This window comes from Astatotilapia calliptera, chromosome 1 (genome assembly GCF_900246225.1).
Source record: "Astatotilapia calliptera chromosome 1, fAstCal1.2, whole genome shotgun sequence".
Lineage (NCBI taxonomy): Eukaryota > Metazoa > Chordata > Actinopteri > Cichliformes > Cichlidae > Astatotilapia > Astatotilapia calliptera.
In genome coordinates this window covers 27,742,155-27,870,046 of record NC_039302.1, presented here as the reverse complement: position 1 = coordinate 27,870,046, position 127,892 = coordinate 27,742,155, and the positions used below count along the sequence as shown (strand labels likewise).

The 127,892-nt window shown below is 39.0% G+C and overlaps 4 protein-coding genes and 2 long non-coding RNA genes across 9 annotated transcripts; 2 read left to right on the top strand and 4 right to left on the bottom strand.

The window, feature by feature from the left end:
- Positions 1 to 1,467: 1,467 nt before the first annotated feature.
- On the bottom strand, positions 1,468 to 3,723 carry LOC113023551 (uncharacterized). Of its 2 annotated transcripts, XM_026169774.1 has the most exons (3): positions 2,467 to 3,723; positions 1,994 to 2,301; positions 1,468 to 1,888 (listed from the first exon to the last, which is right to left on the bottom strand). In XM_026169774.1, exons 1-3 carry the CDS (start codon positions 2,794 to 2,796, stop codon positions 1,633 to 1,635), a joined length of 894 nt encoding a protein of 297 aa, XP_026025559.1. In that variant the 5' UTR covers positions 2,797 to 3,723; the 3' UTR covers positions 1,468 to 1,632. The 2 variants fall into 2 exon arrangements, with proteins under 2 accessions (XP_026025559.1, XP_026025465.1); XM_026169680.1 differs by having other exon boundaries at positions 1,468 to 2,301.
- An 11,063-nt stretch (positions 3,724 to 14,786) lies between these two features.
- On the top strand, positions 14,787 to 31,833 carry loxl1 (lysyl oxidase-like 1). The gene is made up of 7 exons (XM_026172788.1): positions 14,787 to 16,530; positions 20,802 to 20,910; positions 22,164 to 22,301; positions 26,598 to 26,754; positions 27,119 to 27,214; positions 27,622 to 27,737; positions 29,703 to 31,833. The coding sequence occupies exons 1-7, from the start codon at positions 15,441 to 15,443 to the stop codon at positions 29,707 to 29,709; spliced, it is 1,713 nt and encodes a 570-aa protein (XP_026028573.1). The 5' UTR covers positions 14,787 to 15,440; the 3' UTR covers positions 29,710 to 31,833.
- Positions 31,834 to 46,262: 14,429 nt separating this feature from the next.
- Positions 46,263 to 53,794, bottom strand: LOC113025233 (secretory carrier-associated membrane protein 5-like). 2 transcript variants are annotated; one of them, XM_026172768.1, is made up of 7 exons: positions 53,604 to 53,794; positions 53,123 to 53,185; positions 52,906 to 53,025; positions 50,747 to 50,903; positions 49,695 to 49,796; positions 47,785 to 47,902; positions 46,263 to 47,422 (listed from the first exon to the last, which is right to left on the bottom strand). In XM_026172768.1, exons 2-7 carry the CDS (start codon positions 53,127 to 53,129, stop codon positions 47,243 to 47,245), a joined length of 684 nt encoding a protein of 227 aa, XP_026028553.1. In that variant the 5' UTR covers positions 53,130 to 53,185; positions 53,604 to 53,794; the 3' UTR covers positions 46,263 to 47,242. The 2 variants fall into 2 exon arrangements, with proteins under 2 accessions (XP_026028553.1, XP_026028560.1); XM_026172775.1 differs by lacking the exon at positions 53,123 to 53,185.
- Positions 53,795 to 63,384: 9,590 nt separating this feature from the next.
- Positions 63,385 to 120,294, top strand: igdcc4 (immunoglobulin superfamily, DCC subclass, member 4). Its single transcript, XM_026172734.1, has 20 exons — positions 63,385 to 63,945; positions 88,668 to 88,982; positions 94,225 to 94,366; positions 95,661 to 95,794; positions 102,188 to 102,322; positions 103,140 to 103,292; positions 104,649 to 105,059; positions 105,144 to 105,308; positions 106,005 to 106,142; positions 106,708 to 106,884; positions 108,003 to 108,215; positions 108,482 to 108,580; positions 108,738 to 108,924; positions 110,036 to 110,163; positions 112,608 to 112,778; positions 112,912 to 113,040; positions 114,174 to 114,276; positions 114,392 to 114,572; positions 114,800 to 114,928; positions 115,663 to 120,294. The coding sequence occupies exons 1-20, from the start codon at positions 63,879 to 63,881 to the stop codon at positions 116,179 to 116,181; spliced, it is 3,696 nt and encodes a 1,231-aa protein (XP_026028519.1). The 5' UTR covers positions 63,385 to 63,878; the 3' UTR covers positions 116,182 to 120,294.
- Positions 102,475 to 108,135, bottom strand: LOC113025222 (uncharacterized). Of its 2 annotated transcripts, XR_003272772.1 has the most exons (4): positions 108,075 to 108,133; positions 107,052 to 107,100; positions 106,788 to 106,857; positions 102,475 to 103,183 (listed from the first exon to the last, which is right to left on the bottom strand). It is a non-coding gene; the product is annotated as an uncharacterized LOC113025222 (long non-coding RNA). The 2 variants fall into 2 exon arrangements; XR_003272770.1 differs by lacking the exon at positions 107,052 to 107,100 and having other exon boundaries at positions 108,075 to 108,135.
- LOC113025230 (uncharacterized) lies at positions 108,210 to 112,563 on the bottom strand. The gene is made up of 3 exons (XR_003272773.1): positions 111,465 to 112,563; positions 110,163 to 110,212; positions 108,210 to 108,272 (listed from the first exon to the last, which is right to left on the bottom strand). It is a non-coding gene; the product is annotated as an uncharacterized LOC113025230 (long non-coding RNA).
- Positions 120,295 to 127,892: the final 7,598 nt, after the last annotated feature.

Sequence of the window (127,892 nt, the reverse complement as noted above, 5' to 3'; positions counted from 1 at the left end):
ATGAAAATGAGAATGACCTTCTCCATGGATATAAGTTTATTTGCAAAAAAAACCTGGTTTCTTTGCAAACATCTTACTATATGAAAACTTTGAACCGGCAAGAGGGAATATGTATGTGTATCTATCTATCTATCTATCTATCTATCTATCTATCTATCTATCTATCTATCTATCTATCTATCTATCTATCTATCTATCTATCTATCTATCTATCTATCTATCTATCTGTCTGTCTGTCTGTCTGTCTGTCTGTCTGTCTGTCTGTCTGTCTGTCTGTCTGTCTCTGTGTGTGTGTGTGTGTGTGTATACACATATACACACACACACATATATATATATATATATATATATATATATATATATATATATATATATATATGTGTGTGTGTGTGTGCGTGTATGCATGTATGTATGTGTGTGTGTGTGTGTGTGTGTGTCACATTCACCCATTATTGCAATATCTTTTAGCAACAATAGCCATAACTAATCTAAGATGAAATGAGATGGAGCCATGTGCAAGAAGCTTATTAAAATGGAGAGGGACAATGGTGTATATTCAACCACATTTTAGAAAAAGTACAAAAACTAAAAATACTGATAGAACTAATGGTTTCTTACCAAATCTAAAGGAGGTCCCTGGTGTTTTGAGGTACTGCAGAAAAATTCAGACTTAAAAGTGAGTAATAGCAAATCACAGATCAGGCAGCTTTGCCCGTCACCATGGATTTAGCGATGGCTCTGTCCTAACAGTAGGTTACAGCCTCCAATTCTCTGTTGAGCTGCTGAACTGTAATTGCTTACAGTTGCTCTTATCAAACTCCTGCCAGTTTCATGACGTGCTTCTTTTCGTTGCCCTACTGCAACCCCTGGAAACCTCCTTGGAGTAAACAGAAGTTGCGCAAACAGTGCAATCTTTTGTATTTTCTCACCATGGAAAAAAATTTGCAACGAAGTGAATTGTCACATCTTGCATTCATCAAAGGAATATTGACCACTGAGCACCTGCAGTGATTCAACAGAAGGCTAGATGCCTTGTTTACAGTTTTTCTCAGTCGCTTTGGTGCATTTCTCACAACAGAATTGAACTCTCCACCACTACTAAGGCACTTCTCAAAACAATTAGTGCAAACTGCAAAACATGGTGGATAACTTGCAAAAGTGAGTCACTCCATCAAAAAGAAAAGTCAGGTGTCCAAAATAAGTTGTCAATGCATCAACAACAAATCCCTTGAGCAAAACAGACAATACATTCATCAAAAGCAAGTACTGATACCAAACAAAGTGTCAGGGCTGTCACAATTACAAGTCATTAGACCAGCACCTTTGGTCACAAAATCACATGGTCTGAACATGTTCCCATTGTGACGGATGTCTTTGTAGGTGCTTCCCAATGACATGTCAAGTCCGGACCGCATGCATGGCATGTTGAAAACCATAAATTGTAAAGGACAATCAAGACACTCCATATGCACTCTTGATAATATTTAATTGAAACTGTTCACAGCATTGTGCAAACTGGGGAAATACAGTAAATCAAACATTTTACAGCAAACAAACTCACCTAGACAGTAAACCTCACTGCAGTAGTTACGACTCAAAAAAAACAAACTGAAAAACAGACACTGCTGCATATCAATCATTGATATCTAGACGCTCCCGTCTGTCTGCCCACATATTTGCATCAACATCACAGCGTATGTCAGCTCTATCGATGCATCGGGGAAAGTATCTTCTGGAGTGTCGAATCCACCCTCTGCAGGACTCTGCTGTGATGTCATCACAAGCTGCATCCATAGCTGCTAGCAGGGTCATTTGGGTATGTGGATGCCTGTCATATACCTTCCACCTCCAGGAAGAGAAAAACTCCTCAATTGGATTCAGGAATGGACTGTAAGGAGGAAGAAACTCCATAAGCATCCTGTCGTGTGCTGCAAACCACTGCCTGACTACAGCAGAGTGATGGAAGCTTACATTATCCCAAACCACTACATACATTGTCCGATTGTCACCAGGATCATCCCTTCCATTTTGTGGGATCAGGTCCCTATGAAGAGCATCCAGAAAAGCCAACAGGTGTTGTGAATTGTATGCACCAATACGAGGAATATGGGTGTGAACACCATTCTCTGAGATTGCGGCACACATTGTAATATTCCCTCCTCGTTGGCCTGGGACATCAATGGTGGCTCTTTCTCCAATGTGATTCCGTCCACGCCGTCTGCCTTTTGCGAGATTGAATCCCGCTTCGTCAAGATATACAAACATGTGCAGGGGTTCCCTGGCCTCCAACTCCAGGATATGCTTTACAAAGGATGAGAATCAGACAGGTCTGTAATGGTGCATTTGGCAGAACAGATTGTACAGTTGGAATTGTACATAGGATTACAGTAACATGCATAAAAGTAGGTTGAGTACATGGCCTAAACTGTTACAGTGAACAGAGGTACATATGCGAACATGTGTTACCTGTACATACTGGTGACGGAGCTCCTTCACTCGATCACTGTTCCGTTCAAATGGCACTCTGTACAATTGCTTCATGGACATTTCATTCCGTCTGAGGACTCTGTCTATGGTGGAAATTGATATTGACTGAATATTTCCGAAGATGGTGTCATCGTTTACGACAGTTCTTTGTATTTCTCTCAGTCTCAAAGCGTTGTTTGCAGCCACCATTGCACAAATTCTTTCCTCTTGCTGCGGAGTCATAAGTGGACCTCTTCCACCTCCTCTAGGTTGTCTGGCAGTCCTTTTTGAGATGCAGATGGGAAAACACACACATGTAAGCGCAAACATGCTTACAGTGATTGTCACAGGACTATCATTCAAAACTCCTTTCTTTACAGCATTACTGTATTGTACCACAGCACACTATGCCACACCTGGGCCAAGTCTGCGCTTCAGTTACAGTACGTCTATGTGTAAGGATCTGTAAGGTCATGTCCTAATGCAAGTCTCCTGTATGACTATGAAAGTGCAGAGCAAATTAGTTTGTGCTGCATACTGTAACTAGATTACGGTGTGCTCACCTGTTTTCCCGACGAAATGTCTGGATGATAGAACTTACAGTAGTTCTCCCAACATTTGGCTGCACCCTTCGACCAGCCTCGGCCATTGTGAGGCCATGGTTTATCACATGATCCACAAGTGTTGCCCTGATTTCGTCAGGAACGTGTCTATGTGGTTGGCCTCTTCTCACCCGGTTTTGTCCTCGTCCTCCACCGATCCTCACTCCTCTTCCACGAGGCTGACGTTCCATGTTCTGCTGTTTTGTAGATTCAGTATGCACCTCATGCCAATCCTGTCTGTTGGTTTACATTACAGTATATATGTACTTGTGGAGTGGGGGATGCTGTGCCGCGGTTCACCTGTGACTGGGTAGGAGAGGCTTTTCATTGGTTGCAAGTAGGAGTGACACACACCAATTTTCATTAGTGTGAGATAAGGTTCACCTGAGACATGTAGTTTATGGAGATTTTCATGGGAACTCCTCCAAAATAGGGTTTTCAAAATGGGTGTATGAATCGTTTGACAAGCTGTTCAGCAATTTTGAGTGCACTGACACAAGCAATGCAATGAAGACTATTAGTTGTAAGGACAATGACTATTCAGCCGGTACAAGTATGAATAATTGTGACATTCATGATGAAAGAAAGGAGATAGTGATGAATAGGAAGTCAAACGTGACCATTCTTTAGATATTTGTACTCACTCAACTGCTTCATGTCCAAAGGCAAATGCCTTTGGACGCAGTGAACGTGAAACCGCCACAGGGTTGTGCCAAAACGACTACATGTTGTGGTGGTTGAACTAACTGTTGTGCAATGTTTAATTCTGTTGTGAGAAATGCACCAAAGCGACTGAGAAAAACTGTAAAGACAGCTCAGCAGGAGAAAGCATTAGCTGTTATGTTACGTGATGCTTTGTGGGACAACCGTTGCACTAAGGCTAATGAGAGACTGAGAAAACTCTGTTTGCCATTTATGGTGTTATGTAACTTCGAAGATTATTCTGTGAAACAAAGAGGAGTTTTAAAAGATTTTGCTTTCATGGAAATGTAACTTCTTGCTTATTACTACCCATTTTGTTTTGTGTTCCAGTGACAGGAGCTTTTATCGTTGGATGAAGCGAGTCTGCTTAATTCTCTCTCTCTACTGTGAATTGGTTATGACGTCTGGTGCAAGTATGTTAAAACACTTAAACAGAGACAGCACTATAATTCTTAATGACAGTGAATTCTCATTGGAACGTTGTAGGCAAAGAATTAGTGATTTTGGCGTCTTGTATTTGAAAGCATTTTAATCTTATAATACAGTTTTTAGACAGAATTGCAGGATGTGTGTGTAATGTAAATAAATATTGTGGATCATATGTATGAAGGGATTAATACACAAGGAATACAGGAAGACAGAAAAGGTGACGCATAAGAGCGAGAGAGCAATAAGCAGAAATGGAAGTGTGTTTTGGGGGGCGTGCAAGACTGTGGATGACAACGATGCACCTCACTCTAATAAGTAAACACATCACAACCCCATGTGATTTATTGCAGGGCCAGGGTGACATTTTCAGCTGCAGGACAAGAAGCCAGAGTCCTGTTTATTTTTTTATTTATTTTTTCACATTTTTTTGTGTAATACAGAGGACAAATCCTGCATTTTTATGCCCCCATTCCCCTAGTGAAGAAAGGGCCATCTGCTTATCTCTCAAGAAGAGGAGAATCCAGCCGCTTGGGCAGGAAAAAGGTAAATGGTAAAGCATTGGAAAACAAGGGTGGGAGGTTGCACCTTGATAAAGACGGAAGAAGTGCACCATGACAAGAATAATAAGCCATTCCTGTCATTTGTTTCTTGGTAAATATAAGTATTCTTGCTGCCTACAAAGTATCTTGATTTTGCCCAACTATAGCATATAAGTGGACTCATCAAAGCTATGGGCACATTTTGAATTGAAGTCCTGTCCCTGCTCATAGCCTATAAAAACATTTATCATTGTGACTATCTTTGGCTTTAAAATTCACATTTCAAAACATCAAAGATCTAAAATCACAGGAGCGGTTCATGTTAACAAAGAATACATTTAAAACTGAAACTGCTTTGTATTTGAGATCTGGACTCAAAATGGTTAACACGAGAGGAAAGGTCTGGCAAAGCAAATCCCAAGTCAGCATTCCAGGGCTATTATGCCTGCCAAGGGAAGCTCATACACAATAAAACTTTAGCCATAAAGGTGTTGAGAGGTGCTAAAGTAGCACACCATCTCCATGCTGAGGTGTTTACATACAGTAGTAAACTGTAAACTACATTTAGTAGCTAACACATAAAATCAGAAGGTTCAACGCCACTAAAAATCCTCACTGTGTACTGTCACTCTCACCTCCAGCGGAACCACATTAAAGCAGCATACTATAACCCTATTTCAGCTATGTGCTTATCTTTCATCGACAAAAGAAACGTGAGCTTATTGTCCATAAATATGCACTGCAATTTATAATATATATATCGACTGGCAAGGTTTTAAAGTGAGAAGAATGTTGTTGTTCTATCAGTTACTTCTGATTATTTTCATGATAACAAAGCGGATTTTCCTATCGTTGACTACAGATGACATAAATAGGATAAACAAATTCTCAACAGGATTATAAGACGATTAAGGTAACTGTAATTCTTTTTTTTAAATTTAATCATTTAAGCATTTAAAAATGCTTGAATTCGATGTTATAAAGAATATTACTCTGTCTGAGGAAATTGTAAAAGGGTTAATGGGGTCCTGGCATGAATTTGCCCATAAGGAGACCCACAAGGGGGCAGTCATTTGTTGATGTCCTTTTTAGTTTAGATGAGGTTGCAAGGAAAAGTTGATGCTGAGGTATGTTTGACCCTACCACTAATCGGTAGAAACAGGAAACGATCATTGGACATTGATCATGAGAGCAGCCAGGTTATTGACATCCCGTTTATCCATCAATACGCTCTTATCTAAAGCGCCGTGTTTCATACTGGAGGTTTTGACAAGACCTATTTTACTGTCATGCAAAACCAGAGAGCATTAAGAAAGTCAATTATATACTTCTTTATAATTCACATTGTACTGTGTCTGACACTGCTTAGACTGTACCATCTAAGTCTGCAAGTATTTCGAACAGCCATGGCCAGTGTCAGTTACAGAAAATGAATTCATGGGCGTTTTTCTTGGGATCCAATACAATGTGAGACAGAGGAGAGAGCATGACCTCACGTCTTTGCCTCTATCAGGTCGTGTGATTGGGTCTGTCTGGCAGCCAACATTTATCTGCCTACAATGTAATCATCGGGAAATGCCTGGGAAGTGTTTTAACCTGCCCATCTTAATCCAAAATGCCAGAACACTAAATCAGGCATCCCAGAGCAAATATTCCAGTCATTTTATTGGCTTGGCCTCTGCAGTGGGTTTGCACAGCACTCTCGCTCTCTTCCTTCGTCTGAAGCACTTTGGCGCTGACCCCACACAGCAGCATGCATTACAGAAATACGCTGCCATTCCACTGGACCAAGGCAGTGTGAAATGCTTTGTGAAATACTTATTACATGAGAAACACACCCCTGCTGCAACTTCTGTGTTCTCAAGCAAGAAACCTAACCCCCGAAGCCGAAGAGGACTGTGGAGAACTGAGTGGTGTTTAGATATGACTACATGTGACTGTGAGGCAGGATGCTATTGCATAACCCTCCCAGGATAAATAGAAGTTTAAAAAATACTTAAACATTGAACTCATATGTAACAGAGATATTGTGTTATTCTTCTGGGACTATTCTGCATCTATTAGTTTAAGATTGATTCCACATGTTATTATTTTCTGTTTTAAATCAATCTGAAATTCGTTTTATATTGTGTGGTAATTTTACTGTATACAGTAGTTTACTCTCAGTTTTCCTTGTGGAAAAACTGAACTCCCTGCTGTTATGAATTCAGAATAATAGGCACAAGATGTCTTGAGCCATTCTGGGGAGTGGCAGGAGAAGAATTCATCTGCTTCCCAAAGGATGAGAGGTGCATTGAAGCTCAAATTCCCACACCCAGTGTCCTAGGCAGTTATTTAAGCAAGACAAGGTCTTAAAGGTGGAATGTGAGGAAGAAGCTCCACATTCAGCACCTGACCGCAATGATTAGGATGCTTCACATTTTTTGAGCAATCGCATAAACTGAGTTGTAGTGATGTTTTGGATTATATTCTTCAGGGTGAGCAAAGAGAGCAATGGCCTTAGTGCTGACCACTCATGTGAAATTTGTGTGCCTATAAAATGTAATCAATGTACTGAAAGCCTTGGATCAAAATGAATAATGATATCTGGCCAGGGAGGCTAGTTCTCCTTTTAGAAACACAGCCTCTTGGAGGAGATAAGGGGAAAGAAAATAGTTGTTTCGCTATTCTCTTATCAGTGAGAACTGCATAATGTAATCTGACTCAATGGCGTATCAGATCAATCACTCTGTCTGGGTGAGGTAGGAGTGGAAGAGAGAAAGGGGGAAAGAGAGAAGGTAGCGGAGACACTGTACTGATGCAAAAATAAAACTTTATTCAGATAAAAATACACTTCGGGCAGGAAGAAGTAATAAGCTGAATTTTTATCTTGAATTACTTTTTTCTGTTCAACAAAGTCGTTTGATAGAACACAATACGGCAATTTTCCATACCCATTTATATTTCATGTTAAACATTCACACAACACATTGTTGTGTACGGGATAGTATCAGTTGACCAGAAAAGCTAACATTTTTACCATTTTTACTCTTAATCTATAATATTACAGGTAAAAGTCTATCTCTTCTGTTTTATGTGTTCTATCATAAAAAATGTAAAATAAAGTAGGTCGATGTAGGAAACATGGCAAGATTTAAATATTATTTAACTCTAATCTATTAAACAGTGATGTGAAAATGCATTTATCCATGCATTTACTAAATCAATATATATATATATATATATATATATATATATATATATATATATATATATATATATATATATATTACCAAGGGGTGATCTCATAGTGGCAAGATCCATCTCCTATATATAGTCTCTGAGTTGACCCTAGATATTTCCAGACCTGATTACTAATGAAATAAGTGTTTCAATATAGCATGTTCAAAGGAGTTCAGTAAAAGGTCCACTAGCACACTGTCCAAAAATCAAATGAATGGCATCAGTCTTAGTGGGATCCGGCCTAGGCTTTGAAATAATATGGGCCTGACATTACATCTGTGAGGGGGGAATACATGGAATAACAGTGAACCTTCTTAGAAGTGGACACACTTCCAAAATTCTTCCAAGCGCATGTCAACAGCTCATCCAGGAAGTCACAAAAGGTCCATAGAAAATAGGGCACAGGGGGAAATGGCATCTATGTGAGAGTGCTGAAGTCAAAATCACTCTCGGCCACTTACATTTTGGTAGAATATTCTGTGGACTGTGTGCAAAGTAGAGCTTCTTGGAAAGTAGGAGCTACTGTAACATCTGCTGAAAACCAGTAAAATAGCATACTTTCAGTCAAGTATGGATGCAGCAGTGTAAAGTGGGAATGCTTTGCTGCTTCTGGGCTAGGGTGATAGTTGAGGGAAGGATAAATTCTGCTTTCTGACAGAAAATCCTGAAGGAGAAGGTTAGGTCATCACTCTGTCAGTTTTAGCTCAAGTGCAACTGGGTTGTGCAGGAAGAAAACAATCCAAGGCATCAAAACAAATACATCATTGAATGGCTCAAAAGTAATAAAATAAAAGTTCTCAAATGGTCTTGTCAAAGTCTGAACCTGAACTTCACTGAGATGCTGTGTTTGATGCAAAATGAGCAGTCCGTGCTCACAGATTCTCCAGAGTGCTAGCACTGAAGCCCTGAATTTGTTCTGCAAAGAAGAGATGCCCAAAATTTCCCCACCACAATGTCCGAGACTCTGCCCCACTTAACAGAAGCTTTTTGTTAAAGTCAACTGAAGACAGCACGACGTGCTGATGATTGCTTTTACTATTGGATCACTTTACAGTTGTAACTTAAAACTTGAATTCTCTGATTGCCTAAATGTCCTTTGATCCTATGCTAAATTTTGTTGAAAGGTCTGACACAGGTCACAGAAGGAACAAATCATCAATGGGATTGAATATTTTTTGATTTGACTATAACACTATTAACTATAATAGTTCTGTCAGATACAGTAATAATACTGTATCTGACAGAAACTGGTATAAGCCAAAGTAAAATGGTTGCAGACTACAAATGAGAAGTTTGCCTTCTTTTTTTTACTTATGGTCGAAGCTTATTGTGTCAAAGGTTAGTCTGCTCGTATCAGACTAATGAAATAGTAACATTATGCTGCCCTACAAGCACTCCACGTCTTCATGAATCCAGTAAACGCTGGGTTTTCCATTATTTTTGTACATTACTCTGAATATGGGTGTGTTTGAGTATGCCTGCTTTTGTGTCTAGAGAGAGGAGGGCCTGGGATGACTCTTTGTCCTTGAACAATATCAACCGGCGGTGTGAGATGATTTCAGATTCAGCCTGTTGTCTGTGCTCTGTGCTCTGTATATACCAACTCAGCCAGCATCTGATTACCAGTACCTTGTTGTTGTCAGGAGTATGTAACAAAGAGGGGAGGAAAGAGTTGAGAGAAGGAGAGGGAGAAAGGGAGAGAGCTGAAGAAGGGTGCTTCTCTGGGGTGTGGAGACAACACCACACAACACATCTGTGGAGATGATTCCCTGGGGACCAGCTGTGGATGTCTGGAGCTAATTGAATAGGCTGCTCGAACAAATTTACAAGCTCCTCTTTCTTTGGAAAACGCATGACAATGGAATTCGCCCTCTTGCATCACTTTCCCCCAACCACACCACCTTACAATTCTCGACTTTGTTTTCCCTCTTTCCCTTTTTGCTCAATATCTCCTGGCAGTCGTTGTGGTGCAGAGCGTGTGCTAGTGGTGCCCACAGACAAGCGCTAGGCGCTTACTATGCCAGTCACTTCCTTCCATCTCCACGTCCCTGAGAGACCTAATTGATATTCTAAACCAGAGTTGGAGCTGCATCTCAGGCTCACCTTAGTCATTAGTGAGCCCCACAGGGCTGTTTGCATTATAATCTCTGATTTAGATTGTGTGTTGCCTCTGTGTCCTTCCCTCGAGGTTGAGCGGTGTGTGCAAAAGGCCACTGTCACAGGGGATCCGAGCTCAAATTAGACTCTGCATCTGAAACGAGGGTTACAGGTCATGAACTCACACCTAAACAGACAGAGCAGATGAGCAGATTAATACCCCAGTGAGCTCACATACAATGTGTGAAGAGTGAAAACATCTATCTCCTTCCAGACATTTGTACGGTAGCAAAGGAAGTCAAAGTGCTCATGACTCAGGCTTATTTATGAGAGGATCACTAAAGAGTTTGAATCTTCATGTGGAGACTCTCCATCTATTTATTGTATTATCTGGGTAAGGCTGTATGCGCCAGCGACTGTATATATGTGCTTTGCTTAATTGCTTATTTTTGAGGATTTCTTTCTTTAGTAATTTGTTGACACTAAACAAGTACAAATGACCTCATACAGCTCTTTGTTCCCTTAACCTCAGCCACAGTTTGATTCTTACCCTACACAAAAGTATGGAACAACTGGCATATTTTGTTCTTACCACCATGCGTGTTTTAAGAATACAAAATCATTCTGAATCAACAGGCTCTTATCTAAATAGTGTCTACATACTATCAGCATTCTACCATGGCCCCATTTCTTTATATAAGAAAACACATTTACCTCCAGGTGAAGTGTAAAAGTAGTCACAATGTTGCAAGAGAGATGCTTGCAAGTACAAACAAATTCATATTGATAAATCACTCATTTGTACATGTTCGTACACACAATTTACACACTGATTTGTGCGTATGCACTGTTGCTATATGAATTCCAATGTGTATTCCCTAACCAGTTAGTGAGTGGACTACTGGACGATGACATTTGATTTGATTGTTTTGATCACTAGCAGATTGCTGCTTTCGACTGTAGCTTCCATGGAAAAAGTGGATCTGTCTGAGAAAACTCACCATCTACTTTCCGAGCTGTGATGGAGCTTGAAAAAGTGTCAAACAAACCAAAAACTAAAGACACTATTTTTCAAAGTAAACGTGTGTGTTAGCACTGAAAATAATATGTTTGCCTTCAAAGTAATAGGTGCTCCTTTTATATACTAAAATTATATATGATATATGTAGTATATGATACACTGACCGGTGTCTAGGTCTACATGAACTGATCTTTAGCATTGCAGCAACTGCCAGAAACCTCTAGTTACCATTAGTTACCACTGATAACCAGTCAGGGAATGTAAATTTTTTTTAAATTGTGACTGGGGATTGGGAGATGGTCACTAACAGATCTTTAGGTCTATGTGAAGTAATTAGAAAAGAGGTTTTTCAACATGTGCTCATAAATCCAACTAGGATTTATCTCAGCATTTTAAATCTTCATAGGGGCGGTGAGTCACAATTTTATATAAAATTAAGATTACTATATGAAGTCTTCACTAGTTCCAGATTGACAGAGAAAATAAAAAAAGATCTGTTTTGCTTTAATATTTTTTAAAGATACAGGGATTGTTTAAAAAGACTCTGAGCTTCTAGCTGCTTGCTTATTAGCTTTAACTGTACCTTATGGTGTTGCACTTTGGAGTACAAAAACTCACAACATGCATTTAGGACCTCATAACTGAGCGCTGCTGTTGTGTGAACACATTTAGAAAACTACCCCAGTTCTAATGGCACTATAAAACAGAAGTGTTTTCCACAAAAAATAGCACCTTGTTACAGCACATTTAAGATTGAAACAGTCAATCAATATTTTTTTTTTTTAACAGCAGGATCACAAGTTCATTTTAATGTTGAGCAAGGAAAGAAAAACAAATTTAAGTGATCCTGTGATTGAAGGTATTTTCATTGTTTCTGTCTCCTAGTATCTGATATTGAGCCAAGAACAGAGTGCAGGTGCCTGATAACTCTCCTTGAATGAAAATGAAATTAATGGAAAGCAGGTGGGTACTTCAAAGGCTGACTGCTCCAAAGGTATTACCAAATGTGCGTGCAATCGCCTACCTCAGCTGTTGAATCCCTGCCGTAGTGAAGAGGAAGTTGTGAATGGAAATAATTACTTAATATTGGAGATGCTGTGAATAAAGATAAAAGCGAAGGGGATCTGATGTGTTCCTCAAGAGTCAACAGTTATTACAGTGTCAAACAGTTGCAATTTGTGGTTGTGGATTGCTGCGAGTCTCAAGTACAAACTAGATTTTTTTAAAATGTAAAGCTATAAATGAACTTATTGTTTGGTGTACTGTACTTGCAGGCCTGTTTTAACTGAAATAATAAACCCTTTTGTTATTGCAGGAATGTTGAAACAATTTCACTGACCTATTTTAACACCTACGTTACAGATCAAATCAATGCTCCTCAACAACAAAGGCTCTGTATTCTTTAATGTTCGGATTAAATTTAAAAAAACAAAACAAAAAAACTCCCCAACATGACCCAAAAATCATTTGCCAAAGAGCTGGAAATGTTCCACAAAAAATGCCGCCACAGCAATCTTTTATGTTTCTCAAGCAGATTACAGATGGGGAAGGAAAGCTGTAGGACAACAAAATGCTGAATGTGTCAAATTCTTAGCCGACTTCAGGAAGTGGGGTTTTCATGTTTGACATTGAATACACAAATTTAGCCGTAACACAAGTCTCACTTCATAAAACCATGTTTGCTGAACTATTGCTGCGTTGTTCCATTTTACATCACACAAATACAGGGCATTGTGGGTATGTGCAAGAAGGTAGATGTTCTACACTGACAGCCAATATAACTTTTGTCTTTTTTCTGCATGGTTTTCATCTATCTTTTAGTTGTGTAACAGACAGTGTCTTTCATTTTGGAAATAAGGGAAGGATCAATATATATATATATATATATGCATATTGCGAAACCCAGGTCTTATGCCAACTGTCAGCAGCAAACTTTTTTCTTCTAAGAAAGAGAGGGTTTTTTCATTATATTGTGATTTGCTTATGTGATCTTGTGTCAGTTGTCAAAATTAACTTGAAATCTACATTGCAGAAAAAGCATCCCTATGGAAAAGAGACAGCTCTTTTGAAAAAAGAAAAGAAAAGAAAAGAAATCTCGCCTGATTTAAAAGTGTTTGTAAAGAGTTAAACTAAACATTCCATTCAATATAATTCTAGACTATATATATAATTCACACAAACTCACTCAGTAACGTCGGTATGTACTGTCTACATACTGTACACTGTTTCATAGGATAAAGTTCTAAGTATATAAAAGGATGCCTAGCTCTGATTCAGTGCAACTAAAGGTTGCTCTCACCTGGGTTTTCCTCCTGTGCTGTATAGCCACTGAGATCAATGTGTTCTTTCACCGTACTTCACAGGGTACATGGTGTTTCCAGCAGACAGCAGATCCACACAGTAGTCACAAAAACAGCCAACCTTGCCTCACAACTTAGCTTAATCCCTAAGGAATGTCTCAGTGACAAGATTTCAAGGCACCGGGGCTCTCTATTGGTCTTCCTCTTTTAAGCAGCAATTTCTGACTCCCAGGAAAATCCTCTGGGATCAATCTGTAATTAGGAAAAGAAAAACCCTCAAGCTTAACTAGCCAAAAAAGAAGTCTAGGAGCATGCAAGTCATAAAAACAAGGTTGCTCTAAAAAAAGAAAAAAAGAATCTCAGCTTTAATAAGTACTCAACAAAGTGGGGCAATGTGGGTATGAAGTATTGGACATTGTCCTTCCTAAAGGAATTTTTTTATGCCACTTTAAATCACCTCATAAAGTGTCACAGCAAAAATTCACACAAACTCACACATTTAATGATGCTTTTCCTTGTACTACATTTACATGACACACTGAAATCAGCTTCAGGTTGTTTTCTCTATCCTTTTTAAGAGAGCCATGGTAAATGTTTACCACTACAGCTCTTGAAGAATGTTGTCCTTTCTTTGGTCTGTGGCACGTTGTGGCCATTTGCCCCGGTGAGACATGCCAAGGAAAATACAAACTGCTGACTTTGATAACGGAGAAATCTGATTCTTTCTGCGTGCACTCTATCAAGGCAAGCAGCAACCAAACAGTTTCAAATCCCAAGTGAATGTGTTTACTAATGACTTTTCTCACTGAACATTGTATAAATGAGGGCCTCAGAGTGCACGACTGATTTAGAAGTATTCACAGACAAAGCACACGCAGTTCTGTCTTGCTCGGGAACATGGAATATACTCTCAGCATGTCTTTTGTGCATTCAACTACAAGTAGAAAAGGGAATGAGGGGTGGAGAAGGGAGGACTGTTTGTTTTTGATGGGAGGAGGGTTTTGAACACTGTTGTAATTGACCGTAGTTTGATATTTCTTTGGGTGGGGTATACAAAACACATTTTCTAAAATTCACCATATAAAGAGAGAACTGTGTTGAAGGATGATATTATTTCATTCATATTTGAGAATAGCTTATATTACATTGAGCATATCCCATTTATATTCACTCTGTGTTCACTCTGCAAAGTCCACTCAAAATGCCTTTCAAAGTTAAGAAGTGCTTTATGCTACCAGAGGATATTTATTGTGTGGCTTGCATCAGTGGTTTTGTGACAACTCCTGTAACCAATTAGGTAATTAACCATCTGCACAAGGGTGCTGTAATTTCAAAAGTTTTAAAAAAAAGAGTGTCAATTTAACAAGCCTCTGGAGTAGTCAAGGTCACACTGTCTATATCGGCTTATAAGAATTCACGCAAGGATAAAAGAAAGATGTTTTACTATGTCTGAATTCCTTTGAAGATAATAATATTGACTCTGGGGGAGCTCATGTAAGGAATATCACTAGCACTAGGGCCATGCAGGACCTCCCCTTAAAAAAAAGAAAAAAAAAGTTTGAGGTTTTTTTTCACAACCCGTTGTAAGCAATCAGGCAAATAGAAGCTTGCAGTCGTGCAGTGCACAGGCTTTTCTTTTTTGAAGGCAGAGAGCAATGCTCAGTCTACTGACAGGCGAACTAGAAGACACACGAGAAGTCAGGGCATATTCTCATAGCACTAGCAGAGGGTAACACCAATAGTGGGTCTGCTGAACCCCATTTTCACTCTCCTGGGTGTCATTGCTCCTGAATGCACATTCAACCTCCTCTGCTGCTGGCAGTGAAGAACCGCAGATGCACTCAACCACAGGCTTTTCAACTCTGCATCTTTCTCAACACTTGCACCAAAGCGCTACCTACGGGAAGAGGAAACACATGTTTTATTGACAGAACTGCAGGTGGTTTAAGTTTGATTTTCTGGTGGACTTGGAAGGTATTTTTTTGTTAGTTTGTTTTTGTTGCTTTTAGGTTGTTGTTTTTTTGTCTGGTTTTCTGGGAGGTGTGCTGTCGTTGGAGCCAGTATGTTTTCTATTTTTGTGGCATGTTTGGCATTCATCCCGTTGAGTTCAGGGCAGGCTCAGGTTGCCACACAGACTCAGGGACAGAGCCAGGGTGAAGGGCAGGACAGCTCTTCCACCCCGTGGAGGCAGGTGATTCAGTGGGAGAACAATGGCCAGGTTTTTAGCCTACTGAACAGTGGAGCTGAATACATTCCTGCTGGAGAAGGGACCCAGGACAGAGGTCCGAGGGTGGTTGTGGCAGATTCTCGTCCACGCTCTTCACGCAGACCTCAAGGAGGCAATGTCCGCAGACAGGCTCCTTCAAGAGGATCCTCTGAAACTGTCCGTGGACAGGCAAGGCATCCTTTTGGCTTTGGACAAGTGCCTGATAATTGGAGACAAACCACAGGTAGCACTGGAAGTAGCCAATTCCAGGGATCCTCTAGCAGTCGCTTCCGGCCATCTACAGGCTCTTCCTCAGTATCATCATCCTCTTCCTTTTCTTCATCTTCATATAACATACCAGCCTACCCACAGTACCCGTTGCCTCAACAGCCTCCTTTCCAACCAGTGCCTTATGACCCCAGTTTCGGGGATGTACCAGTCAGGAGCTACGAGCCCCCCTTTCAGCCTGTTATTGGTGGAGCGTATGGTGGAACAGGATATGGCACTGGACGAGGGTATACTGGAGGTATATATGGAGGTGGTTTGGCCCCTGTGCTCCCAGGCTCTCCGTCTGACTTTACTGATGATGGCTATCATTACTACCAGTCATATGGCTACGCATCCAATCCTGTGGTGCCTGCACGTGCTCCCCAGCTGCCATTTGCTGATGGTCTGGACCACAGATACACTCACAGTCTCTTCAATGAGGAATCTGCTCCTGCCATTCCTGCCCCTGATGCCAACCAGGCCCCTCCTGTGATAGTAGACAGATCAGGACCTGCTAATCAACCGCCAGTCAGGAGCCCCCAATATGAGCAGTTTCCTCCATTTGGAAGACCCCAGCCTCCCTTCGTACAATCCGTTCCCTCAGGCAGAAATTCTCTAAATTCTGCCGTTGAAAACCCTAATTCGAATGGTGTTAGTGTGTACCGACCAAATCAGAGAGGTAAAGTATGGTTTATTTTGGCATTGATAAACTAACACAGTGTATCTTTCATTGACCACTTTGGTTAGCGCATTTAGCTACATCTTAATAATATTAAACTAGGCTGTGACACAAGTGAAATGGCTTTAGATCCAAGATTGTGTTTGGTTTTCACGGAAATCTTGAAGCACTTATTATATTTGACATTTTCAGTTCAAACAGGGCACATGTTCAGTTCTAGGCATTCACCCAAGGTATTTCAGTCTGTGAGGCAAAAAATGAAAAGCTGGCCATCTGATCTCTCTTGTTGCTCTAGATATGAATGCAAAATATGCAAGACCGAGAATAATAGAAAGGCCACCACCCTTTCAAGTACACCGTAAAGTTTTTCCAGTCATCTTCTTCCATGTTTATCAGAAATCTGAAGTAATCGGAATGAAACAGCTGTTTAAAATTCAACATCTTTCAGTTTACAAACAAAGAAAAGTCGACACAAGGTTCATCTTTTCCCACTTGTATGGTTATTGAAACCAGGTGCCGAGCAAAGCCTGCCAATGTACAGAGAGCAGACACAAGAAACCCTGTGTTTTGTGTGGGGGTGTGCTGTGCTTCTACAAAGTGCACTGGTTCATGTTCGTGTGGAGTTTAGTAATGATGGTGGTGACCTCATAGGAGGGGGCTGGTGACGGGGTGTTGGTGGCTACCTCCTGGGTTTGATGGCAGTTGAGGGGAAACAAGGGAGGGTGATACAGTACTTCACCACTCCCTTAGGGGAAGGGAGAGTGTGGAAAGTCCCTGTAACACATGGGGTCCATTGCTTCAGCTACAGGAAATCAAATAAATATTTAGTAAGAGTCCTCGGGGGAAGTATGAGGAGGGTCAAAGCATGCAGTGAACTGTCTTTGAAATGTTTATTTGCCATAGGTTATGATTTCTTTTAAACTATTAGCAATTAATAACACTCATTTTCATAAATTATTACAGTATTGTTCTCAGTAGGTAAAAGTTTATTTTCAGCACTATGTAGATTTTGAAATGACTTAGTTCAATGCAAACAACATGTGTGTCTATATTCTGCATGCCAGAAGCTGTGTCTGGTTTGAATAGGGAGGAGATGAGGGCCTCCAATGAGATTCTCAGGCTGTTAATGCAGGTTTATCGTTTTGTTTTACTCAATAATCTGCCATACTGCACAGCAGTCTCTCTAGTGTGCTGTACGCCTTACAAGACTCATTCATTAAATACTCTAGAGCTGGGAGCCATTTCCAAGGCACAAAAAGCCAACATGTGTGCAGATGCCTTAGTGCCCTCAGTAATCATTGTGATAAAGATTCAGTCACTGGGAGCTGTTGAAAAGCTGACATTTTTATTGCACTGCGTCACGGCAAGGCATTAAACTGGTACAGTATCATAATAACTACTCTGATCTATAGTAAAGTTGTGTTAAAGGTGATGTAAGAAGAGAAGTGTATTTACACTGTCATTTTTAAATTCAATTGTGTATTGTATCAGACACTGTGAAGCACAGAATACACACCAAGTATAATCTGTATCAGTTGCAATAACAAAAATTCTCATTACAAATAATTTCTACTAAAATCAGTTCAAAGGTAAAATACCAAGCACATAGAGGTCTTAGGTTAAGCGGAGGTGGGCAACATGGTAAATGTCATCACTGGCAACAAAAACATGAACGTACAAATAGCTGCAGTTGTTTCTCAGGTGTTAACAGTGATTGTAGTGCACAACCACCAGCTTGAATGCCAGATAATATGCAGCCAATAGGATGTGACATACTACAATTTGTTGCCCTAGAACCATATGTGCAAAATTAGAACAGTTTAACAAGTTTGTTATATTTCTTGACCCACACTGGCTATGAGGCACTTTACATGAGCCACAACCCAGGCCTAGAAAGAGGAAAGGCTTAACTCATGTCTCTGCCATCCTCAGCATATAATAAGTTTATCAAATTATGATTAAAACGGAGACGTATTAGCAAAATAAAGGTGATCAACCAAGGCCATTTACTTTATATTGCCACAAATGTGATTTTGTCTGTGTAGGCTTTGTGTGCCTCTAGTTTTGGAAGCTACTCCTTTACAGTGTTTTTGTGAATACTATGTAATCTTCAGTGAAGTTTTCTGGCAAAGAAATCTAACCCAGCTTTACCCTTATAGCTCAATATTCATATTCTCATATTCACCAGCAAAGCCTCCTACAGTCAGGAGTGAGAATAATTATACAGTAACTTGTACAGTGCTGCAGTTATTGCATTCATTACATTCACCACTATTTTCTCGCATACAAAGAAAAGATTTCAACATCTCACTAAAGTTAATCTGTAACATGCTCACTGACCACCAAAACTAAAATGTTTAATAAACATCAAAGATGCATCATAGATGCCATATTGCAAGAAGAAGTGGAAAATATAAATAAACTAATAAAGGAATATTTGAGTTTAGAGTTAACCATGTGGGTCAGATGTTGTGATTATGATTCTACATATTCAAATGAGAACACTGAATTTTAAGTATTCCAATCTTTTTGCAGTAACAGCTCTAGCTCAACATGGGAGTATCTAGAAAGGGAGACCTCATGTCTTTTATTATCCTATATTCGATGGTATAAAAAGCTTGGCAAGATTCAGTTTCTTTTCTCTGTGCCCCACTTAGAGTGTAATGTGCGGCTTTGTCACATGCTGTTGAGAGCCGATCAGCTTTGGCGTCTCAATACACTTTATCCTTCTGAAAGAGACCCACTTTCACATCTCAAAAGATTAGGGGGCAGAGAACAAAGCCTTCCTAGGGTGAGGAGAAAATATTTGGAGTTGAGAGTTCTGTTGGAAAACCTCTGTGTTTCACACTGGTTTACAGTGTTTACATGGTCTGGCGCAGGAAGTCTTCCCCTGTCTTGTATGTGTTCTTCAGAGAGAGATGTCAGATGGGATATTTACACAGCCTCCTCAAAGGGAAAGTCCTTATTTAAACTTGCAAGTTGGGGGGGAAGACTCACCTGGATGTTAGATGCCAGGACATTTCTGTGTATTTTCCACAACATGCTACAACTAAACACATCATTGTGGGTCCTAAATCAAAAGATATGTTTGTTTGTTTGTTTGTTTTTTACCCCCATTGCACTCGCACTACAACATGAATTAAAGATTGCACTTGATTTGGTGATTTCCAGGTTTAGAGGTCAGAAGGTTTGACTTTCAGTTGTTTGAACAAGCTCACATTTAAATGTGCCTGGCCTTTGCGAACCAAACAGAGAGAGGTGATAAGCCATGTCACAGACCATTGCTGGCAAGTCAGGCCTGCTTTTTTTTCTTTCAGTTTTTCTAACAGATGTGGTCAGTGACCCACTTTAAAAACAGAAGTTGGTGTGAGATCATTGTTGTTTTGCCCTGGCACATACATTACATTCTCTCGCTCTGTCTGGCTTTCTCTATGTATCACTGTTTACTTTGCTACATCTCTTAATCTTTGTCACTTGTTTTGAGAAACAAAAATAGTGAAAAACCTGGGCTGAATTGCAATCAGCCCTTCTGTAATACTCTCAGACATTTCCAAATTTATCCTTGTCCCCAGCAGGTATGACTTGTCTGTTTGTTACATTTAAGGTTAAGCTGAAGTGACATGTTCATCTCAAAATTTGTATTTTGGAAGATCACATTATATTAGCCAAGCAAGTAGGCGAGCAAGGTATATATTTTTTTCCACCTTTTAAATAAATGATACTTTATATTTAATAAGACTGACACTATAAGTACATATAATCGGGGTGAGGCTGTATACTTCTTTTTTGTTTGGGGGATTTTGTAGATAATGGATTCAGATGTAACTCTTGTGCTCTTTGACCCCTAATTCACCTCTGTCAAAGAGGCCCCTCACAGCAAAAGTATCTCATTAGAAAGCCATGATAATAATCTGGAATGCACAGTAATTAGTGGTCACTGGGTCTATAGTGTAACCCACTCTTGATCTGTGGGCCATGTTGCTGAAATTTTGCCCATTATCTCTTCCATCAACACCACTCCATTTACCTTTCTCTTAAAAAAACAAAAAAAACAAAAAACTTTGAAAACTAGGTGAACTTGGAATTTGGATTTTTTTTAAATGCATTTGTCTGCTTGAACTACAGCGAATTCATTACTACAGCATTCAAATTATATGTGTAAAAATATTTTTTGTTTCCAAATGTTAGAACTTCTTTTGTAGCACCATTGTGTGATACTGGATAACTTGGTGAATGACAACAGAGGCTGAAAACTCTATATGTTATTTCAGGTTTGCCTGACCTGGTCCCTGATCCCAACTATGTCCAGGCTTCGACGTATATTCAGAGAGCCCACATGTACTCTCTTCGCTGTGCTGCTGAGGAGAAATGTCTGTCCAGGTAAAGACATCCTATGTTTGTTTATTCGTATATTTCTTTAGTTTTTGTGCTTGTGACAAATTCTTATTTTAAAAAGCTTAACCTTTTAATGTTCAAACCATGAAATAATTACCAAATATTGTAATTTCTTTGAAAATCGAGTTTATTGATTTTTTTTTTTTAAATGAATCACATTTTAATTTCCATATATGGTTTGTAATTTGTATTGCATTTTCTACTAAATAAATTCCACAATACCCTTTTATTGTGGAATTTATTTAGTTTCTTCAGGGGGGTTGCGGGGGGGGGGTCACTCTTATGTAGAAGTGTATAAAAAACAAAAACAAATCTGTATGTATCGAATATGATACACTGGGCATTAAGGGGTTAAGGGCAGCATTGAGCCTGTTTGCAAAAACAGTAAATGGGAACACTAAATTGTGTAGCACTTTTCATAGGCTAGAGTCCTGTCCAGGTTACACACTTTGGTTTATGCATTAACAACAAAATGTAAAGTTTTATGAAAGACTAGCATGTTTTTATGAGCTGCTTCACCTTTGGGCAGCATTAACCGGCGAGTGAACCATCCATTATTTGAACTCAGCCTTCAGGATTATATCCATTCCGTGCAATAATTTCTGAAATAAATAATGAAAAAAGTTGACTAACAGCACAACTTACATGAGCTAAATCCTGGTCCCTTTAAAAGACTGGATAGAGGCTGTCCTTACTTTCATTTCTCAGTGTTGGTGAAAAGCATCCCCTGAGCCTCAGGCCTGGGCCCTTTGACTGCCTCTGCACTAAGGACACCATTGAAATGATGGAAGTGTGTTGTCCCTGTGGCTCCTCTATTTGCTCTCTTCCCATCACAAGCACAGCCATCCCTCAAAGCCCTTTCATATCCTGCTTGAGTCTGCAGCAATCACCCACAGATGGGCTGTTGTAATTTGCCATACACTCCAATGTCAACAACAGTCACAAGATGAATGGCTTAGATTTTCAGTGGTATTGTGAACTCGAGGTTGTGTCTCCTTTTTCGCACAAAAAGTTAATTGTGTATAGGTTGCGTTTTTTCCCCCCACTGCCCATGTTGAAACAGTGTGTTTGGAGAGATGGTTTTAATCTGTAGAATGAATTATTTAGTAACTATGCTCCTGCCTCGAAGATTTTCAGTTGGGCTCTTTTTTCCTTGTCTTAGTTATGAGAAACAGACGTGCCTGCATCCAACACTTCCCCTCATCATTTTTGTCTTCATGTATATGTGCACAATTTAGCTCTGCCTATACCTCTGAGACCACTGACTATGATGTGAGGGTCCTGCTACGATTTCCACAGCGAGTGAAGAACAAGGGAACTGCTGACTTCATGCCGAACAGGCCACGTCATACCTGGGAGTGGCACAGCTGTCATCAGTAAGTGCTTAATAATGTACAATAGTGCACAGCAGATTTCCAGATTCAGTTGAATGAATGCATTTATTTTAAACAATATATTTAAAATATGTCCTCATTGTTTTCTTAAAATTGTCAGTTTTAATTATTTCAACTTCAATTAAGAGAACATTTTTTGTTCTTTGTGCATGAGAGACAGGTACATACCATTAAGAATAATAAGAAATCCTTACAAGGATTAGTTGCTAAAAATGTAGAGTCGGAGAAGTATCAAATACGAATGGTTAATTACACTGAATCCACCAAAGCAAGAATATTCATCACACCCAAGCAAGCTGTGTTTTTGCACTAAGGAATAAAACATAAGCAACGGTATTTAACTACTGTGTGAATGGCAGTATAAAAAGCTTTATTGCCATATGGCCACATGAATGGATATAGGACTGCATATCCAACTGGGACACCTAAAAGATTCTTTTTCAGTTTTTCAGTGCGATGTGAGGTCAGCTGTCTTGGGTGTCACACTATCATGAAAACTCTGTGTTGTAGCCTATATGATCACTTCACAAATAAGGACAGACCTTGAGCTGGTTGACTAAAAAAGTCCTGTTTCACTTTCAGTAATCTGAGGTTGGTAACCTGTGGAGTCCAGAGCCAAGCCACATTACACAAAAAATAATGGAATACAGCTGTGTTGGTTTGACCAATTTGACAAACAGAACTTTCACTGTCTTTCTCAGTACATAGAACTTATATAGAAATATGCCTTTAAAAGATATATTAGGGAACTCGCTAATCTGATCGCCTCATGAAGACTGCGCTAGAGACTAGGTCCCCTAACAACATAAGGCTGATAGCCTCCTTAGGTTCTCAGATGAGATTCTGGACATACTAACAGGGCCTTGGCTGAGGACCCCAGGCTGCCACCTGGCAAAAAAGGTGTTAGATGATCTTTACTATACTTTAGTGCAAGTCTAGTCTAGAATGTCTAGAATGTGCCTCAAAGTCTGCCAATTAAATCTTCAAATCAAGTCTAAAGTTAACCAGTAACTAAGAAGCTAAAATAGAAGTCATGTCCAGCTGGCTGCTGCATTCTGGACAAGCTGGAGTTTATTTAGTGTATATATATAAATTAAGCTGACTAAGATCAAATATTTATGAGAAGTAATGAAGGGGTGATTTGAGACATATTATTCTTTTCTTATATTATATTAAATGAAGGCTTTTTTTTTTAAAAATCTCCATTTCAACAAGTCTGCTTGCTGACACAGGATCAAGGCTCTCCTTACTTTTCTCATCTTAGAGGAATGTTGACTGGCCGTTAGGAGATTGGCAGTGTTGTTGCTGCTTGACATCAGTCTACATTTACACAGTGGTTCCCAAGAGGCAGAAAGCCAAGGCAATCATTCCGCTGACTGTGTGATCAGAATGACAAATCAATCAAATTTTCCTGTCAATCTATGACACCAGATCAAATTTCTGCTAAAGTATGATAGCACAGATATGGGTTACTGGGACAGAGTGTTTGGTTACAAAGAAGCCTCTTTAGGGGAAGAAAATCTCTAGCCCAGATTCTTACAATAAACTTTCCTGCCCTACATTTTTGTCAAATCAAGTGACAGTTGACAGTTTTGCCTTTCATTTCATCCACTCCTATTTTTTGCACACAGGTATGAAAAAAGGAGCTCTCTCTGAGCATCAATTGTTGTAAAATGTTGAAATTCTGTATCTTTTTTTTACACGAATGAGAACAAAGAAATCCAGATAGATCATGTTTTTATTCCAGTGGTGAAAGAATCAGAAGTTCCTTAAAAACTGTTTGACTCATTTTTCACTAGTTGCTAATAGAATTCTTCAGCCTGTGCTCTATTTATCTCACTCTCATATGTTACAACTGTATTAAGCTATGTGACCTTTTTGGTCAAAGATTACAGCCACTATTTATGCAGGTGCTTTGATGTATGTCTTCATATCCTGGTCCTCCACATTTTGGAAGGCAAATGGCAGGCCACTGCTAAATAGTTCTCAAAGAACCTACTGTAATTCCTGTGTTTTATAACCCTCGCTCTGATCTGAGGAACCCTCAAAGTCTTGTTTGTTGCTAGACGAGTGGAAAATGACTCACAACTAAGAAGGATTGGAATGTTTTGTACATTACCAATACAAGCTATTCTTGTTAAATCCCCTATATGTCCTTCCAACACTACATTCCCTATAGTTGACATAGTCAATAAGGGGATCCAAAAATCAAAAGAGGAGAGGGACCCTTCCAGGCATCTCGTCATCCAGCTTTGCTTCCTGCACCCTTTCTTTCTATTTCACAAACACATACACACACTTGCTGAAGATAATCATCTCAAGACTGCCACTGAAATGAATGCCAGTTCCAGGAACACAAACAAATGCTGTGTTTCAGCATTCCAGGCCTTCAAGTTCCCTCCTTGTTTTATACACAAATGTGAATGTATGCACTCACACAAATTGCGTGCATACCCATTTACCCCCCAATAAAAAAACAGGATATAAACAGCCACAGTCATCGATATTTGTACGCCAAAAGAGACAAAATAGTAATTTATGGCCTGAGTTAGAATGAAGACAGTGTTTAGCCTTAGATAACAACAGACAGGTTTCTACCTGAAATCATTCCCTAATTGGTTGGCTCTTCTATGGAACAAATGAGTCGTTGAATGGTCACTTGCTCCATCAGTGGAAAGTACCCACTTTTCCTTCCAAGCCATCCTTCAATCTTTAATGACTGTTCCAGTAAAAGCTGTTGCTGTGTTGAAACACAGGCTATGAAGTAAGGCAAAAGGGCAATATTTATATAGTCTGAGTGTCTGAGAGTAACGGATCCAGTGCTTACCTCACCCGCTATAGCTACAGTCTCCACCACGACGAAGCAATGGAGGAACTTAGCAATGATATAAAAAAAAATATTACAACTACTAATTTAAGTGTTTCCTGTAATGCATAATGTATTGATTGTTTGTTTTTTTTAAAAATTGGCATAGGCTTTTTTATTATTTGAATTTAGTTTTCCCCTACATTCTCCATATTAGACTACATCTATACATTAATTAATAGTTTTATAACTGTAGCTGCTTAGAATATAAATCTTGCTGCTATAACACTGTATCTGTATAACGAATAACATCATGTAAAGAAACCCATCAACTACTCCTTAAACTTATCACTGTGTTCCAGTGCTGGTGCAGGTATTTTCTTTGTAATTTATTGTCCTTGAAAACAGAACCATGTAAACTCAAGTTAAAGAAAATGCTTTAAACTTGTATATGTAGGAACATAAAGAAAGGCAACCCCCCCCCCCCCCCCCCCCAAAAAAAAGTGAAACGAATTTGGCAAAGAATGCGTATTTCTATTTTTTATGTTTTAATAACTCAGTTCTTGCAAGTGTTTTGCAAAAATCCATCAAAATAGTGACCCAGAAGTAGGGTTTCCTCATCAACATCAAATTATGTTGTCACAATTTCAATGCAAATATGCACATGCCTGCTTGCACCACAATTATGTGCACAGCATGCTTGTAAAAAGCGAATAGCATCCTGGGTCACTTTGACATTTGGAAGATGATCAAGCCACATAGCAGTTAAAATTGCAGATGATTTCAAATGGACCGGCTCATTGACAGAGTCATACACTAAGAGCCACTCGGTTGATGTTCCGGTTCAGTTGAGATGATCAGTGGTCATGTGCATCCAGGCTTTCCTAAGCTGCTAAAGCTGTGCAAACACACGAACACAGAGGCATAGCAATGTGTTCATACTGTGACACACAAATGACACACATTGATATGTGCATGCACGCTTAAAAATAACCATGCTCAAACAAAAAAAAAAGCGTAAACACCAACTCACACCCACACACACATGCAAACACCTCTGATCTTGCCGATTTGTACAAGCTAATTAGTAACATTCATACATCATTAGGGTGCTAATACCTTGCTTCAGCAATGCTTTATTGTTGTCATTAATTAGTATCATTACCCTTTGATGATTTATGATGTGTTCAGTCAAGGTGCAACGTCAGTTACAAAATGTTAACAGCTGAGGTCACCGGGCTGAATAGACAGTACATCAATTCAGTTTTTGTCTTAGAAGTTTAAATTTGAATTACCTAAAATTAAGCAAAGAAGGCAAAGCAAGTACAATAGCAGCATAACGGCATTAATAGACTAATTGTAATTTCTCCTATGACACTTTACCATGGAGATACACTGTATAACTGCTAATATTAGCATTGGTTTGAACTTTCTGATGCCCACTTTGATTGTGTGTTTGCTCATTCTGACAGACATTACCATAGTATGGATGAGTTCAGCCATTATGACTTACTTGAGGTCAGTACTGGTCGTAAAGTGGCGGAGGGACACAAGGCTAGCTTCTGCCTGGAGGACACCACGTGTGACTTTGGTCACCTGAAGCGATATGCCTGCACTGCTCACACTCAGGTAATCCAAGAAACAAAATCAGAAGTGGATATAATGGCAATTATTCTTTGGTGGTTCACATCATAGTTATCAGGAACCATGCCAATATCCATCCCCTGTAGGTATGCATTTTGTGACTAGTCCACTTGTAAAAATGAAATAAACATATCAGTGTTTCACCAATACATAAATCTGACAATTGATGTATTAGTAAAAAATGGTCCCTGATGAAATTTAGCTTGTTGATGTTACATTAGCAATAAACTTCTATGCTCTGTTCATGTTTATTAGATAATCCGATCGTATTCACTTTTTGACCATTACAGCTGGTTTTGGCATAGATCAGTATTCCTTACAACCTCTCTTTTTGCCTCTGTTTCTTCAGGGTCTGAGCCCAGGCTGCTACGATACTTACAATGCTGATATTGACTGCCAGTGGATAGATATCACTGACATCCAACCAGGAAACTATATACTAAAGGTAAGAGTCAAGTGAGACTCAGACGTCCATGGGCATGGCAAGTTAGCAAGCAGCACAGGAGTACATTTCATAGAGTGAGAAAGGGTCAAGGCCACCAAAACAAATTGATCCAGGTCATGAAGTTTTTAGGTTTCTTGTTATCTGGAGTTTTTCAGGTTGCAGCACCTTATGGTTCAGTGCCACTGGTTTCCCATCTATCATATTGTCTGTTGTTCATGCATATTTTATTTAATCAATATTGCTCCAATGTCCACACAAAAAGATCTATACATTCAGTTGAGAGTTATTCATAATGCATTTAAGAATATTTTATTCTCATCTATACCAGCGCCATTGTTTGCAGCCAGTGTTTGCAATGATTTGTGTTTATGGTAAATTGTAATCTTCCCTCTTTGTTTAATCTCCAGCTCCAGGTTAATCCCAAGTTCTTGGTGCTGGAGTCAGACTTTACCAACAATGTGGTTAGGTGTAACATTCACTACACAGGACGGTTTGTTACAACGAAAAACTGCAAGATAGCACAGTAAGTAAGACAAAATGTACGACATTAATTCACTGCGAGGTTAGTTATTGCATTTGTAATGCTCTCCCAATTTAAAGACATTTCCCTGGAAAGAAAATGCTTTTGTTAAATGGAAACTGAAGTGAAAACTTTAAATCAGGGTTTGTGTCACTTTCCCACCACTGAGTTGCATTAAATCATATGATAAGGTGGCGGCTCAATGCAACTATCTGAAGAGCTGCACAGTGTTTTGAAGTACTTAGTGGACTTAATGGGTTCGTGGTTGAAATATTTGATGATTTAATGAATTATGCTCTCATTCTCCCATTAAGATTAAGAGCCTCTGAAACTTTGATATTCTCTCTCAAAGGGAGATGTAGGGGTGTTGAACTTGTTAATAGTGCTATTAGGAAGTGTATCATTGCACTCTGAATTACTATCATATCCTCTTGAAAAGACTTTATATAAAGAGGTTTGAGTGCTCCAACGAATCTCCCTTTGTTACATTGGTGCAGTGAAACAAAACCTTAAAATATGTTTGCCAAAGCATATTCACACTAATAAAAACTGGATATAATAGCAAACTATAGTATAATAGTTTTTTTAACTGCTGATACCAATAAAAGATTTGTATGCTGCAGTCAGGTGCTAAAACTCCTGCTGTCATAGATATTAACATATCAAGTGTCCTTATCTGCACTTTTTCTATCTTTTTCTTTATCATCACTTTATCTGTGATCACATAAAAGAGATGTCTATAGTTACATTTTAATCCAAATGACATGATTTATGTAAGTATATTTTGTAGCACTACACTAAGAAAGGGTTATTGTAATAAAACTAAAGTGCTCATTTTAATCATGTTTTATTAGCAGAATGGTACTAAGCTTCAATAAGTGCTAGTGTAGTTTGTGCAGCATTGAAGCAGCATAATGAAACTTAGTAAAGCTAAAGTTGCCTGTCAAACTTTAAATTTAACCACTGAATTACAGTTTTTGTGATGATGACAAAAAATGTAAATCTTGCTGAAAATGACAGTTTTTGAGGGCTCTCCTCATGCTAGGGCTCTGGCACTTATTTCTCTTCTTCAGCTTACTTAAAAGCAGTACACCTTGTTCTACAGCCAAGGACTACATACAACTATATTGGGCACATGAAGTTACAAGCTACATTTAAAAGACCAAGTCAGTGTAGTATTTGGCTGAGTACATGGAAGCTTATCCTCGAAGCTAATCAGCTTTTAGAATAACATTAGAAGTAGGTGAAATAAAGCCTCATTGTACCTCAGCTACTCTATCACAAACCAAAGTAGATGATGGACCACCAGTCTCTGTCTCAAAAGACAGTCATAAGTCATGCAGTTTTTTTTATTCAGTTTATATAAACGGAGCAGTAAAAGGTTTAAATTAGATTGTTTAAAGTAAACTGAAAATCAGCATTTTGTGAGTTTTGCATCTGACCACGACTCACACTGTCTGCCAATTTTACTTCAGGCTGCAGATGCAAACAACCCCCAGACGGCAGAAAGAAAACAGAAAACAGTCATTTAGATAATATTATTGTGATAGCAGGTTTGAACCTCACAATCTTAATTTGTTGCACAGAGTTTATACCTTAAAAATCTTTTCAAATAGCATTTACTTTATTAAGCTAGCTGGATAGCTGACACATATCCCCTTTCATAAAGCTATTATTCTAATTCAGAACAATTCACTTCAGTTCACAACAACAGTCATTTCAAACCTCCCATCACCTCAAAGAACTACAGACAAAACTTAAAGGTAGAGTACATTTACAACTGTCTCAACACTGTGAAATCCTCATGTCAACACAACTAATCATTCATGAAGGTCCTAAATATGTATGCATTAATGAGTGTGAGAAAGATACAGCAAAAAGGAAAGTAATGGTGGTGACAGAGCATCTCCAAATTTCCCGTCCCAAGAATGTAACACAGATGTTGTTTCTTATATGTTTGTCTTACAGGTCTTGATCAGACACTGGAAGGCTGCCACATTAGAGTGACCCTGATCGCTATTCCATTGAAATGTGAATGGAATCCATTTCTTGTTTGTTCATTGTTGCCGTTTGTTTCTGCTTTTTGCACTGCTTTGGGATCCCAGGCAGACAACAAAAGCATAGGTTCCACCAGCAATCAGATTGCGCTGAGGTAGTAGTACAAGTATGCACTGCTGCATAATGCATATCGCATGTCAGTATCCCAATAATGAACCAACAGTTCACATCCCTGTAATCTGTTCTATAATATTGCCCACCCACTTACATATCTCATATTGCCACGGTACCAGTCTGGCTTGGTTACATGCTAGGACACATCACTGACTTTCAAAGAGGTGTTTATGTTTGTGTATATCCACACAAACATCTATGCTGTGCCACCCCCGCAGAGTGGCTTTGTTTGAATTATAAAAAGCATGAAATGGTGCCCATGCTGAAATGAGTGTTCCAGACAAGTCAGGGTTCAGCTGGAATCCAACAAATAAAATTAGGGGACAAAGTCTTCCCAGGTGCATTCATCCATGCAGTGTGGGGGCAGACAGAGATGCCCAGTGACTCAGAAGAACTATAATGTGTTAGTTTTTTCTCTTTCTCTCTCTTCACTGCCTCTGTGGATCAGGCTGGAATCCTGTGACTCTCTGGGCACATCCTGTTTAATGTTGTGTTAACAGCAAGAGGAAGACAGCAGGTCATATTTTCATTTGGCAACATCAAATTTGAAGTCAGCAAAAAAGACAGACTGTCAGTAGCAGACATAGTTTTCCTCCAAAACCTCAGATATTTCAGTTATGTCCTCTTTTCTCCTTTCTTATTTCAGTTTAACAGTAACAGGAAGCTCAGCTGGCAGAAATAACAAATAAGATTCACAAGCACTATGCTTACACTATCTTGTGATCTCTTCTTCAATCAACAGCACTGGTCAGATGATACATAGGTCATCATTACCATGTGAAGAATGTGTATACAAATATTCCAGAGATGCATGTTTTTAATAATAGATATTATTTTGTTATATCCATTTTGATCTGTTACTGTAATTGTGAATTCAGTGAATACCTATATTTTTTCCTTTCTTGATAATCTGAATTATTCAACTAGTATATGTTGTTGGAAAAAAGACAAACTACTGCTATGCCTTAATATGATAATGCAGAGTGCCAGAAAGCTGTCACTACCTACCTCTCCAACTCATGAGCTGTTGTTTTGAAATGATATCCCTGCAGTGGTTTACAATGGCTGCCTACCAATCTGTTACAACACACAGGTAAAAACCATAAATCAACTGGCAATGTCATTGAGCACGCACTCCAAATTATGACTTTAGAAAAATAGCTTTAGTCCTTCTGGATCTCGGTCCTGGTTGATTTGACAATAAATGCTGTGTGTATACTATCTATACTATCTAAGGATTAGATTTGTTTACAATAAAGACAAACAAACTCATATTTTTTTCACTGAAGTCAGTAATAGCTAGCATTTTTCCATAATACCATTAGCAAACCATGGTTAGATTTTCTACATTCAGCCATGTGCTACGATGAGGCAAACCAATATTTACAACTGATCTACTATCAAAAAAGCCAAAAAGAACATAATTTATTTTTTCTCTTGCTGATGCAATTTCGATGATTGATTGTACTTGATTGTACCTAAGAGAAAACTTGCTTATTTTTGCATATTTGTGCGCGTGCACACTACAATAGAAGTTGCCCCATGTTTCGCCAGAGGTGCATTTTTTATTGTGAAGCAGCAACAGTAGCAAATGTTCTGTAAGCAGTAAGTTAATAAAGCATAGATATAGTGTAGAGAGAGTGAAATGTGAGGATATGCAGTGAGATAAAATTACAAACAATAATGCTGGATTCCATGCATGCATGGTTGCCCGTGCATGCATGTAATGATATAATTGGATTTAAGCACAGACTTACAGACCCTGCCACTAACAATAGCAGTACTTATATAGAGAGATAAATACATAATGTAAAAAGATTAAATGGGTTTTGCACACAGTATTTCAGTCATAAGTAGTGGCTGAACTTGGGTTTTATAACTAGAACATCTTACATGTTACTTTAATATTTAAGTTAATATTTTTTTTTGGGGGGGGGGGGGGGGGGGGGTAAGAATCTGGTTTCTATTATGTAAGTGTTGGCCAAATGACAAAGCACCAAAATGTGATTTTTACTGTTATTTTTGTGTGTGTGTGTTTTCAAGCTTTTCATATCCAAATTTTTCCCCTTTCTGTGCAGGTCTTTCATATTGTTCTATAAAAGCTTAGTTCTTTAATCCAGTCTGTAGATCATTATCGTACTGTACACTTACCAAGAAAAATCCAACAACTTGTGACTCTGACTTTCGGTGGAGCAGTAGCTTATCTGTAGGTTAACATGCAGCATTTTTAACCTGTTTTGAGGCTGTGCCGTATTTTTCTAACAGTGAACACCTGTCAAAAATGTCTTGTATAATAAAAACATTTACATGTTTGCTGTGTGCACATAAGGTTGATTATATGCACTGCTCTTACAGCAATAGTTGACTGTGCTTCATGCAGCACGTTTGCATGTGAGCTCACATGTAGCATGTGTCACCTGATCTAAGGGAAATGCTCTATGACAAGTGTAACAAGCTACTGAATTCACCTCCTTCGTAAGAGATTAGCTGTGATATGTTTAATGCACAAAGGCATTTTCCCAAGTACTGCATGTTATTTTGTCAGGCATAATTCTGGCTTGGATGCAAATCTGACCTTTACAAGTAAAGAAAAATACACCCTCCATATAAGATACTGACAAAAAACAAATAATGAATGCAGCTGCATGGTGACACCAAATGAATCAGTCACGTAATCAAAAAACAAACTGTCGGCTCGTAGTGTTTTGAGCGGAAGAAATGTTTCATCACTTATCCAAATGACTTCTTCAGTCTCAGCTGAATCCAGTTTCCCCAAACTTATAAACAGTATATTTGCATAATGACTAAAACTAGTACACTGACGAACAACGGACTGTGAAGTCAGTTTCTTGATCAATAATATGCAAATTGATCAACAAACACTGATCAATGACAATTGATCAATGGTCATGAGTAACATTCACAGAGAGTTGGGGAATGGCTGCAATCACAGCGAGATGTAAGATGGTGTGATTGTCCAAGATGTGTGCATCCTCATCATTAAAAGTGTGGCCATTGGCCTGTAAGTGTAAATAGACTGCGGAGTCCTGGTCTGACGAGTAAGCTCTTCTGTGTTGTGCCATCGACTTAGCCAGAGTCTATAAATCATGGGAATTCTCTTTGCACTTAACACTATATTCCTCTGTTTGTGTCGGGGGACCGGATTCTTGGGGTGGACCAATTTTTGGGACAGCGTGTTTTGGGGTTTGCGAGCCAGGGAGTTGCAGAGTTCAGAGAAAAAGTGTCTCAGCTCTTCCAATACTCCTGACACATACGGGATCACAAAGAGTTTTCACAAGTGTGTTTGCTTTTGGAACTGTGTCTTCATTCCACCTACTTCACATACAAGGCTCAGTTCTACAGGCAGAAACATGGGTGTGCCATGGGCTCCCCAATTTCACCCATCTTGGCCAATTTGTACATGGAAGAACTGGAAAAGAGAGCTTTGCTATCCTACCCTGGAACACCACCAAGCCATTGATTCAGATATGTGGATGACACCTGGGTGAAAATCAAATCTCAGGATGTACCACATTTCACGGATCACATTAACTCGGTGGACCAACACATCAAATTCACCAGGGAGGATATGAAAAGTGGCAGGTAGCCTTCTTAGACTGTGAGATTTCCATCAGTAATGGGGGACATCTAAAAGCTGACGTGTACCGTAAACCTACGCATACGGATCAGTATTTAAGGTCTGACTCTCATCATCCACTGGAGCATAAACTGGGAGTCATCAGGATGCTACAACTCAGAGCGAACATTATCCCCACTGACACAGCGGCCAGGGAAGCAGAAGAACAGCACATCAAGAAGGCCCTGAGTAAATGTGGTTATCCCATCTGGACATTTGTCAAAGCTGGAAAGGCACCTAAAGAAAGCTCCAGCCGATCCAGGAGAGAAGGACAACTGCTGCCCAAGCGAAAACCTGTAGTGATCCCGTATGTGTCAGGAGTATCGGAGCAGTTGAGACGCATTTTTTCTAAACACCAGGTCTCTGTGGCTTTTAAACCCCAAAACACGCTGTGCCAAAAATTGGTCCACCCCAAGGATCGGGTCCCCCGACACAAACAGAGTAACATAGTGTACACTGTCAAGTGCCAGGAGGACTGCCAGGATTTATACATCGGGGAAACCAAACAACCTTGGGCGAAGCGGATGGCACAACGCAGAAGAGCTACCTTGTCAGGCCAGGACTCTGCAGTCTATTTACACCTACAGGCCAGTGGACACTCTTTCAATGATGAGGATGTACACATCCTGTACAGGGAGGAACGCTGGTTTGAGCGCGGAGTCAAGGAGGCCATTTACGTGAAAAGGGAAAGACCATCTCTGAATCGAGGAGGGGGCCTAAGGGTTCATCTTTTGCCATCTTACAATGCTGTGATTGCAGCCATTCCCCAACTCTCTGTGAATGGTACTCATGGCCATTGATCAGTGGGCTTTGATCAGTGGGTTTTGGACAGTGGTTGTTGATCAATGGTCATGAGAATTTGCATAATTAAGATTAAGGAACTGACCTCCCAGCCAATTGTTCCTTCAGTGGGCTGGTTTCAGTCATTATCCAAATGTACTGTTTATAAGGTTGGGGAAAGCTGCAGTCAGCTGAGACTGAAGAAGTCCCGAAGGTGTCCTTTCATGTCTAAATATGGTTAAACGTGATACATCATTTCTTCCTCCTCAGACAACCAACATCTTTTAACACACCCAATTTATAGTGTGAGATGGCATTATTTAACACTGAACCACCATCCTTTTACTGTTCTCACTTATCTTGGTCATGGTATTCTTAAGTGCCTGAAATGAAGGCAACTGGACTTCAGTTTCGTTTTTCTTTTTTTCACCTCTCATCAGAGAGTAGCAGGTATTTAACCCCTTTGAGAGTTGTTGGCCTACCTTGTTGCAGTCTAGTCATTAAGGGTCACATGAGCCAAGGTGGGAAGTAAGGAAAGAGTCACTACAGTCAGGAGCCAATGTGTGAATCCTTTGTGAGACATTGCTCCACCCTCCCATCCTGTGAGTTATTAAGACCACATGGGAAGGGATCTGAAGATTGTCTTATAGGTGGCTGAGTTATTGTTGTAGGCCAGCACCTTTGTTCGATGAGGGTTATTTACATTGGACATAGATGGCTTCCTTTACTCTTCTCTCAAATCATCTGACAAATACATAATTTAGATCTCTACTAAACTTTCAATTTTAACAGTTTTTAACCTATTTTTTTTGTCTCTAATTCTTCAACTCAGATTAACATGTGATGTAGCAAATATAGTAACAATGACTTGGACAGAACGGACGGTAATATAGACTAATGATGATTACTAGGTGTATCACACTGCTGTGACAGAAAAAAAAAATCAAGACAGTTTTAAAAAATAGTTTTTAAAAAATAGGCTAGATCAAAAAATAAATAAATGAGAATACGCATTGTAAGGACAGGAGAGGACTCTAAAGCATCTGCAAAATCACAAAAGAGAACAAAGTCTTTTTCCTGAAAAGAATAAATACTGTAGGTGGAACATAACAATAATGCTGTGATATAACCTAATTTCTAAGCCAGCATGAATTTAAAATCGCTTTTGTGCTTAAAAAAAAGTATATTTGAAAATCTACCTTGATGAGAAATGGATAGACTTTATTCACTGAGAAAGGGCATGTGTTGCTATTCAAAGCTACAAACATTAATGGACAGTGGGATAAAATCTTTTTCCCCTTACCAAAGGTTTAAAATAAAACTGAATTAGTTCTTTTGTGACAAGAAACAGAATAACAGTTATGACAATCTTTGCAAAGGTAATATTATAGTGTTACAGTCTCAGATTACATGTCAGTGTGCAGTTAAAGTAATAAGCTGATAACTCCGTGTGGTGAGTTTCACTTGTGAAATACGGTATTTGGAAAACACAGATGTCCCTTGTAGACGGATTTCCTGTCTCACAGAGGAATTAGAATCCATTATCCTGTTGTTTTGACACGCACTTCTCACACTCTTATTGGGTTTGTCCTAACAAAACCCTGACCTCTGTGATGGGACTTCCTCCTTGTACGGCTGTTTATTCAGGCTGTTCACACAAAGGCACCTCATGTTAGCTCTACGCTTTTTTGTGAAAATATTGCAGTATGTGGTGGCATGACCTCAACTTTAACTGTGTTTATGTTAGTGTTTTGTGTATTTTTGTTGGAGAAAAACTTATGAATAACTTCTAATGAGCAAGAGAAGCCAAATGATGCATTATATTGTTAGAGGTCTTTCCAGAAAGACTGGAATTTGTTTTTTCTGTTGAGAACTCTTTCTGTTGCATATCTGTTTTTCCATAAGTATTCCTCTGTGTTTGCATTTACATATTTTAATGCAGCTGCAATTCTAGAAGCTTAGATGAAGTCATATATTCCTCAGTGGGGTATAGGCAGTAATACAAAATATCCACCATGAGGCTCTTTTACAGTGCTGGTTTCATGTTTTTCGTGTGTTATTGTTAATGAGAGGAATATATTGCAGCACATTTCCTATAGCAGAATTTGTAGTGGCTGTCAAAGTTGTTAAGTTGCATTCACATGAATGATTTAGGACCTTTTCTTGCAAGAAACAAATATGCAATTACGATTATCAGAACTATGCTACAGGATGTTACCCAAGTGAACAGTGTGAGATTTTGAGTGGAGCACATAAAAATACCCCAAGGAGTGTATCAGAGAAAACCCAGCTGACACACATGGTATCGCTGAGATATAGAAGGTACACAGTGCACAAAGTGCCAAGGCACACAGGGCTATAAGAAACTAGAACAGGAGACGAGTGGAGGGACAAATTGGCCCAATTAGCACCATGTAGCAGGAGGAGGTGTTGGTAAAATGGTCAGATAGGCCTGTTAGATTATACAGTGATTGTGAAATCAGATCATACTTATCACCAGACGGGATGAGAAGTATTTTGCTCTTCTTGATCCAAGGTGCCTATGGTAAGATAGCGTGTGTGGCATTAAATATTCTGCTCTAGAGTCTCCTTCCAATGGAAATTCAAACAGCATAAAAGATTTTAAAAGCGCTTCATTAATAACACATTATCTAATGTAACAGGCATCTTTTACCTTCTGCTGGATGCTGTTTATATATTCTTGTTCACTGCATGAATTCTGCAAGCATGCTAGCACCTGATTAAAAGATCAGGTGGCAAGATGGTATCCTGAAAAATGGGAGCAATTCTGTAGAACTCACACAGATCAAGCTGCAACACGATGAGAGCAAATCCATTATATATGTAAATACTCTGCTTTGAGCAGCAAAATGTTATGTCTGATAGTCACTAAGCAGAAGATCTAGAGAGAGCGCGCTAACACCCTCCCCCCCAAACAAATATTTCCCCTTACAACAAGCCACATTTACTTTACCAGAAAACCTATGTAAAGCAGCTGCAAGCTTGCAACCTAATTGAGGAAACAGATCGAGTGAAGTGAAGCAGAACTGATTAGATCTTCCAGCATAGTAGCAGACGTCATTGAATACACAAAACCCCTGCAGAACTAGAATTCATGGACGTAAGATTAAAAGCACTCGGAAACACCTTTTCCAGGATTTTGAAGCTGTCGATCGTTACAAAATGAGGGCTTACCTGCTGCTCTCTGGCAGGTAGCTCCATGCCCTCCTGGGTTTTAAATGCACCTTAGAACACACATGCATCAACACTACAATGAGCGGGTGGAGGGAGGTTTGGAGTCTTCTCTCACCCCCATTCTCTGCGACCTGCTGGAGCGGGGGGGGGCTAGGAGGAGGAGTTGGCCGTCCGACTGCGGTCTGGAGTGTGGGGCCTCCCTGCTGCTGCGGAGTTGGGGCGGTCTGCCTCCCCCCACCGCAGGGAAAAGGGTAACACCACCTGGGTCTGGGTGCAGTTCCCCCCTCCAGGGGCAAGGGTACCTAGACCCGGTTCGTAGAGTACGCTTGGGGAGTGTGATCGTGTGTACAGCGTCTCTTTATGTCTGTCTCCACGTTGGTTGAGTGTGGAGTAAGTGCATATGAGAGCATGAGGGTGGGAATGGATGTTTGTGTCTGTGTGTGCCTGTATGTCTGTGTCTATATGTCAGGTTGGGTGTCAGGCGCCACCTCTCTGGGGACATCTCAGGCCCTCCAAGGTTTGGAGGCCTATCTCCCCCTACCACCACTTCCCCTGCCAGTGGCGGACTCCCTCAGACATCGGTGCGTTGGTGGTTCTTTGTGTCTGGGGATGGGCGTCCAGGTACACACCGGCTCACTCCTTGGCGGCCGCTTATCGGGGCCTGGAGCCTGGGGCTCGCTCGGGCCACTTCGGAGGTGGGGTGCCCCCGGCCTCTCGGCCTGGGGCTCGGTCACTCAGGCACGGCTGGCTGCCGGCGGAGCTCACGGGCGCGTCACTGCAACTCCCCCTGGCTTCTGCTCCGCGGCTGCTGAGTGAGCCCTCATCTGGGACTCTCCTCAGCTCTTTCTGGGACAGTGGCGCGGCTGCCCCTCTGTTGGTCTTCCATGGTCTCTTGTGTTCTGGGGGCCTCTGGATGTCTGGAGTTTTGATCTCCTCCATACCTGCTTCATGCCCTGGAGGACGGGGCTGTGCCCCCCCCCCCCCCCCCCCCCCACACACACCCTCTAGCAGATCATTACATGAAGGAACCTTTTAAAAAAAAACCAAAAAAAAAAACAAGCGCGTCCATGCTCACAGGTGTACACACGGGTGATCACACCCACAAACTACACCCTTTTTGGCTCCTACCTTAAAGCACACTGTGTTCTGTTGATCTTATGTGCTGCACAATAATGTTTAATATTTAGTATTTACTGTCATATTCCCATATATCATTGTGATGTTGTTTATTCTATTACTCTTGTTCTCTTCTGCTTGTTTTCTTTTTTCTTTCTCAGCAGGTGATTGATATATGCATTTTTTTTTTCTCTTTTTTTTCCTACCCATTCTGTTGGTTTTTGGTTTTTGCCCTTCTCCCCCGTCCCTCTTCTCAGCTGTTTCTCTTTCCCTCTTTCTTTCTGCTGTTACATTTTTCCTCATTTACCCCACATTGCTTGTTTAGTCTTCCATCCTCTTTTTCCACTTTTCCTTCCCTCTTAACCAGATAGTGTAGTTGAGCTGACATTTATCTTGCTCATGCAGTGCATAATTATAGGTTTACAGTGACACTGTACAGTGACACTGAGTGTTGACAAGATGACAACATAGCTTCACTAATTTGCCTAACCTACCTATCCCATTTTGGCCACAGCCATTGTGCACATCAGTTCATATCAAAGTCATATCACCACAGACTGCTTTGTGCTTAGATTACATTTGCTATTTGTGCTCAATCAGACTTTTAGTTTTAGTGTGGTTGGCCATCACAATCTGGATGCTGAATGTTCGGGGGTTTAAGTTTCGATGGAATGCAACGCATAACATAAATATACAGTTTGTAGACGATTATTAAATCACTTTCTTGGCCCTACACACTACATTCCAATCTTGAACAAGTCAGATTACTCCACCCTAATTTGACCAGCTGCCTTAAAATGATACATAGGTAAAATGCATGACTTTAGACCTCCATTCTTCAATACAGCTGGCTTATGCAGGGTTAATTGAATTTAGTGAAAACAGAGAATAGAGGCTAGTCTGTGAGTCGACATTGCCAAAAAGCCCACCTCCAGACTTGAGGTCTAATTTTTGCAGAGCCTACTGTGTAGAGATTCTGTGGCAAAATATCAAGGCCACAGGTAATTCATCTTCTGGCTCTAGTCCTGCTTTGCAACCTAATTAAATGAATAAAGATGTGAAGAAATCTTCATTTCCGTAGGGATAAACACATTGCTGGATGGGAAAGGTACGAGGAAAGGCTGGCTTTGTAAAGCAGGAAAAGAGGCAGGTGAGAAACCACTGGCTGGGAGATAGTGAATGGCTCAACACTTTTGAATAGTAAGGGAAAAACTGCTCTGATTTACATGCAGCTGCAGTTGCTGGCTCATTTGTTTTGATAATAGCTCATCCTGCACACAGAGCTGACTCCACCATATATATCTGAGTTAACAAACATTTCACTTCTTGTGTTAATACACCACATTGAAAGCGTTGGGCATTATATGAGACAATGAAGAAGCTTGTGTCATAGGCACAAGACACACTCGAGTGTACTGGCTGACAGTTTAAATACTGCCTGCATCATCAATGAAACATCTGGCTTGTCTTTGGTGTCTGCTGCAAACATAAGCAGTCTTTCGTACAACTTAGTTCCCTCAATTTCCTCACTCATCAATTTTAAGGGGTATGCAAATGGACAGTTTCTCCAGCATCCCTGGGAGACTTCATGGTTACAACAACAGGGCAATAAATTTTCATTATGTTTTTTTTCCTTGAAAGGCAGAAATTGAAGTTTTGATATTTGGGTTTAAGGTCCTAAGCATTTGGAACAAATAGGGAGATGTTGCATAGGGATGATAGGCTTCCAGCCTCAATCAGGTCCCCCCAATCTCCCAGCAAAAAAACCCACCCATCTACTGGCTCCACAGGGAGTGTCAATGATGAAGTCAGCCACGGAGAGCGACGGCCCTGCACCGCTCTGCTCAGCCTTTCTGCTTTATGACAGGCCCATATTTCACCAGACTCATTCTCCAATGTCCACCGTCACTGTTCCCTGCATTGTCAAGGGGGCGACTCCCATCATCAGATCGGTGATTTCACAGCCTGGTGGCAGCAGCACTTCCTCGCTGTAGATGACTGAAATGGCCCCACTCCAGACAGCTGGGTGACCCCTCCTTAGTAACTGGCTCTGGTTTTTCTCATCATGCACATGTAAAGATGATCTAGTTTGGGATTTATTCTAAATGATGCCAATATTTTTGGGAGGTAAAAATGTGTTTATTTTATTTTTTATCAGAAGAAAATCCAGCTGCGACTACACCCCTGTTGTATTTCAAAAGATGAACAACCTGTCACTTTGCTTTAGGGAATAGTATGACGTTTAGAAAATATCTATAGCCTTTAGTATGGCTAAGGGGGGGAACTAAATGTTAAAAAAAAAAACCTAGCCTTGACCAGACTTTAGTGTGAGTTATGTTTACATTAGACACAAAGGATGCTACTTTAGTCTATGCTATTTTTATGATTAAAGCTAGAAAATCATAAACAACCTTTCTGTATCCCAATCATCATTTCCACGTTCAACTTTTCAATTTCAGCTTTTGTTTTAAATTAAAGATAAAAGGCTGATTCCTACTTCAAGTCAGAGCAACCTTTGATGATTTCAGTGAACTCGTTTGATTTTAGTTGCTGTTAGTGTGATAATGGCATCTTGCAAAGAGATCATTCAACGCACAAAGCCAGTGGTTTCTTTTGGGTCACCAGATCTAAGGGCTATCATTAACAGCAACCACTTAACAGAGAGGCAAATGGAAATTTTTCAAATAATTACGAGCATAATTATTATTTACTTCGTTTTATTTCTGATTCTATTTTAAGCCAGCATGATCATTAGCTGCCCAATTTGCAGGCTACAGATGCACACTCACAGGGGCAGAGTTAAACGACTCACTCCCACACGCTGACTGACTCTTTCTTTAGGTCATTTGTTAAACTCAATTTGAACATTTTTTGTGTAATTCTTGCCATGAGCTGTATTTGCAGGTCACAGATAGACGAGAACGCCTTTTTCATTGCATGAACATTCACATTTTACCCAAATTTCTGCTTAAGTCTATGAACATCAGGGAACAGTTATAAAAAAAATGTTGGGTGTTTGGATTCCACGTGCACATCTGTGTCTGAAACACAAGCATAAATGCATGCCTATGTGTTTGCATAGACCCATGCCAGTACAACTTTGTCCAGTCAGTAGTGTGTGTGAATGAGAGTGTGTGTGTGTGTATTAGTGTATTTAAGAGCATGAAAGGGCACTCTATCTCTGAGAAATTAAACACAAAGACCCACTGTGCACTGTCATACTATGCCATTTATATGCACCTTACTTTGTTCTTTCACACAACCCTTCTGTTCTCCACTGTTGGCATGACTAATGACAAGGAAGAGGTGCTTAACAGTAAACTTTGTGTGTAAATGTGGTATTAGTTTTGCAATTAACTCAGTTGTGGTTTTCTTTACTTTTTCCAATTACGAAACTAGGTTTTAAACTTTTATGATGTTTGAACTACAACACATCTTTCCTTGTGAAACCCAAATACATTTGCAATCTAATGCATTGCCTTTCATAGATGACTTAAAGCAGTTTCAGTTGAAAGAAAGCATTATCAGTTTGAGTCACATTTCAGATTCAGCAGATACTTATTACTCAAAGATATGAATATTTAAATAAATCATAATCGTCCTCTTATCAGCTGTTCATTGAATTAAAGGATGGATCTATTATCAGTGTGTTTACAGGTTGTTCCTGCTGAGGTAATGCACTCAGTGGCCACTTTATTAGGACAGTAAGTCACATGATAGCAAATCATTGCATTTAGGCATTTAGACATGGTCACGACAAACTGCTGAAGTTCAAACTGAACATCAGATGACAAAGAAAGATAATTAAAGGGAATTTCAATGTTGCATTTTGATTGGTGCTAGACTGACTAGTCTGAGTATTTCAGAAACTGGTGATCTAAAGAAATGTTCGCACAAACTATCTTTAGGGTTTACAGCAAATGTTCTGAAAAAAGCAAAAACATTCAAAGAGCAGCAGTTGTCAGGATACAAGACGTAAAAGGAGACTGGCTAGAATGCTTCAAGCTGATGGGAAGGCAACAGTAACTGAAATTACACTCATTACAACCACGGTATGCAGAAGCAGATGGGCGACAGCAGCTGAAGACCACACCACTCCTGTCAACTAAGAACACGAAACTGTGCACAGGCTCACCAAAATTGGACAATAGAAGATTGGAAAAAACATTACCTGCTCTCAATTTCAGCTGTGACCCTATCACCCCATTGGATGATAGGGTCTGAATTTGGTGTAAACAACATGAAAGCATGGATCCCTTCCTGCCTTGTATCAGTGATTTAGCCTGCTGGTGGTGTAATGGTGTAGGGGATATTTTCTTGGCAGACTTTTTTTGGGCTTAGTACCAGTCCAACAGAACACCATTGGGATGTGGTGGAACAAATCTGCAGCAACTGTGTGATGCTATCAAGTCAATATGTACCATAATCTCTGAGGAATGTTTCCAGCACCTTGTTGAATCTATGCCACGATGAATCAAAGCACTTCTGAAGCCTGAGAGGATCCAACCTAGTACTAGCAAGTTGTATCTAATGGAGTGGCCAGTGAGCGTATTTCAGCAAATATAAAGGAAGATGCCACATGTTTGTTAAAATGGTGAGGTTTATGTACACTACTCCAAGATCCAAGAAATGTTTAAAACAGTGAAACATAGTTGAAGACAAAAAAGTGCAGCAGTGTATTATTTATTTGTTTGTTTTGTTTTAGCTACACAATGTCACAAACAAGTCAGTGCAGCGGCCTGTACAGGATCTTGGAGTAAATTTGTTACAATAAGAATTACAAGTCAGGATAACTTTGACCCCCGTGGTTCTTACTCAGCATCATTAACTGAATTTCCAGTATAAACTTATGTTATTTATTCAGTTGGCAATTAGGTCAGATCTCCTTTTTTGTAAGCAAAATGAAATTCTGAGATGCACGCAGTATGATTTGCAAAGCAGAATATACAAAAGCGCTACATATCGTCAGCCTTGATTTGTTATGAATCACTGACTATATTCTGTAGTTGACAAGCGGTCCTGTTTACCTGAAGACACAAGTCTTTGCTGTCAGTGCTTGTCACAAGAGATTTCCATGCGTATGGCAATTACAGTGTTTGCTGGTTGCTGTCAGTGGGTCCTTTGGGCTTCTGTATCACTGTATAATTTCTTTCCACATAGTAATTCTATCACTCTTAAAATGGAAAAAGAGGGAAACCATAAAGGACAACAACATCCACAGATAAATCTGTTTAAAATGCATTTTGAATCTGGGATGGTCACCAGTTTGTCTAGGGAGAAATTGCATTTGCTGCATGTAAGTTCAGAAATAAATCCAAAGTTCAATGTAGGCAAGTAATATCAATTCTGCATTTTCATGTTTTTGGATCAGACTTTATAAATACTTAATTGTAAAGAAAAACAAAGGTCATGTAGTGCCCCTGGTGGACAGTCAGTGTGACTGGTGGTCCACCACAGAGGGCCAATGCTGCCATCTACAGGCAAAGTAAGTTCCTTTTTAATTTGCCATTTTAACAGTGTTTAAATGTGGCCGCCAGTGGCGGTCCTAGCCTGGTTGGCGTTGGCGCCCTGGGCGAACACGCCCTCTGGCGCCCCCAGACACACAAAACATATTAAAGACTGTATATTAACATAAAACGGTTGTACACAGACACACATATGAAGAGAGAGAGAGTATGCATAGTATGCAAACGGATACCAAACAGCCATCATAATTCGTCATGCAATGAGAACAGGACAAATCAACAATTGACAATGACTAATTAATACTAAAATCTGTAACATATTGTATTGTTTGGAGTTTAGTCTGTTACTGTTACTATTTTTACCATTTCTTCTTGGAGCAACTGTAACCCACATAATTTCCTTAGGGATTAATAAAGTATTCTGATTCTGATTGTTTCAGGATGACCTGCCATTATCCAATCACACATCTGCTTACCTGCATCTTTTGCTCATTTCTCCTCCTCTTCTTTTCTCTTTTTTCTAAACTGAGGACCTGATGGCTTTGAACTTTTCTTGTCCATCTTCCATTGGTTTTAATTTTGCACTCCAGTATGAACACCCATCTCTCAACCCGAGGATCACCACAACATAACCTAACAGACCTACACCTTAGTTCACAGATTCACTTCGTCTCTAGGGTTTATTTCTGAGATTTCACACAACCCAGGATTCAAGTCATAAATACATAATGGGCTTGGATTTACAGCATTATAAATGAAATGTGCTCTATTTGGAAGCAGCCCCCCTTTCGACAGGTTGTGTGTGAGACTTTAAATCATCAAACTGTAAATATTAAATTGTTATTGATCCCTTTACCCCTAGTCCTAAAGTGTATATTTATTTTCTTACTCTTCTTATATATATTGTTTGTTTACTTGCACTGCTGTAACTGGAGCCTCGTCGTCTCGTCTCTCTATATACTGGACTGTATGTAGCGGAGATGACAATAAAGTTTACTTTGACTTCGGCAGCAAGCAGGTGCACCGAGTGCTCTCGCGCTCACTATAGAATTTCGAAAAAACATCGGTGCCAATTATAAGTCTGTATCATAATGTCTGGTGTTTTCGTGTTTGTTGTTTTGTTTTTATTTTGTTTTATTTTGCGAGATGGTTAGGTGCTGCTCCAGCCGGTCAGAGAATCCCCCGCCGCCCCGCCCTCTCCTCCCTGCGCCGCAAGCAGCAGGCGCACCTCGCAAACGAAGGGCGCCGTTACTCCCCGCAAATGGGCGATAGAAAACCGATCGGTGCGTACGCCATTCCCAATATGCGCTGGCTGACGTCGGGGGAGCTTTTTTTTTTTTTTGGCCGATGCCCGTGATGCCGCTCCCCACCACGATGCCGCCCCGGGCAACCGCCCGTGTCGCCCGTATCTAAAACCGCTACTGGTGGCCGCAGTACCATTTGCTGTGTGTAATGTATTGGAAACGATTTAAAATCACATTTTAATGATTGAGTACAACGTCTTGATTAAATGGGGCAAATATGAGAAAACAGTCAAACAGGAAACAAATAGAGTTTTTGCAAAGCAACCTCCTTCAGTAAAGCACAAAATAATAATATGAAAAACTATTTGCAATCAGTGGAAGGAAAATCTTAGAACAAAGTTAACAGCCTGCATTTATATAGTAAAGTTTGGTGCACTTTGGTCTTTCACTTCAGCCAAAGAAAATCCTTTTTGTATTGTAAAGTATCACCATGCCAGTATATATAGTATATATTTCCAGTGGAAACATAATTTGTTACAAGCCATAAAATGGATATGTGTTTGCTTGCTCATCATGATACCTGACAGTGAAGCTTCCTAAGGGCTCTTGTTTCCTTCTTTAAAAAAAATAAATAATAAATAAATACATTGAATTTGGAGTGACAATCCATGCCATTCACCAGCAACTGTACCTGGAATGATTTCAAGCAATAATATTTTAATCCCATATTCCACTTCTTGGGCTTGTGGGGGTATCCTACTCCTGCTTATGTGGCCTGATCAGCAGGCCATACAAGTTTGTGTGTGATTCATGTAACAACAACAAAAAAGAATCTTACAGCTAAAACATGCACATGACAAAATAACCCAATACAATAAGTGCAGACTGTAATCTGTGAAGGATAAATGAAGGTAATTGGTAAGTGTTGGAGCTTTTTATTTCATGCTAAAACCATCAGCGCCTCTCTGTGGTCAACCTGCCAAACAGCAAGAGGCTGATTCTCTGGCAAATGGTACATTTGCATCTTACAAATGGGCACACCCTAAATTGACATTCAATACAAAACAGTGACTTTTCTAGACAAACTGAAGATCAGAACACATGTCAGATATCTAATGCTTTTTGTTTTTCTAAAAGTAAAATAACCATTACAACTCATTTAAACCTGTGATGTAAATCTGATGCTTTTTGGTGGAAAATAAGCATGTCAACAAGAAGCACCAAGGACATCAAAGAGGGCCCTCCAAATATATTTCCACCTGAAGGCTTGTAATAATACTCTTTCTTACTGTAACAGTTATACACCATTCAGTACTGCAGCTTCCTTTGATTTTACAGTGCAATCCCCGATGAACTGCATAGAAGCATTAATGAGGTTTTAGTTAGATTTTACAGAGTAGCATCATCTAATATAAAGTTGCAAAGTGACACTGGATCTTTGGTTTAAGTCAAAAAAGAAAAGATGAAGCAACTTCCTAAATAGTTCATCATTCTAACAGTACATTAGTATAATAATACGTTCATTTAAATACTTCAAAGGTGGTTATAACCTTTTTGACCTCGTTTGTAAAACTTGCTACAAAAACATGCAGATTGACATATTAATATCCAACTCATAGAATGGAGCTACTACGTCTTGAAAACTACTTTCATTTGAAGAGTAAAAACACATACGAAACACGTGTAAAAGACTACAAATGATTAGCATGTCCTTTAATAGAGGAAGGCAAAATTCCAGCTTCCTATATATGTTAAGAGCTATTTGTTTGCATAGTGTAAGAAAGAGTTGCTTTTTAAGAATCAACCCTGTCAATAGAGATCGTTAAGATCTTCACAGCCTGGTTGTTCAGCCTTTGGCATTGCTGTGACTTCATGTCCTTGACCTTCTGTCTTGAAATTCTACATCTGGTTTTCATTGTATTGCGGGCTGGAGTACTGCTCCTGCATTGCTCCAGCTGCAGCACCCATGGCAGCCTGCTGGGCTGCTGCTTGGACATGAGGGTTCTTCCAGGCTCCAGTGGACCATTCCTCCTGAGCTTTAGTCATGCTAGCCCCACTGCCCCGGTAGAAATTATGGATCTGCATTCAAAGTGGAATAACAAGTCATTATCAAGAAGCAATTATAGACTAAAAGTAAAGTAGGTTTAATTACTTAAGTTGATGCTGACATAGATTAGATACTTTATTTCCTAATCCTTAATTCTGTAGACCTAAACCATTTGTATAGTGCTGTAGATACTTAAAAGGATTCTCATTTTAGTGGTAAACCCAACAGTGCTGCTCTGCAGGAATGAATAAAATTAATCAAATTTCTGGAATGAACATGGCCTTGAAGCTACAGATAAATAATTTTTGAAAAATTCAATTTAATAGAATTAGCCTTTATAAGAAATACCTATCTACTTTCTTCCCTTGAAGTAATGCACCAGTAAAAGTCTTACCCTGGTGAGTGCAATGAAGGACAGACAGGCCACAGCAGTGAACATGATTGTAGGGACCAGCATGATCAGTGCGATCAAAATATTATAGCTGAAAAAGGAGATAGTAGCCAACCAACCACTGAAAAAGATAGAAAGGACCATTACGGCAATGAAAAAAAGAGGATTTAATTTTAGAATCTTAACGCTACAGGAATCTGCTATTGGACTGACTCATATTACCACTGAACATCAGGCTGTCAAATGGCAATGATTTTGTAGACTTTAAATACTTTAGTATAAAGTTTAAAAGTTTTATAGCTTATGCATGAGGGTATGGAATTGCACATGGTGACATTTATAAACTTTATGGAGACTGTCATAATATTAATTTGTGATCATCAGCTTGAGTAAGGTGACATTTTGAGGATTGCTTTAACAGCCTCTCAAAATCTAATAACAGGACTATCATAAAAGTTATACGAGGGCCATATCTGATGGTCCATCACTGTCATGTTAATGAAAGCAACAAAGTCTTCAAAAATACATCTCAACTAACCTGAACTTAAACTATTTATGCACCTAAAACACACTTGTTGGGATTAACTGTTTGTTTAATTTTTGTGCTTGTTTTTTGACATATTAAACAATGTCCAATTTTAATGTTCAGATTTATTTGCACAGCAATTGATCAAACATGCACGTATGCTGGTAAAAATGTCTGCCAAACTGTCTGTGGCATTTGTGTAATACCATTTATTGTTTTAGAATTAAGTTTAAATTGTTTTAGTGTCAGAACAGTTAACTATACAAAATATAATTGTAATTTTCATAACAAATATCTGAATAGATTAATAAACACAAAAATATGCCTTTCCAAATTTGAACATTGTAAGTCAAATGTAAACAAATTAGATATACAGTATATGACATATATAAGTAGTAGTATATAAGTTTATAGTTTACTGTGACTCTGAAGAGGATAACGCTCCAGAAACAATATATTGTTTGACCGACATTGTCATAGTGCTTCAGTCCTCCTGGTACTTCTGTCAGTCTTTCTCACTCGCCACCTTGGTGCGCTCTCTCTCTCTCTGTTTGTTTGTGTGTGTGTGTGTGTGTGGTAACAACACCTTACCTTTCAGAGGTGTGATCCTCTTAGGCCCCGCCCTCCAGCCTGGCACACCTGTAGTAATCAACTCACCTACTACTCATCTGGTGATCAGTCAGCTCCCTTCAAATACTGAGAAAATTCCTTCAGTAGAGGTAGATACTCACTCCTGTTCTGTAAGTTTATCAGCTGGGTCCTTGTGTGTTTCTCTTCTTTCAAGGAGTCTTCTCTGTTTTCCTCAAAGAGGATTTTTCCGTGTGAGTGTGAACTGTTTTGCTATCGAGTCTAAAGACAGTGAAATCTATCTGACCATCGGCTTGTATACTGTGCATAGGATCTGTGGAGGTTCCACAGAAAGACACTGTAACACATCACTGTAAATCATGGGTGTCCAACTCCAGGCCTCAAAGGACCGGTGTCCTGCAGGTTGTAGATGTGTCCTTGATCCAACACAGCTGATTTAAATGGCTAAATTACCTCCTCAGCATGTCTTGAAAGTCTCCAGAAGCCTGGTAATGAACTAATCATTTGATTCAGGTGTCTTGACCCAGGTTGGTCACCCCTGCTGAAAATAAATTCACGAACTGCATTCTAAGTCTGCGTTTGGGTCCCGTCTGCTCTTTGAGTATGACAGGCATGTTTGGGTTTGTAACCTTCGTTAGGGTTACCATTAAGCCAACAACCCAAAACATGTTAAACAAAAAATAAAGTTATTAATTTATATTAGAAGTGTTGCTGGAGCTTTATTCTCTTCAGACGTTATACTCTTCTCTGCACCTTGAAAGTAAGTGAAGTTGTGCCTGACACTTCTGCCCAGTCTTACCATACTCCCCATCCTGGGATGCCTATGCTTTGGATGACACTAATCCCAACTTGAGCCATGAACACAAAGAAGAAGATCATGAAGTTGAAAGAGCTGTCACTCCTGTGAAGAATACAAAAAAAAAAAAGACTATTAAGCAGTTACATCTGTGAAGCTAAATTTAGTGCTATATACTGTATGTCTACATGTTGCATCATCTACTGTTTTAAACAAAGACAGTTTCCCCTACTCGACATCAACATCTCTCTTGGCAGCCCAGTCAGCAACTACATGCTGCTGCCATGTAGTGTGTCAGCGCATGAGACAATATATTCATGTCAGCAGAGCATATGAAAATTGCACTACCCTTCAGCGAAAGGTTAGAGAATGTTCTGAGTGTCCTTCTGTCCCTGAAGGGACATTTATCCCTGTTGCTACTCAGCACTTTACAAAAATGGAGGACAAATTAGCTTAAAGACAAAACAAGAGCAGACCACTATTTTAGATGTGTATTCAGCTTCGTTAGCATTTAATCTATGTAAGACTCAGAGTGAGTTTGTTTTATGTTTGTTTTCTGTCATATTTAACAATGTCCAATTTTCATGTTCATAAATGAAAGAGTATATATACATTTTTTCATCTTATAAACAATTTATGAAAGGTTCATGTACTGCAAATGCTAACTGTTTCTATGGAATAGTGTGTTGAAGTGACCCAGGGAGCTATCCACAACTGGAAAATTCTTTCTTTCCCTGTGAATCGTGACATAGATGGATCTTGAGCTGCCTTGTCAGAGTTGGGTCCTTACCCAGAGGGGTTAAATTTCATGTCCTTTTCCTGTTTATATGAAAAGACATCTGTACCTCTCATTTAAAGCTGCATCTCAAAGACTTCTCTTAATTTTGGGCTAAAAACAACAACAACCATGAACTATTTTTGTGTGAAACTATAACACATAATATTTAAAAGGTCTTAATACTATGACATCTAAAACATAACACAACAACTTCATTCCAACTAACATAGTTAAAAACAGTGCTTGGTATTATTGTATTACTTCATGTTTGACTTACTTGAAGGCCTTGTAGATGGGCCTGAACCAGCAGACATATGAGCAAGGAGTGAACATGAGGACCCAGATGATGGCCATGCCAAAGTTTGTCACACCACCTCCACCAAACATCCAAGCAAAGCAGCCAAAAAGATTCACAACAAGTGTGGCACTGTTAACTGTAAGAACACAACAACAACAACAACAACAACAACAATAACAATAAATCAAGCATTGATGCAAAAGAAAAAGCCCTAAAAAACACCTGTCTGATACATAAACATGCATAACTATGGACCAGTTTGGAAAAGTAAAGAGGAGACAGCCACAAATAACTTTTTAGCTGAAGTCATTTTCTATTACCAACACTTGGCTCCATTTCAGCCTCTGCATTCACATTCCAGTTTTGGTTTTTAAACTAAACAAGAACTCTATGTCAGTTTCAAATGTTGGTCTTTGGGGAAATTTTGAAAAACTTTACAAGAAAAAGAGAAAAAAGTGAAGCACTGCACAGGTGGCACATGACAGCTATTTGGAAAACACTTTCCCCAATGCACAGCACAGCAAAATTCCTGTTAGCTTAGAATGATTTTCACAGATTAAATGAAGAAAAAGTACTCGAGCACAAAAATAACAAGCCGTGTGTGCATCATGGCAGAAGGCAAAAATCTGAGCAGATTGGGACTTTCAATACCTGCTTATGTTTATCTTTTTTTTTTTTAAGTCGCACGCAAAAAGAAATTTAGAGCAATTATAAATTCTTCAGTGTGACAGATGCATATTTCCTGCTATAACATTTTCTTTAAAAAATAGCACCTAAAAGGTAAATATTTAAAGAATATAATGTTTGTAAATCATTTAAAACATGTATTTCTTTCTGCAATACACAAAAAATCATCTCAAATGCTGAAACTAATTGATTGGTTTTGTTTTTGTAATACTGATTTTAGAACTTGTTTTAAATTTATTGTATCACATTTCAAGACAGAGTCATGTTTACAACTGTGTTGCATCACCTCTTCTTTTAGCAGCAATCTCTTTAATGAGTTAGAGAGGCAGCGGAGACCAACCCTTGTAGCTTTCATAGCTACATGTTTTCACTATCTTGCCTGATGTCAGATTTCAGCTCCTCAAAAATGTGTGGTCTCCTTTATTGTATTTTTTGTTTCACAATGCACCAATTTTTTTCAGTGGGTGACAGATCTGAACTGCAGGCCTTCCCATACTGATTCTCAGCCTCGTCCCTTGTGGTCAAAAACTTCTCTGGATTCTCTTAATCTGTTTTCTTATATAATGCAATGATGATAAAGAAAATTATAAATTCTTTACAGTTTTCCCTTGAAAATGTCACAGTTAAACTATGTTTTTTAACCGTTTATATTCACAGTCTTTACTGGTGAATCCCTCCCTATCTTTACTTAAAACACTTACTGATTCTCATCTTACCCCTATCACAATATGGCCCTTTTGCCAAATCCCCAACTAACAAAATTCACTTCTGAACTTGTCTCATTTGACCAAAACTGTTTGCAAGTATTAACAATCTTGTTTCACCTTTAATACTTTTTACTGCGTATTGGTGTATTGCCCTGCTCCTTATAGCAGTTCTGACACTGACTCCTGTGTCAGTGATACATCATTTTTGAGCTCTTTCGCACCCTTCCTCCTGCCCTCAGTTCTCTTACATGAATTCATGAACAGGCAGGAAGTTTCAGAGTACAGCAATGTCGCAAACACCACTGTACTTCATGTTTATAGTGCAGTAAACTTTGATGAAACTGCTCCTGGCAAAGATTGTTCAACACAATTTTACTGTTACTGCTCTGCTCAAACCAAGGCCATCTGGTCAGTGCTGTGACTCATTAACAAATAAACCAGTCAGGACATTACAGCCACAGCCCATAAAAAATCTTCTTGGACCTAAAGGACCCTTGTAAACCACTGCCCTTCTGTTTCATAGTTGTTATCATCAGCTGATCACAGAGGATAAGACACTTTATGGGGCCTTCAGGAAAATTATTTTTTTCTGTTTTTCTGTTATAGCCAAGGTAGAAAAAAAGAGTTTCTCTCTTGAAACATAAGCTCGGAAGTTTGTATAGGAGTTGCATTTTCATGACAGCTTTGCATCATGACAATCAAAAAAATAACATATAACATATAACTTCAGTTTTATTCACTTACGCATCCACAGATGGTACATTTTCTTGCACATGCTGCGATGTTGTTCAGGGATCTCCTCAAAGTCTTGGTAGAAACACGGCTTGAGAGGAATGAATCCAGGCAGTGGGGGGAAATTTGGCTCTGCAATAAACAGTTCAATACCAGTTATAACACTAAATACATCCGGGTGAGTAATGTTTTAATTTTGACTTCAGTTCGTCACAGTTTATTTACTGACCGGCCATTGGGAAATACTGTAAAGCTTGCTGTTTCGAGTAATCCCTCTTTCAGACTTTTCAGCCTGTGACGTTAGAAAACATTTCAGATTAATATAGTGTGTATAGCACTTTGCATGCGTTTCAACTGCATGTCACTGGCAACGGAGGAAGTCCGGTGAAGGAATGGATTCTACATCGCTGCCACATAAACACAGTGTACTTTAGAGGAAGGAGAATGTTACAAATTCACGTCTCCGTCGACATTCTGCCGGGGGATTTAATGTGTGTGCTCTCCCAGTCATGTCCCAGTGGTGCTGATAACACTTTAGTCCTTCCGGTTTAACAGAAACATAAATCAGGCAATCTGCCCCCAAACCCAGTGACGATCAACAAGCAAGCCGCATTTCATCGAATGAAATGTTCCAACACACATTCCCTGCACATGTATTTGAACTGCAGAGCCAGGAATTACGGATTCGGCAGGAAACATAATCTGCTTACCTCCTCCAGAGAGCAGCCGCTCCTCTCTTTAACGTGCTCTACAACCGAAGCTTCACCTTCGCTTTAAACAGATGAAATCCAATCGGACGGAATCTACAGGTAAACTGTTAAACTATTTCAAGACTTTGTTTTGCTCTGTATGACTACAGGAATCGATCCTAACTATGCTGTCTGTCGGCCAATCACCGTGCTTCAATCTGCTGTCACTTTGATTCAGACCAATGGCCTGATTACTCTAATCCTTGACGTTGTATTGTTGACCCAATCATTGTTTGGCTCTCTGTCCATGGTGCTGAACACGCTGCTAAAACAAAAGTGGCGTTAACCACCCTCCTCAGTATTTACAGTTGTCCTAAAGCAACTTGCAGACATTAATTGTGAACTGGAAACGTCTAATCAGGTCACACCTCTAATCACATCAGCAGTGGCGATGTTTAAAAATATATATATATAATTGTACGCTGTTTAAGAAAAGAAAAAAAAGACAAGAGGGAATTCCTTCATAATGTAGAAATCCAGCTTTACCAAACTCTGCGTGGTGTAACACCACCATTCAGGACACTTTCCTTTCTAAACCTAAGCGTGAAGCTTGAGATAGTTGTTCGCCTAAACACTAAAATGATTTCAGCTCTCCAGGTGGGGGTGCTGTTTCACTGCAGGAACCGACACTGGAGGAAAACGATCTCTTCTATCTTTGCCTTCCAGGATACCTTTAAACTCTTTCCCAAGTAAAAGTATAGATAATTTCTCTATTTCTATATTTTATTAGAAAAATGAGAAATGGGTACAGTGGTCTAACTCGGGTCTAAAGAAAAAGTGCAAACATACATACATACATTATATGAAAGCAGAGTGTGTATAATTGTAACGAGCTTGATCGCCAATATTTGGTATGGTCACCTTTCTTCTTTAACACAGTTACAGTCAGATTTTCAGTTCATTACTTGAGTAATTTGGTAAGTCCCATTCCTTTCTCCTTATTCTTCTAGAATGGCTTGTTGACAGCCACCTTCCACTGAAACCATTTTTGATGAGGCTTCGGTGGATCAACTGAAAGACCAGATAATCCATCTGTTCTCTCAGATCCTGTGTCAGGTCACATTTTAAAAATGATGAGAAAATATAAATAAATGAGGGGTGGCTCATGACCTTTGCATAGTAATGCATGTTAAAGTAAAAGCACTTAATCGACACTAAATGTTACCTGTGATTAATATACTAGGACTGCATTACTAGGTTGTTCATAGTGGGGCATTATCTTGTTGAACCATGGTTTTACTGTGGGGCGTAGTTTTAAAGGAAGCCTGGAGACCTTACAAAGCATAAAGAATCTGAATTTCTTTCCTCGTCATGAATCTTTAATTTTGTTCTGAATATTAAAGGTTAATGAAGCAACTATGCAAACTTGTTTTGCATAGTTGCTTCATTAACCTTTAATATTCCAAACAAAAATTAAAGATTAAAGATCATAGTTTTGCATAGTTGCTGTCATTTAAAGAGCTGACGATTTCAGAGGGGAATTCGTTTGTTTTTTTTAATGATGAATATTATGCAAAGATCCACCAACAAGGCTGCATCTATTTGTTTATTTTACTTAATAGTGAAGTATTTATGATGCAAACCACGGGATCAATCTTGACTTTAATGAGCAAATTCCCCAGGATAATGTTTCAGTCTGTTCACTTCATTTTCAACTCGACATTTTCAGAAGTCATCACATCTTTAGTATAGGCTGCCCCCGACACTGTTTGATACAGACGACTCAGTTTGATACGCTGAACTCAACAGCAAGACTCAGGCAGGTGAAAAGGTGTCCTCCAACAGTATTCAGTAACAGGAAACCAGTCAGCGGAGGCAGACAAAGAAGGAGGCGGACGAAAAAAAAAAGTGTCCTTCAAGTATCTGACATGATGCATCTCGGGTCAGAGTCAACCTTGGTGAGTTGATCACACAATGTACAGTGGGGCAAAAAAGTATTTAGTCAGGCACCGATTGTGCAAGTTCCCCCACTTAAAATGATGACAGAGGTCAGTAATTTGTACCAGAGGTACACTTCAACTGTGAGAGACAGAATGTGAAAAAAAAATCCATGAATTCACATGGTAGGATTTGTAAAGAATTTATTCGTAAATTAGGGTGGAAAATAAGTATTTGGTCACCTCAAACAAGGAAAATCTCTGGCTCTCACAGACCTGTAACGTCTTCTGTAAGAAGCTTTTCTGTCCCCCACTCGTTACCTGTATGAATGGCACCTGTTTGAACTCATCATCTGTATAAAAGACACCTGTCCACAGCCTCAAACAGTCAGACTCCAAACTCCGCCATGGCCAAGACCAAAGAGCTGAAAAAATCAACTGTGGGAGCAATCATCAGAAAATGGAAGACATACAAGACCACTGATAATCTCCCTCGATCTGGGGCTCCACGCAAGATCTCATCCCGTGGGGTCAAAATGATCATGAGAACGGTGAGCAAAGATCCCAGAACCACACGGGGGGACCTGGTGAATGACCTGGTGAATGAGCTGGGACCAAAGTAACAAAGGTCACCATCAGTAACACACTACAACGGCAGGGAATCAAATCCCGCAGTGCCAGACGTGTTCCGCTGCTGAAGCCAGTGCATGTCCAGGCCTGTCTGAAGTTTGCCAGAGAGCACATGGATGATACAGCAGAGGATTGGGAGAATGTCATGTGGTCAGATGAAACCAAAGTAGAACTTTTTGGTATAAACTCAACTCGTCGTGTTTGGAGGAAGAAGAATACTGAGTTGCATCCCAAGAACACCATACCTACTGTGAAGCATGGGGGTGGAAACATCATGCTATGGGGCTGTTTTTCTGCCAAGGGGACAGGACGACTGATCCGTGTTAAGGACAGAATGAATGGGGCCATGTATCGTGAGATTTTGAGCCAAAACCTCCTTCCATCAGTGAGAACTTTGAAGATGAAACGAGGCTGGGTCTTCCAACATGACAATGATCCAAAACACACCGCCCGGGCAACAAAGGAGTGGCTCCGTAAGAAGCATTTGAAAGTCCTGGAGTGGCCTAGCCAGTCTCCAGACCTCAACCCCATAGAAAATCTGTGGCGGGAGTTGAAAGTCTGTGTTGCTCGGCGACAGCCCCAAAACATCACTGCTCTCGAGAAGATCTGCATGGAGGAATGGGCCAAAATACCAGCTACTGTGTGTGCAAACCTGGTAAAGACCTATAGTAAACGTTTGACCTCTGTTATTGCCAACAAAGGTTATGTTACAAAGTATTGAGTTGTATTTTTGTTATTGACCAAATACTTATTTTCCACCCTGATTTACCAATAAATTCTTTACAAATCCTACCATGTGGATTCATGGATTTTTTTTTCACATTCTGTCTCTCACAGTTGAAGTGTACCTCTGGTGCAAATTACTGACCTCTGTCATCATTTTAGGTGGGGGAACTTGCACAATCGGTGGCTGACTAAATACTTTTTTGCCCCACTGTAAATTCAATTTGATTTTTCTCTGTCTGCTTTTTCTTAGGCAAGTGTGGGCCAGAAAATATTTTTTCACAATAAAAAATATGTCAAGGTAGCATACTGTAATGGTAGTTATTTCCAAAAACAGGGCTCATGTAATAGTAATAAATTCTAACCGTAGTGTGTTGTAGATTTAGTCTTTATTTAATTCTTGAGAAGTATAAAACAGAACAAAAGACTGTCTTTGTGTACCTCTATAAAAGGCTTTATTTATTTCCTAATTAAGCAACAAAAACCACTAAAGTGATTCAAACAATAATACCAAAGTCATAAAATCAACTGAAGTTAGCTGATACTGAAAAAAATGGCATGATTGCAGTCATGAAATGAGTAAGATTCATAGATGCACTGAAGAGGGACAGGGGGTTGGTGTTACAGAGGAGGATGCTAGGAATAGGGTGAGATGAAGGCAGATGATCCGCTGTAGCGATCTCTAAATGGGAGCAGCTGAGGAGAAAAATAAGACTGCATTTGTAAGAAAGAGACACAGAAACTGCTATAATCTGTCAATCACATGCTGGTGTGCTCCTGATGTCATTTTATAACAAGAAATTTTTACAAAATTGGAAGGAAAATAATTGGTGTGTAGTTTATGACAACTTTTATTCTGAAAATGACAATATAATAATACATTAATGTTTTCCTACAGCACAGTAACTTGTCTTTTGTAAAAGCTGTGGATAATACCACAGATAACTTGTTCATGGGTGTAATAAGTTGTAAAAATGAACACTAAATAAAAAGTGCAGACATCAAATAGAAAACATTCAAAAATCAAGATTTTCTTTTAGATATACAGGATCCAATTTTAAGCTTGTTGTTGTGATGTTATTATTACAAGTGTGTTGTACTGTTGTTATTGGATAATTTATTTCAGAAAATGATACCTATATACTGTTTTCAGCCATGTTGCAGCTAACCCTTTAAAGGAAGCAGTTATATGACACAGAAAGTGCAACGCTGGATTTCCAAATTTAATTTAGGGTATGTCTTGAACTGTAGTAGCTGTGTAAATGAAAACAAATTAGTGTTAGCTGTCAGAGCCAGCAGACAGATCTGCCTTATGCCATAAGAGTCTAAATTAGTGTTCTCTTTGCAACAAAAAAGAACTGCAATATATCACCATATCATTAAAACTAAATTGTAATCAACTGCCATCACTTGTCAAATCAAGCCCGCTAAAGATGTAAAGCTAATAAGCTGTCCCTTCTCACGTCTCTCATCTGACACTGTCACTCTCCACACCTCTGTAATTTTTTGTCCTCTCACTTCATTAATATTAATCTGAAGCAGTTTCAGTCTAGACAAGCTTAGCGAGGGGGTTCTAAGGCCATCATGGTATTGGGCTTTCAAAGAAATGTACAGTATAGTCGACTGTGAGTGGTCTCGTTTTCCTTTTTCTTTGTCTGTTTTTGTCTCTCCATCCCTCACTCTGCCTCAATCATCTTTATTCTAACCCAGGCTCATCCTATTAGTCCTGTCATTAAGATGACATTAATATCATGTCATTAGGATGAGCTTTTTAAGAAACAACCCCCCCCCCCCCCCCCCCATAATCTTCAGCTGAGATTTTGATTCCGTCTACCTTTTGAGCTAATTAAGAGAGGGGCTGCTTCCTCTATGGAGTGGTGGTCAGATTTCCCTACATGAGATTAGCCAGCGGGATACTGTTGCAACACAGTGGGCAATTTTTGGGGAAGTCATGTTTTGTCATCAACTTGATTAGGGTGTAGATAAAAGGCAGGATATTAACTAGATAATAACAGAGATAGGAGAGAAAAACGTGGATAAGAAGCATAAAAGAGGAAATGAAGGATCCAATGACATGTTATCATAAATGCTTATGTTGAGTGAAAATTTCTTCTCTGCTTCCTATATTTGTAATTAAACCAAAAGAAAACCATAAATATGACAAACATTTGTATGGGTAAATAATAGGTTATATGTTATTCATTTAAAAGTGTGTTTTATTTTCTGAAAAAAAAAAGTAACCTGTTAGACTTTGTTTCAATTTTGTGCTAATATTTCATTTAAAAATGTAACCAAAAGGTGGAAGTATAAGCCTTCACCACACACACACACACACACACACACACACACACACACACACACACACACACACACACACACACACACACACACACACACACACACACAGCATAGTGCACAAACACTCACTAGTCATCTTGTATCGTACTGAATGCATGAATACATTTATTTATCTTCATTACTGGGTGTGTAAATGCACTTTAAATTGGGCAAAAATGAGTGTCTGTTGTTTGACACTCAATATCTCTGCTTGATGTTCTCAATTGCAACTCAGCGCCAGTGCACCCTGGTGTCATTGTCCTCCAAAAGAAAAACCATTTGCCCAGTCAGCCTCTAAGCCCATGTGCCACCGTTGTCTTAGTTTCTATGGAGACACTTTCCTCCAGACCAAGCATGTGGAGGGCACCCCTCCAGTGGAAGGAGGTGGAATAGCATTGTGGTAAGGCAGTCATACAGCAACCTCATTTACAAACATGAACCATGGACTGTAACATACAGTGTTTGTTCTCTAAACATTTCACTGTAGTTGATTAAACCCAACTTGAAGTGGAAGACATACTTGCATGTACAATTTCGTTAGTTGTACAAATAATATAAAGGTTTAGTTGAATCTAAAAATTATATGAAGGCAAAGTTAATCGGAGAAAAAGGCAGGAGAGGTCACAGACAACTGTAGTTTTTGAAATGTAAAAAACACTACATATATATGTACTATTGACATGGACCATGCAGTAAAAGTCTGGGACTGACGTGATCATTTGCCAGGAAACTCCAGATGGGGGCACTGTCTGTCAGTCTTTCTCTGGTATTTCCTTACCTATTCAGGAGACTCTCTGCTGTCAGATGGAACTGAGTGTTTCTGACCTTGAAGACGATGACAGACAGTCACTGTGGGGGCAACTGTACTCAGCATTTAAATACACAAACCACACAGCCTCAAGACTCCAGCCATAGTGGTCTAGAGACAAGGACATGAACAATGTGGGAAAGAAGCAAAGTAATGTTTTTGTCATAATTGTTCTAACTTAATTAAAACTGCTTTCATTTCCTTACTACTTTCTTTAATACTGGCATGGTTAAATAAAACTAAACAGAGCCTTGCTGTAGAAAACAGGATCATTTTCTGGCCTTTTTAAATACTTCTTTGATCAAATGACTCCTAATTAATACTACTACTACTACTACTACTACTACTACTACTACTACTACTACTAATAATAATAATAATAGAAGCAAAAAAGCAATTGTGGCGGTAACTGACTGCTACACAGTCTTATTGATTGCTGTATATAATGAACCACAAAACAGCATAGCTCACCCTGGTTAAAAAAAAATGACAGTAATAAAATAAGCATTTGAAATAACTGAAATAGTAGTTTCCAAATCTTTTACTTGGTCATATAAATGCATTTTCATAAAGACCAAAATACATATTTATCACACAATAATTACTTGTAATGGTGCATACATCATCTTGGCATATGAATAGTTTACAACCACATTAGCTACTCTGGACCACAGAGTAGCTAATGAACCTTGTGATGATATCAGTATACATTTCTTTGAAAAACACTGAAGGAAGTGTATTTTTTTCCCTAAAGTAAAAAATACACTTATCTTATGTTCACACAGACTGGATATGGGTACCTATAATGGACATGCAACAGCGGTAAATTGAGCAGTATTTTTTTCTTAATAAATAATAAACAGGTTGTCATCACGAGGCAGGCTGCATAAATAAGCCTGTAGCTCATAGACAGAAAAGAGAAAGCCCCCATTGTTTTATTTTGACTTTTGCTCTAATACACATTTAGGATGATATATTTAGTATATTTGTCAGGCAACATTAATATACTGGTAGAAAGCAAATTAAAAAGAAATCCTAAATATACCATACATAAAGTATAAGCATATATATAGAACCTTATTTTAATGGTGACTACAATACTAATGTTAATATTACAAAAAAAACCCACCAAACAAACAGCATTGAGGTAGTTTGATTAAAAAAAATGCCAACCTGGAGGCAGTGTGCGTGGACTACCTATTAAAAACAAAAAAGGTTTTCCAATAATGTAAAAAGAGCAGTTAACAAGATGAACATATTGTGGAGTTCAGCGCAGTTGCTCAGCTCCTCACCAACCAATTACAACACTGTCTGTAGTAGAAAAACCTAATTTGCTTTCGAAGAAACACAGCAAAGGCAGCCTACCTCTACTGCCAAGATAAACTACTCAAACCTCTTGTTGTTGACTTAAGCCAGACAAATTTACTGTCCTAATTGGTCTCAGTGGGCAACGCATCAAAAGTGTAAATAATTTCATCAGCAGCTGGCCTGCTCTGTCTTTTGGTATCCTGGCTTTTATTTCATAGTGAAAACTAACTTGTGCCTGCTGGAACGACATTCTGTAATAATTCCCAGAGCACACAATTTTCGCATCAGATAAAACTACTTAATGAGAGGATGACGTTCAATCACAGAGTAACTAGTCTCAGTCTGAGTGCGTGACCAGCTGTGTCTGATGGGTAACAAGTTGCAGATGATGTTTCAGTTGTTGCTGCTGCATGTTCTTTTGGTTTTGTGGTTTAAGGGAATCAGGTTAAACTTAAGGAAAAAGAAAAAGCAAAAACATAGGTTAAAGCAAAGGGGATCATCCCTTCCACCAGGTAAGACTTATGAATGTTGAATTATGCAACAAACAGGTGTATTGTATAATCATGTTTTGCTAAGCACACACACACTGCTTTCATTTGATAAGAGGTCCACATTCAGCACACATACACAGTGTCACTGATGGAGGCACATATCCAAAACTCTTAATTAGCAAGAAGCTGGTAGTTTGTGTTCATCATTTCAGAGCAGCTGGGAAGGAAAAGGGAAAAGCAGGGAAATTGCAGCTTGACCACAATCACAGAGGACACAGCGGTGCTATTAGTTTTCCAGTGCAATCACATAATCCGATGGCCCAGACATTTGCTTTAATCAGACACCTGGGAAATACATCCATCCCATTTCATTTCATCAGCTCAAATCAATCTCCCATCAGTATTAAATGAATACACTGAGAGCAGAAATCTGGCTGGGCAAGATATTATTACCAAAGGGAAGTCCTTCATTACAGCCTTTTATGATTGCTTGTCTTTCCTCTATAGAAAGAATCCTTTGTATATATATTGTAGATCCTGTTTGAGAGTCAACTATATCTTTGAAACCACACATTATGGAATAAGCTGAGCCCACAATGAATCACGGTGGTATTTCTTTTTCATTCAAGCAAGCAATTTAGCAGTTTATGTCACATCAAATGTTACATGTGGCGCTATGGATTTTTACAGTGTAATTAGCAGCTATAGCGTGAACTCGGACTGCTGTATAGCCACATGTAACAGGTAAAGCATGTGCTTTTTATTTATGTTTTTCCTTCAGCGCTTCTCTGTATGGTAGTGTATGTGCGGATGCTGCTGGTGTCAGTGATGCTGAGCGCGCTGCACGAGGCGAGTCTTTGTCTGCTCCGGGAAGGCTGGGCTCCAGCTGGCTCCTGCTATGTGTTTGCATGCAGAAGTCAGTGGTTCCCCCAGTACCCGGAGCAGGAGGCGAGCTGTTTGATTGATTGGGATGCACACCACCAACGCCCCCTCCTCCTCCTCACCTCCTCCTCTTGGCTGCACTTGCTTTGGGTGCACATTTGTCTCTCCAGCTCTCCATTTTTTCTTTACACTGACCAGCTTTATCACACACGGGCGTTCATTCAGTAGGTAACAAAGGTGCACACGCACGCACACACACACACACACACACACACACACACACACACACACACACACACACACACACACACACACACACACACACAAGAAATGGAGAAAAATAATTAAAAACGAAGAAATACTGCGTGCATGAATGACTGAGTGTAGATGTTGCATGATTAAGGTTAACGTTTGATGTGTATTTTGATGTATGAGCGCACATAAACATCCCAAGTGGCTCCGACATCGGGTTCATTCAGGGCAACGCATTAGCAGTCATTACAGATAACCACTTAGCCAGACCATTCTCCACACTTGGTGTTTCTCTTGCAGAGACTGTGGCATAACTCTAACGAATTCATCATTTTAGACAGAAAGAGAGAGAGAGAGAGAGAGAGAGAGAGAGAGAGAGAGAGAGAGAGAGAGAGAGAGAGAGAGAGAGAGAGAGAGAGAGAGGACGCCTGGAATAAACATGTATTTCGAAAGATTTGATGTTTCAGGTGCTTTTCACAACGCATTCGCTCCGGACCAATAAAGTCTTAGTGGAAAGCATGGGGCTGAAAAAAGGACGAAGTAAGGGTGTGTTAAAATCACCGACAGCTTTTCAGGACTCCAGCGACGACCAGCCAGCCAGTGTCTGGTGAACGTGCGTGTGCGTGAAAGTGCGCGCACGTGTGTGTGTGTGTGCTGTGTTAGGACCCGCGGCCAACACACACTTAACATTCGTTCGCAACATGGCGTTGAAGCGCCGAGAGACACGACGGCTCTCCCCCGACTAATGCAACCTTATTGTTAGGAAAACCAGGGAGACTGTTAACCAAAGAACCCTAAACATTCTCAGAGACTCCTTTACGCACCGGCGGAGACAATAGCGGATTCCAGCATATGAATGTCGCTATAACGGTATAGCTGTTGTATAGACTCAAGCTGCTACCCCACTGGTGGAAATCAAAGGCTGTACATGGCGGTGGAGAGTACAATTTGGCTGTTCTGTCTTCTTTCGCTGTTTTGTGGTCCATCCAAGCAAGGTAAAGCGCTCACTTAAATCTTCTTCTTCTTTTTTTCTTTTTTTCTTGTATGGTGCATGTGTGAGCCAGCGGACCTCTCGTATTACTCTGAAGTGCAGTTACTCAGAACATAAGTAGACTGCGATAACAGATATGAGCTACTGGGTGAATCTGCACCTTGCACAGTTTGTGCAATATCCCCTCCGTATTCAGTGTTCACCTCATTTGGCCTCTCTAATCCCCACGATGTAGGGGTGTTTTGTTAGGGTACTTCATTGGTATCTCTCTCAGGACGCGCTGGAAAGCTTTGGCGATGGGAAGTTGCAGCACATTGCCCAAGGAGTAGCCACAGTGTTGTTGAATGTTGCCACAGGGCGGCCAGGGGCTTTGAAGCGACCGTGGGAAGTTTGGGATCCAAACCAGGGAATCGGACTCACAATAACAACATGTGTGATGGGCTTGTGCGTTCAGAAATAGAATTATGTCCTGCAGCACACCACTGTTTCATGTTCTGCTGCTGGGGGGGGGGGGGGGGGGGGGGGACTTTTTCTGTTACGGTGCACTGATGTGCGCAAGGACGTTATGGCTTCCCCCTCTGCATGGCTCAGAAAAGTTGAGGGAGAGGTTTTTGAAGACAGTGTAACATCATCAAAAGTATTCTACATATTTATAGATTGCTGTATGATCTATAGAAATCTAAAGATGGATGCATCATAATGAATATGATAGCTGTACAGCAAAAAGTTTATTTCCTAATAACTGCTGTGGCTGGTTGAAGAGGAAAATGCTAACAGTGGTGGCGATGAGCCGGTGAGAGACTGTCTGGTCACCGGATTTACATGACAAAAGACCAGCGCAGAACACGAGTGGCTCTTATAAATCAAATCAAATCACAAATCAAATCACTTTTTATTGTCACATCACATGTGCAGGCACACTGGCACAGCACATGCGAGTGAAATTCTTGTGTGCGAGCCCCACAAGCAACAGAGATGTGCAAACACAACAACACAAACGAGCAAAATACAAGAATGGCCAACCTGAAACTAATAAATATATGTACAATATATAATAGTGTATGCATTTCTGGATGTGTATACTAAATATTTTCCTATGTGTGTGTGTGTGTGTGTGTGTGTGTGTGTGTGTATACACATTTTTACAAATTAAATAGTAAAAAAATAAAATAAAATAATAATAATAATAATAATAATAATAATAAAATATATAAAATATACAGAGTTGAATATGTGCAAAACAAGTGGCATTTATATACAGTGTGGAGTGCATAATGTTGAAGTTCCAGTAGTGAAGCTGAGGTGTCTATGACGTGTTCAGCAGTCTGATGGCCTGATGGAAGAAGCTGTCTCTCAGTCTGCTGGTACGGGACCGGATGCTGCAGAACCTCCTTCCTGATGGAAGCAGTCTGAACAATAAAGTAAAATGCTTACCAGTGGTCAGGAAACAAAAAAGATAGAACATTTGATTTCCTTAAAACCTTTTATTCCAAAGCCCAACTTTCTGATTTTTGTCTAATGACTGTCTAACATGTCAGAACATTTCTGTATGAAATCACTGAGGCAACATTCAGCTCAAGAAGAGCATCATATCAGAATTTCATAATCTGTTTCCATCTTGTTCATCAGAGAGTTTGGATTATAAGATAAACACATGGACTGAAACTGAAATTCTTGCAGAGGATTGGAAATCAGTGGGTACTGTAACTCCTAGTCAGACATGAGAAAGTATGTAACTCCTGCCATGTATGTATGTGTGTGGCAGTGTGGACAGATTAAACATTTTGGGAGCAGGTTAGAGTGGCATGTGAAAGTTTTTTTTTTTACAATTAGTCAAATCTATAAAAATGCCAAAGACAACACAGATTGATAGGCAGAAAATTGTATTTTTGCAACAGCAAAGTGATTCTGAAAGTGTTATTTGCCACAAAATAGGCATGTCTCAGCATATTGTGGATGCTGTGAAAGAGAAAAAAAGGAGAAGAGGCTGAAGCATCCCAAATTACAGAAGAACTCATATGAAAATTGTTGGTAACAGGTGTTAGGGAGGAAAAACTTTGGTTCGAGTCATCATCATGAATATGTACAGAAGAGGTCAGGAGAGAGGTGTAGCAGTAAGTGTCTACAATCATCACTGTGCAAAACACAGTGGAGGCTCTGTTATGCTTTGAGGCTGCATTCAGTCTCCATGTTGGGGTATTTTGATCCACCATAAAGTTCCATCTGGAAAGTGGCACTAATACACAAGCTATTAATATCACCGTAAACTTACATGAAAACTATGCCTCTTTCTTTACTTTAGTCTCAGCTTGTGTAGTTTATCCTTTGGTGGGAGTTGCAGAAAGGTTTCCTGTTGCTGCTGTGGTATGTTATGGCCTGCAGTGATTGCTACCAACAGTGATGAGAAATAAGGCAGTTTGGTGCTTGGTGGATTGGTGTGGCAGTGAAAAGTCAAGTGTAATGGAATGCATGTATATGAGAACCATGCTTGTATCCAGGCAGACATCACTTACCTCTGAGATACTGTAGTTTCAACACACAAGCTCCATTACTCATTCTTCAATTATGTACATGATGGCCTTAAGAAGCAGGCCACTTAGAGGTGTGCCTCCTTGACTTCCATCTGATATAGCAGTAAGAGGTCAGAGGGTACAAATGCTATAGAGCTAGATTACCAAGCCTCGAAGATTCCAGAATATACAGAATAAGGAATAACTTCTGTTGAGATCTTCTTGACAAGAGAGTGAGTGCCACACTTGTGGGCAGTCACAGTGAGATGATGAAATCTTTTGCAAGTAAATACTGATTGGTGTGGAGGTTATGTATGATAAGAGTTGGGAAAAGGTTGATTTATTTGTACAGTGATATCAGCAAAGTTATGAGTTTGGACATTTTGGGATTAGGCAGTTCAAACATTTCAATAAAATCATACATTTGTAAGTATTTTGCATCAATTGCATCAACAAAAACCTCACATTTAAAGATCCATTGTGATATTTAACATTTGTCATCAAATCCTACAATTGTAATTATTAGCACTGCTGATAGCAACATGCTTTAAAACAGCGGTCCCCAACCCCCGGGCCTCGGACCGGTACTGGTCCGTGACTCGTTTGGTACCGGGCCGCGAGAGTTGAGGTTCAGGTGCGAAATGTATGGTTTTCAGGGTTTTTATCAGTTTTCAGCGTTATTTTGTTATCGTTTTTATTGTTTACTCGGTTTTCCTCGGTCTTTTCACATGTGTTATGAATAAATTTTCTTTTTTTCGGTACAGGTATTAGTTTTATTTTGTTGTATTTATCCGCGACACCTTAAAGGCCGGTCCATGAAAATATTGTCGGGCATAAACCGGTCCGTAGCGCAAAAAAGGTTGGGGACCGCTGCTTTAAAAGGTTTCTTATTATGTGTTATTACCAAATAATTATACTTTTTGTCATCAAGATAAGTAAACAACTCCGTCATTTTCCCCTCTGTGTGAATTTTGCTATGTTTAGGAAGTACATTACTGTATACATTACTGTTGTGGATGATGGTGTTTATGGGACCTGAGGTTGTTCCTGAATAGAGGTTAGTGTTAATTCTGGGCCATGGATAGAATGACAGAAGCTAAAGGGGTATGCTTGAGGGCAAGGGCCATGTCTGCATGTACAAATGAATTGTTTTGTACTTTCTAAAGATCAAAGGCAAATCTGTCAGCTTCACTTAACACATCAGAAGCAAATGAATGAAGCCAGATTGCCCATGTGTCTGTGTGTTCACAGTCATAGAATACTGCACAGTTATTAATAGACACAATTAAACAACATCCACAGTCCTGAAAGACTTTATGAGCAAATGAATCTGACTATTGTAATGCATTTACCCTTTTTTATAAGCACTTGATGAATATAAACACAGTGAAAAGGGCATAATGAAGCCTAGGCACTGACTAAGAATGACACTTGAGTTAATTTACCATTTTACAGGTCCTATTAAATGGAAATCTTTGCACTAGGAAGTTTTGTAATGCTTCTCCACTTTGTCATATGTAGTTAGACATCCTACATCAGTCCCCTGCACTTGTTACAGAGTAGCATAAGCCTTGATTAGGCAGGAAAGTTGTTTTTTTTTTTTACATGTTCTCTTCTTATATCAATCACCATTATTCTTTAAACTGCTTGTCCTGATTTTTATGGGTGAAAGCCAGTGTGCCTGCAGGACAGAAGTCAGCACATACCAAGCAAATGTGTAAACACAGAGGTAGACACAGTACATTCACAGTACAAACTGTATCACTGATTTGGATACATTGACCAGAAATGTTCTAAAATTTTGCTGAAGTATGCTAGAGAATTGTTTCCTAACTGCTGGACCCAAAGTAGATTGTGAGTGGCTCATGAGTTTTGGTTCAAATGAGTTCCAAGATTTAAAAAAGTTGTAGGGCTTTTATTTTGAAGCACTGTTTTGTGTATATCTAGAAGACTTAAGGCTAATCAAAACAAGGTGTATTTACATCATGTACTGTATCATACCCATTAAACTACCCAGTCAGATTAATTTAATGATTTAATTCATTTGACACAATTTATGGAGCAACTTTATCATTTGAAGTTGCATCATCTGGTGAATGTAAGCCCAACTTTTAGTCTCTTTTAGTTTAGTTTTTAGTTTCCACTCACTCAAGAAGAAAATGTTCCTCTTTGTTCACCAAACCACGTGTCTGCTGTTTGGTGCTGACAAGGTTTTTAGTGCTTTCTTGTCAAATCCAAGGATGTGCTTCAGCTGAAAACAATTCTGTGAGAGCAGTAGAAACAAAGTTAAGCAATAGAAATGTTGACTCGACAGCTAAACAATAAAGTTAAACTTGCTGTAAAGCCTGTAAATTGAAGCCTAGGGGAGCTGTAGTTTTAGCTGTTAATTCCTACTGACTGCATAGCTCCTATGACAGCTCGGCACCCTATAATGTCAATTAATACATTTAAAAAATGATTGGTTAGAGTAATTTTTTTCAACAAACAAGTTGGCCAAGCTATAGTTGTTGGGCAAACGGTCCCACATTTAACTCTATATTACTTTGGTATACAGAGAAGTTTGTGGTTAACTCAATGAATGTTAGGTGCCCCCAGGTCCTGTGGCTGCAGAACAAGCTCAAATGATCACCGGCACCATGCTTGACAGATGGTATGAGGTGTTTGTGTTGATAAACTGTGCTTGGTTTTTATCACACATAGCATTTTGATTATGGTGAAACTTTGGTCTCCACTTTGGTTTCATCTGTCTAAAGAACACATTTCCAGAAGTCTTGTGGTTTGTTCAGATGCAGCTTTTCAGACCTAAGCTGTGCTTTTCTTATTTTTAGAGGCAAATATTGAAAGCAAGTCATACTTGTTCAGTGTTTTTCTAATTATACCATCATGAAAGTTAACATTTAACCTGATGAGGCTTGTATAGACTCTTTGTTTTATTTTAAAACAACCTGATTTTTTATTACAAATAAGTTCAATCAAAGAAGATAAACGAGCCTAGGTTATTTATGACTGACTAAGAAATATGAACCCTGAGGTTACGGAACCACTGACCTAAAGTTTACAGTGAAAAGCTGCAGGCTTCTCCACTTATTAGACTTTGCCAAAACTGGCAGTAATTAATGTGTGTGGTTATTTTATAGTTACCACAGCTTTCTCATCCCTGTATTAACCTAATGTTACCTTATATAGAAAGCTACAGTAGTAATGTTGACCTTACTAGTGCTCATAAAGGAGCCCCCAAAACAACCGTGTAAGGAGTCGTGTAAGAAAAACTGTACAAATAAGCAAACATCTCTGATATGCTCTTGGCATACCTTTGAAGGCTCCAAGCCAGCCCACCAGCACTTCCTCATTGTAGATGTCTTATTTTTGGCTTAGTTCAAAAATCTCTGTAGACTACCTGAATGAGCAATCTTTAGAAGAACCTCGTATGCTGAAACAGAGGATGGATTTATTTCTCTAGGAATCATTTGAATTGTCAGTTTCACAGTTTCAAAACCCCCCAAAACAAATAACAGATTTTTTCCACCAATATGCTCAGGTCAGACAGAGTCATCTCAGCAGCTTGTTACAAAGTTAATATTTTCATGATAGAAATTTTACTGCAAAACTCTTATTGCTTAAATGAGTTTGCGGTGCTAAGAATAGTGGTGGGAGGGATTTTTTTTTTAAGTCAACAGTTTATTTCACACACTGCAACAGGGTACTGTGGTGCAAAGTCCATTGTCTAGCTTAAATGTCATGGTGATGTAAAGTTACACAAAGGGGAGAGATTTTCAGCTTGGCACTGACTCACAGTAAGAAGTCTGTTATGAAGTTTGCAGAGTACAGATTGGGGGTTTTTTTTAGATATAAAATTCACATTATAACTCCAATCACAAAGTTCCATTTCCTGCACAGGGAAGTCATCACCGTCACAGATGTTGCATCACTGACTGTGATGAAGTTGAATGACATTTTTCATGACAGTCCGGGTATCATGAAACAACACACAAAATTTTTGCCAACTCAGATTAAAAAAAGGAGACAGTTTCATTATTTCTTTAAAAGATTATCCTGAGTTTGCTGTTAGGTTGAGCAGCTCACAAAGATTTGGCTGTCAGACACACACAAACACAGGATCTCTAGGTCTTTCTTCAGTTCTAGGTCATTTTTTATTTATCACTGCACTATTTGTCGCACTTTTGAGTTGAATCTGGAGTTTTTTTGTATCCAACTTCTATCACAACTTTAGCTGAAGTGGATGATTTAACGTACGTACTTCAAAAAAACATAAAACTTTAAGAAACCCATGATTTATTTCCTGCAAGGTTGTTTTATGATGGAGTCGATGCTGACCTGCACTTTTAGGTCTCCTAGGGATGTTCACCTATGCCTCTCCTAAACTCTAGCATCATCTTTAATGTATAGAGTGCATTCACCTCTGTTTTGTTGTAAGGACACCTTAGAGACAGTTGTTAAACCTGCAGTATAATGGCACCTACAAAATATTAAGCACTGGTTTTGGAGATGGATGCAAGCCATCTGGAGAAGGACTTTAGCAATTTGCTGCACTGTTACTGCTATGGGTGGAACAGCTTTAACATTATTATAAATGTCTGTGCATACACAATCTTGTATATACAATCTTTCTTAAAACATCACTGTTGTGCCTTCATGTAATTGCATGAAGTTGCAATTTCTGATTTAATTGTAAATTATGTAAAATAGTACTTTTAAGGACAAATGTTCTGGTTTTCTCTTTCAATATTTCTGTGAATATATGTATGCAGTTCTCTTGAGAGGTACAAATCTAAGCATGTTGGACAGCAGTGCTTGCTGAGACTACCTAATTATACATTAGCGTTAAATTAAGTATCTGCGCGTGTGTGTGTTTGCTAAAGGTACATAAAGTGCACCCGGTGTGCCTGCTTCGCTCACTTGTGTGTAAGCGTGGGTGTGTCAGCTGCGATTTGTGTGTGCATCCTGATCCCGTCCCCAGAGAGCAGATGCTAAATTAGGATGCATATTATTTAAAGATGCCCTGGGCTGGGTTTCAGCTGGGTATATTTGTGTAGTGAATATGTTGATTTTTTTTATTTGTGCTGCCCTGTGTGTGCCTATTCATGCTGCCAGAAAAGCAATCTTAAGCACAGAAATCTTTGCATGAAAGGAGAGGAAGCCTTGAGCTTGATTTTGTCTGCTATGCATTCAAATGATTTGCTCTTTTGGGTTGGGTTGTTATTGTGAGAATGTATTTTGTTTTTGCTTTTGCTCAGTTATGAATAGCGTGACCTCTTAAAACATCTAATAACAAGACCTTGTAAACTAATGAGGTGTTAATTTCACCAAGAATACATATGTGTATTATAAAAGAACAGTTTATAGATCAAATAATATTTGCTTTCTCTATCTTGAGCCTGCAACAGACATCAACGTGTGAGATGAAATTATATGATTTTACTTTAAGTGTCCATAGTTTCTCTGTCTTTTTCCATTTCTGGCTTACGTTACAATATGGTTAAACCTAATTTTAGATAGTAACCATTTAGGTTATAGAATATTTTCTTTCATCATCTGAAGTAGAACATACAGTATTTGTTTTATTATATTTAGTCATGTAAAAAAATTCACAACTTACAGTAAAACATATATTGTGAAGAGCTCAAAGTAATTCTCTCTTATATAAGCTTTTCCAGTGAGTTTTACCTCCGTTACATATGGAAATCAAATCTAAGTAAATCAGGCTCTTTCTGATTTGTTGTCCAGCAACACTACTACCTGTTATTATAGAGACTTTACTGCAATGCTATATAGAACTGGTAATTTTATCCTGTTAGCTTACTAGGTCACTGAGGTTTACCTCATAGTGTAATTGATATACATAATGGAATACGAGCTACTCAGGTCAAAGTAAGTGACTTAAGGTGTTGTGCAAACTTGAACCTTTAGCCACACTAAATGATGACCACTAGATCGTAGTTCTACTTATCACACTGGCAAGCTTCTTTTTATTCCTGTGCTCATTTTTATGACAGTGTCAGTGGTCGCGTTGTGCTCACTTGATTAACCAACCTGCATTCACATTCCTTCCATTCCTCCCGGCTGTATGCTTGGTCACATGAGAGTGGAGGAGTTACACTAAAGGTGGCCATGTAGGTGGGAAGATGCTGGTTTATCTGTAGAGTTATAGTGATACTGAGTGCCTACCACGGTGGGAAAAGCTCCACTAGAAATTCAAAGCAGGGCTGAACTTTAGTTCCTAGATTACTCAATAATATATTCTGCCATCACACAATAGAGAGCATACATTTAGGAATCTCTTGAACAGTCATTTGTGAATTCATACTGAGTATTCACACCCTTTAGTTCTCATTCAAATGCACTATATTATTTAAAGATCACAGCACATCTCTTCTGTGACGGAGATGTCATTACTGAGAATCCTGGTGCGAGCGTAATCCGTGACGCTTGCTCAGTGCAGTCTGTCCTTCTTCAGTGCGTGTACCAGGTAGCGCCACATAACAGTCTCATTCATCATCATGACATAGTGTGAGATGCTCAACCCTGATCCTTGTGCATGAGCATTTTAATGTAACATGTGCTTCACTTGAAAAAGAAGCATCAAAGAAAGAGTTAGTTTTTTCGTGGTTGTGTTTTTTTTTAACTACCTTGCAGGTGTATCATCTCCTGTCTGCATTTAGTCTGTTTTCATACCATCACCACGGATGTTACCATGAAGTCCTCTCCTGTAAGTTTACTGTCTGCTGTGTGAATAAATAGATCCCGACTTGGATCTCCCGTGTTACTCCCATGTTGGTTTTATTGCTTGCTTTGTTGACTCATGCAAAAGGGTCTGGCACTTGACATAGCCATGTGGAGGCCCCACGCTGCTGGGAGGCCCCACATGCAAGAAAGCTGCTTTGTGATTGGAGGAAGCCAGAATGGGATGAATGAGCACTGTACATAGAGCAGGAGGCATGAGGGACTGCACCGATACGCCCCCTCTCTCATTCTTTATCCTTTATTCTCTGTTCTGCTCCCATGTTCGTCTCTTTTCCCTTTCAATTGTCGTTACACTGGTTGTGAGAATATGTGCACAGCAAACTATTTTTAAAAAGTATACATGTTAAGCTTCATAGCTCATCACTTTATAAAAATTTCAGTGCTCCTCAGTTACCGCATGAGGTGCAAAGAAGTTGACAAATAGAGAAAGAGGTGTTAACTTAGAAGTTTTGAAACCATTTAGAGTTGAAATGATTAGGTGATTAATTACTTAGCCAAATGATGGTTTTGTGATTTTTTTTAAACAAAAATCACAAAATCTCATCAGCTTTTAAGTTTCTGATTATATTTAATGTGGGTTTTTTTTAAATAAAATTGGAGAAAAGCACTAAGAAAGTCTCTATTTTGATTAGGACGTTCTGAAGGACATTGCTTGGTGTTTGTTTTTTAGCACAAACAACTAATCTTATTAACTGAATAGAAACTCATTAGTCATTACATAACATACCAACTTCCAGGTGCTGGTTTAGCTCACTTGGTTTAACAGGTGGCACATATGCAATTAAAGTAATGAAGAAACCTGGGTTTGAATTGGCCCCGAGGCCATTTAACGTGTCTTCCACTTAGATAGTTGGCTCTGAGTTAAATAATTATACAATTCAAACTGAGCAGAAATCCAGAGTTCCCTATGGAGCATCAGAATATACTTTACTGAGTTAGATTTGTGTGTCTGCTTGTCTTAATTCTTTAATTCACTGTATCTGCTTTTCAACAGTGAAGTGACCATGTATCTGTGCCCATGATTGGGTGTGAGAAGAACTTTAGTGTATCGTCTTGGGAGGAAACACAGCTGGAACAGTTAACACTTGACACGGCAGCTGTTCACATTGCTGAATGACTCGTGACCTCACTATGGGTTCAGTGAAATACTGAGCCCTCTATACGTACAATTGCTTACCTAATAAATAGTTTCAATTCGAGAAACAAGCAGATCAGCGGTCTCAACGACAATGGATTGTATACCATGATCCAGATGCAGTCTGTTCTCACAGTACAAACCTAATATAGCCAAAGCAGTTTTTTCGAATTACACTATACCAAAATAAAAGCCTAAATATTTAGACAGCACTAAAGTGCATCTGTCAGTGAGATTTTCTGTTTTTGCTATTACACAAGCATTTCTACTTGCACACTGAAACCTGAGAATGTCTGTCTCCCTGCAGGGTTTATCACTGGCTGCTTCTCCGCTCAGATGATCTCTCAAGCTGCGGCTTCAAAATATTGATTTCTTCATATGCTGGATATTTTTTCGCCAGAAACAAAGCAAGTGGTGGGGGTATTGTTTGTACCTCGTATCTATTGATGGAAGTTAATTGAATTGGCAAAATAAGGTACCACTGAAACTAAACACTAGTATAAAGGAAAACCAGCTTGGTTTGAGGTTTGGGTTCAGCCATCCAGGCTTACCACACAAACACACATACTTAGTTCTACTCACTGAAGCCTGCTCAGTGTTATTGTTATTACACCAGGTTCCCAGTGCACTCAGCCTGTATTTATTATTCAGTGCACAGTAAAGTCCTACAAATCATTACCATGTATTGGGTTTCCAACACAAGTACTACCCAGTTGCACATTATATATAAACATCACTAACCAATCGTATCAATTATCTACTGGTTTGGTACAAAGAAAAGTGGCTATCGTTGTTTTTTGTGCTGTGGTTGTCTGTCTTCACAAACGTGTCTTAAATCCTATTTAGCTGCTCTGTGTCACTTTACTCTCAAAGCTAAAATAACGTCTGGTGAAGAAAAGTGGGTAAAACTTCTCTCAACTTCGAGGCAGGCAACTGAAGCAACTACCAATGAGAGCCAAAGACGCCGCTGACTGACATATAAGAGTGTGGCAAGTACTTTAGAGAGTTACCTAGGCAACAGGACTCTGAGATGACAGTGACTGATCTTCAGTGAGAAAGCAGTGAGTGACTTCCTAACATGCGCCTTTATGGGCACTAATTTAGTCCTTCATTTCATTTTGAAATTGTGGGTTTCATATACTCTCATTCTTTGTATCTTATTCTTTATATGCTGGATTTTTTATTGCTTCCCATCATCACGGCTTTGACGTCATGAATTAAATAACACAGTGAAATTATATTTTGTTGACTTGGCTTGCTGTGGGTTTTTTGGTATTGTGAAACTCTCTCTCTCTCTCTCTCTGTGTGTGTGTGTGTGTGTGTGTGACAGAACACTGAAAGATAATAATTACAGATTATTCAGAGGTTATGTATCATTGCTAGGTTAGGTTGTAGCAGTGATGTAAGAGAGAGACATTGCAGTGAAAGGATTCTGAATCCTGAAACCTTTAAGTGATTTATAAATAAGCATTGCCCTAAAAATGTAAAGAACAAATTTTATTAGTCGTTTTCTGAGTAAAAATAAAAATGTCAAAAAAAAATTTGACCTTGCTGATCTCTTGATCTCAAAGCACATTAAAGGCAGGGATAAAACAACAACAAAATGCCAGTCTTTTAAAAGTGGAAATTAATGGAAATTAAAAATTGTAAGTGCTACAATAACATACAAGGATTTTTTTAAAAATTGTTATTGTTTTTTTTTTTTTACAATTTTAGGCGGTCATTTACTATTTTAAATAATTCCAACGGTTTTTTTTTTTAAAGAAGACAACAGCTTTTAACCACCAATGGTTTCTTGTGAACCACATGAGCACACAAATGAACATGTCATTATTTTTCTTCTTGAAGTCCTCATAAGTGGTTATCAGAACTTTTAGTGTGGGTTTGTCTTGTACTTCTTTAATGGAGCTCCAAGTGAAAAACTCCACAAATTTATCCTTCAAACACTCCTGAAATTCAAAATATCTTTTAAATTCCTGAAATGTACTGGGGATACTTGAATGTAGAACCAGTTTGTGAGTGTCGTAATCTCTTAAAATAAACTTTTGCTCTGTTGGGGTATTCACCACAAAAGTGTAAGTGGCATGAGAAGTACAGGCATGAGGAATTTTGCAACTTGAAATATATTCTGCAGCACAGCACAACAACTTTAACCTTGTGTTATCTAAGAGGGGAGGCACATGGGGTGCCTCAAGGTTTCCAGCTTTCTTCCTACTAGAATGTAGACAGCCAGAGCATAAAAATCTGTAAGATCTCTTTGCTCAACGAACTGCAGATTCCATGTTTTCTGCAACTCATAGCTCCTGAGGCTCAAGGTACAGTTTGTTTTGTAGTCTGACAAAAAGGGAGTTTGTCACAAATCAACATTAACTGTCACACTTCTGCAAAAGTCAGGCAATTTTGCTATATAACCACAATCCACTAACATTTCAACTGCATGGTGCCCAAAAAGCACACATTAATAACATGCATAGTGACAGCTGGGAATGTGGTGTTCAACAAGTTCTCCAGTCATACTTTGAAAGTACATTTGAAGAGATTTCTTTCATTTTTGTGACTTTTAAATCATGAATGCCTTTTCTGCAACTTTTCTGGTGTTGGTTAAATTCTTTGTTAATACTAGAAAACCCCCATGCTACACGTGGGAAACAGGGAACATACAACCATAGAAACATTATAGTGTGAGGCTACAATTCATTATGTTGTGACACACCTTGTAATGTGACATTCCACTCTGTGCTCAACTGAAATTTCAAATGAAGAAATATTTATGATTATGGAGTTTGGATAAAATATTTGCATACAGAGTTTAGATGTTGACCATCACAGTGCCATAGGCAATGTTTATACAAAGTTTCATCAAGATGGTGCACTCATCTTGGAGGAGACAGGGAATATACAAATATATATAAGACATTATTAATATTATTATTATCCTCCCACATTGCTTGACACAGAGACATAATTCTTGCACCAAACTGATTAGCTCGGGGGTGGGATGACTTACTTTTTCAGACACATGTAAATTATTTTCAAATTGTTGCCAAAAAAATAAATCCCTCTCCATTCAAGTGGATGAGAGAGCTATTTGTGGACTAATTAATAAACAGAATGGCAGAAGCAGAAAAATTCTAATGGAAAAATTCTCTTTAACCTGTCGGTGAGGTGAAAATTTATACTCTATGACAATAATTTTACCCACAAATCATTGGAAAAAATTGTTTTCTTTCAGACGTGGTTTCTCTGGAAGCCAATAGATGCAAATTTTGGGATATAGAAGATTTGAGTAGGAGGAGGGCAATTTAAGTTTTCCATATACTTACGTAATAATTTGAGCAATAACTTTTGGAGAAAAGAAGAAACAATCTATTTTTTTCATAGCACACCTGAGCACATTTTTTTTAAAATCACAGCTAAATAGAGCAGCTTTAAAGCAGGTGGATACAATAGACAGTTTGGATTTTATAAGGCATTTTGTGAGTGCCAAGCCCATTTTCGAGACAGTCGGTTACAGTGCACACACTGAATGCCATCACCATGGAAACTTTAACTGCTGCTCCCCTGACACAGGTGCAAACCAGTGACAGTTGATGATCTGATTCATTTGAATATTATCATTTGATTTGCTTGAATCTGCTCTCTCTGTCTCTTTCAGTTAGAAACCGTAGTCCAGCTCCCTCCCTGCACAATTTGTCCTGTGATATTGCTTAGCAGAGCATCATAACAACTTGGTAACACTGTCCTAAGTGTACTACTGTGAATGACCAGCAGTAAAATATATTTTGGCTAACAAAATCATGTTTAACTGTAGGGTGTATTTCAATTGTTTTCAGGTCTGCTGTTGAACAGATTTTGTGAAGAGAAACTGAAGCAATTCTTTTGATCAAAGCCACCAGACTCCACTGAAAACAACAACATGTTGCTGCCTCAGTGCATTGTTTTGTTTGTGTGACTGGTGTTTTAAACCAATAATTCTAAGTCAGACTAATGTGTGAAAGAAAGTCACAGAGCCGCACATCTTCTGATGTAAAGTTTGCCCTTGTTTTCAGTTCAGTCGTGTCTGGTGCGTTTAACTGAAACACAACGGCTCTATAAAAATACCAACAAGGGTTTTCTGAGAGCAACTAACGCAATGAAAGTATTCTTAATAAATGCCACAAATTTCAGTTTCTCTCCGTCTGAGACAAATGGTTAGGCAGTGCCTGAAATGGACTTCTACACAGTTTCAGAATTAAAGTAAGCTAAGTAATTCTAGCTAAGATCAAACTACAGTTTACAGGAAAATTAAGATGAATCAACATAATTTCAAGTATTTAAGCTAAATCCTAGCTGCTCCTGTCTGCCTCTTTCTCATGCACATCCATGGATGGACGTCAGCTAATATTACATTACATAACATTACAAAGACACAAAGCATGTTTTTAAGAAAGGCAAATTTTAAACCCCAAACTGCACTATACAATACAGCAGATAATGGCAGTACCAATAATCTTACCACAATAAACTGTATTTCCCAAGAAACTGCAGAGCTTAGTTGCATTTTAATCTTCTAAAACTTTTTTTTAGCAGAGCCCTTGATGCTAGTGACGATAACAGCTGGAACAGTAGGGCCTTAGTTCTGAGGATTTAACGCGCAAATGTCTATATCTTATGCTATGGACGGGATTATTTATTTATTAACCTTTATTTAACCAGGAAAATCCCATTGAGATTAAAAACCTCTTTTTCAAGGGAGACCTGGCCAAGATAGGCAGCAGCAGGTGTCTCACAGTTACAGAAATTACTCAAACACAGGCAACAACAACACACATGCAACAATAAGTGAAAGAATACAAATAAAATAAAATAAAATTCAATAAAATTCAAATAAAAAATAAATAAATAAATAAATAAATCAGTTAAAATGACAATCAATCTAATTGAAACAGTTGCATGTTATGGACTTGGCCTCAAGGATTCATAGTTTAGATTTAAAAGCACTTAATGAAATAAATTCAGTCATTTTCCATTCCTTCTGCAGTTTGTTCCAAGCCGAGGGTGCTAAATGGACAAAAGCTCTTTTACCAAGTTCAGTTCAGGCAAATGGAACAGAAAGCAACAAGTAACCATGCGGACAAAGAGAATACCGACCAGCATGTTTCATTACAAGCAGGGAACATAGATAGGAAGGCAGCAACCCAAGTATCGCCTTATATATAAAACTGTATAAATGAGAGTTCCTCCGACTTACCAAAGTAGGCCATCCTACCTGAGAGTATAACTCACAGTAGTGAGTCTGAAATTTACGGTTAGTGATGAACCTCAGAGAAGCATGATACACAGAATCAACCATTCAAAGACATTGAGCAGAAGCATTCATATATAGAATATCACCATAATCCAGCACAGGCAAGAATGTTGCAGCAACAAGCCGCTTCTTTGTATTAAAAGAGAAACACAACTTATTTTGAAAATAAAATCTCAGTTTTAACTTCAGGTTTTTCACAAGATTCTCTACATGTGGTTTGAAGGTAAGCGAGTCATCAATTAGGATTCCCAGATATTTATAGGTGTGAACCAACTCTATTTTATTACCTTCAAGAGTGGTTACTGATGGGATTGTTTGGGCTCGTCTCCTTGATTTGGAAAACAACATGAGCTTTGTTTTGTCTGCGTTGAGAACAAGTTTATGCTGAAGTAATGAGTGCTGGACAGCAAAAAAGGATTTCTGCAAGGAGTCAATGGCTTGGACAAGAGTTGAACCACAGCTATAAATAACTGCATCATCAGCATAGAAGTGCAAGTTTGCATCTGGCACATGTAGACTAAGATTGTTTACGTAAATGATAAATAGAAGGGGACCTAATACAGAACCCTGTGGCACTCCGTTGTGCACTGTAACAAAGTCAGAACATAGACCGTCAGATTTAATGCACTGAGTCCTGTTACTGAAGATGTGAAAAATGTTGGTATAGGTTTTCAGCAGGTATATCTGGTGCTCCAAAAACTGACCTGCTCAAGGCTGTACCCTGAGCAGTTTGTTGTTGTATTGGTTTAACTTTTACTCTGTCTTTCTATAGAACCTTTTTATGTCTGCTTTTTTTCAGTGTTAACAGGTAATACTCCCCTTTCTGCCTTTCTCCAGTTTCTTTTTTTTTTTTTTTTTTTTTTTTTTTTTTTTTTTTTTTTTTTGCCTGTCCCGTTTGGCTCTTTTGCCATCAGAATTGTTGTCTAAAGGCAAAGAAAGATGCCCAACGGATTTACTTTACCAAACTGACCATCCCAGCCTTGCCGTAATGGTCCATTTGATTCACCTTTTATTGTTTATTTTATTTTCACTTACTGAATACGGGACAGACTTGACTGGGGGAAAGAAGGGGAGAAAGAAAGAGGGAAAGAGAAACAGCTGAGAAGAGGGACGGGGGAGAAGGGCAAAAGACAAAAACCAACAGAACGGGCAGAGAAAAAAAAATGCATATATCTCCAGTTTCTTTGTTAAGGTGGTGGTATCGGCTGACGGATTTCTGGTATTTTCTTGACTTCATTAGTTGTCACATTACTGCATTGCTGAGCCCTCACTGCAGACACCCTGTGTGTTTGGATGGCCTTCCCAGTCTTGCATCACTGGGAGGTGGTGTTGGATGCATGGGAGGATATCCTTCCGCTGATGTTTCTTTTATTGACACATTTCACATCAAGAACTCCACCGACTTCACCGACAAGGTACAGAAACTTACCCTGGACCCAGATGAAACCATGGTGTCCTTTGATGTAGTCTCTCTCTTCACTTGCATACCCACCACGGAGGCAGTGGAGACTGTCAGAAAACAACTACAAGAAGACAGCTCCTTAGAAGACAGGACCAACTTCACACCCGAACAGATCTGCACACTGTTAGACCTCTGCCTCACCACTACATATTTCAAATACAACGAAGGCTTCTACAGACAAAAACATGGCTGTGCCATGGGCTCCCCCGTGTCACCTATTGTAGCCAACCTTTACATGGAGGAAGTGGAAAGGAGGGCTCTTGGCTCTTTTAAAGGGAGAGTACCCAGCCACTGGTAGAGATATGTAGACGACACCTGGGTCAAAATCAAGACACAAGAAGTGGAATCCTTCACTGCACACATTAACGCTGTGGATAAAAACATCTAGTTCACCAGGGAAGACACAAAGACACAAACTGTTTGCCTTTCCTGGACTGCGCCGTGCACATTGAAGAGAATGGCAAACTCAACATTGAAGTTTACCGTAAGCCCACACACACGGACCAGTACCACCTCTTTGACTCCCATCACCCTCTGGAACACAAACTTGGGGTAATCAGGACCCTACACCACCGGGCAGAACATGTTCCCTCTAAGCCTGAAGGGAAAAAGAAGGAACACACACATGTAAAGGAAGCACTTAAAACATGCGGTTATCCTAATTGGGCATTCATAAAGTCAGCAAAGATGCACAGAAAAGAAGATCAGACACCAGCGAGGGAGGATAAGAAAGACAGACGCAACAACATTGTCATCCCCTATGTAGCCGGTGTATTAGAGAAACTCCGGAGAGTTTTCTCCAAGCACGACATCCCAGTTTACTTCAGACCCAGCAACACACTCAGACAAAAACTGGTTCACCGGAAAGACAAAATTCCAAAATACAGACTTAACAATGTGGTGTATGCTGTACAGTGCAGCATGGAATGCCCAGACCTCTACATCGGAGAGACCAAACAGCCACTTTTCAAGCGCATGGCACAACATAGAAGAGCCACCTCCACAGGACAAGACTCAGCAGTCCATCTGCAAGTTCACTCTTTCGAGGATGCCAATGTTCACATTATGGACAGAGAGGACAGATGGTTTGAAAGAGGAGTGAAAGAAACCATCTATGTCCACTGTGAGCGACCATCGTTGAACAGAGGCGGGGGTTTACGACACCAACTCTCTGCCATCTATAATCCGGTTTTGAGTTCCCTCCCCAGACGCCTTAACGCCCACTCACATCCTGGGCCATCTGACCTCGGGAAATCGCATGATAAGGTGGGGCCAGGTTTCACAATAAGCTCACCCGAAACCCTGGCTGATTGGGACCCACACCCGCATTCACACCTTGGCTCATGTGATTAGGTAGAGGATCATCAGGGGGTCCTTTTGTCCCTCTTTGGGGGAATACTCCCACTGGGTTTAAATCTGGGACTCTCCGCCATTTGACCTTAGAACTGAAGAAGCTTCTCGGATGAGAGGTGAAACGTCTTCAAGCAACTTAAAGAAGTCCAGACGCTTTTCTTTGCAAGCTCCTTTGACTACGATGACCTGGATGACTGAGAACCTTCACAGACACATTTCTTTTGACTTTTTCTGACCACTTTTTCTTCAGTGGAAGGCGCCAAATGGGAAAGCATCTTCTTTAAAGCTCCCTGCCTCGGATGGAACCTGTGCTGGAAGCACATCATTTGTCTCTGTCATCCACGTCTTGCCTCTGAAAAAATTGGTCTCTGTAAGAAGACCATTTGAGAAAATATAACGTTAGTACACCAGACAATTTACCCAAATAAAAATCAATAGTAAAGTTTTATTATTTTAAGTGATGCCCTAATATTGTCTTTATTCCTGATAACTTCACGTTAGACTTATTTTTAAAACCAACATTGAAATAACATTTTTTGTTGTGTTTGATTGATGATGAAGAAGAAGCTTTACTTTTTCATTTTCCATTATATTGAAATAAGGTATTATTGGGCTGAGAATGTGTCTGAAAACAGTAAATGCAGATATTTAAAATATTCAGATGTTCACTGAAAGATGCAATCTTAAGAAGATTTTTATACCAGATTCTAAAATGTCAGGCACATAAGTATGGGAAAATACTGATCGATCTGATTAAAAATTAAAAAAGGCTTTGGAAGTTGCACGTTGGAAGTGGAACAAAAAATTTTCGGGGTTAGTTTCAGGGAAAGACTTTGCAAAACTAAGTAGCTCCAACCAATACTGTTTTATAATTTCAGTAATTTCGGCAGATTGTGAAAGGAGTGCTACTCTGGAAATGCACTCCAGCAAGTGTCTCAGTCCATATGGACACATGATCAATGACTTCATTCTAAAGCTGGTTACGGTTACTATCTATGGTTACTAAAGACTTTTAGTCCGTGTGACTTTAAGGTTTAAGTTTATGAGTTCTTAGATCCCCAAATGTGTTGAAGTCCCTTCAAAGATTTTATGTCAGGAATCTCACTTGGAATTTTTTCATGATGTCACTGAATTCTTTTGATTTTATCATTTTCTTTGCACCCTAGGTTAAAAAACAAAACAAAACAAAAAACCCCCAGAAAGAATGAGGAGGGGAAAATGTCAGTGGCCTCCATATATAAAACCATTCCTGTTTTTGAGGTACGCCTCTAGTTCATCTGTTGTTTATTTCATTCATTCATCTACATCCCTAGATGTCACCACTTGCAGATACAAGTGGTGGAAATGGGCTTTCTCCAAAGGCTGTCTGGCCTTTAGACATAGGGTGAGGAGTTCAGCCAAGTGAGAAGGGCTCAGCATAGAGCCACTACTCCCCCACATGGAAATGAGCCAGTTTGGGCATCTGGCAAAGATGCCTCCTATGTGAGGTGTTTTTGGAGATGTCCCTCCAGATGAAAACCGAGGACACGCTGGAGAGATTATATCTCTCACTGGCCTGGGATTGCCTCTGTGTTCCGCTGTAGAAGCTGGAGGAGGCGGTTGGGGAGAGAGAAGCCTGGGAATCCTTGCATAGGCTCCTGCCCCTGATACGCAGCCCCAGATAAGCAAAAGAAAATGAATGGATGACTGGACAAAATCAGAAAATCTGTTTACATTAAGCCTGATCACATCTTACAAGTAAAAGAATGAATAAATTAATGTTACAATGCATATTTATTTATTTATTTAATAATCATGTAATTATAATTTTCCTGACAGTTATTGTTTATTGGCTTAACACCAAAGCAAAGACCTGTACATAGAGCTTAGGGTTTGTTACTATTCCATAAAGACAAGTGTAATATAACAGGTGTTTGGATATGGACAGCATTATACACGCAGCATTATTTTGTTCATTTTCATTCCAGTCTCTTTGTTGGTATCTCTGAGTTCCTGAACAGCCTTGGGTATTGTGTAGCTTGAATTTAGAAGCTGTGGAAACCTGAGCTGCGGCCTCAGGGTCATTGGGTGTCCAGTCTCTGTTGACAGTGAGCTGGGCTGAGTGAAATATTCGGAGTGTTGGGTCACTCTCCTCCCCCTGTTGCTTTCATGCTTTCTCCTTCTGTTCTTCCAAACATTTTGTGAATAGGTGATCCATTAACAGAAATGGGCCAATGGGATAAATACTGTGGACTGCCCTTCTAACGTCTCCATTTCCTCTGCCTTTTATTTCTTTTCTCTCACTGAATGATAGTCTTTGTCAGTGTGTCTCTCGTTTCTCTTCTTTCTTCTTTGTGCATCTGATTCTTAACAGGATTACAAATCAGCCTTTAGCCTAGCAATTTCTCTGTTTATCATAGTGACACTTTATGTCACATTATCCAAATTACAGTATCTTGCTGTTGCAATTAAAAAGGCATACAAAATTCAGGCGTGGTGTCAAAAGGGCAGTGTATCATTTATGGCCAATAGTTTGCATCACTATTTCTTTTCACCGTGTTTGTCTCATTTATCTGTCTCAGTTTCATTCCCTCTCAAACTGTTGTCCTCTCTCCATTTAGCTATGAACATCTTGGCTTGTTGCCATCACAATCCATTCACTACAGCTCAGCGAGACTGCACAGCCGCTACTATATCCCAGAGTGCACCCTGTTCTTTCCAACAGCTCCCACTTGTACAGTAAAATGGCAGAATGGCCACTTCACAGATCCCCCCCCCCCCCCCCCCCCCCCTCCTCACTACATTGTGTCCTCATGAGACACACACAGTTACTGAGTTACTGAGCAGAAGCGCATACATGTGTGAGTGTGTTGTGGGGCAAATACATGTTAGTTTGTCTGTGTTTATGACACATGGGCACATATCTAGGACATGATGAGGTTTCTAGTGCAACTGTGTTGTTTTATTCCCATATGAAATATCATGCATAACTGTTTACTGTGCCTACTTCTTTAAAGGATAGTAGGTCATGCTAATTCTTTGTTATGCAATTGCTACAGCTACCTTTTGAGATTAGGCAGCTATTGAAATAATTTTATGATACAAAATGTTTTAAAATGTTAAAGATAGTTAAACATTTTTAAAATGAATTTCCTTTCTTTCTTGCATATTCCTCATCATACCTCAAATCCATTTTTTAGGGACCAGTGGGATAATATCTGAACATCTATATCTGAAACATCCTCACCTTGCACCAAGTGAAACCATTGGCGGTGAGCTGGGAAATGGTTGCTAACATTTTAATGACTTAATGAGACCTAATTAGTTGAAATGGGATAGGGAAAGCAAGGGGCCACGGAGGTGATCTGTGACTGTGCATGCTGACTTGCACACATGTGAGTGCACGACACACAACAATATGTTGATCTTTTTGAGTTGTTTGCATGTGGTTCCTGCATGTGTTTTGGGTGCATGGTTGTGCATGCATGTTAATGTCGTCTCAATGGCAGATGTGTGTGTATCAGAGTGCTGTGCAACAACCTTTCTCAGCATTACCCAGCCTCTTCATCAGGAAGTGTCTGTGGGGGGTCAGGCCTCATTTAATCAAAGAAAAATTCCATCTCCCATTAACTTAATTAATCCAACAGCAGAGAAAGACAAGCTGAAAGAAACCTGACTGTGTGTGAGTGAGGGAGAGAGAGTCTTTTAAGATGAATTCACAAAGCGTGGTAATAAGATCTGCAGAGAAGATGTTTAAATTATATGAAATTACATCAAGACATACATTAAGTCATGTGTCTGGATAAAAATGTAAACATAAATATTTATTTATAGCATTCATTTATATATTCATTTGCTAGTTTGAAACCACTTACATAGACAGAGCTTAGAAAAAATGCTTGTGTGAATAGGTGTGAATCAGTGAACGCGGCAAGTTGAGCAAAATGCTTTGAGTGCTGAGATAGAGTAGGAAAGCACTATATAAGAACCAGTTCATTTACCATTTGCCATTCAAAAGAGAATGACTCAAATAAAAGTAGCCATCGTACTGTAATGATCACAGTATATGTATTTATGTTTGTATGGTCCCCACCTTCTGATAGAGAAGTGGATCAGTCTTGATCCAACTTTGCATTAACATTGCCTAAGGCACTGTGTTCACAGTGCACACATTTGTTGATGTTTAGAGTGCGCATGCTACTTTTGTTTTATTTATGCATTTTTGGGAATGTTGTGTACTTTAACAGTCAGGCAATTTTTTTTTTACTCTTCCCAAGTGACTGAGTGTCTGCTGATTATCGATCAAGTTACTGAAATAACCATAAAAACCACTATAAAAATGCTTACAGTCTAGAAAGTTTAGAAAATAGACATGCAGACAACACTCTTCCAATGATAAAAAGACTAAGTGAGGACGGGTGAGCACCATCATGTCATGGAGACACTTCATCAAGCAACCCATTGGATATTAAATTATTTATAGCCATGATTCAAAATTGATGTTTCGATATTTATTTATTTATTCTTCATTTTATATATTGATATTGTTCAAAATATGACATCTCGCAAATTTGTCATATTTGTCAGTTACTGACTCTTAAGTCTTTATTTTTTTTAAATGGAAAAATGTTTAATTTGCCAACATTTTACCTAACACCCAGACAAAGACCTGTATGCACTTGTGGCGTTTGGTCCCTTTGTCTCTGAGCTGTATATACATCTTCCTTCATGGGGTTATGTGATATTGACTGTAGGGATGGAACAATGGCTTGACATGAAAAATGTAATTACATGCAGCAATAAAATCGTTAAACTTAAAATGTCTGTCACATTTTTAATGATCAACAACTACTGCTGCCCTAGTAAACTAGTATGCAACAGTCAACTTAGTGACCTAGCCATCACAATCTAGTCCTTATCGAAATCTCTCAGATCCTTCTGCTTGTCCATTTTTCCTGCTTCCAACTCATTGACTTCCAATACAGCCTGACAGGTGCTCCTGTAGTAAGATGATGAATGCTGTTTAATTTTATTAGGCTTTTTTGTGGTTGGTTTGTGAATATGTATGTTCTCTTTTCTTTTCAATTATTAAAAACAAGCAATTAAAAAAAAAGAACAAAACATGTTTAAATGTGACCATTTTGGATACTTATACTACTATGGAAGTTTCACTTGCTCCACTAAATGCTGTGCAGTATTGCTCTACTGAAGACATAAATGTCATCTTGCTACTTCTTCACGGAAGCAATGTGTTTCAGCATTATTGACCCTTGCATTTTTTGGTTTTCTCTGTATGTTTCTAATGCACTCCGTCTACCTCATAAATGATAATTATGTGCTATAATTTCTTGCAAAAGCTGATATTCCTTGAATCTTCCATCTCCAGATCTCTTGACCTTCGTCTCTTTAATTCTTTTTCTCCTTAGATAGCTTTTCTGTTTTTTGTTTTTTTTTTGTCTTGATCTTGTTATTTATACAAGTATTTCAAAGGACAGGTTTTTGTGCCTACCCTCTCCCCTCCTTTCTCTATAATGATGGGGTGTGTTGGGTGAGTGGATGGTGCTGGAGGTGGTGGGGTGAGGCAATAAAGAAAGGCCATAAAGTAAACCATGCTGATGCACAATGGAGGGGGAAAAATGTTCTATGAGAATATTTATTTACTTTCACCGTTATCTGAAGCTTTTCTCTGATAAGTATGTAGTGTTTCACGTTAAATCATTGTTTCATGACAATTTGTTTTGCATGGAAAATTTATCATCATTTAACATTCCTTTGACTACAGTTTATACAGCATTCAGCTGCTCACTCTGACCTCTCACTCCAGGACTTCCCCTCTCTCACTGACTTTAATGTCCTGCTGCTGACATACAAATCCCTTCATGCCCTATGCACCCATTTCATTTGCAGAGTTTCTCCCCCTCCTCCTCTGGGCTTCTCTCTGTCCCCAAAACACCCTACTTCTGGTATGCACTACCCTACTCCATCTGTGCTGCCAGTGCTATCAACTCTTTTGAAGTTATGGTGAGGGACTACGCTATAAAACGACTTTGCCTTTTTAGAAAGTAAAACTAATCAGATCAGTGAGTATAGTTAATGTTGTTCATAGCATAGCTGTGATGATGTTCACAGAGCAATAAAAATACAAGAATGCCATTTATTTATTAGAATAAAAACACATTGAGGTTTACTAAAAGTACAGAGCAAAGTTAACAACCTTGTCTTCCTTTGTTCTGCATAGAAAAGCTGGTTTCCGTGGAGCTGAGCTGCGGCGCTGGACCCAGCCATGTAGTGTTGGAACCAGGTTTGCCCCTCTTGCTGGACTGCAATCTGGGGGCCAGTGATACACCCTTCAATGTCTCCTGGCTAAAGGATGGACAGCCACTACTTCCAGAGGGGAATGACTACCTTCAGTATTTGGTCAATGGATCCGTTCTCCTGATGCCAACGTCTAGGGATGGCCAGTCTCCCCATGGTGTGGCGGGGGCTTACAGCTGTGTGACTGGCAGCAGTCTTGGAGCGCTGATGAGCCGGACTGTGAATGTGCTCCTAGCAAGTAGGTATCCCTGGTTACTTTTAAGGGCTATGGTCAAGTTAGTTAAGATAGTTAAGTTTGCTGAAGACTCAGAATTTTCATTTGGTACATTGTGAGAGAATTGTGATCTCTGTGTCTGTACATTTTGTAGAAAGTTTGTTAATAGTTTACTTTTTCTTACCAGTAAGACTATTTTGATTAAAAAATATATTAGCCATAGTGTCTGTCACATCCTAGATATTCTAAAGACTGAAATCAGAGACAAGCAAAGATGCAGAAGTCGAGTTTCTTCTTAGACTGATTTAATGACACACTGCAGCGTGCTAAAAAAAGACTCTTGTGAAATTTTGCTCATTTATGCCAAGATTTACTTCCTACCTGAGTATTAATTAGTGAATTGTAGTGACATCTGTTTCCAGTCTTTATTCTAAACCAACATGACCTATTGTAGCTTCAAAATCATCCTAATTATGTGACAGCACAGTCTCACAAAGGCATGCACATGTCTGACCACTTCTGACTATACCTGAGAAATGGTGAAATGATTACACAAGTGTTGTTGTTTGTCTGCGAGTGTTTGAATGGTCAACATGTTTAATGCTGCAGTATATTCAATAAAACAAAATAAGAATATTGGTATCCTTTATGCATCTGCTTGCTGTAGAATACATGGATACACATGTATATTGAAGAATAGCAACTGAATTTTTCTGTTTTATCAAGGGAATTTCTTTTGCATGGATGGGCATTGACTTGCTTCTCTTCGGCCTCAGATAGGAAGTAACAAGTGTCTTGGGATGAGGTATACTCTGCAACAGAGTAAATGAGGGGGAAAGGATGGAAATAAAAAAAGGAAGAAGAGAAATATGGGGGTATGAAAAATGAGAGTACAGGCTGTAGTTTTTAATCGCCCCTCCAAAGAGGCCTCTTTCTCTCACTCTCCTAAGTGGTAGTCTTTATTTAGCCATTAGCTTTGTATAAAATGAGACAGTATCCTCTGTGGATGCCCCTTCTTTTGTCAGCTGTCACATGCCTATTTATAAGGATCTCTTGTTTGACAGACAATGAGGACTAAAGGGAAGGGAGGGGGTATGTTGGATGAATGGTGGGAAGGCAGACAAGGCTGAAGAGAGTTTGTGATGATGGTGAAAGGAAAGGCTTCTGAGACCATTAAGAATGACCTTCAGTTTGCACGCATGTGTGTATAGGTGTGTGGTGTCTTTATTAAATTACTTGCGAGAGGCTATGAGATAGATGTGACCACTGGGAAGGAGGATGAAGCCGAAATGCCTCAGCACTAACATTGAGTGGATATTCTTAGATCTTACAGTACGGGCCTACATTGGTAGGAATGACACTGAAAAACTGACTGTAGCTGAGACTGCATCTGTGAAAAAACATTAAGAAAACCAGCTGCTTCGGCGTTCCTGCCGAAATATATGATGTGTGTTGTTAAGGCAGACACAGTAAAAGAGATTTCCTTCTCTGTACATACAAATCAATGTCACATACAAATCAGCCTCTAATTCTGTCTTCTTTAAATGACAGAGGCAGCATACTGAGTGCAAATCACATTTTTCAAATCCATTCACAGGTAAATTATGATGATGGTTAAAAAAGCTGCTTTTTGTCTTAATTTGAGCAATTAACCTTTCTTATTATGAGACTTCTGCGGGGAATGTCAATATTTTCTAACTCTAGCTTCTGCAACCCATTTCAAAAAACAGTTGATGTCTTAACAAGGAAAAAAAACACACACAATTTTATGTCTTGTTGCAGGCTTCAGTTGTGGATAATGTCTATGAATGTTTTTCGTATTTAGTATTTTTTCTGCCTGTAATTGCATGATTTTAAAAGGTGTCTTATCATAAGTCGACTCGGTATTAATGCAGACACCCCATGCCAATATGAGCAGTGAAAGAGAATGTGGAGAATAGCTTTTCAAAGCTCGATAAGAAATACTAGTTCAAAGACATCTAGCATTACAACAAGAACTCTACATTGAAAGGCTTCTACTTAATGAAAGTCATTGCAGAAATACTGTAAAGGGCTTCCTTTTGTCACTACTAGTGCAGTACCTGCTTTCAAAGGCATGTTAGAATCAGCAAAAGTAGATAACACCGTCATTTGAGTTTTCTTTGGAGCAAATAATGCTATCTAAACTTCAAAAGCGTCAAAGAGAAGTCTGACATCATCTCATCTCTGAGATCACATGTCAGGTGACCTATCTATGGCCATTTCATAGATGATGTTGCAGAACAGGAAAGCCCCAAACGACTTCAAACACAACACAGCACTTACTATTGTCCCTCAATGCACCCACCAAGTCTGAAGTGGATCAGATGGACAGCTGTTGCAACGGACAAAGAATACTCACACGTACAAATACACAGACTTCTTCATTTATCAGAGAGGTTGAAGGACATTTCTGCCTATTTGTTAAAACAGACAGAAATGCACATGTTTTACAGCAGCTATTGCAAATATCTGTTGAAGCAGGAAGGGTGGCATGCTTGTTGAGTTGTGGTAATCAGATTTAAAGTTGGGAAGCACACAGGTCACAGGTTGAATTATCTGGTTTCACAAGGGGAGGAGGAAAATACTGCAATCTGATAGCTCTGGGGCCAAAGGGTAGGGCAGGGATAGAGGGATGGACAAAGACAGAGTTGGGGTAAAATCACCAGCAGCAGTGACAAAAAAAAAAAGCCAAGTACTGAGATGAGATAAATGAGAGTGAGAGAGCAAAGAAATGTGAGATTTTTTTTCTCTATTTTTACCACGCACATTGAGGGGTTAAAGTTTACATAGAGCAATGCCCAAGGATTTGCCTGAAAATGTTACTTATATAGAAAGACTTTGTTGCTAGGAAACAATTGGTCATATTTCGACCCTATGATTTGGTATACCACCTTTAGCTGGGAACGTTACAATGAAAAATTTCCCAGTGTGTCAGGACAAGTCCTTTCAGTGTTAACTCCGCAGCATCTGACTCTGTGATCTGTATGTAACTGGATGGATCTGCCTTGGAATTTCATCACAGGTGTCAGGACACTCATGGAGCTCTGGGGAAAAAAGGCTAATATGAATATACTCTGACACAATGGACGTAGAAGCCCAGCAAGTCGCCATTGTTCGATCCCAGCATGAGTAAAGTGTCGTCTCTAAACACTCGTCTCCCCCCCCCCCCCTTGCATTAATGTAGAATGGCTAATGCACATTCGCTTATCAGCTGTTGTTCACCGCTCTGCAGAAACCCTCCTGTGCACACATACACTTGTGAACATGGCTGCATACAGTGCTTCAGAAATGTAATCATAAGCTGTCCGTGTGCAGGCATTAGAGAACAAGTAGCAGGGCACACCGGCACTTAAATTTACAAATGTACACACACCCACGCACGCTCATTGAGCGTGTCATCCTATCAGGCTGTCTGGCAGTGTTACAGGTTGTGTGTGTTTACATGAGAGAATCATGCTGTAATGGCTGGAAGTGGCAGAGGTTAATCATCAACGGCTCTTCCATGACTTGCTACGCAACAGTCAGTGTGAGATTTTCTGAAATGAATCAAATCCATTTTGCTACTATGACCAAGCATCTCTGTCAGCCTGTGTGTACTCATTGAGAAACTTTGTTCCCTCAGCACAGTGGGAAAACACAGATGGACAGTTTGTTGACATGACTAACAGTTGGAGTGATAGGGCCTAGGGTGATTTTGGATAGCCTGTCCAGTGTCTCCTCCTCAGCTTACAGTGGTTTGGAGAAAATCTTGTACAAAAAATCAGGATGGTGTGAGTTTACAAATCTTGAGCCTACCATGTGATTGGCTGCAGCTATGGCTATGGTTTAAGCTTAGTGATTTTGGTCATTTCTCTACATTTAGTTAGCAGACTTATGTTAACTTATGTTTCTCAACTGATACTGGAAAGGTTACAATGCTAAAATCCATCTAGTCTACTAAATAGTTTAATTTGGGTTTGTACGAAGACCTTTGTTATTCCTAGATAATTTAATGAATCTACTCAACACAACAATAGACCTGTCATGTCGAAATTTTGGGGTTTGAATTTAATTTCTTAATATTTATTAGATGGCCTGGCATTTGCCTTTCATGTGATAAGTAGCAGAAATTCTATTTTTAAATACACAGTGGAGGGGATAAATGTAGGACGTCTATCTTCAGAATATTTCAGAAAACTTTATTAATAGCTGCTGTTTCACACATTCACACATTTATGTTTGTGACACTTTTGGGTGATGTTTACATGTTTTGAGGCTGTGCAAATCCAGTTTGGCAATTAGTTCCACAAGGAGAAAGTGTTTTATGTAAACCAGAAAGACTGGCTGATTAGATGCCTCTTCTTATTTAACATTCAAAGAAACACATATGATATTATTATGATATTACAGTAAATTTTTACAGCCTATTATGTGGTTAATGTAATTACACACTGGATTTTCTAGCCATTTTATGTTTTGGGCATTTTTATTGTCCCTTGTGCTTATTTCTTTGTTTCTTACTTTTCTCCTCTTAGAGTTGCCTTCCCCGACTTCTTTCTCTGCACTTTCCTTTGATCCACCCCCACTCCCCTACTTCTCAGTCAGGGCTACAAACTAAGAGGCTGGGACAGCCAGTCTGTTTTGTTCTCTCTTCCAACAGCCTGTTGGGGTCAGAGGTTAGAGGCCCTCAGACGGTACTCACTGCTGCCCCCTGGTGCTCAGCTTTACATTCAGAGGGAAGCATTCCCGTGTCTGTGATTGTATAAAGACTGAAAACTGGCGTCCTGCCAAGAGTCGACCTGGACAGACAAATAGAGCCAAGCCTGATTAAGTCCCTAAATTTCTCCTAATCAGGACATTCAAGGGCATTTAAACGGCCTCAACAAGTCTTTAATCAAATTACAAAAATTAAAACAGCACCACTGAAAGCCCTACAATGGGTGTAATACAAACACTGGAAGTCTTAAATACAGACTGCAGAAGTGACATTCACGTACAATTCACATTCACTGGGTTGTCTGAACAAAGCTGTAAGTAGAATAAATGATGAGGTTAGTACTGTTTGTATTAAGTTACGACTTGAGCTATCAAGTGTGAGCTATCGAGTGTGTAGATCCCTTGCACTGGTTTTGCAGCCATGGATAAGTGCACTAGGTATGCTGAAGATATGCTGGAGAAATTGTGGACCATGGCCAGATGTAATACCAGGTGTGGGCAGACGCTTTGATCAATAACCCTCTGAACTATATCATTACTGTACCTGCAGGTCTGTCGAAGTTCCGTCTGGAGCCATCTCCACAAAAAGTGCCCACAGGAGGGGCTGCCCGCTTTGAATGCCAAATTGAAGGAATACCAACCCCTGTTATTACCTGGGAAAAAGATGAAGTAGCGATTCCTGAGGGAACAAGGTAACTATGGAGTTCTGCTTTGGCTTTTTATTGTATGTTAAATATTCCCAATGATCTGCATTTTGTATATGATTTCATATTGATTTACTCACTATAACTGTGTACAAGAGTGTTTGGATGTTGCCCTCCATTTGAATTCTTTGAGTTTGGATGTTGCTGCTAGTTACTAAAGACATGTCAGTCTTTTGTTCAAAACAAGAATGCGAATTTTGTTTGTCCCTGAATGTAGCTGCTTCAGTTTTTAATGGAAATGCAGAATGGTATGGTAATCATAAAGGAACAGCCACATCATGATAGCCACATCCTTGAACAGTCTCTCTCCCAGTTTTCTCACACATATATTCCCATTTAATGGATCACTTAACAATATCGACATTTCTCCTGACCCTGGAATTTGTTTCCAGCCTTATTACGTCAGGCAAAGTGTTAATGGCTGCTGTAGCCTTGCTTGACCCACAACCAGCTTGCTCCTCATAAGGTCTTATTGGTGGGACATGGCTCTTCCACCTCAGGCTCTAATAATGTCGTTAAACTAAAATCAACCAAAAAATGGTTCAAGCATCACTAGCTTTTCTCTTTCATAATATGTGTGTTTAATGTTATTTATCTATCCAAATTTTCTCATTATAAATGATGCTTTCTCTTATTACCGCTTTCTTTTTGGATCCTTTGTTTTCTGGTACCTCTTATTATTCTCCTTGTCTCCTCTTCTTATCTCCTTTACACTCGCCTGCTCTTTTATCCTTCATGAACAGACTACCGCTGGTCACATTATGGTCAGATTAATAGCCTATGATAACAGCTATAAGAGGTGGTGTGATGGCTTTATATTGCCTGGGTTCCACTGGTCTGGTTTGCCTGTCTGAAGTAATGACCTCTGTAGGGGAGGGAGAGGCAATGATATAAAATATGGGAAGTATTAACAGTGCAGAGAGATTCTGTATGCAAAACACATGTTACACATATTACAGTGTAGCCATTAAAACAGCCTTCATTTGGGGTATTTTGTGATACTATGAAAAGCTTACATCCCAAAGTTCTAGAATTGCAGTTATTTTGTGTTGTCTGACTCATCTCTAAAGTGGTTGTACACAAAGGTACTTTCTCCTGAACAAAGATGGTGTCTTATGGGGACTCAGGAGCAGCAACCTACAAAGCTGATCACCTGAATGCTTCATCCTATGGGGCACTAAGCCATTTATACTGTATAACCTTATCTTTCATTCTCTCTGCTATTCCTTCTAAATCTTTCTTTCTCTGTCATCTCTGTCTCTATTTTTATTGTGTGCAACAGATTCATTTCCCTTCCTAATGGGGTGCTCCAGATTCTGGAGGTGACCAAGGATGATGAGGGTGTCTACCGCTGTGTTGCATCCAATTCTGCCGGGAAGGACATCAGTCATGAAGCCAGACTCTCTGTCACCACAGGTAAGGCCTGTTGCAGTCCTTTATAGTGTTTGGATTGACAGGCAGGTACCACTGAGAACTCCTATCTTTCCATTCTTATGAGTTTTGGCTTAAAATTCATTGGATATATTTACAGCTAACAAAATGACACTTGAGAAGTTTTCATGTCATGTGAGTTTATAGCTGTAGTGAGTTTTAAAGCACATTTTGAATTATTATATTAATTATAATTATTTTTTTACATTTCTTTTTTCTGCCCAAAAGTCAATTTGATGTATTTAAAGTCTTCAGCTTACGCTTGTGTGAAATGGATATGCATATTGGGACATGATTGGCTTCTGACATGACAGGCTCAGAAATCATAATGGTACATCATGCTGATGTCTCAAGGTGATCACAGAGAAACTTGTCACCTTCAGCAGATGAATTAGCAAACAGCCTTCTAGTTTCAAACTGCACCAACATCAATCTGTAGAGTGAAGGTCACACATCCGAGTGATGCACTTTCTATGGCAGCAGCTTTACACTGTAATGGAATGCATTACAAGAAAGTACAGTGCATCTGTTGGTGTTGAAAATACATTTCTAAATGATATTTTTACTCTGATTATTTCAGGACTGTGGTCACTTTAAATCTAGGAACAGCTGATACTATACATATACAGTAAACCAACTAATGTCAGTGAATAGAGACTGCACATCATATAGCTCTGTGCATTAATTTTTTACACGATGTTTCCAACCTATTTTCGAACCATGATCTACTTTTAAAATTACCAATCTGCCAAGATATGTCAATCCAATCAGAGAGCCCTAACCAATACTGATTGCCTACCAACATGTTTAACATGCACACAGTAAATTTGAAAGCAGCACAGATACAGTTAAGTCTATAATATGTTTGACAAGAACAGCTTCACTTGAGTCATAATCATTATTTGATTGCAGAGAGTCCTCCATTTTCAGAGGCTCAAAATTAATGCGGACAAGCAATTTCATGGCCAGGTGTAGCCTGTTACTTTGTTATTTCATGAGAAATGAAGCAGTAATTCTAATATGAGGTCCAGAGAGATGTGCAAGTGAGGAACGCTATTGTAAAAACAAACAAAATCAACCTATCAGAAAGATTCTAAAAACTTTAGAGAGGCCGAATCAATGATCTGGAGGAATGCAAAGCCCAGTTCTGGTCTTTCAGACAAGAACTCAGTTTCACAATGAGTTGATATGAAACTGGATTCACAACAAGGTGCAAACTACTGATTACACTCAAGCACATAATGGCCAGATTAGACTTTGCCATAAAAAAACATCTTAAAGAGTCAAAACTATGGTTGGACAGAAAAAAAATAACCTGTGCCAGAATGATGGGAAAGGAAAAGTATGCAGAAGGAAAGGAGCAGCCAATGATCCGAAGCATACCGCAGGATCTGCCAAATATGTGGTAGGTAATGCTATAGCATGGGGATGCATGGCTGCCAGTGGAATTGGGTCATTAGTGTTTATTAATGATGTGACTGCTGAAGGAAGAAGTAGGATGAATTCTGAGGTGCACAGGGCTATACTCTCTGCTCAGATTAAGCCAAACTGATAGAACAGTGCTTCACAATGGATAATGACCCAAAGCATAATGCCAAAGCAACTCAGGGGTTTCTCCGTCATTAAATATGAGACTTAATGCAGAAAGACCCACAAATAAGCAGTAACTGAAGGTGGCTCCAGTAAAGGCCAAGCAGACCATCTCAAGTGAAGAAACACAGTATTTGGTGATGTTCATGTGTCGTAATCTTCAGGTGGTCGTTGACTGGAAAAGCTTTTAAAAAAAATCTTTTCGGTTTACAACGAAGCTATTTTGAGCCTCTGAAAATGGATAATTGCATAAAATTGTATAAAATGGCTGTAGTTCTGAAATAATTGAGGTCATTTTTTGAGTGAAGTGGTCAGTGCGCCCCAGGGTGGCTGTGGCTACAATGTAGCTTGCCATCACCAGTGTGTGAATGGGTGGATGACTGGTTGTGCTTTGGGGTCCTTAGGGACAAGTAAAGCGCTATTCAAATACAGGCCATTTACCATTAATGTTTTCTTAAATGCTTGTTCTCTAAGTTCTCTAAATGGAATGTAAATATATTTCTCTGTCTTACTTGAATCCCCGGTACTGAGAGGAGGCAACTACTCACTTGTAGTCTGGATAGGTGCTCTTCCATCATTGTGAAACTGCATGAGTTGATGATCTTCTTGGAAGATACAGCATATTTACACAAATGTGTTGATCAAAACCAATTTCAAATTCAAGGCACATCTTCTAAGGTTGGAATACTTTTTCTCTTGAAGTAGATTCTAGAACTTTCCATTAATACCAGCTGACCCGAGTGTTATTTTGCAGTGTGAGAATCTCATTCTCAGCAGAATTACCCAGTTAGAAGGGTGATACTGCTTTGCAGGTAATGCAACATCAGAACCTGCACCACTCTGAAAAGGCAAATAACTGTTTTCAAACCAACTAGGCTGGGTGCATAGTCAGTAAATTACTTCTTAGATTCAGGTAAAATGTTCTGAACTTGACTCTTCATATTATGTATTTTGTCCTGATATTAAAGCTACACAGGCAACAGCACTGCAGCCCACTTGAAATCAATTGTAGCTTGCTTTCAGATTTGTTTACTGAGCTGATCATGCTGATTACATATTTATCCTCACCCTGCCACTCTAACTTGAACTCACTGAGTAGGGCAATAAGATCTTGCAGGAACGCTATATTCGAAAGCAACTAGTATCTGCCTAGAAGTGCATATTACGCATGTGTTGAAAGATTAAGAATTCTTGGATTTAAGGCAAGAGCTCAGTTCTTGGCTAAATCATTGCCAAAAACTGACCTCTGCTCATCCATCTGACATGTACAGTAGTAGCTCCGTATGCCTCTTTCAACTTAACTCCAAGTGACGTTCAAAACAACCCTGTCGCTCCAACACAGCGTCTGGTATAATTCTGTTGAATTATACAACTCTAATCAAGGAAGTCTGGGGAAAAAAAACACTGTGATGTTTGTTGAAAAGAACATTACTGCACTGGCACAGTCTAATCAAAAAGCATGTTTAAATGTGAAGATAAATGCTGTTTTATTATTCTTGGGACTGTTTTATAATTCTTGTTTTTTGTTTTTTTGTTTTTTTGACTTTATCTTCATTATTTTCAGTAACTAATCTTCAGTGGGTCAAAACAAAATGGTTGTTCTGAACTGATGTCTAAGACTAAGCTTTTGTGTATAATGTCAAGCACTTTAAGCTTATGTTGCGTATGAAATTGCATGCATTTGCCTTGCCTGACCTTCACAATACATTTTTTCCAGTATATACAGTAAAAAGAAGCTTTCATGCTGTGATCGTTTGCAGACTATAATATACTTCTATATGGCTCCTGGCATTGGTCTTGGTCTCCCAAGTGTCTGGCACTATGTTTTGTTCATAATGTCAGTCGCTGATCAAGGCTCATTCTCCCTATCTGATAAAACATATTGGAAGTTATTGAATAATTACAACAAAGTTTAAACTTAAATCACTGCTAATCTGTTGGGAAGTTTGTATGCTCCACAGCAAAAACTGTCAGAAGGCTACCCCATAATGTTGATTCTGTTCATCTGGAGGTAACGTTTTTAGTCCTTGAAAGATTTTTTCATTCATCCAAGTGACTTCTTCTGTCTCATCTGACTGCAGGCTTCCCCAACCTTTAAATTATTACATTTGCATAATGACTGAAACTAGCACCACTGAAGGTCAGGCACGGCACCATTGACTAAAACGTAGTCAGTGGTGCTAGTTTTGGTCAAATGTACTGTTAATAAGGTAACAGAAACTTGCAGACAGCTTAAAAGTGAGTCAAGAAGTCACTGTGATGAGTGATGAAACATTTCACCAACTGAAGATGATATGTCCAGATGAACAGAATCAATTTTCTCTCCTTACTGAGTAGGTAGGGATCATTTTGAAAATTTGCTGTAGAAATGAATGAATGCTCACATTTAAAATGACATAGATGCATAGATACTTTACTCCTGTGGCCTTCTGTCGCAGGAGGGGACTACTTAAGTCCTTATTGCAATTCATTACATGAAACAGATGTCAGGTCTAATGCCATCACTTAATTTGTTTTCACATCTATGAATAGAACAGTTCAACACCCATAATGGAGTTTTTACAGCTTGATATTGAGGTCATCACTTCATATACTTAATTCACATAGAGGATAGAGGACATTTAGCTGCTTTAAACCAACAATTTCTAGTTTCCTCTATTTTCTTTACAGTCTTTATTTTATTATTTTTTTTACCGCACCCACACAGGCCCTATATGAAGGTACACCATCCAGTGCAGTCCTTACAAAAGCAATATGACCCACTTAAGCTTTAAGCATAACCAAGGCATAACCTTGTAGTCCTGATTATTAATTTATAATGTGTTTGCAGAATGGCAGGCATCTGTTCTGAACATTACCATTATGAGCAGCTGATGAGTGAGTGAGTGAGTGAGTGAGTGAGTGAGTGAGTGGAAAGGCCAACTCACATCAGATGTACCTTAGCAAAAACATTGAAGCAATTTGTGTCTCTTCAACCCATAGACAATACACTTTGAATAATAACGTAAAGGTCTGTTAAGGTGAAGATGGGTATATCTTAGGTCTGTGAGTTTAACCATCCTATTGCCTGACCCATTTACTGTGTGTTCTCCTTTTTCTTTGGATAGTAAGTCTCTTTATCGTTTACAAACCCAATTCCTAACAAGTTTGGGTGTTGTATAAAATGTAAATAAAAGAACAGAATGCAATGATTTACAAATTTTATAAAGCCATATTTTATTCACATAATAATGTAGAAAACACATTAAATGCTTAAACTGAGAGTATGTACCATTTAAGAAAAAAAATATATATATATATAATTTTTTTTTCTTTTTTTTTTTCAATCTCATTTTGAATTTAAAGAGAGCAACACATGTCAAAAAAGTTGGGAGAGGGTCATCTTTATCATTGTGTAGCATCTCCTCTTCTTTTAACCACAGCCCATAAACATCTGGTAACTGAGGAGACCAGTTACTGGACTTCTGGGAGAGGAATGTGGTTTATTATTGTCTGATTATGTTGCTATAAAAACCACACCTTTCAGCACAGATGGTGCCTTTCTACATGTGCAAACTTCCAGTTCCTTTGGCAGTGATGCACCATCATGCCAGCAGACATGCAGGCTTCTGAACAGAGCATTGATAAGATGCTGGATTGTCACTCTCCTCTAGTTTAGAACATGTGGGTGTGAGGCCATAACAGAACCATGTCTGTTTTTAATGGAATGCCCCCTCAGGGCCCGAAGATCATGGGCAACCAGTATTCCTTTTTTGCCTCGTCCTAGATATTTCATCAGATTCTTTTTATGATGATATTATATGCTGTAAATAATAAGGCATGAGTCTTAAGAATTTTACCCTGAGAACCATAATTCTGAAATTGTTCCATAATTCATAGAAAGATTTTCGCAGATTGCTGAATGTCTGCCATCTTTAGTTCTGGGAGAATTTTCCTCTCCCAAGATGTTCTTTTTATACCCAATTGCATTACCGATCTGTTGCAAAGCAAATGAGCTATTCAAATATATTTCATAAAGTAAGAAACTGCCTCTGTTTTATCATTCAATATGTTTTTATGTGCTTTTGGGAATTAAATGCGGGTTTATGAGATTTGCGCCCAACCTTTTCAGAAATTGGTTTGTAGAAGCATCACTTATGTTCTCCCCTCAGTCAAGCATTCTGTGTAGGCTTGATTTCTGGTGTATGTCCAAAATCTGTTAGTGAAGGTTCACATTGCTCCATGTAAATAATAACATTCCAGTGTCCATCCTACCAAATGCTTAATGTCAAACACTTTCTGGTCATGTCTACATCCACCATTTTAATGAGTCTGGAGGACTCAAATGTTTCAATGCAAGCCTCTAAAGGTTGATTCTGTTCATCTGGACGTAGCATTTTCAGTGGGAGAAACATCCAGATGAACAGAATCAACCTTTGGAGATTTACTTACCTGGATGATTGAGAATGCATCAAGACGTTTCAATGCAAGCTGTATGAATTTCTCTGAATACAGCTTCAAACCTCTCTGCAGTTTAGCCTGAAGGCAGGGTAGGATTTAAATGAAATACAGAACACAATTTTTCTAAATACTTGATAATGATTTTATTTGTATATATGCAAATCTGACTGATGCAAAACTGCTGTGACAGCTACTTGGTTTAAAAAGTGTGTATTTGAATTGCTAACAGAGCTGTAAATCTTGGCAGCAACCCTGAAGAGCGAGATCAGGATCAATGGGTTCACCACTGTCTAATGTGATATTTACTGGTCCAGACTGCCAAAGCTTACATTTCTTTCGCTGACATAGGCTCGACCGAAGCCCTGAACAGAGTTGTGATTGTGGCACCACCTCAGAATGCTTCAGTTGTGCTTGGACATCCTGCCGTGATGGAGTGTATGGCTCAAGGCCAGCCGAAACCACTGGTGTCCTGGAGCAGACAAGGTAATACTGGCAAATTATCTTACACTTTTCTCTCTGTGCCTCTTAGCCTATTGTTTTTGTACTCTACTGCATCTGTCTGTCATTATCAGTGCCTCACTCGCCGTTTATCTGCCAAACACACGCAAAGAACAAACATCAGCAAGTGAGGATCAGATTTGCAGTAGCTGCAGGTGTAAAGTTGATATTAGCTGTCTCTTGTCAACTGCTTTATCCTGCATTGAGTCATGCTTTACATAAGGTGATTTGTCACATCAATTCATTCGCACCTCCACCATTTGTCCACACCCACCCATACACACACATGAAATGTTAATGGGGAAAAAATCCTTTCACATCCTGTGACTCAGCAACATTTGAATTTGCAAAGAATCATTGTTAGAATCAATTCTTAGAAGACTATATATGCATTGGTCATTCTGGTTATCATTTGCAACGTGGCCGTTGGAGCTTAAATACTGACCATTTCTTTTTCACCTCGTATTTTTTAGTTGGTGGCCATAAATCCTCCTCAAAATGGCGGACAAAGTAAATAAGGGTCTATATAGTGAATAGGGAATGATTTCACACAGAGCCTAGGAGTGTGCCAATGCAGAGAGCTCAGTGATCCCAGACTGAAAAGTCACAGAGCCACCTGTTGGTCAGTTTTTGTGATTACAGGTCAAATCCCTCCATGCTCAAAGCAACATCTCTGTCTTTTGTGCTGTTTCTCAGGCAACTGAAAGCCTGCGAAATGAGCTAAATTTTTCTCAAGGCCAGTGTCCTTTTTCTCCCATCAGCACGATCTCCTTTGTTCTCTCTTGCTTTCTTCTTTGATCAGACGGAAAGCCCATGTCTACTGATGTGGTCGTCCTTGCAACAAACCTGGTGATTAGAGACACAAGGCGTCACCATGCTGGTGTTTATGTCTGCCGAGCCAACAAGCCCAGGACCAGAGAGTTTGTCATTGCTGCTGCTGAGCTGCAAGTACCCGGTAGGAGTTGTGTTATGTTCTCTATATTAAGATTAAAGCTTTTTCATGGAGACACCAATGTCAAAAGGTTGGTTCTCAATTTAAGGCATTTCTGAAGGAGCACTGGCTTTCACATAGACCTCTGTTCATTAATCAGGAGGAGGAGAAAGAAAATAAGGAATCATACATAAACCACAGTCTCTTAAATCTTCAATAAATATAACACTCTCCGTTATGGAATTGTTCGTCTAACTGCTAATGTTAATGTCAAAGAGCTCTTTTAAAAAGATGGGCATGCCTAGCTGGTGTCTGTTAAATTAGATGAATTAATATATTATATTAAAGATGGACTATTAAAAACCAAAACTAGCAAAGCTCATTTTGATTTTAAATTGAAAATGTGTTTTACTTAGCAATTTTAACTTTGGCTTGAAACATTTAACATAAATGTGTCTGGCCTTCTCACTTGCTGGTGAATATCTATAAACTGACATTCGGTTTGATTTTTGGTACAGGAAGTTCTTCACTCTCTGGTTCATGCTTCTTCTCATTTTTTGACAATAATTAAGTAGTTATTATTAATATTATTATTATTATTACTAATAGTAGTTGTAGTAGTAGTAGGATTAGCAGTATATTGTTTTGTAAGACATGTCATTCACAATGCAAGTAAAGGAGGCAAAAAGACTTCTGCATTGCATATTGGGAGGTGTAGGCTAAAACTTAGTTGTGATAGCTTCATGTTACTTTAAAAAACATGTCTATAATAAAACTGAAAGATGCACTTCTTGCAAATTCCATGCACCTACTGTTATTAGTTTTCTCAAAAATGTTTTATTAGATGTTTTCTCTTCTTTTTCTTAGGGTCCACATTAAAATCTCATTATCATGAAAAAAGTACAAGCGCTAGGTCCCTCCAGTTTTTTCATGGTGAAGATCTGGTACTCTGGCTCTATGAATTTTCATTAAAGTATGCTTTTCCTCAAGTATGACAACATGTACCAAATCCAAATGAGCATTTTTAGAGAAAGCCTCTTAAGGAAACAAGGCTATAAAAATGCCTACAAGCCTACCTACATCTGTTGAAATACTTGACAGTAGGGACCTGAAATGTTCCATAGTTCCTATTAACCCACTTAATCCCAAATTTTTCCTTGCAAAATAAGTGCATGCATTTTACATGCACTTTACATGCACTACACACAATATGTGCAATTGTAATAGGGGGGTTAAAACGGCAACAATTGTCGCCGGTGGGATTAAAAGGGTTACGAAGTGTATCTTTCAATTTTTTCAGGCAAAGCTGAGGTGTTCAGATGGTAGCCACTTCATGAACTGACATGGAATGACCTCAGACTTTTTCTTCTAATTCTCCAGCCCCCCCAGTGATTCTTCAGGGCCCAGAGACAGTGTCCCTCTCCCGGGGAAACACAGCCAGGTTTTTGTGTAACAGCTCTGGAGAACCTCCTCCAGTGTTGCACTGGTTGAAGAATGGCCAGCCTATAAAGTCATTCAGACGAGTAAAGACCCAAAGCCCCGGAGTCCTGCTAATTAACCAGCTGGCTCTGGAAGATGCAGGCTACTACCAGTGCATAGCAGAGAACTGGCTTGGCACAGCCTGTGCGACTGCCAGGCTGACGGTCATTGTGAGGGAAGGTCTGCCCAGCCCTCCTCGCCACCTTTCTGCTACACCATACTCCAGCACAACTGCCCTGCTCAGCTGGGAGAAACCTGAGTACAACTCAGATCAAATCATTGGCTACTCGGTGCACTGCCACAGCACTGCAGGTCTGTCTTTGTGTCACAAATCTGTGTATGTGAGGCCACATGGCAAGCATGCTTACATTTGATTTGAACGTTTTCAACTTTCAGGCTCTGATAACGGGGAATATGAATTTGCAATGAACAATGACACCACTGAATATCTCTTCAGAGAGCTTCTGCCCCATACTACCTACACATTATTTGTGGTGGCTTACTCTCCCATGGGTGCTAGCAGCCCGTCTCTGCCTATCACTGTAGAGATGCTGGAGGATGGTGAGTAATCACACTGATATACAGATAAAATAGAGCTGCAAAGGTATAGTAAGAACAGCCTGAGTTGCTTCAGTCACTCAAAGAAGATATATTATAAGCTTGTCAACCTTGCAACTACTCAGGACATTTAAGCGCTCATGAGTCATTACTATTGTTGCACGCGTCAGATTCCATTCAGTCTTTTAAATCACGTTTAAAAACGTATTTGTTTGATCTGGCATTTAAGGCGAATTAGGGTAATTTACATCTGGCTCTGTATTTAGATTATGTAATTATCTTATATTTTATATATTTGTAATTTATATTTTATTGTGATTTTATTTGTACTGCGATTTTACTGGAAAGCACTTTGGTGTACTTTGGTCTTAAAAATGTGCTATATAAATAAATTTTGATTGATTGATTGATTGATTGACTATTAGTGGTATCACTGAAAAAGACGTAGTATGTAAACTCAATTGAGCATTTTCCTTTCAACTGTTATTCAAAGTGCAATTCAAATTTCCATACCATTGCCACATAAATGCAGTACACATTTAATTAAACATTAAAAAAAATCTTGTGATGCTTAAAGTTTGACAAAATATGAATTGGACAACTTGTGTTTTTCTTCTGTCCAGTAACCATGCACATCTATAGCATAGGTTTCTTATATGTGTCAGAAATCTCACTTGATTCTTTTTTTCCTTCTTGAAGTGCCAAGTGCCCCTCCTCAGCTGTATATAGCTAGCACTTCCCGCACAGACGTCAAGGTGAAGTGGCATCCGTTGTCCTCAGAGCAGAGTCGTGGAGTTGTTACCCACTACCGCATTGAGTACAGCATTTTAGATCAGCGTAAGTGTCCTAACATAAGCTGCACAGAGAAAACAAGAAATACTAGCAGCTGACTCGTCGCACCTGTTGCCCAATAGCACTTTGGTTAATGTTCTTACATTTCTGTTGCTTTCTTGTTTGCCACTTTAATGACTTTTAATATAATACCTTTTTGTTTCTCAATACTTTTCATTTTCCATTGATTTATACATTAAAGTTTCTTTAGGTTGCATTTACTCAGTTCTTGAATGACAGTGCAAGTTGCCAAAACAAAATGCGAAAACCTTTGACGCATCTCTTATTCTTTGTATGTTATTAATGTAAATTATTTTTAGTGTGTAAGTTATTAAATGCAGAATAGTTCAAATAATTATTAAAACAACTTAATAGGAGTAATGTTAATCATATTTATGAAAAATAGAGCCCACATTCCATAGAACATAAAGAGAACATTTACATTTTATATGTCTAACAGTCTGCTCATAGAAGAATATTTTTTAATCATCAAATATCTTTATCAGTCTTAAAAATCCTATAATAGTCGTGCTCTATTCATGGCTCACATCATTGGTATGTGTTCCCACAGCGGACTCTGTGTTTTCCATGGAGGTGGGGGGGAATGAGACACATTTTACACTGAGAGGGCTGCAACCCAGCCAGACTTACCTACTGAGAATAGCTGCTGGAACTGCCATTGGCTTTGGGGTTCCTTCCGAGTGGGTTCAGCACAAGACACCTCCCATTGATAGCGATGACAGCATGGGTAAGAAAGACATTAGATAATAGTTTGCTTAACAAACATAGTTTAAAGTGAAATGTTAAATATTTTCTACATGATTAAAATAAACTGAAATAAACTTCCCTAAAGTAAGGCAATAAACTGCATCTTTCTTCTTGAAGGCACAGTTCATCTTGAATTTCTTCTCTTACCAGTAGAACTCTTTATCCAGATTGTTCTGGTGCAATTTGAACTGGCTCACTATCAGTACAAAATGATGGGTTGATTTTCAGGGCAAACTGCCAGGATATCTTCATATTAACTACTTTTAACACCATCTTCAAATACAATATAAGTTATATCTAGTGTGCTAGCTCACCTACCAATGTGTTAGCTAACACTGAAGCTTTGCAAAGGACGATGCCATTAAATATTTATATCCTGTCATACTGTCACAAGCCTCTCATCACAGATAGATGCAAGCTTAATTCTGCACATTCTGACATCATTGGCAGGTTTAGTTCACCACAAAACCATTCTTGCACAAAATTGCTCACAACAAGGATGTTTTTTGGGTTTTTTTAGTTTTTTTTTTAGTTTGGTCATCATTTCATGAAAGAACCGAGGCTGCTGAATTTTTCAAGCTGAGCCATTTAATTCCATCATAATAGAGAGAGGACAGACATCTCAATACAGACAATAGCTCCAAAATCAAGTAAATCACACCTAAATAATCTAGATCAATGATGGGAAATTAATTTTCCAATGGAGCTAAATAAGAAACTGGGCCTGTGTTGGAGAGCCGCACCAATAAGCCATCAACAACAGTCCCAGATAGATAATATTAGATGCCTGAAAAATAATATTGGACTGAAAAATCCCTCTGTAACATGTCTCACAACATTAACAACTCTAAGTAATTAGATCCATGCATGGGCACACCCTTCACTCTCCTTTCTCCTGGTTTTGGAACTCACATAACTTCACACTATACTATAAAACACAGAATAGATGAACTGCCTACTGTACTCATGGGATATCAGGTAGCAGCACTATAAGCATCTTATGAAATTATAGCTGTCATGAAAGTCTGATGGTTCATTTAAATAATACATGTATCTGGAATTAATTCCTTTTTTTTTTTCATTTTTCATTTTTTCAAGTGATCTTTGCTCCTAATGAGCTGAAAGTTAGAGCCAGTGTGAACACACTTAATGTCACATGGCAGCCCTCACCCAATCACACGTTGGTCTCTGGTTACAAGCTGTCCTGTCGAGAAGTCGAGGCTGAAGAGACGGCCAATGGGGAAAGGACGACACAGACACACACCATCAGGCTCCGTAAGAAGGCTAGATATCATCTCCTCACTGGGCTGGGTACGTTTTTGGAATGTTTGATTCAAGGCAGATGACTGCTGGGTTTTTTATTTACCCCTGTCCTTGGCAGAAAAGTAAAATGAAAAGTAAAAAACAAAAAACAAATTCAACATTTCTTTGAAAAATATCATTCACGTTAGAGCATTTGGCTACAGGTACCACCACAAATGCCCATTGTTGTTAGCATGCACCATCCTTAGAGATCTCTAGTTGTGCATAATAGGAATATCATTGTGTCTCCTTCTGTTCCTGTATATTGGTATCAGGCCCTGACCGACAGTTTGAGGTGAGGCTATGGGCATTCAATAAACAGACAGATGGAGCAGCTGCAGTGTGGAAGGGAAAGACAGAAAAGCCTCATGCACGTAAGCCTTCTTTTTGAATCTGTACATGCACAAATAAATGAATGAATGCAACACATTTATGTCTTGACCTTCATCACCTCTATGGTGTGATGAAAAAGAAAACAAAAATTACACTTTCCAAGAATCAAAGAAAGTAAAGCTCACTTCCATGTTAAAGCACCAACAACGCCTGGGCCACCACCTCCATTGCCCCCGAGCAATATCCAAGCCACAGCCAACAGCTCTACTTCCATCTGGCTGCGATGGGAGAAACCGCGGTTCAACAATGTACACATCATCAACTACACAGTGCGCTGCAGCCCAGCAGGAACCACCAACGCATCCATGGTTTCCTATTACACCAGGTCAGAATACCAGGCTACACATGTGAAATTCAATGATGTTTGCAATATGTAAGCCATATTGCACCTGAATGGCGCAAATCCTGATAAAGTCACTTTGACTAAGCCTATTTAAAAGTGGTCTTAGTAACTATAAAAAGGACTTTAATAAGAACTCTAATACTCAGATAAACATCTTTAGAAATAACGTATAACCTCAAGAGATGTAATATTGTTAGAATGAAATTGGCCCTAAGAATTACAGATCCCTGTGTTTTTTTGTACACTCTTGGTATTTGAACTGATTAACCCTCTCCCCTTGAAAACCGCTTTAAAAACACCTGTTTGCTTGCTTTCTTTTCTAAGAGCAGCTTGGATTCATTTCTTAAAAGAAACTGTTTTCTATTCACTAGCAGACAGTGTATTTTCATTATCAGTCTTCAGAGTATATAATTAAATGTCATATTAAAAATAATATGACATTTAATTCTAAAAGTTCTTAGATGTATTTCTACAAGTTTTCGTCTATATTGACATGATAGCAGCACATCGTTGCTGCAGATTTGTCAGGTGCACATGTGAGATGAGACTCTCTCATTCTATCACATATCAAAGGTTGTCTGTTGGTAACTATGAAGGCCATTTGAGTACAGCGAGCTTATGTTCAGGACCAGAATGATTTGAGCTTTGTGGCATGGCACGTTATCCTGCTGGAAGTAGCCATCGAAAGATGAGCACACTGAGGTCAATAATTGACAAACAGTATCTGCAACAATACTCGGGTAGACTATGAGATTGAAGCCATTATGCCTCCGCCAGGCTGAACTATCGACATTGTCAAACTATCTTTTTGTTTACTTCAGATTTTGACCCTACCATCTTCTGTTGCAGCAGAAATAAAAACTCATCACACCAGACAATAGATGTCCAATCTTCTATTGTCCAATTTTGGTGAGACTGTGCAAATTATATCCTCAGTTTCCTCTTCTTAGGCAGGAGTGACACCTGGTGTGGTCTTCTGCTGTTGTAGCAGAAGACCACTGTCATTTAAGACGGCACATGTGCGTTTTTCCATGTGATTTCGACATAACCTATACTACTACCCATTCAGGACTCTCATCTTTGTATATTCCAGCTCTGCACAAGAGATTTTGCTTGGGGCACTGAAACCCTTCACTCGCTATGAGCTGGCAGTGCAGTCTAATGGAGCAAATGTGGTAGGACCCTTTAGCGGCACTGTGGAAGAGTCCACTCTCACTGACCGTAAGTTTTCAGCTTCAACCTGGATATTTCAGAGTTGGTTTTCTGTATGCTGTTGATGAAAAAAAAACAAGCACTAAATCTACTGTAGATGGTTCTTGACACATATTTGGTTCAAGAACTCATATTAAATATGCACTTCAAGTGAATCCTCCAGCCATCAGGTCTTCTTTCATGTATGTGAAGCAGAGAAATGAAAAATCCTTTCTTTCATATTGTTTGCGGTCCACTTGAGTAAGTCACTTAACCATAACATCTCATGAAGAACTACTCTGAGCCAAAAGAGAAAATGTGCTTTTAAATGCATATCGATGTGTGGGACCCTGTTTCCTGCAGAAATAGAGAGTACATGACAAGGAAACTACAATATTTCTTTCTTTCTTTTAAGTGGGCAAATAAAAAAAAGGAATTGTGTATATTTTAAGCCCTCCGTAATAAATTCATCTCAAAATAGAGTTATAAAATCTCCTTCCTACCCTTTAACAGGTGGCAGACGAAGTTCACTCTCATTCATTTCTAAGGTTTTACACATGAGAGCAGAATTTAAAACAAAAATCTAGCCCTTTAAAATGATTTAAACACAACCTCAGATGAACAACACATGACATAGTACATGATGTCAGCCAAAATGCAGAAGCAGTGTATGATAAACTAAGTACACTCCATGGTTCAGTAACGTTTAAAACCACCTTTAGCAACAATAAATTCAAGTAACTTGAAGTAATTATTTACTGTTTAAACTAATCAGTCTCTCACATTGTTGCGGAGGAATTTTGGCCCACTCTTCTTTACACTGTTGCTTCAGTTCTTTAAGGTTTGTGAGAATATATTTATGCACGGCTTAAGGTCTTGCCACAGCATTTCAATCTGATTGAGGTCATGACTTTAACAGAAACTTGCTGCACCTTATGTTTTTGCAATCCTGTTGTAGATTTGCAGATTGACCTGTGATGTCCCTTTTCAGCCAGGTTTTAGCTGGCAGACGGCCTAACATTTGACAAAGGTTTTGTAAAGATATGCTCGGTTTGGTGTTCTATAGATATAATGGTGTGCATTATTTGCTGTGCATAAACAGAAATCTGTTCATATTTTTCTTTTACCCTTTTTGGACATTATTTACTGTTTGCTACAGCAGCAAAAGTCAAGAAATATTCAGAATTACCTCTAAATAATAATAATTTAAAAATTGCATCTAAAGAAAATAACATAATGAAAATGTGCAAGATTTAACCTTTTGATTTAAACATATTCCAAAAGGCACTATCTTAGTAGGAAACTACTAAAACCCCTGCTTTTATACTTACACTTGCTGACTGATCATCAGTAGCAACCAGGTGCTGCTAATCAAGTGTGTTTGATTAGCAGCAAGGGTGCACCTCACACACTGCTTCTGCTAGCAAACCTATACAAACAAACATACATACCCTACGATCATTATTGTTTGATGCCGATATGTTATATTGTGCCATAATATTATATATTATGACATTTCATTTAGTGTTTAATTGAGCCTTCAAATGTACAAATACGTACGATTGCAGGATTTGTTTAAAATATTTGTATATAACATGTCCTAGGGAAGGCTTATGCAAAGTTTCATCAAGACTGATCCACCTATCTTGGAGGAGATGGGGAATATACAAACATGCATGCATATATGCTCCGATCATTATAGCATAATGATGATATTGCCTTGGTGTATTATGTTACGTGTTGTCGTTCATCTTTCAGGTCATGTTTAAATAATTTTAGACTCTGCTAAGGACCAGATGGTTTTTTTTCTGTGTCCTGATAAACAAAAACACAGAACTGAAAAATAGTGCACTTTTTTCATATGACTGTACCAACACACCCCTTTATAAAAGTTGAGCTTTTTGTTGGATTAACTTATGATTATTATGCCAGTTTTATTAAATTGTGTCAATGTTCTTCTCCAGCTAGCAAGGTAATTGTATGCAGTTCATCTTCAGATGGTGCAGCTTATGGGTATGAAGGTGTGCGCTTGTGGATGCAAGTGAGTGTGTGCTCATTCATGTAAAAATCAGCATGTTGGCTGGCTAGTGGTTTGCAAACATAGAAATAAGCAGGCGGTGATAATGACTGACAGCTCTAATAAAACACCCAAGTGTAGTAGTAGCTCTCACTCTGGCCAACAACTTCTCTCCCAGATGTGAGTGATAAGTGCTGAGTGGGCCACTTTTAATAATAACATTGACACCAGTAACCCCATCATGCTCTCCACTACTGTGTGTGATCACCTGGGCCCCTTGTCCTTTCTCCTATTGCCCTGCACGTCCCTCTCTCCTGTACCCAGGTGGTAGGGACATGAGGACACAGATGGTTGTCACACAAATATCAAATCCCCCACAATGACAATATACATTCTCCAGCTGTGAGGCCTCATTTCTGGGCTCTAATTACTGACCTGACCCTCCCTTCCCCTCCAGGGCCTTCCACACCTCCCGAGGAGCTGCAGCTGACTACGCTGGACTCCTCGTCGGTGCTGGTGAGCTGGCACCCTCCACTGGAGCCTAATGGTATCATCATCAGCTACTGGATTTTGTACAGTGGCAACCTCAGTGAGCCAGAGCATTTATGGAAGAACGTCTCCCAGGATGGTGGGTGTTTCTTTTCACGACACATAAACAGCATTAAATGTATATTTTATTTTTATATTTACAGTAATATTTGCTCTCTCTATGAGAGAACACATTATTTTGCCTTTTTTAAGATTTGTTTTCTCTCTCACAGGGAGTATTACCAGTGTAGAGGTCCAGGGATTGGCCAGTGGCACTAGATATTTTTTTAAGGTGGGGGCATCTACTGAGGTGGGGCCAGGGCCTTACTCACCTATAAAGGAAGTTCACACAAGCCATCAAGGTATGTGTCAAGCAGAGGTTATATGGGTTATATAAAACTGCAGTTTTGCAAACCATGAAAATGCATTATTTTCATGGTACTGTAAAAGATTTAATGTCGTTTTATATAGTCCTGTGGGAAAGCAGAAGTTACCGGTTTCCTCTGTTTTGTTTTCTAATCTTTCTCGCTGTGTTACAAGCACACATACACTCTTAATGATAGTCTCACACTTCCTGTATATGCACATAGTCCTTCTAATTAAAATAAGTAATTTGTCTCAGCTGGCAGAGAAAGACTAGCTTTCCATAAGCTTGTTATTTCTCTTCTCCTAGTCTGCATCTTAAATATATTAAAATGTCAGATATCAAAGGGTGGCTTCATCAGTGACCCCAGGGTTAATTTTCAATTACTGCTTTGTGTACATAACAGAATTTGCTATGAATGTACTTTCTTTACTCTCATGTCAATTTGTGATTAGGCTTGCAGTCTCACTACATACTTTTTAATTCCATCAGTCAGCGTTTTAGCTTTCGTAATTATTAAATGCCCTGCTTTTCTTTAAACACAGAGCCATTAACTTCCCCAAGAACTATTAAGGATTAAAGCACGAGTTAGGAGTTATGCTGAGGACATGGTATCTGGAATATTTTTATCAGTGCTAGAAGCAGCAAAATGCTTTTTTGTTTTGTTTTTTCTTTTCAGGCAATTGTCCTAATAAAGAAAGGTAGAGTAACAGTTTTTTTTTGTTCATATGGGCTTTAATAGTGTTTGCAAATAGCAGTGGAAGTGGGACTCAGGTAGCTAGTCGGCTGGGAAAGAGAACTCCTGCCATCTGTTTCCTCTCCTCTTCTAATCTAAACTGCCAAAAACACGCAGCATAAATTCATTTTAATGAAGGTCTGCTCTTAAATGTTGCCCATCGCTTTGCTGCTATAAGCTTGACTTACCTGAAGAAATCAGTGCATTTTAGCAGGCCTTATATAACAGACCTGCACAAGTTTTACAAATAATAGTATTTTTGTACAATTCATGAATCTCAGGTAGCAGATCAAATATCAAAAGTTATAGTCAGTATATCTGGAAGAGCAAAAAAGCCCTGTTGTTTATACTAATAGATTTTTTTTCTATTTCCATGTTATCTCAATTTTTAACAGAGCTGGACATCCATGCAGTGACAGGCATTATAGTGGGTGTGTGCCTAGGACTGATATGCATCCTCCTTTGCATGTGTTTCAGCTTTCGTAACAGCAAATCCAGGTATGATTACTCTAGAGTTTTAGCACTCATACAGTGGCTTACTTGTTTTACTGCTTATGAACAAAAGGACACGTAAAATAGAATGTATCTGTGTGTTAATGTTTGCTCTAAATAGGGAGCTATCTGGGGTTCTGGACTCTACAGCTGTGATACCTCAGTATAAGAGAGGAGGCTGCCCCATTCCCTCCAACATACCAGAGTGCAGCAACAGCTATGAGTTGGAGACATTGATGCCAGCAGGTAGCCAAGAGTCTGGTCAACCGCCAGCAGAGGCCCCAGAAGAGCAGAGTCTGATGGCAAGTGATAATCCATTGAATGGGGAAGGTGATGCCCTTGCACCTGAACCCAAGGTCTACATCTTCAAGGGGAAAGTTTATTTTTAGATGGGCATTGGATATTTTCTCTCTATGTGTTGTATATATAGAAACTTTCCCCTTTTTTCATTTTTTTTCTTTATAACTCTCACATTTTGTTGAGGGAAAATACTGATTCTGGTGTTTCAACTATGTTGTTCATTTTATAGGCTGCCTGGAACGGCTCTGTAAGCCATAACTGGGCCAACAGAATCACAAGATACAAAGACACCCTAATAGAAGATTCTCCAACACTCGTGAATGGAGCTCTCAACATGCTAATCACTGATAATGGCATGGTAATTTATTGAACAAAATATGACTTACATTGTATATAAGGCAACAACTGTTCTCTCAAAGACTTTCTCCAACTGTATTTCTAATTTACAGTTTAGTAAACCCAGCCGCACATCACATGTTGCTAAATCTTTCATGCTTACACCCTATTAAACTTTTAAATCAACGAATAATACATTTCAGAATGAGGTTAACAAAATTTGTAACTGGTGATTGATTTTACCACCTGAAATCATTATTTTCACTGCCAGATGCTATCATAAACATCAGGCTAATTAAGCTAAATTTAGCTGCGACAATTGACTTTTTAATGCATCCAGTCTCTAAATGAGGACTTTAATGTGCATTGGATGGCTTTAAACAGTAGATAATGTTGTTTTTATAAAGTAAAATATTGTTTTCAAAGACTATGTCCCAAGTTGCACATCACCAGGGCAGCATATTCACCTCTTTGAGCTATAAAAAAAGAGGGGAAAAAAGCATATTTTTTGCATTTAATCTCAGCGCTAGTTAATTCCAACATTAATAATTTGTTTATTAAATGTAGTTAGTTAAGTACTTTGTTTTTAGCTGATGAAGCTAGTTAGCTGGGTATGCTAAGAAAAGTAACATCCTACATTAGCACAGGCATTGTGGGTAAATGAACAAATGAAGAACTGTCAGAGAATTCATTTGTTCGGGGTGATAAACTAATAAAAAGAAAATCTCATGTAACAGTGACACTGTTTCATTGCAGGAAGAAGATAATTTGAGTACATCCATGTGCAGTAACCAGGTTGAGGCAGAAGTCATTGTTCATTCTGAGCTTTTGGACACAGGGAGGGAGAAAGAAGAGGAGGGCTATCAAAACACAGATTCTAACACCACCTTGGGACCCTCATTGTCAGAGGAAAAGTATTCCTCTTTGAGCCAGCCGAGTTCGCAAGAAGAAGAGGAACATCTAGAAAAACTGTCACTATCCCAAAGCTCCTCAAATCTTCCCTCAGTAAAGCTGGTGGCTACTTACAATGGGGAAATTGAAGATACAGGACACCAGCTGACTGCAGACACAGCACCACATCAGGAAATGGGTCTAACCAATGGTTTCCATTCTCCTAAGATTGTGCTGAGGTCAGAGCGTCTGGAAAATGGGGACTCTAGACACTGTCCATCTGCAGCAGGGAAAGCCATCTCTCCTGGCCTGTCCCCTTCCCCCTTTGTCAGCACCGGACTTGTCCACTCTACCTCAGCAGCACACAGTTATCTGTGCCCATAGCCTCTGCATGCAGGGCATCAACCCCATATGGATTTTCTTTTATGTACCCAGGAAAAAAAACCCCAAGGATTATTTTTATGCACCTCATTATTAGCTTTCTTTCTCTTCCTTGCAAAGTTTTATAGGTACTTTGAATCCATTGTTTCATACTTGTGTATATAGAGTAAACATATACGGTATATTTTTAGTGGTAGAGTACTGTATATGGGTATGCATTCTCTATCATTGCAACCACAGTTTCCTCTGGGTCTTTCCTATCCATAGGAAGGAAAAAGATTTAACCAAGCAGACGGACATGAATTGGAGAAGGTATTTCTCACTGTGTCGTAAATGGCTCTGTTCCACTCAGGAATGAGAAAAGGCCAGGAATTTTCCGTGAGTGAGTGCTTGGACAGGTTATCATCACTGATGAATGGATTGGAAGCACAGGGTCTCCCTGGGTTTGGTAGTGTGGATGCTACTTTAGTGTGGCACTTAGGAATAAGCCTTAAAGAGTATCTTCACACTCTGCAAGTGCAGAACACCTGTGCCTCTCTCCAGCCACCTGCTGTCTCAGGGTCCACAGCCACACACACACACACATACACACACATACAAACACACAGAAAGCTAAAAACCTCGCTAATTCCTCGATATTGCATGTAAAATTCAAACAGTCATGTGTAAACACACATTTAGATACATTTCATGACTGGAATGTGGGGGTCTTAGGTGCCTAATTATTCTAGGTGCATTTATAACCTCTGTATATTTCTAAATATTACATTGAGTCCAAGTACAAAAAATGTCAATTGGAAACATATGAAGTATACAGATGTGGAACGTGAAGTATTCTTTTCCAAAATGCCATATATCCCTGTGGTGTGATTTTGTAATCCAGGGACAATTGAAAAGTAAAACATGTTTTCTTTTGGTTTTTATATGTCATTTATGGAATTATAGTATTTAGATGTTTATTTTGGTATTGGTTTGTGTTGATGGGAGTACTAGAGGAGGTGTTACAACTGTACATCTGTAGTCCACTCTCCTTTCTTTAGCTCCTAAATGGGGATGCACCATTGTCCCTACTATTGTCAAGATACTGTGCCATTGTGTCAAGATACTTTTTTCCCCTCTGTAAATGTATTTTTAATATGAAATACTTGCCACAATTCAAAGTATATAGTGTATTTGACTTGATTCTGCCTGACTCGAAATGTCCACAACTCTTTGCATTGATTTTGACAGACATCAACAAGATCAGCTAGAAAGGAAGGAAAAAATATACAGTGCTTAACAAATTTATTAGTCAGCCAAAAGTGTGGTTTATGCCATTGCTGAACCTGACTAACAGTACTGATACCTACCCAAATCTTTTTTTTCTGTAACGGACAGTATGTACAATCTCTAATTGAAATCATATTTCTTATGTTAAATTATAAATATTGTTGTTAGCAATGAATTTTCAAATTTACTATTATACAAAAAAAACAAGCTGAAGAATAGTAAAGCCAAATTACAGTTATCTAGCCTTCATGAACACAAAAAAATAGTTTTAGTGGTTGGATGTTATAATATGCTTTATAAATTTCTGATTTCTCAGAGATGTTCAGTGAGCTGGTCGACATTTGGGTATAAAAATACAAAAATTATATATTTAGTTTTCAATGTGTATTTAACAGACTTCTAAAATATTTCTGTTTTCTTGTTTTTATGACAGGTCATCTAATAAATTTGTTCAGCACTATATGGGATCCATTTTTTAATGGGTTTTTTTTATCTTTGAAATTGTTCCTTTTATATTCAATCAGTCATTTTCAAAATTAAAACGTTCATATTACAAGCAGTGATTCAGCATCGGTTCAAGGAGGGTAGAGACTGGTGCATCCCTTCTTCTTATCAACAGCACTACCTCATTTATTTTCAGGACGGTTTCCAGTGTGATTTAAGTAGTTTTATGTAACTAGCACCTTTTGAGATCTTATTCTTAACTTGTCTGATTTTACAGCATTTAATATTTGAAGGAATAATCATCCTGCAGTGACTGTATGTGTTATTTCAAACTGGAAATTATGTCTCTTTAGTGCGTTGCAGCTTCCTCTCAGATTTCAAATAGATTGTGTCTGTCAGTGTAAAGTTACCCTTTCCTGCAACATTGCTCTACTGAAAAAAAAAATACATAACCCTATGGCTTTGATGTGATGCATCTGAAACTCATCCACCCAGTGGCATGTGGTTTCAGAACTATACTTCCAGTCAAAGTAGAACCAAATACAGGAACGTTCTACCAGTTTCTGTAATCCGGTCATTCAATCCAATGTTAGGGTTTTTATTGGGTTCTAATGATAAACAAAATGTTGGATTATGACTTTTTTGAATTTAAGTTGCCCTAAATATAAGGTAAAATTGTGAAAATACTTGAAGCAGGCTATCAAATTGGGTTTTTTTCTTGCCTGCTTCAGGTCACTAATGTATAATAAGAGTTCTGGCCTGGATACTTAGTGCATGATGACAAGGACGTGCGACACTCATTACTCATCAGACAAAGTAATTCATAGCTACAGATGGCTCAAGTCTTTGCATACCTTTTACAACTTACATTTTCAAAAGGCTTTATCAGGTGCTTCACTTCAAAAAGAGAGTTTTTAAAATGATAATACTGTTCTGGGGGGACTTTTCTTTTTTTTTTTTTCTTTTTTTTTCTGTAGATTCAACTCTAAAACAATAGCAGGTCCGCAGAGCTTGTGAGCAGTAATAATAATGTCATCTATCTCAAAATATAATCTTAGCATTGAGTCAAGCCCTGTTTATGATGTCTCATCTTCTCTCAGGTTGTTTTTCTAGCAGTGATAAAGGAGCTCAAATACTTCAGCAGCAGAAATGTAAATTGTTGTTTGTTGACATTAATGAAAAAAGCTCAGTGTGTTCAGTGTTCCTGCTAAAAATGCTTTCCTTGCCAAAATTTCTCAAAAAATTTTTTTGCCTTGACCTTTATCTACCCAACATCAAAGTATGACTGCCATTTATTTATTTATTTTTCACATACAATAGCAGTCATTTACAGACAGAAATGAATGTGTGGAAACCCTGTGTGAAACATTGATTGGAAATTAATTAAGAAAGAAAGTGATATTTGTTGCATCTGGATGATTCACTGCCAGTTACAGAAATTATTATTACACATCTTCAAAATGCCACATTAAAAAGGTCTGGCACTCAGTTTAAGGTTTGTCTAACCCACTTAAGTGGTCCATAGAAGGCAAATCAACCAAATGCTCACATGGTAAAAAATTGCTGCTGCACTATTGTGCACACAAGTCTAAACTGGTAAGCATGTTTTACATGTGACCATTTTCCAAACAGTGATTTCCAAGCAGGTTTCCTTTTACTAGTAAAGTAGCATACCTGCTATGATATACAATTTAAAGGTTTAGTGAACAATGCAGCCACAGCTTTCTGACTCGTGCTTTAAGATTTGCCTTTTATAAAAGTTAAAGCAAAGCACCAACTTTTTTTAAATTTTATTTTACACGCGAAATTCACTGTTACTGATCTCTACTTAGCGCCTACTCTAAGTAGGTATCCTTAAAAGGCATGTATGTCCTGAATACTGGCAGAAACATTCTCAAAAGCATTCCAGTTTGATATCTTCAGCATACCTCTCTCAGTCCAAGTCAGCCATGATGAGCCATGCTCAGAAAAGAAGTACTAATTCACTCATAATGTGCAACTTCTGTTTGGATAAGCTTTGTGTTTGGATGGAAATCACTGAATCAAGGCAATGTTAGAAAATCACAGTGAAAACGTACAATGACAAAAAAAAATCTTATGAGCAAAGATTTAATGAAGCTCACAACTATCATTTTCATTTTCAAAACACTGCACTGAATGTAGGTGCTGTTCTTTCAGACTCTATTGTCACTGCACATAAAGTGTAGCCATAGAGATGGTATATTCTCTATACCAATGCACCATTTTTTGTCATGGACAATTTAAAACAATTGAAAATTAGTTAGTTTGTGCTTGGGAGTTAATCAAGTGAAGACACCATCAGATCCACCATGAAGGAATTTAATTTCATGACGTTGCAGTTGCCAAAATCTTAGGTAGACATAGTTTAATGCCCCCCCCCCCCCCCCCCCCCCCCCCCAACTGATATTTCACTTCTATCTGGTTGTTTCACTTATGTATTAAGTCTTGATGCAGTAGTGAATTATTATGGTGTGTGGAGGTGACAGAGGATATGAAATGGCGATTAGCATAACCCTGCCTGCAGCATAAATGATGTATACTCTCCTAATAGGAGCTCTGTTAACACTATTAGCCACTCTTTTGAGTATATGTATAAAACCTTGGTTTCTTTGTACACCTTTTTGTTGGCTAGAACAATCACATTTCTAAAGAAAAATTGACTCATTCTCTCATTTTGTAGAGAAGATAATTACTTTGATAATTATGTTGATTTCGTCTTCTTTTTGTAAGGGTTAATTAAAACACTATACCTCATGTTGGTAACTTCATTTGATTCTGATCAGTCTCTTGATACTGCACATTTTGTAAACAAGTAGAACATTAAAGGTAAGAATACTGTTGTTTTGTTAGCCAAGTGTTTTCACAGAGGATGGGACTTGTGATTCATTTTACCTCAGTGTGAGTTTTTACTCATTATAGTGACTTGGATTGTCTAGTCCTGCACTGAGGAGTTCAACACATGAGAGGAGGGATTAAAGGAAACCATTCAAATGTTGTTTATTATTTGGCAATATGAGTAATTACCAAGATTTTCTAAAAGTTTAAAGGCAAAAATCATAAAAAAGGAAAAAAAATGACTAAATCTGCTAAACTGTAAACTAAAGTATTTTTTTTCCTAGGGAGAAGGGCTAAAGAGAACCCCTCCTGAGGCAGGTTATACCTCTCAGTGCAGACAGATTTCTATAGAAATAAAAGTCTCTTCTCAACTCAGGTCTCCCATCTTTGCATAAAAGGATCATGCCTGCATATTCAATTCAGATACGTGTCATGTGTTGTCAAACAAAGCCTCATTTTGTCTTTTTGGGAATTAAATCAAGGAAAATCTTATGCACAGATGATACGTTGTTTTGTACAAATCACTCAGTGCATTTCTATCTCTAGCTTTTCTTTGTACGTTCTGGTGCTTTGTGGTGAGCTGCTTTGTCCAGTGATGTCACAATGTTGTACTTTTTTTGTGGTACATTATCTCTAGTTTTGTGTTTACCCACCCAGTTCTGCCTCTTTTATTATGTATGCACAGACTATAGTCATGTGCCACCAGCGATGCTCTGCAGCTACTCAGACACCTTTGTAATCATTGCGTGTCGAGCAAAATGTCATTAATCGCATATGCTAATGTAGAAGCAAATTGTAGGAGCACTTAATAGATTAGCATTTCATCTTTGGCCACGAGCAAATCTGGTCTGTCATCTTTACATTTCTAGAAGTGCAATTTTCTTAGTGTGTAAAACAAGAGATGGATTACTCAGTGTTAGTCATGGTGATGCTGGCCATGTGATAGATGCATTGCTATTTCAAAGGAATCAGTCACAGAATAGGTATTACTTGTGGTTTGTAGAAATATTTCCGCTGTGTTACCATATGTGAAAATGTCGAAACTCACAGCAACTGTGAGGACTTCTCTTCTGTAAATAAACATTTAAAAAAATACATATATAAACAACACTCAGTGTGATTCTGTGTCTATGCCAAATTGCATAAGGATTTTTTTTCCTATAACTTTTGTCAGTCAATTTTACTCTGTCTGATTTCTATTTCTGGCATTTGCATTCTGTAAAATGACTTTTAAGAAATTAGGGGAGCTCGCAGCATGTGAGCATGTGTTACACTCAGAGGTTAAAATTTATCCTATCTCCTAATGTTTGAGAGATGTAAAAAACAAGCTCAGCAGATGACTATGTGAATAAGGATGTAGCTAATTAACAATACTAAAATGTCTGTTCAGAACAAATGCATTAAAAAAACATCTACTTTTTTTATACTAGGTACAGTAGTACACTTATAACAGCAAAAGAAATCTGAAAGCAACACTTTCAAAGCTACTGCTACTGCCAATTTGTTTAGCTGACAGGACATATCCTTTTTTTTCCTTTTTTTTTAAAAGTCCCCTAAAGAGTTTTAACATTCAATAATTATGAGGTGCCGTAATAGAGTGGATTTTTAAAAAAATCTTGACATGAAGCAGGTGGCCCACCTGTAATTCTTTATGCTAATCTATCAAGAAACCTTTTGGATTTAGCTTAGTATTTAAATGCATAGTATGCAGTTTTAAGGATCTTCAATTAAACTAAGACATGTAAGACAATGCGATTCCAAATTTTAATGAAAAATGTAAAATTAACATAATGTAACACATTAAAATGGAGTTAAACTTATAGACATGTGTCTGTCATGTTGTGTGCTGTGGCAGGCAGAATGTAGGACTCAAACACAGGACTCAGAGACTGAAGGATTAACTTAAAGCAACAGCCTTTATTGCTGTGAGAACTTTCCACAAAATAAACTCACAAAAACAAACCAAAACCTTGAACATGGAAACTAGAATTAAACTAGACTCAAGAAACTAAGAAACATGAACTAGAATGAATCTAGAACACTAAGGGGACAAAACACAACACGGAGAGGGTACGAAACGACAGGGGAAAGACTGAGGACTAAGATACACAGGTAGGATCACGAGGGGATGGGGACCAGGAGGAAACACAGCTGGGACTAATCAGAAATAATGAGACGAGGGAAAGCAAAACTAGATACACTGATGTAGGACGAGGACCATCAAAATAAAACAGGAAACACACAGATCGAAACTCAGACTCCAGACATGCAAGCTTAGCACAGTGACTGGGGAGACATAGGGAACATAGAGACAAGGGTGACTAGACATGAAACATGGGATACAGTAAAAGCATAGAGTAGACAGAGACTAAACACAGGCTAAGATAACTACTAAGGGAGGAAAGACTACAATCACTAAGAACTAAAGAAAACCAAAACTATGAACAACAATAATCAAAAAATATAATTACAGAGTCAGAAAAACAAATACTGTTTGTTTCCCACAGATGCTCGATTGGATTGACTGAGATCTAGTCAATTTGGAGGCCAAGTCAGCCATCAGAGAATACCGATTCCATGAACCGGTATATGTCCAAGGAAGATCCACATGGATGTTTTCCCAGGAGAACATGGCCTGTAGCATCACACTGCCTCTGTCGGCTTGCCTTCTTGGCTAATTGAAGGCTGGGTAGTCCTGATCCACAACGATCCCCAGAAGGGACAAGTCCCATCCAACCAATCATCTCCCTTGGCACCACATGGAAGGTCCTGTTAGGCATCATAGCGGCTAAGATGAACAGGTACAAAGCTCAGTCCATCCCACAAATGAACAGTCAAAAATGCCACTGGGGAAACACACCAGCTACTGGTAGACTAAGGTAGTCCCACCACCTGGATTGACAACAAGACAGCCTATAGCTCAATACCTCACACATGGATCCTGGAATGCTTAAAACTATACAAGTGTGGACTGAATTTAGGAAGTCACCATCAAGTGTGGGATGTTTTCTTTCCACCCAGAGTGATTTTTATACTGAGAGTGAATTTTAAGGTATTCACTCTCAGTACATAGAGAAGTGTCATCAACCAAAACCAGCTTATGACCTATTGTATTAAATGCTCCACTTAGATCAAGTAAAACAACAAATGGCATTATCTATTGTAATATTTACAATATAAAATGTAACTATTGTCACCCATTTGTTTTTAGACTTCATATCACTGAGTTTGTCGTACAGGCTGCCACCTCCTTTTTTCATCTATTTTTTAGGCAGACATTTGGGCAAAAGGGTATATCTGGAGAGACATTGGCTCATACAAGCATCACTTAACTTACTTTAATAGTAGGATGCATTTATTATTCACTGTAATATTAAGGTGGGTGATAACTATTTCTAGTGAAAATTAGGCTCTGAACAAAATTGAATTACCGGAGAAACAGAGCTGACTATGGTAGAACAAATTAATGCGATAAAATGGCACGCACCTGTCAGTCATTTGGAAACTTATTTGATGGCATAGTGCAGCACTGTTATCCATCTGTACATGAGTAACAGCGCTGAAAAATACAAGGATCTCGCTATTGCCTGAGCCTAATTAAAGAAAAACCCAGTATATATATATATATATAAAAACATTTCCCTGAATCTATAGTTTACAAAGTGACAATTGGTCTCATAAAATAATATTGTTAATAAATTTAAGCCAGTTTAGAACCAGATCAATTGCCCCACCCCATCACAGACTCAGGAATTCGTATTGTTCTGATTTAAAGTTGCAATTTTTAGATTAGCCACTGGAGGGCAGTGTGGTCATTCCTGATAGTTCTTGAAAAGCAGTAAAGTGTGTGCCACTCCCATCACCATGGACTGCTTCCTGAGCACATATGCTGCTGTGACTTCATACCTGGTTTGGCTATTTATATATGCTATATATAATGCAAACATTATTGTGCGTTCCTACTGTTTGATTTTATCTTTATACATGGAGAAGAAGAAAAGGAAAAGAAGAAAAACTGGTTTTGGATACTGTACAAAAAGGTAGATATTTAAATAACCAAAGGTGGAGGAACTCTGTGTCTCTACATTTGCACATCTATCTGTGTGGATGGATAATGAGAGTGTGTTTGTGTGTGTGTGCACAGCAGAGAAAGAGTTAAACAATAAAAAGGCAAAGATGGAGGTGATAGAGATAATAGGGTGAGATGAGGGCACGAGAGTTAAGACAGGAGCACTGAGGCAACATCACGTGGCAGAATCCCCTGAAGGGTTAGATAAAAGCCTTCACTTAGTGACAGAGGGGTCTGGTCTCACTATCTCTCCAGCCACTCATCACTGCTAATCAGAGGGCTGGGTTCCTTTGCAGAGGTCTGAAAGGTGGGAAGGTTCAATTAAACATAGAGACACATATGAACACAATAGATCACACTGCCCTGTGAATAGGCAAACATACGTGGATGCATTTTCATTCTATGTTGTACTTATCAATGCAGCATATTGTGTTTCTGTCCTCCAGCAGTGGCATAGTCTCCAGGCTACTTCAGCATACCTCATATCATCAGCGAGTCAGGCAAGTGGGGCGCAGAGAGTCAGGTGAGGGCTTTACTAACGAGGTAAAGCTCAGTGCCTGTGGGGAAATACCTGTGTGAAGTTCTTGAATCAGCCCATTCATTCTGCCTCTTCTTGCCCCTGCTACTGTTCTACTACAAGACTACTACACTGTATTTCAGCACCACTCCAGCTCAGTTCACCTCTAAATTGTGTGGGCTCTGCCAGTTCAAAGTATACAACAGAAGGCATCCTGGGTTGGCAAGCATTTGCAAAGTAATCTTTTTGTTTGCAGACACTGGGAATACAAGAAAAACAGCTTCAGACACTAAGACCATAACACAAACTACAAAATACCTTTTTATAAGAAACAAATACCAAATGTTTATTTATTTATTACATGTCATTTCAGCTATGATAACAAATCAGCTGTTTTTATTGTGATTTTAATAGCTCTGTCAATTGAATAACTACCAGTAGCATTTAACTAGTCAGTACAGGCACTCACTGGACTCTTTGTAGGTACACTTCTTCACCTGCTTGTTAACACAACTATTTAATCACACAGTAGCAACTCAGTACATTTAAGCATGTAGACATGTTCAAGATGACCTATTGAAGTTCAAACAAAGCATCATAGTGAGGGGGAAAAAAAGGTGCTTTAAGTGAATTTGAATGTGGCATAGTTGGGCATGGTTAGTGTCAGATGAGGTGGTCTGGGTATTTTAGAAACTGCGGACCAACTGGGATTTTCTTGCACAACCATCAAGCGGAGAATGGTCTGAAAAAGCAAAAAGATGCAGTTAGTGGCATTTCTTTGGAAAAAATGTCTTGACGATGCCATAGATCAGAAGAGAGGAGAATGACCAGACTGCTTCAAGCTGGTAGGAAGACAACTCTGAATGCTCAACTTTTTGTCAAAAATATTTCTGATCTGATGAGTCTCGAGTTCATCTGGAACATTTAGGGTCAGAATTTTCTGTAAACAACATGAATCAATTCATCCTCCAAAGATATGGCCCCATGACTTCAGCTGAATGTCACTCTATGTCTGCTGTCTTTCTTGGCATTCACCAATAAATAGACTGGAGGCAACAGGAGTCTTGAAATAAATCCCACATTGTGCATAGGATTACATATGTTGCGGTGTATACTAAATAGTTATTTCTTCCTGTGGATGAGGATACATGTAAGATCTTTCTTCTAGTATTTAAGTAAAAACATAAAGCTGACCACAAAGCTGCAAACCAGCCCAAGGAGTATTTCACATCAATTTCACTGCAGAAAATGATACAGAGAGGTTACAGATCTACGAGTCTCACTGCTCATCACTGCATACTGCTGAAGATCAACCTTTGGTTGCTTTGTTTTTGATTTGCACTTACTCTGTTTTAAAGAGATTTCCATAAGTTTTGTGTTAGCATGATCTCTGCAAATTCTTGCAAAGAGCCAACACTGCGTTTGCAGCAGAGAATAGTTGATTCTGTCCTCGATGCACTTTGCACTTTTTCATCATAATTTCTCTCAATTTTGTGCAATAAAAATACCACTAACACACTTTTATTCCAATAATAAATAATAATAACATAAAAATAAGAAAAACCTTTGTCACACAAGTAAATATAAATATAATGGAATTAGGGAATTAGGGAGTGGTATACTGTGTTACACAAAAAGGTAATGTGATTTCAGTAACATATTATTGTAATCATCCAGCACTGAAGCTGTACATAAGAATTAACACTACTTGCAGACAGGACATTTTCTCAATGTGAGCCATCCTGAGAGGATATCACCTGCCAATCAAATATTCCCCTAACTAAACAGAGGATGAGGAGAAAGAGAATGAAGAACGATGAAGTGGAAGATTTTGGAATGAAGTCAGGGAGGGGTGAATATAAGAGGACGAGAGCAACATAGATTATTTGGACTACATATATCTGAAATGATAGTCAGTCCTGTACACTTTGCAGTAAGCTTTAAAAGACACTATAAAGTAGCTGTCAAAGGTAACTCCACAGGGCATGTTATAACCAAAGAAGACGTGGTGAGCTATCAGTAATAGGTATGGACTGTTTTGCCCCAGGTTCTTCTGTTTTTGCGTTCTATGTGCCACTATCCATTCACTGTTGGCTGCCCCCAGCTGGACCCCAAGGAGGAGCCGTTATAAAAAGCAGTGTATGCCAATTTTCTACACTACAAGCAGAGGCAAGATTGTATACTCTCCTTTCAAGTTTAGAAAAGAGAGCACATCCTTGGCTTTCTTCTAAGACAAGTGATAAGACTGGGTGGAAAGGTTTTAACACTCTGTGAAAATGTATCAGTAAAAAGTGACAGTGCTGGGTTATGGTTCAGTTATTTTTGTTATTTGCTTCTCTTTCGCTTTTACCAGCCTTGTGCTTATTTTCCCATCCTGCTTACAGTCCAAACCATGCACTTCCACAGCCTTGTAGGAAAGTTCCTTACATAAGCCTGTCACACTGGATTTACAATAGCCAAGCTATAGGTGAGAGCCAAACACAGTGAGGAGAACCTCCAGCTTTGCGAGGTGCATGCCGATTAAAACCTGCATTCTGCCTGCCAGTGAGAGCTTGCTGA

Bases quoted from the DNA above. Each gene is read 5' to 3' on its own strand.
- LOC113023551 (XM_026169680.1), bottom strand. From the start codon at position 2,796: ATGTTTGCGCTTACATGTGTGTGTTTTCCCATCTGCATCTCAAAAAGG. The intron at 2,302-2,466 runs GTAACACATGTT...TCCTTTGTAAAG, and splicing joins TCCGTCACCAGTATGTACAG to CATATCCTGGAGTTGGAGGC.
- loxl1 (XM_026172788.1), top strand. From the start codon at position 15,441: ATGTTTTCTATTTTTGTGGCATGTTTGGCATTCATCCCGTTGAGTTCA. The intron at 16,531-20,801 runs GTAAAGTATGGT...ATGTTATTTCAG, and splicing joins GTACCGACCAAATCAGAGAG to GTTTGCCTGACCTGGTCCCT. The intron at 26,755-27,118 runs GTAATCCAAGAA...CTGTTTCTTCAG, and splicing joins CCTGCACTGCTCACACTCAG to GGTCTGAGCCCAGGCTGCTA.
- LOC113025233 (XM_026172768.1), bottom strand. The intron at 50,904-52,905 runs GTAAGTGAATAA...GTGTTCTTACAG, and splicing joins AATGTACCATCTGTGGATGC to TTAACAGTGCCACACTTGTT. The intron at 49,797-50,746 runs GTAAGTCAAACA...TATTCTTCACAG, and splicing joins CCCATCTACAAGGCCTTCAA to GAGTGACAGCTCTTTCAACT.
- igdcc4 (XM_026172734.1), top strand. From the start codon at position 63,879: ATGGCGGTGGAGAGTACAATTTGGCTGTTCTGTCTTCTTTCGCTGTTT. The intron at 88,983-94,224 runs GTAGGTATCCCT...CTGTACCTGCAG, and splicing joins TGTGAATGTGCTCCTAGCAA to GTCTGTCGAAGTTCCGTCTG. The intron at 114,277-114,391 runs GTATGATTACTC...TGCTCTAAATAG, and splicing joins TTTCGTAACAGCAAATCCAG to GGAGCTATCTGGGGTTCTGG.